We start from the raw sequence: 144,179 nt of genomic DNA, 5'->3' as shown, positions 1-144,179 counted from the left end.
TAAAGGGAAATATTCTTGCTGTTATAGCCACAAGGTGGAACTCATTGCGAGCGCAGTTAAAGAGGACATGATACTTTCAATAAATAAATAAATATATTTATATTGCAGCCTGGTGTAAATGCCGCTGTTCTCCTGAATCTGGCAATATTTTTCTTTTGTTCCTGCGCCTCTCCGTTCCTGAGATATGACCCCCTTTTTCCTGTGTATACTTTTTTTTCTTATTAGCCAATTGGGTGAGTTTCTTAAGAACACACCCACAGAGAAGAGTTGAGGACCACACCCACTTAGATAAAAAGACTATATTTATTTACACGAAAGAGGAGGACGTATCTCAGGAATGGAAAGGTGCATGAAGAAAATAAAAACAACATTGGATTCAGGAGAACGGCGGTATTTACACTACGTTTAAAAATTACATATTTCTGGCAAGTGATATTTCCCCTTTAAGCTTCCAATAAAACAAATAAACACACAGTATACTCCCTCCATCGGTGGGTGCTATTAGTTTTTTGGGGGATTGTATTGGATTGATCTTTCTTCAGTAGACTCCCTGATTATCCAAAAAACGTATTAGCAGTTATTTCTGGCATTTGTTACCCATATAAGAAGCCAGAATTGCTCAGAAATGGTTAATCAGGACATTCTAAGATTTCCCAGAAGAAGACAACTCAAAGTCTTACATTTCCAGGTATGCTCTACCCATGTTGTTGTATCCATTTTTACTTGTGTTCTATGTTGGGCAAAATAGACATTAATATGACTTTTTTGTTCCTACACCCGTTCAGGTGAGGAGCATTTCTGATGTAAGTCTTAATTGGCCATCAATGAGATAATCAGTGCTCTGCAGCGTTCCAAGAAATGTGCAGCTATCTGTGAGAAGATCAATATTTTGTCGTTGAACATGATGAAAATTACTACAAGAGAAAGTTAATGCTTGAAATAAAAATGTGTGCATTATCTGGAGGTGAAAGAGACACAGCAAATATCCAACGTGAAGAGTGAGTGGAGCTACAATAACAGCATCAATTACAAGTCACAGTCACATTCTGATCGGCGTGCCGCACTCGGCTATGTCCTGATGGCACCTATCGCTCTACTCAGCCTGATATTTCTGAATCATGAAAAGACTGCCAGAAGTACAAGACTGACGTCCAACGCAAAAGTAGGAGAATTAGGGTCCTTGAAAATAATGTAGGTATAGATGCCACTGCTTTTATGCCTCTTACTGTAAATAATACGGGCTCAGATAGTACTGCCCCCATATGTCTCCCTGTAAATTATCTAGGTACAGATTTCTCTTTTTATAAGTATTGATAATGCTGCTCACCAGTAAATAATACAGGTAAGGATAGTACTGCCTCCCTGTCAAAAGAGTTCCTTCCCTCTTTCTCCCTGCAGAGGCTATTTGCATATAATAATAATAATAATAATCTTTATTTTTATATAGCGCTAACATATTCCGCAGCGCTTTACAGTTTGCACACATTATCATCACTGTCCCCGATTGGGCTCACAATCTAGAATTCCTATCAGTATGTCTTTGGAATGTGGGAGGAAACCGGAGTGCCCGGAGGAAACCCACGCAAACACGGAGAGAACATACAAACTCTTTGCAGATGTTGTCCTGGGTGGGATTAGAACCCAGGACCCCAGCGCTGCAAGGCTGTAGTGCTAACCACTGCGCCACCGTGCTGCCCCGTAATATGTAAATAATGTAAGAACAGACATTACTGCCTCCCTGTCTCTACCTGCCAGAAGAGTTCCTTCCCTCTTTCTCCCTGCAGAGGCTATTTGCATATGTAAATCATATAAGAACAGACAATACTGCCTCCCTGTCTCTACCTGCCAGAAGAGTTCCTTCCCTCTTTCTCCCTGCAGAGGTTATTTGCATATGTAAACCATATAAGAACAGACAGTACTGCCTCCCTGTCTCTACCTGCCAGAAGAGTTCCTTCCCTCTTTCTCCCTGCACAGGTTATTTGCATATGTAAATCATATAAGAACAGACAGAACTGCCTCCCTGTCTCTACCTGCCAGAAGAGTTCCTTCCCTCTTTCTCCCTGCAGAGGCTATTTGCATATGTAAATCATATAAGAACAGACAATACTGCCTCCCTGTCTCTACCTGCCAGAAGAGTTCCTTCCCTCTTTCTCCCTGTAGAGGTTATTTGCATATGTAAACCATATAAGAACAGACAGTACTGCCTCCCTGTCTCTACCTGCCAGAAGAGTTCCTTCCCTCTTTCTCCCTGCACAGGTTATTTGCATATGTAAATCATATAAGAACAGACAGAACTGCCTCCCTGTCTCTACCTGCCAGAAGAGTTCCTTCCCTCTTTCTCCCTGCAGAGGTTATTTGCATATGTAAACCATATAAGAACAGACAGTACTGCCTCCCTGTCTCTACCTGCCAGAAGAGTTCCTTCCCTCTTTCTCCTTGCACAGGTTATTTGCATATGTAAACCAAATAACAACAGGTAGTACTGCCTCCCTGTCTCTACCTGTAAATTATGTAGGTATAGATACTATTGTTTTCCTGTCTGTTTTTGTAAGTCCTTATAAAACTGCTCACCTCTCACTCTCTGTGAATGGTGTAAGTAAGGACTACATTCCTGTCTCTACCAAGTAGAAGACTTCCTTAGCTCTTCCTCCCTGAAGATGTTATTATCATATCATAAATAAAGTAAGAACAGATAGTACTACCTCCCTGTTTCTTCCTGTAAATTTTGCAGGTAGAGTTTGCAGTGATGAGCGAACGTGTTCAATAAGGAATTACAGGAGCACGCTCATGTGCTAACAGAATATCCTCGGTGTGCTCCAGTTCTATGTTCGAGTCCCCGCAGGTGCATGTCTCGCCTGTAGAACAGCTGCAAGACATGCAGCCGCGGCGACTCGAACATAGAATTGGAGCACACCGAAGATACACAGATAGCACACGAGCATGTAGGTACAGATAGTACTGAGATACATAGCATCACTTCCCTGTCTCTCCCTATGAATTATATAGGTACAGAGAGCACTGCATCCCTGTGGTAGGCACAAATACCACTGCTTTCTTGTCACTTCTTGTAAATTATGAAAGTACAGATAGTACTGTATCCTGGTCTCTCTCTGTAACGGATTAGAAATCAATTGGGGATAAAGAAACCCATTGGTAATATATAATATTTCTATAGATCACTCATCATCAACAAATAACATGAAATTGTTCTTCAGGTAAAATCAAATTTTTTTTTAAATTTTGTCAGGGGTCTCAAACATGTGGCCCAAAGCTTGATTGTGTGGCTCTCGGGCCCATGAGGTGATCGCGGCCCGGGCCAGGGGTCACCAATGTCAGCGTTTCTTTTCCACTGAATGACCATCCTCAGATGCACATTTGGTTAAAATGTATTGCAGCGCAGAGACCGGCTCTTTGCACCACAATACCAGTACCAACCACCGGCCATGACCTCACTTCCATGCACCACCCCAGATGTGCAGGAGGAAGAGGACACTTCGCCGAGGGAGTGAGGTCAGGTGGGAAGAATTTATTTTTTATCTGTGTAAGAGCGACAGAATGTGGGACATTGTTACAAGTACAAGATGGGGACATTACTACAAGATTGGGGACATTATTACAGAACAGGGGAAACTATTATAGGACACGACACATTATTACAGGGCAGGGGACATTATTAAAGGACTGAGGACATTATTGCAGGACAGGGACATTATTACAGGACTAGGAACATTATTACAGGATTGAGGACATTATTACAGAACATGTGACATTATTACAGGACCGAGGACATTATTATAGGACAGGTGACACTATTACAGGATGTGGGACATTATTACAGGACTGGGAACATTATTACAGGATTGAGGACACTATTACAGAACATGTGACATTATTACAGGACCGAGGACATTATTATAGGACAAGTGACACCATTACAGGATGTGGGACATTATTACAGGACAGAGGACATTATTACAGGAGAGGGGACATTATTACAGGACTGAGGACTTTACTATAGGACAGGTGACATTATTACAGGATTTCGGACACTATTACAGGACTGAGAACATTATTACAGGATTCGGGACATTATTATAGGACTGAGGACATTATTATAGGACATTGTTACAGGATTGGGGACAACACATTACAAGAGTGAGGATCTTATTATAGGAAAGAGGGCATTATTACAGGACACAGGACATTATTACAAGATTGGGGATATTATTATAGGACAGGGACATTATTACAGAATTTGAGAATGGGCATTTAGGAAATAGCGACCACAATATTGTGCAGTTTCACCTGTCTTTCACTAGGGGGACTTGTCAGGGAGTCACAAAAACATTGAACTTTAGGAAGGCAAAGTTTGAACAGCTTAGAGATGCCCTTAATCTGGTAGACTGGGACAATATCCTCAGAAATGAGAATACAGATAATAAATGGGAAATGTTTAAGAACATCCTAAATAGGCAGTGTAAGCGGTTTATACCTTGTGGGAATAAAAGGACTAGAAATAGGAAAAACCCAATGTGGCTAAACAAAGAAGTAAGACAGGCAATTAACAGTAAAAAGAAAGCATTTGCACTACTAAAGCAGGATGGCACCATTGAAGCTCTAAAAAACTATAGGGAGAAAAATACTTTATCTAAAAAACTAATTAAAGCTGCCAAAAAGGAAACAGAGAAGCACATTGCTAAGGAGAGTAAAACTAATCCCAAACTGTTCTTCAACTATATCAATAGTAAAAGAATAAAAACTGAAAATGTAGGCCCCTTAAAAAATAGTGAGGAAAGAATGGTTGTAGATGACGAGGAAAAAGCTAACATATTAAACACCTTCTTCTCCACGGTATTCACGGTGGAAAATGAAATGCTAGGTGAAATCCCAAGAAACAATGAAAACCCTATATTAAGGGTCACCAATCTAACCCAAGAAGAGGTGCGAAACCGGCTAAATAAGATTAAAATAGATAAATCTCCGGGTCCGGATGGCATACACCCACGAGTACTAAGAGAACTAAGTAATGTAATAGATAAACCATTATTTCTTATTTTTAGGGACTCTATAGCGACAGGGTCTGTTCCGCAGGACTGGCGCATAGCAAATGTGGTGCCAATATTCAAAAAGGGCTCTAAAAGTGAACCTGGAAATTATAGGCCAGTAAGTCTAACCTCTATTGTTGGTAAAATATTTGAAGGGTTTCTGAGGGATGTTATTCTGGATTATCTCAATGAGAATAACTGTTTAACTCCATATCAGCATGGGTTTATGAGAAATCGCTCCTGTCAAACCAATCTAATCAGTTTTTATGAAGAGGTAAGCTATAGACTGGACCACGGTGAGTCATTGGACGTGGTATATCTCGATTTTTCCAAAGCGTTTGATACCGTGCCGCACAAGAGGTTGGTACACAAAATGAGAATGCTTGGTCTGGGGGAAAATGTGTGTAAATGGGTTAGTAACTGGCTTAGTGATAGAAAGCAGAGGGTGGTTATAAATGGTATAGTCTCTAACTGGGTCGCTGTGACCAGTGGGGTACCGCAGGGGTCAGTATTGGGACCTGTTCTCTTCAACATATTCATTAATGATCTGGTAGAAGGTTTACACAGTAAAATATCGATATTTGCAGATGATACAAAACTATGTAAAGCAGTTAATACAAGAGAAGATAGTATTCTGCTACAGATGGATCTGGATAAGTTGGAAACTTGGGCTGAAAGGTGGCAGATGAGGTTTAACAATGATAAATGTAAGGTTATACACATGGGAAGAGGGAATCAATATCACCATTACACACTGAACGGGAAACCACTGGGTAAATCTGACAGGGAGAAGGACTTGGGGATCCTAGTTAATGATAAACTTACCTGGAGCAGCCAGTGCCAGGCAGCAGCTGCCAAGGCAAACAGGATCATGGGGTGCATTAAAAGAGGTCTGGATACACATGATGAGAGCATTATACTGCCTCTGTACAAATCCCTAGTTAGACCGCACATGGAGTACTGTGTCCAGTTTTGGGCACCGGTGCTCAGGAAGGATATAATGGAACTAGAGAGAGTACAAAGGAGGGCAACAAAATTAATAAAGGGGATGGGAGAACTACAATACCCAGATAGATTAGCGAAATTAGGATTATTTAGTCTAGAAAAAAGACGACTGAGGGGCGATCTAATAACCATGTATAAGTATATAAGGGGACAATACAAATATCTCGCTGAGGATCTGTTTATACCAAGGAAGGTGACGGGCACAAGGGGGCATTCTTTGCGTCTGGAGGAGAGAAGGTTTTTCCACCAACATAGAAGAGGATTCTTTACTGTTAGGGCAGTGAGAATCTGGAATTGCTTGCCTGAGGAGGTGGTGATGGCGAACTCAGTCGAGGGGTTCAAGAGAGGCCTGGATGTCTTCCTGGAGCAGAACAATATTGTATCATACAATTATTAGGTTCTGTAGAAGGACGTAGATCTGGGGATTTATTATGATGGAATATAGGCTGAACTGGATGGACAAATGTCTTTTTTCGGCCTTACTAACTATGTTACTATGTTACTATGTTACTATGAGACATTATTACAGGATGGGGGACATTATTACAGGACAGGAGGCATTACTACACGATGGGGGACATTACTACAGGACTGAGGACATTATTATAAGACAGGTGACATTATTACAAGACATTATTATTATTATTATTTATTATTATTATTATTTATTTATATAGCACCATTGATTCCATGGTGCTGTACATGAGAAGGGGTTACATACAAATTACAGATATCACTTACAGTAAGCAAACTAACAATGACGGACTGATACAGAGGGGCGAGGACCCTGCCCTTGCGGACTTACATTCTACAGGATTATGGGGAAGGAGACAGTAGGTTGAGGGTTGCAGGAGCTCCGGTGTTGGTGAGGCGGTAGCATCGAATTATATCACATTATTACAGGACTGAGGATATTATTACAGGACAGGGGACATAGTCACAGAACAGGGGACATTATCACAGAACGGGAAATTATTATAGGACATGACACATTATTACAGGGCGGGGACATTATAAAGGACTGAGGACATTATTGCAGGACGGACATTATTACAGGACTGGAAAATTATTACAGGATTGAGGAAATTATTACTGTACAGTGGACATTATTACAGAACTAATGACATTATTATAGGACAGGGGACATTACTACACGATGGGGACATTGCTACAGGACTGAGGACATTATTATAGGACAGGTGACATTATTACAAGACATTATTACAGGACTGAGGACATTATTATAGGACAGGTGACATTATTACAAGACATTATTACAGGACTGAGGACATTATTATAGGACAGGTGACATTATTACAAGACATTATTACAGGACTGAGGACATTATTATAGGACAGGTGACATTATTACAAGACATTATTACAGGACTGAGGACATTATTATAGGACAGGTGACATTACTACAAAACATTATTACAGGACTGAGGACATTATTATAGGACAGGTGACATTATTACAAGACATTATTACAGGACTGAGGACATTATTACAGGACAGGGGACATTATCACAGAATAGTGGACATTATTATAGGACACGTCACATTATTACAGGACAGGGGACATTATCACAGGATTGGGGACATTATTATAGGAAAGGGGACATTACAAGACAGGGGACAATATTACAGGATGGAGGACATTATAGTGTTTGGGAAATGTAAAACAATAATACAATATGGGGCCAATTGGGGGACAAAAAAATGGAAAACATTTAAAAAAAAAAATATTCAAAATAAAGTATGAAAAAATAAAGGAAAACATTTGGCCACTAAAAATGCTGCTTTATATAAAAACTGAAGTAAAAAGAAGACCTTTGTAAAAAACAAAATGATAATCAAAAAGTCATATAGAAAAATAATGGTTTCACTGAACGCGCCATCTCCTCCCGTAAAAACATGGCCCTTCATATTCAAATGTTTTCTATGTGCAGCCCATTTACCCGGCTGAGTTTGAGACCCCTGATCTAGGTGGCACATGACCACAACTACGCACACACTACAATATAAGTCCATGGCTTGTCCTGAGGAAGAAGCAGGTGTACTTTGAAGGAGGTTGTTGGTGGCTGTTATTTGAGAAGGCGTTTGGTGGATTTATCTGAGCCTGTTGCTAGATTTTGGGTGTGTGCTAATTCCCCTTTCTTCTCCCACTTTGGTTTTACACCATCCTCCACTCCCCGGTGCATACCTCTGTTGTTTGTGGGAGTATATTGTGTATGATTGGTATTTTCCTTTAGCCCTTTTCGTATTACCTTGTTAGTCTGGTTGGTGTATTCCGATACACTACTACTCCTCTTTTCCCTGGGTGGGGGAAGGAAACAGACTGAGGGCGGATTCAGGAGCTAAGGCAAGGTACGTGGCCCCGGCATCTTCACCATCAGAAGTAATCTGGGGAACATAGGAAGCTAGTGTGTCCCTAGCGTTAGGGACAGGGAAGGAGTCCCTGGTCCAGGGACATCTGACAACAGAGTCATGACATATGCAAGCATAAAAACATTGGGAGAAGTGGATGAAAATCTAGTATTCTCATTGGAGCTAATCTCTTGTGAGTTGTATTAAGGGTAGAAGTAGACCCCAGAGTAGCCAGGCAACTGACCGTGGTGATGGGGAGGCTGCGGGGAAGATCACCAATGTAAGACGCATTGGTAGATCCCATCTTGACATTGTATTTTTTTGGAAAACAAGGCTGGATAGACACAGTGATTACTGTGCAATTAAAGCAGCACACGGGACGGGGAGTCATAATGGCCGAATATTTGCATTTTCCAGTAAGTGTCTGCTTTCCTGTTTGCGACAGGAGCTAGCTTTGATCGCTGCCGTTTAACCATTTAAATGCAGCTTTCAATCACTGGCAGCTGTATTTAAATGCTTGGGTTTCTGGTCCATGCTCCCATTGCCATCCCTCTCTCCGCTCTGCTACTTTATGCTGGAGCCAATTAGAGCAACTTTTGTATACTAAAGGATAACACAGAGGCAAGTGTTCAATTTTTATGCAGCGCCTCCGCAGGAGTAGTTAGGTATTACAAATTCCTGATTATAATTAGTGGGCTGTCCACATCATAAATGGACGTGCCGGGTCCTCCAGAGCGAGAGACGCTCTTTGTAGGAGATTCCATCTAACGGAATCGGGACCTCCAACATTACCAAACCTGACAACCCTATTAAAAAAACAACCAGCATGACATGAGAAGATTTAATTTTTGTTTTTCTGTCTCAGAAGGCTCTTTGCCCTTCCTTAGAATGAGAAGAAGGAAAGTTCGAAAGCCAATTTTAAAGCTTTTGTATAAATAGAAACTCCATAAAAAGTTGAAGCACTGCGCTAATTTTTTTTTTTATTACCGTAACCTGTAAAAATATTCACTGTGCTCTGTAGTGTAAGTGTGTGAATATATTCACAGATCGCCGTCTTCTCCAGTTTACAGCGCCGGTCCACGCCTCTTCCGAGTCACGTGACGGCTCTTCCGACTCTCAAGATCACATTGCAGTCCGGAAGTCGCTTTTACAATGTTAGCCTATGGAAACTCGCTCTGACATTTTTTTTGGTTTCCAGCTTGAGCATGAAGCCCAATGTGATTTTGAGGGTGGGAAGAGGAGCGGAACGGCACTGGAAACTGGGCAAGACGACAATGTGAGTAAAGTAACTAACTTGTCTTAAACGCATTAGGAAAAGTGGTTTTTGCCCCCAAAATAAATGTACAGTGCCCGATGGTAGAGACCACCCTTCCTAGAAGAGCCAATTAGAGAATAAGCAGAGCATGCTGGGAGATTTTAGCTCTGAAGCCTTCAAAATTGTGAATGCAGCTCCGACCTACCATTCAGGCGGTAACTTTTGGATTAATGTAAGACACAATAACTAATATAAATTTTGCATTATTTATGCAGAAACCATAGTAATATGGTAATGACGAACTTCTAGAACCATTGTTCCTTTTTGAATGTTGAACCGCTCCTTTAGTGCGCTGCTGGCAGCGGTGACTGCGCCATATTTCGCTTTAGTAGCCTTGAATCACAAAAAAATAAATCATTCAGGAATGCCGTCCAATAAACAAGCTCCGAACACAAATATTTTTCAATGCTGCCTCAAATTCTTTGGTTCCGCCTGTAACAAAGCATCTGTGATGATTGTGGGAAGAAGACACCTGACCACGGTAAATGCAGAATATACCAAGAGCGAGACCATGTCGGGTGAATAGGAGCAGATGGAGGTGAGATGACTCCTCACGGATTCCATGTTTTTATTGGGTTGTCTCTTCTGAAAAAGGAAATGTGTCATCAAAAAATTACTAAAATCAGGTTCTTATTTGCATAAAAAAATATTATCTTACAATTTCACAGTGGCCACTGGCACTGGGACTATTCTAGACAAATCCACAGGTACATTAGCAGCAATAACCCGACCCAGACTTTAGCTGTCATATTGAAGCATCTAATAACTATGTGCAAAGGTCAGTCTACAGGAGGAGGAGGAGGTGAGCTGTGACATCACCTATTGTGAATGGTGGATCCTGTGTTATCTACTGTATATAGAGGTGTTATCAGTCATTGTACAGGAGGAGGAGGTGAGCTGTGACATCACCTATTGTGAATGGTGGATCCTGTGTTATCTACTGTATATAGAAGTGTTATCAGTCATTGTACAGGAGGAGGAGGTGAGCTGTGACATCACCTATTGTGAATGGTGGATCCTGTGTTATCTACTGTATATAGCGGTGTTATCAGTCATTGTACAGGAGGAGGAGGTGAGCTGTGACATCACCTATTGTGAATGGTGGATCCTGTGTTATCTACTGTATATAGAGGTGTTATCAGTCATTGTACAGGAGGAGGAGGTGAGCTGTGACATCACCTATTGTGAATGGTGGATCCTGTGTTATCTACTGTATATAGCGGTGTTATCAGTCATTGTACAGGAGGAGGAGGTGAGCTGTGACATCACCTATTGTGAATGGTGGATCCTGTGTTATCTACTGTATATACAGGTGTTATCAGTCATTGTACAGGAGGAGGAGGTGAGCTGTGACATCACCTATTGTGAATGGTGGATCCTGTGTTATCTACTGTATATAGCGGTGTTATCAGTCATTGTTCAGGAGGAGGAGGTGAGCTGTGACATCACCTATTGTGAATGGTGGATCCTGTGTTATCTACTGAATATAGAGATGTTATCAGTCATTGTTGAGGAGGTGAGCTGTGACATCATCTATCGTGAATCCTGTTATCTAATATATATATATATATATATATATATATATATATATATATATATATACACAGCTCTGGCAAAAATTAAGAGACCACTGCAAAATTTTCAATTTGTCTGATTTTTCTCTTTATAGGTATATTTGAGTAAAATATAAATTGTTCTATTATTAAATAAACGTCTGACAACATGTCTCCGAAGTTCCAAGCAATAAATTTTGTATTTTTTTTTTTTCTGAAAATGAGAAATGGTCAAAATAACAAAAAAAAAAATGCATTGCTTGCAGACCTCAAATAATGCAAAAGAAGGAAGTTCATAATCATTTAGAAACAACAATACTAATGTTTTACCTCAGGAAGAGGTCAGAAATCAATATTTTGTGGAATAACCATGATTGTTAATCCCAGCTTTCATGCGTCTTGGCATGCTTTCCACCAGTCTTTCACAATGCGTTTGGGTGACCTTATGCCTCTCCTGGTACAAAAATGTAAGCAGTTCTTCTTAGTTTGATGGCTTGTGACCATCCATCATCCTCTTGATAAAATTCCAGAGGTATCCAATGGGGTTCAGGTCTGGAGATTGGGCGGCCATGACAGGGATTTGATGTGGTGGTCCTTCATCCACACCTTGATTGACCTAGCTGTGTGGCATGGTGCATTGTCCTGCTGGAAAAAACAGTCCTCAGAGTTGAGGAGCTTTGCCTGAGCAGAAGGAATCAACTGTTTTTCCAGGATAGCCTTGTATGATGCTCGAGTCATACGTCCTTCGCAAAGAACAACCTGCCCAATTCCAGCCTTGCTGAAGCCTCCCCAGATCATCACCGATCCTACAAGCCAAGATGTAACTTCTGCCTGTCAAGAAAGGCCATGAACAGTGGAGCGACAGAGGGTCGGCACTGGACCTGTGAAGGGTGAGTACTTCTAATTTTATTTTTTTTTCGCTTGCATTAAAATTGGGGGTCAGATGTATATGAGGGGCCAGAATAATATAACTTGCTCTAATCACCAAATAATCAGCATAACAAGACTTCACTAAAGAATCAATGCTTTGATATTATTTACTATTTGCAGTTCTAAAGAATGTGATTATGATCGATTAGGCGGAGACCAGACACTGTTGTGTAACACCGTAATTAATTGTTATTGTGATGAACACCGGGGGACAGGCGCACAGAGGTCTAATTACCTACGTTCTAGCGATCTGCATCTGCTCTCACCCGGTCGCCTGAGCTGCAGGATGCTCCATGTTGCCGCTAATCATCACTAATTGTTTTCCCAGAGCAGATGAAGATTAATTGCGTCACTTACATTAAAGGTAAGTGTGTACAAAAAGTTTTCCCAAATTTATCTGTTCAAATTTTTCACGGATCCATAGCCTTGCATTGGCGAGTTTGATCAGTCTCCATGTTTTGGTGAGGATCACTCGGTCTGTAGATCTATATGGTTTGTGAGGAGCCAGTGGAAATGTGAAGGGCGGACGTCTGAAGGCACCCTTAATCCGTGATAGTCTGCCGATGGAATATACCGTATACAGGTCAGGCAGCGGTCGTTTACACAGGATGACAAGAATTCTATGCGCACAGAACGATTGTTAACATGATCATTCTCTGTGTGAAAAGAATATCATTGCTGTCGACAGCACATCTCCTGTTTACACAGGGCGATGTGCTGCCAAAAACAATGATTTTAATGCAGTCATGAATGATTGAACAAATGAGCATCGGCGGTATAACAAACGCTCGTTCCCAGTTATTACGGTAGCTTGTGTAAATGGGCATTTAGTAATCGTCTATATATCTCTAGGTGTTTCTGCACCCAATGGATAGACTCAAGGGCATACCTCAATTTTTGGGGGGTCTAACAGTGCCGCAATCACAATGCCCCTACACTGTACCTTTCTAACAATGTGCCCGATAAGCTTGGCCATCTTTAGTAATGGCAGCCAAAGCATCCACTGCAGCAACCTCATGTCTAGCTAGGATGAGAATTACCTAATGCATCTTTTATTCATGAGGGTTAACGTGCAGATAAGTCCTATCAAATATCAGTCAGGAGAGATACCAGTCAGCCATAATATTACAACATTCTTAACATTGTGTCGGTCTTGTGCCACCAAAACAGCTCCGACTCATAAAGTCCAGGCCTCCAAAGGACCTTTGATGGTGTCCTGTAACATTAGCGGCAGATCCTTTAAGGGTAAAGCCACAATTTTTCAATCTCATGTGGCCATTGGCCACCATGGTAGTGGAGTTTTGGCCACGTGTGGCCTCAAGGCAAGACCTATGCGCTGCCCGGTACGGTCTCCATGGATCAGGCTCGTTTTTCAACACATCCCACAGGTAATCAATCGGACTGAATCCTGGAGAATTTGGAGACAAGTCATCGCCTTGATCTTTTCATCATGTTCCTCCGACCATTCTCCTGCTGAAGGAGGCACTGCTATCAGCGACTCCCACTGCCAAGAAGGGTACATGGTTTGTTCAATGTTAGGTAGGTGTCACATTTACACTAGGCAGAGGACAAAAGGTGTCCAGGAGAACATTGGCCATCACACGACCCCTGCCATTTTGTCTTCTTTCCCATAGTGCATCATCCCGGTACAACCTCTTTCCAGGTAAGTGACGCACAAGCACTGGATGTCCACAGGGTGAAAACGGGATAAATCAGACCGGGCGCCTTCTACTATTACTGCTGATCCAGTTCTGATGCTCTTGTCCATTGAAGATAGTGGACAGGTGTCAGCAAAGGCTCTTTCACCACTATGGAGATACACAGTCAATCATCAATGCTCTGTGTATCCAGACATCTTTCTATCATAGCTGTGATGCTCTACGTGTCCTAATTCCTTTCTGCCATAGCTGTGATGCTCTAGGTGTCCTGATGCCTTTTTTTTTATCATAGATGCAATGCTCTGCAAGTCCTGACACCTTTCTATCATAGCTGCGATGCTCTGCAAGTCCTGACACCTTTGTATCATAGCTGTGATGCTCTGCGTGTCCTGGTGCCTTTATATCATAGCTATCATGCTCTACGTGTCCTGAAGCCTTTCTTTCATAGCTGCGATGCTCTGCGTGTCCTGACACCTTTCTATCATAGCTGTGATGCTCTGCGTGTCCTGACATCTTTCTATCATAGCTGTAATGCTGTGTGTCCTGACATCTTTCTATCATAGCTGCGATGCTCTGCGTGTCCTGACACCTTTCTATCATACCTGCGATGCTCTGCGTGTCCTGACACTTTTTTATCATAGCTGCGATGCTCTGCGTGTCCTGACACTTTCCTATCATAGCTGCGATGCTCTGCGTGTCCTGACACTTTTCTATCATAGCTGCGATGCTCTGCGTGTCCTGACACTTTTCTATCATAGCTGTGATGCTCTGCGTGTCCTGACACCTTTCTATCATAGCCGCGATGCTCTGCGTGTCCTGACACTTTTCTATCATAGCCGTGATGCTCTGTGTGTCCTGACACCTTTCTATCATAGCTGCGATGCTCTGTGTGTCCTGACACCTTTCAATCATAGCTGCGATGCTCTGCGTGTCCTGACTCCTTTCTATCATAGCTGCGATGCTCTGCGTGTCCTGACTCCTTTCTATCATAGCTGCGATGCTCTGTGTCCTGACACCTTTCTGTCATAGCTGCGATGCTCTGCATGTCCTGACACCTTTCTATCATAGCTGCGATGCTCTGCGTGTTCTGACACCTTTCTATCATAGCTGTGATGCTCTGCATGTCCTGACACCTTTCTATCATAGCTGCGATGCTCTGCATGTCCTGACACCTTTCTATCATAGCTGCGATGCTCTGCGTGTCCTGACACCTTTCTATCATAGCTGTGATGCTTTGCATGTCCTGACACCTTTCTATCATAGCTGCGATGCTCTGCGTGTCCTGACACCTTTCTATCATAGCTGCGATGCTCTGCGTGTTCTGACACCTTTCTATCATAGCTGCGATGCTGTGTGTCCTGACACCTTTCTATCATAGCTGCAATGCTCTGTGTAACCTGACTCCTTTCTAGCTGTGATGCTCTGCGTGTCCACCTTTCTATCATAGCTGCGATGCTCTGCGTGTCCTGACACCTTTGTATCATAGCTGCGATGCTCTGCGTGTCCTGACACCTTTCTATCATAGCTGTGATGCTCTGCGTGTCCTGACACTTTTCTATCATAGCTGCGATGCTCTGCATGTCCTGACACTTTTCTATCATAGCTGTGATGCTCTGTGTGTCCTGACACCTTTATATTAGTTGCGATGCTTTGCATGTCCTGACACTTTTCTATCATAGCTGTGATGCTCTGCGTGTCCTGACACTTTTCTATCATAGCTGCGATGCTCTGCGTGTCCTGACACTTTTCTATCATAGCTGCGATGCTCTGCGTGTCCTGACACTTTTCTATCATAGCTGCGATGCTCTGCGTGTCCTGACACTTTTCTATCATAGCTGTGATGCTCTGCGTGTCCTGACACCTTTCTATCATAGCCGCGATGCTCTGCATGTCCTGACACTTTTCTATCATAGCTGTGATGCTCTGTGTGTCCTGACACCTTTCTATCATAGCTGCGATGCTCTGCGTGTCCTGACTCCTTTCTATCATAGCTGCGATGCTCTGCGTGTCCTGACTCCTTTCTATCATAGCTGCGATGCTCTGTGTCCTGACACCTTTCTGTCATAGCTGCGATGCTCTGCGTGTCCTGACACCTTTCTATCATAGCTGCGATGCTCTGCGTGCCCTGACACCTTTCTATCATAGCTGCGATGCTCTGCGTGTTCTGACACCTTTCTATCATAGCTGCGATGCTCTGCATGTCCGGACACCTTTCTATCATAGCTGCGATGCTATGCGTGTCCTGACTCCTTTCTATCATAGCTGCGATGCTCTGTGTCCTGACACCTTTCTGTCATAGCTGCGATGCTCTGCGTGTCCTGACACCTTTCTTTCATAGCTGCGATGCTCTGCATGTCCTGACACCTTTCTATCATAGCTGCGATGCTCTGCGTGTTCTGACACCTTTCTATCATAGCTGTGATGCTCTGCATGTCCTGACACCTTTCTATCATAGCTGCGATGCTCTGCATGTCCTGACACCTTTCTATCATAGCTGCGATGCTCTGCGTGTTCTGACACCTTTCTATCATAGCTGTGATGCTTTGCATGTCCTGACACCTTTCTATCATAGCTGCGATGCGCTGCGTGTTCTGACACCTTTCTATCATAGCTGCGATGCTCTGCGTAACCTGACACCTTTCTATCATAGCTGCGATGCTGTGTGTCCTGACACCTTTCTATCATAGCTGCAATGCTCTGTGTAACCTGACTCCTTTCTAGCTGCGATGCTCTGCGTGTCCACCTTTCTATCATAGCTGCGATGCTCTGCGTGTCCTGACACCTTTCTATCATAGCTGCGATGCTCTGCGTGTCCTGACACCTTTCTATCATAGCTGCGATGCTCTGCGTGTTCTGACACCTTTCTATCATAGCTGTGATGCTCTGCATGTCCTGACACCTTTCTATCATAGCTGCGATGCTCTGCGTGTCCTGACACCCTTCTATCATAGCTGCGATGCTCTGCATGTTCTGACACCTTTCTATCATAGCTGCGATGCTGTGTGTCCTGACACCTTTCTATCATAGCTGCGACGCTCTGCGTGTCCTGGCACCTTTCTATCATAGCTGTGATGCTCTGCGTGTCCTGACACCTTTCTATCATAGCTGCGATGCTCTGCATGTCCTGACACCTTTCTAGATGTGATGCTCTGCGTGTCCTGACTCCATTCTAGCTGTGATGCTCTGCATGTCCTGACACCTTTCTATCATAGCTGCGATGCTCTGCGTGTTCTGACACCTTTCTATCATAGCTGCGATGCTGTGTGTCCTGACACCTTTCTATCATAGCTGCGATGCTCTGCATGTCCTGACACCTTTCTAGATGTGATGCTCTGCGTGTCCTGACTCCATTCTAGCTGTGATGCTCTGCGTGTCCTGACACCTTTCTATCATAGCTGCGATGCTCTGCGTGTCCTGACACCTTTCTATCATAGCTGCAATGCTCTGCGTGTACTGACACCTTTCTATCATAGCTGCGATGCTCTGTGTCCTGACACCTTTCTATCATAGCTGTGATGCTCTGCGTGTCCTGACACCTTTCTATCATAGCTGCGATGCTCTGCGTGTCCTGACATCTTTCTATCATAGCTGCGATGCTCTGCGTGTCCTGACACCTTTCTATCATAGCTGTGATGCTCTGCGTGTCCTGACACCTTTCTATCATAGCTGCGATGCTCTGCGTAACCTGACACCTTTCTATCATAGCTGCAATGCTCTGTGTGTCCTGACACCTTTCTATCATAGCTGCGATGCTCTTCGTCTCCTGACACCTTTCTATCATAGCTGTGATGCTCTGCGTGTCCTGACACCTTTCTATAATAGCTGCGATGCTCTGCATGTCCTCACATCTTTCTATCATAGCTGCGATGCTCTGCGTGTCCTGACACCTTTCTATCATAGCTGTGATGCTCTGCGTGTCCTGACACCTTTCTATCATAGCTGCGATGCTCTGCGTAACCTGACACCTTTCTATCATAGCTGCGATGCTCTGTGTGTCCTGACACCTTTCTATCATAGCTGCGATGCTCTGTGTATTCCCTGACACCTATCATAGCTGCGATGCTCTGTGTGTTCTGACATCTTTCTATCATAGCTGCGATGCTCTGCGTGTCCTGACACCTTTCTATCATAGCTGTGATGCTCTGCGTGTCCTGACACCTTTCTATCATAGCTGTGATGCTCTGCATGTCCTGACACCTTTCTATCATAGCTGCGATGCTCTGCGTAACCTGACACCTTTCTATCATAGCTGCGATGCTTTGCGTAACCTGACACCTTTCTATCATAGCTGCGATGCTCTGCGTGTCCTGACACCTTTCTATCATAGCTGCGATGCTCTGCGTTTCTGACACCTTTCTATCATAGCTGCGATGCTCTGCGTGTCCTGACTCCTTTCTATCATAGCTGCGATGCTGTGTGTCCTGACACCTTTCTATTATAGCTGCAATGCTCTGTGTAACCTGACTCCTTTCTAGCTGCGATGCTCTGCGTGTCCACCTTTCTATCATAGCTGCGATGCTCTGCGTGTCCTGACACCTTTCTATCATAGCTGCGATGCTCTGCGTGTCCTGACACCTTTCTATCATAGCTGCGATGCTCTGCGTGTTCTGACACCTTTCTATCATAGCTGTGATGCTCTGCATGTCCTGACACCTTTCTATCATAGCTGCAATGCTCTGCGTGTCCTGACACCTTTCTATCATAGCTGCGATGCTCTGCATGTTCTGACACCTTTCTATCATAGCTGCGATGCTGTGTCCTGACACCTTTCTATCATAGCTGTGATGCTCTGCGTGTCCTGACACCTTTCTATCATAGCTGCGATGCTCTGCATGTCCTGACACCTTTCTAGATGTGATGCTCTGCGTGTCCTGACTCCATTCTAGCTGTGATCCTCTGCATGTCCTGACACCTTTCTATCATAGCTGCGATGCTCTGCATGTCCTGACATCTTTCTATCATAGCTGCGAGGCTCTGCGTGTCCTGACACCTTTCTATCATAGCTGTGATGCTCTGCGTGTCCTGACACCTTTCTATCACAGCTGCGATGCTCTGCGTAACCTGACACCTTTCTATCATAGCTGCGATGCTCTGTGTGTCCTGACACCTTTCTATCATAGCTGCGATGCTCTTCGTCTCCTGACACCTTTCTATCATAGCTGTGATGCTCTGCGTGTCCTGACACCTTTCTATAATAGCTGCGATGCTCTGCGTGTCCTGACATCTTTCTATCATAGCTGCGATGCTCTGCGTGTCCTGACACCTTTCTATCATAGCTGTCATGCTCTGCGTGTCCTGACACCTTTCTATCATAGCTGCGATGCTCTGCGTAACCTGACACCTTTCTATCATAGCTGCGATGCTCTGTGTATCCTGACACCTTTCTATCATAGCTGCGATGCTCTGCGTAACCTGACACCTTTCTATCATAGCTGCGATGCTCTGTGTGTCCTGACACCTTTCTATCATAGCTGCGATGCTCTTCGTCTCCTGACACCTTTCTATCATAGCTGTGATGCTCTGCGTGTCCTGACACCTTTCTATAATAGCTGCGATGCTCTGCGTGTCCTGACATCTTTCTATCATAGCTGCGATGCTCTGCGTGTCCTGACACCTTTCTATCATAGCTGTGATGCTCTGCGTGTCCTGACACCTTTCTATCATAGCTGCGATGCTCTGCGTAACCTGACATCTTTCTATCATAGCTGCGATGCTCTGTGTGTTCTGACATCTTTCTATCATAGCTGCGATGCTCTGCGTGTCCTGACACCTTTCTATCATAGCTGTGATGCTCTGCGTGTCCTGACACCTTTCAATCATAGCTGTGATGCTCTGCATATCCTGACACCTTTCTATCATAGCTGCGATGCTCTGCGTAACCTGACACCTTTCTATCATAGCGGCGATGCTCTGCGTAACCTGACACCTTTCTATCATAGCTGCGATGCTCTGCGTGTCCTGACACCTTTCTATCATAGCTGCGATGCTCTGCGTGTTCTGACACCTTTCTATCATAGCTGCGATGCTCTGCGTGTCCTGACTCCTTTCTATCATAGCTGCGATGCTGTGTGTCCTGACACCTTTCTATTATAGCTGCAATGCTCTGTGTAACCTGACTCCTTTCTAGCTGCGATGCTCTGCGTGTCCACCTTTCTATCATAGCTGCGATGCTCTGCGTGTCCTGACACCTTTCTATCATAGCTGCGATGCTCTGCGTGTCCTGAGACCTTTCTATCATAGCTGCGATGCTCTGCGTGTTCTGACACCTTTCTATCATAGCTGTGATGCTCTGCATGTCCTGACACCTTTCTATCATAGCTGCGATGCTCTGCGTGTCCTGACACCTTTCTATCATAGCTGCGATGCTCTGCATGTTCTGACACCTTTCTATCATAGCTGCGATGCTGTGTCCTGACACCTTTCTATCATAGCTGCGATGCTCTGCGTGTCCTGACACCTTTCTATCATAGCTGTGATGCTCTGCATGTCCTGACACCTTTCTATCATAGCTGCGATGCTCTGCATGTCCTGACACCTTTCTAGATGTGATGCTCTGCGTGTCCTGACTCCATTCTAGCTGTGATGCTCTGCATGTCCTGACACCTTTCTATCATAGCTGCGATGCTCTGCGTGTCCTGACACCTTTCTATCATAGCTGCGATGCTCTGTGTGTCCTGACACCTTTCTATCATAGCTGCGATGCTCTTCGTCTCCTGACACCTTTCTATCATAGCTGTGATGCTCTGCGTGTCCTGACACCTTTCTATCATAGCTGCGATGCTCTGCGTGTCCTGACATCTTTCTATCATAGCTGCGATGCTCTGCGTGTCCTGACACCTTTCTATCATAGCTGTGATGCTCTGCGTGTCCTGACACCTTTCTATCATAGCTGCGATGCTCTGCGTAACCTGACACCTTTCTATCATAGCTGTGATGCTCTGTGTGTCCTGACACCTTTCTATCATAGCTGCGATGCTCTGTGTATTCCCTGACACCTATCATAGCTGCGATGCTCTGTGTGTTCTGACATCTTTCTATCATAGCTGCGATGCTCTGCGTGTCCTGACACCTTTCTATCATAGCTGTGATGCTCTGCGTGTCCTGACACCTTTCTATCATAGCTGTGATGCTCTGCGTGTCCTGACACCTATCATAGCTGCGATGCTCTGCGTGTCCTGACACCTTTCTATCATAGCTGCGATGCTCTGCGTAACCTGACACCTTTCTATCATAGCTGCGATGCTCTGCGTGTCCTGACACCTTTCTATCATAGCTGCGATGCTCTGCGTGTTCTGACACCTTTCTATCATAGCTGCGATGCTCTGCGTGTCCTGACACCTTTCTATCATAGCTGCGATGCTCTGCGTGTTCTGACACCTTTCTATCATAGCTGTGATGCTCTGCGTGTCCTGACACCTTTCTATCATAGCTGTGATGCTCTGCATGTCCTGACACCTTTCTATCATAGCTGCGATGCTCTGCGTAACCTGACACCTTTCTATCATAGCTGCAATGCTCTGCGTAACCTGACACCTTTCTATCATAGCTGCGATGCTCTGCGTGTCCTGACACCTTTCTATCATAGCTGCGATGCTCTGCGTGTTCTGACACCTTTCTATCATAGCTGCGATGCTCTGCGTGTCCTGACTCCTTTCTATCATAGCTGCGATGCTGTGTGTCCTGACACCTTTCTATTATAGCTGCAATGCTCTGTGTAACCTGACTCCTTTCTAGCTGCGATGCTCTGCGTGTCCACCTTTCTATCATAGCTGCGATGCTCTGCGTGTCCTGACACCTTTCTATCATAGCTGCGATGCTCTGCGTGTCCTGACACCTTTCTATCATAGCTGCGATGCTCTGCGTGTTCTGACACCTTTCTATCATAGCTGTGATGCTCTGCATGTCCTGACACCTTTCTATCATAGCTGCGATGCTCTGCGTGTCCTGACACCTTTCTATCATAGCTGCGATGCTCTGCATGTTCTGACACCTTTCTATCATAGCTGCGATGCTGTGTCCTGACACCTTTCTATCATAGCTGTGATGCTCTGCGTGTCCTGATACCTTTCTATCATAGCTGTGATGCTCTGCGTGTCCTGACACCTTTCTATCATAGCTGCGATGCTCTGCATGTCCTGACACCTTTCTAGATGTGATGCTCTGCGTGTCCTGACTCCATTCTAGCTGTGATGCTCTGCATGTCCTGACACCTTTCTATCATAGCTGCGATGCTCTGCGTGTCCTGACATCTTTCTATCATAGCTGCGTGGCTCTGCGTGTCCTGACACCTTTCTATCATAGCTGTCATGCTCTACGTGTCCTGACACCTTTCTATCATAGCTGCGATGCTCTGCGTAACCTGACACCTTTCTATCATAGCTGCGATGCTCTGTGTGTCCTGACACCTTTCTATCATAGCTGCGATGCTCTTCGTCTCCTGACACCTTTCTATCATAGCTGTGATGCTCTGCGTTTCCTGCCACCTTTCTATAATAGCTGCGATGCTCTGCGTGTCCTGACATCTTTCTATCATAGCTGCGATGCTCTGCGTGTCCTGACACCTTTCTATCATAGCTGTGATGCTCTGCGTGTCCTGACACCTTTCTATCATAGCTGCGATGCTCTGCGTAACCTGACACCTTTCTATCATAGCTGCGATGCTCTGTGTGTCCTGACACCTTTCTATAATAGCTGCGATGCTCTGCGTGTCCTGACATCTTTCTATCATAGCTGCGATGCTCTGCGTGTCCTGACACCTTTCTATCATAGCTGTGATGCTCTGCGTGTCCTGACACCTTTCTATCATAGCTGCGATGCTCTGCGTAACCTGACACCTTTCTATCATAGCTGCGATGCTCTGTGTATCCTGACACCTTTCTATCATAGCGGCGATGCTCTGCGTAACCTGACACCTTTCTATCATAGCTGCGATGCTCTGCGTGTCCTGACACCTTTCTATCATAGCTGCGATGCTCTGCGTGTTCTGACACCTTTCTATCATAGCTGCGATGCTCTGCGTGTCCTGACTCCTTTCTATCATAGCTGCGATGCTGTGTGTCCTGACACCTTTCTATTATAGCTGCAATGCTCTGTGTAACCTGACTCCTTTCTAGCTGCGATGCTCTGCGTGTCCACCTTTCTATCATAGCTGCGATGCTCTGCGTGTCCTGACACCTTTCTATCATAGCTGCGATGCTCTGCGTGTCCTGAGACCTTTCTATCATAGCTGCGATGCTCTGCGTGTTCTGACACCTTTCTATCATAGCTGTGATGCTCTGCATGTCCTGACACCTTTCTATCATAGCTGCGATGCTCTGCGTGTCCTGACACCTTTCTATCATAGCTGCGATGCTCTGCATGTTCTGACACCTTTCTATCATAGCTGCCATGCTGTGTCCTGACACCTTTCTATCATAGCTGCGATGCTCTGCGTGTCCTGACACCTTTCTATCATAGCTGTGATGCTCTGCATGTCCTGACACCTTTCTATCATAGCTGCGATGCTCTGCATGTCCTGACACCTTTCTAGATGTGATGCTCTGCGTGTCCTGACTCCATTCTAGCTGTGATGCTCTGCATGTCCTGACACCTTTCTATCATAGCTGCGATGCTCTGCGTGTCCTGACACCTTTCTATCATAGCTGCGATGCTCTGTGTGTCCTGACACCTTTCTATCATAGCTGCGATGCTCTTCGTCTCCTGACACCTTTCTATCATAGCTGTGATGCTCTGCGTGTCCTGACACCTTTCTATCATAGCTGCGATGCTCTGCGTGTCCTGACATCTTTCTATCATAGCTGCGATGCTCTGCGTGTCCTGACACCTTTCTATCATAGCTGTGATGCTCTGCGTGTCCTGACACCTTTCTATCATAGCTGCGATGCTCTGCGTAACCTGACACCTTTCTATCATAGCTGTGATGCTCTGTGTGTCCTGACACCTTTCTATCATAGCTGCGATGCTCTGTGTATTCCCTGACACCTATCATAGCTGCGATGCTCTGTGTGTTCTGACATCTTTCTATCATAGCTGCGATGCTCTGCGTGTCCTGACACCTTTCTATCATAGCTGTGATGCTCTGCGTGTCCTGACACCTTTCTATCATAGCTGTGATGCTCTGCGTGTCCTGACACCTATCATAGCTGCGATGCTCTGCGTAACCTGACACCTTTCTATCATAGCTGCGATGCTCTGCGTAACCTGACACCTTTCTATCATAGCTGCGATGCTCTGCGTGTCCTGACACCTTTCTATCATAGCTGCGATGCTCTGCGTGTTCTGACACCTTTCTATCATAGCTGCGATGCTCTGCGTGTCCTGACACCTTTCTATCATAGCTGCGATGCTCTGCGTGTTCTGACACCTTTCTATCATAGCTGTGATGCTCTGCGTGTCCTGACACCTTTCTATCATAGCTGTGATGCTCTGCATGTCCTGACACCTTTCTATCATAGCTGCGATGCTCTGCGTAACCTGACACCTTTCTATCATAGCTGCGATGCTCTGCGTAACCTGACACCTTTCTATCATAGCTGCGATGCTCTGCGTGTCCTGACACCTTTCTATCATAGCTGCGATGCTCTGCGTGTTCTGACACCTTTCTATCATAGCTGCGATGCTCTGCGTGTCCTGACTCCTTTCTATCATAGCTGCGATGCTGTGTGTCCTGACACCTTTCTATTATAGCTGCAATGCTCTGTGTAACCTGACTCCTTTCTAGCTGCGATGCTCTGCGTGTCCACCTTTCTATCATAGCTGCGATGCTCTGCGTGTCCTGACACCTTTCTATCATAGCTGCAATGCTCTGCGTGTCCTGACACCTTTCTATCATAGCTGCGATGCTCTGCGTGTTCTGACACCTTTCTATCATAGCTGTGATGCTCTGCATGTCCTGACACCTTTCTATCATAGCTGCGATGCTCTGCGTGTCCTGACACCTTTCTATCATAGCTGCGATGCTCTGCATGTTCTGACACCTTTCTATCATAGCTGCGATGCTGTGTCCTGACACCTTTCTATCATAGCTGCGATGCTCTGCGTGTCCTGACACCTTTCTATCATAGCTGTGATGCTCTGCGTGTCCTGACACCTTTCTATCATAGCTGCGATGCTCTGCATGTCCTGACACCTTTCTAGATGTGATGCTCTGCGTGTCCTGACTCCATTCTAGCTGTGATGCTCTGCATGTCCTGACACCTTTCTATCATAGCTGCGATGCTCTGCGTGTCCTGACATCTTTCTATCATAGCTGCGTGGCTCTGCGTGTCCTGACACCTTTCTATCATAGCTGTCATGCTCTGCGTGTCCTGACACCTTTCTATCATAGCTGCGATGCTCTGCGTAACCTGACACCTTTCTATCATAGCTGCGATGCTCTGTGTGTCCTGACACCTTTCTATCATAGCTGCGATGCTCTTCGTCTCCTGACACCTTTCTATCATAGCTGTGATGCTCTGCGTGTCCTGACACCTTTCTATAATAGCTGCGATGCTCTGCGTGTCCTGACATCTTTCTATCATAGCTGCGATGCTCTGCGTGTCCTGACACCTTTCTATCATAGCTGTGATGCTCTGCGTGTCCTGACACCTTTCTATCATAGCTGCGATGCTCTGCGTAACCTGACACCTTTCTATCATAGCTGCGATGCTCTGTGTGTCCTGACACCTTTCTATCATAGCTGCGATGCTCTGTGTATTCCCTGACACCTATCATAGCTGCGATGCTCTGTGTGTTCTGACATCTTTCTATCATAGCTGCGATGCTCTGCGTGTCCTGACACCTTTCTATCATAGCTGTGATGCTCTGCGTGTCCTGACACCTTTCAATCATAGCTGTGATGCTCTGCATGTCCTGACACCTTTCTATCATAGCTGCGATGCTCTGCGTAACCTGACACCTTTCTATCATAGCTGCGATGCTCTGCGTAACCTGACAACTTTCTATCATAGCTGCGATGCTCTGCGTGTCCTGACACCTTTCTATCATAGCTGCGATGCTCTGCGTGTTCTGACACCTTTCTATCATAGCTGCGATGCTCTGCGTGTCCTGACTCCTTTCTATCATAGCTGCGATGCTGTGTGTCCTGACACCTTTCTATTATAGCTGCAATGCTCTGTGTAACCTGACTCCTTTCTAGCTGCGATGCTCTGCGTGTCCACCTTTCTATCATAGCTGCGATGCTCTGCGTGTCCTGACACCTTTCTATCATAGCTGCGATGCTCTGCGTGTCCTGACACCTTTCTATCATAGCTGCGATGCTCTGCGTGTTCTGACACCTTTCTATCATAGCTGTGATGCTCTGCATGTCCTGACACCTTTCTATCATAGCTGCGATGCTCTGCGTGTCCTGACACCTTTCTATCATAGCTGCGATGCTCTGCATGTTCTGACACCTTTCTATCATAGCTGCGATGCTGTGTCCTGACACCTTTCTATCATAGCTGCGATGCTCTGCGTGTCCTGACACCTTTCTATCATAGCTGCGATGCTCTGCGTGTCCTGACACCTTTCTATCATAGCTGTGATGCTCTGCGTGTCCTGACTCCTTTCTATCATAGCTGCGATGCTGTGTGTCCTGACACCTTTCTATTATAGCTGCAATGCTCTGTGTAACCTGACTCCTTTCTAGCTGCGATGCTCTGCGTGTCCACCTTTCTATCATAGCTGCGATGCTCTGCGTGTCCTGACACCTTTCTATCATAGCTGCGATGCTCTGCGTGTCCTGACACCTTTCTATCATAGCTGCGATGCTCTGCGTGTTCTGACACCTTTCTATCATAGCTGTGATGCTCTGCATGTCCTGACACCTTTCTATCATAGCTGCGATGCTCTGCGTGTCCTGACACCTTTCTATCATAGCTGCGATGCTCTGCATGTTCTGACACCTTTCTATCATAGCTGCGATGCTGTGTCCTGACACCTTTCTATCATAGCTGCGATGCTCTGCGTGTCCTGACACCTTTCTATCATAGCTGTGATGCTCTGCGTGTCCTGACACCTTTCTATCATAGCTGCGATGCTCTGCATGTCCTGACACCTTTCTAGATGTGATGCTCTGCGTGTCCTGACTCCATTCTAGCTGTGATGCTCTGCATGTCCTGACACCTTTCTATCATAGCTGCGATGCTCTGTGTGTCCTGACATCTTTCTATCATAGCTGCGTGGCTCTGCGTGTCCTGACACCTTTCTATCATAGCTGTCATGCTCTGCGTGTCCTGACACCTTTCTATCATAGCTGCGATGCTCTGCGTAACCTGACACCTTTCTATCATAGCTGCGATGCTCTGTGTGTCCTGACACCTTTCTATCATAGCTGCGATGCTCTTCGTCTCCTGACACCTTTCTATCATAGCTGTGATGCTCTGCGTGTCCTGACACCTTTCTATAATAGCTGTGATGCTCTGCGTGTCCTGACATCTTTCTATCATAGCTGCGATGCTCTGCGTGTCCTGACACCTTTCTATCATAGCTGTGATGCTCTGCGTGTCCTGACACCTTTCTATCATAGCTGCGATGCTCTGCGTAACCTGACACCTTTCTATCATAGCTGCGATGCTCTGTGTGTCCTGACACCTTTCTATCATAGCTGCGATGCTCTGTGTATTCCCTGACACCTATCATAGCTGCGATGCTCTGTGTGTTCTGACATCTTTCTATCATAGCTGCGATGCTCTGCGTGTCCTGACACCTTTCTATCATAGCTGTGATGCTCTGCGTGTCCTGACACCTTTCAATCATAGCTGTGATGCTCTGCATGTCCTGACACCTTTCTATCATAGCTGCGATGCTCTGCGTAACCTGACACCTTTCTATCATAGCTGCGATGCTCTGCGTAACCTGACAACTTTCTATCATAGCTGCGATGCTCTGCGTGTCCTGACACCTTTCTATCATAGCTGCGATGCTCTGCGTGTTCTGACACCTTTCTATCATAGCTGCGATGCTCTGCGTGTCCTGACTCCTTTCTATCATAGCTGCGATGCTGTGTGTCCTGACACCTTTCTATTATAGCTGCAATGCTCTGTGTAACCTGACTCCTTTCTAGCTGCGATGCTCTGCGTGTCCAACTTTCTATCATAGCTGCGATGCTCTGCGTGTCCTGACACCTTTCTATCATAGCTGCGATGCTCTGCGTGTCCTGACACCTTTCTATCATAGCTGCGATGCTCTGCGTGTTCTGACACCTTTCTATCATAGCTGTGATGCTCTGCATGTCCTGACACCTTTCTATCATAGCTGCGATGCTCTGCGTGTCCTGACACCTTTCTATCATAGCTGCGATGCTCTGCATGTTCTGACACCTTTCTATCATAGCTGCGATGCTGTGTCCTGACACCTTTCTATCATAGCTGCGATGCTCTGCGTGTCCTGACACCTTTCTATCATAGCTGTGATGCTCTGCGTGTCCTGACACCTTTCTATCATAGCTGCGATGCTCTGCATGTCCTGACACCTTTCTAGATGTGATGCTCTGCGTGTCCTGACTCCATTCTAGCTGTGATGCTCTGCATGTCCTGACTCCTTTCTATCATAGCTGCGATGCTGTGTGTCCTGACACCTTTCTATTATAGCTGCAATGCTCTGTGTAACCTGACTCCTTTCTAGCTGCGATGCTCTGCGTGTCCACCTTTCTATCATAGCTGCGATGCTCTGCGTGTCCTGACACCTTTCTATCATAGCTGCGATGCTCTGCGTGTCCTGACACCTTTCTATCATAGCTGCGATGCTCTGCTTGTTCTGACACCTTTCTATCATAGCTGTGATGCTCTGCATGTCCTGACACCTTTCTATCATAGCTGCGATGCTCTGCGTGTCCTGACACCTTTCTATCATAGCTGCGATGCTCTGCATGTTCTGACACCTTTCTATCATAGCTGCGATGCTGTGTCCTGACACCTTTCTATCATAGCTGCGATGCTCTGCGTGTCCTGACACCTTTCTATCATAGCTGTGATGCTCTGCGTGTCCTGACACCTTTCTATCATAGCTGCGATGCTCTGCATGTCCTGACACCTTTCTAGATGTGATGCTCTGCGTGTCCTGACTCCATTCTAGCTGTGATGCTCTGCATGTCCTGACACCTTTCTATCATAGCTGCGATGCTCTGCGTGTCCTGACACCTTTCTATCATAGCTGCGATGCTCTGTGTGTCCTGACACCTTTCTATCATAGCTGCGATGCTCTTCGTCTCCTGACACCTTTCTATCATAGCTGTGATGCTCTGCGTGTCCTGACACCTTTCTATCATAGCTGCGATGCTCTGCGTGTCCTGACATCTTTCTATCATAGCTGCGATGCTCTGCGTGTCCTGACACCTTTCTATCATAGCTGTGATGCTCTGCGTGTCCTGACACCTTTCTATCATAGCTGCGATGCTCTGCGTAACCTGACACCTTTCTATCATAGCTGTGATGCTCTGTGTGTCCTGACACCTTTCTATCATAGCTGCGATGCTCTGTGTATTCCCTGACACCTATCATAGCTGCGATGCTCTGTGTGTTCTGACATCTTTCTATCATAGCTGCGATGCTCTGCGTGTCCTGACACCTTTCTATCATAGCTGTGATGCTCTGCGTGTCCTGACACCTTTCTATCATAGCTGTGATGCTCTGCGTGTCCTGACACCTTTCTATCATAGCTGCGATGCTCTGCGTAACCTGACACCTTTCTATCATAGCTGCGATGCTCTGCGTAACCTGACACCTTTCTATCATAGCTGCGATGCTCTGCGTGTCCTGACACCTTTCTATCATAGCTGCAATGCTCTGCGTGTTCTGACACCTTTCTATCATAGCTGCGATGCTCTGCGTGTTCTGACACCTTTCTATCATAGCTGCGATGCTCTGCGTAACCTGACACCTTTCTATCATAGCTGCGATGCTCTGCGTACCCTGACACCTTTCTATCATAGCTGCGATGCTCTGCGTAACCTGACACCTTTCTATCATAGCTGTGATGCTCTGCGTGTACTGACACCTTTCTATCATAGCTGCGATGCTCTGCGTGTCCTGACTCCTTTTTATCATAGCTGTGATGCTCTGCGTGTCCTGACTCCTTTCTAGATGTGATGCTCTGCGTGTTCTGACATCTTTCTATCATAGCTGTGATGCTCTGTGTGTCCTGACACCTTTCTATCATAGCTGCGATGCTCTGCGTGTCCTGACACCTTTCTATCATAGCTGTGATGCTCTGTGTGTCCTGACACCTTTCTATCATAGCTGCGATGCTCTGCGTGTCCTGACTCCTTTCTAGATGTGATGCTCTGCTTGTCCTGACACCTTTCTATCATAGCTGTGATGCTCTGTGTGTCCTGACACCTTTCTATCATAGCTGCGATGCTCTGCGTGTCCTGACTCCTTTCTAGATGTGATGCTCTGCGTGTCCTGACACCTTTCTATCATAGCTGCGATGCTCTGCGTGTCCTGACACCTTTCTATCATAGCTGTGATGCTTTGTGTGTCCTGACACCTTTCTATCATAGCTGTGATGCTCTGTGTGTCCTGACACCTTTCTATCATAGCTGCGATGCTCTGCGTGTCCTGACACCTTTCTATCATAGCTGCGATGTTCTGTGTGTCCTGACACCTTTCTATCATAGCTGTGATGCTCTGCGTGTTCTGACATCTTTCTATCATAGCTGTGATGCTGTGTGTGTCCTGACACCTTTCTATCATAGCTGTGATGCTCTGCGTGTTCTGACATCTTTCTATCATAGTTGTGATGCTCTGTGTGTCCTGACACCTTTCTATCATAGCTGTGATGCTCTGTGTGTCCTGACTCCTTTCTATCATAGCTGCGATGCTCTGCGTGTCCTGACACCTTTCTATCATAGCTGTGATGCTCTGCGTGTCCTGACACCTTTCTATCATAGCTGTGATGCTCTGCGTGTCCTGACACCTTTCTATCATAGCTGTGATGCTCTGCGTGTCCTGACTCCTTTCTATCATAGCTGCGATGCTCTGTGTCCTGACACCTTTCTATCATAGCTGTGATGCTCTGCGTGTACTGACACCTTTCTATCATAGCTGCGATGCTCTGCGTGTCCTGACTCCTTTTTATCATAGCTGTGATGCTCTGCGTGTCCTGACTCCTTTCTAGATGTGATGCTCTGCGTGTTCTGACATCTTTCTATCATAGCTGTGATGCTCTGTGTGTCCTGACACCTTTCTATCATAGCTGCGATGCTCTGCGTGTCCTGATACCTTTCTATCATAGCTGTGATGCTCTGTGTGTCCTGACACCTTTCTATCATACCTGCGATGCTCTGCGTGTCCTGACTCCTTTCTAGATGTGATGCTCTGCGTGTCCTGACACCTTTCTATCATAGCTGTGATGCTCTGTGTGTCCTGACACCTTTCTATCATAGCTGCGATGCTCTGCGTGTCCTGACTCCTTTCTAGATGTGATGGTCTGCGTGTCCTGACACCTTTCTATCATAGCTGCGATGCTCTGCGTGTCCTGACACCTTTCTATCATAGCTGTGATGCTTTGTGTGTCCTGACACCTTTCTATCATAGCTGTGATGCTCTGTGTGTCCTGACACCTTTCTATCATAGCTGCGATGCTCTGCGTGTCCTGACACCTTTCTATCATAGCTGCGATGCTCTGTGTGTCCTGACACCTTTCTATCATAGCTGTGATGCTCTGCGTGTTCTGACATCTTTCTATCATAGCTGTGATGCTCTGCGTGTCCTGACACCTTTCTATCATAGCTGTGATGCTCTGCGTGTTCTGACATCTTTCTATCATAGCTGTGATGCTCTGTGTGTCCTGACACCTTTCTATCATAGCTGTGATGCTCTGCGTGTTCTGACATCTTTCTATCATAGCTGCGATGCTCTGTGTGTCCTGACACCTTTCTATCATAGCTGCGATGCTCTGCGTGTCCTGACACCTTTCTATCATAGCTGTGATGCTCTGTGTGTCCTGACACCTTTCTATCATAGCTGCGATGCTGCGTGTCCTGACACCTTTCTATCATAGCTGTGATGCTCTGTGTGTCCTGACACCTTTCTATCATAGCTGTGATGCTCTGCGTGTCCTGACACCTTTCTATCATAGCTGTGATGCTCTGCGTGTCCTGGCACCTTTCTATCATAGCTGTGATGCTCTGTGTGTCCTGACACCTTTCTATCATAGCTGTGATGCTCTGCGTGTCCTGACACTTATCATAGCTGTGATGCTCTGCGTGTCCTGGCACCTTTCTATCATAGCTGTGATGCTTTGTGTGTCCTGACACCTTTCTATCATAGCTGTGATGCTCTGTGTGTCCTGACTCCTTTCTATCATAGCTGCGATGCTCTGCGTGTCCTGACACCTTTCTATCATAGCTGTGATGCTCTGTGTGTCCTGACACCTTTCTATCATAGCTGTGATGCTCTGTGTGTCCTGACACCTTTCTATCATAGCTGCGATGCTGTGTGTCCTGACACCTTTCTATCATAGCTGTGATGCTCTGTGTAACCTGACACCTTTCTATCATAGCTGTGATGCTCTGCGTAACCTGACACCTTTCTATCATAGCTGCGATGCTCTGCGTAACCTGACACCTTTCTATCATAGCTGCGATGCTCTGCGTGTCCTGACACCTTTCTATCATAGCTGCGATGCTCTGCGTGTTCTGACACCTTTCTATCATAGCTGCGATGCTCTGCGTGTTCTGACACCTTTCTATCATAGCTGCGATGCTCTGCGTAACCTGACACCTTTCTATCATAGCTGCGATGCTCTGCGTACCCTGACACCTTTCTATCATAGCTGCGATGCTCTGCGTAACCTGACACCTTTCTATCATAGCTGTGATGCTCTGCGTGTACTGACACCTTTCTATCATAGCTGCGATGCTCTGCGTGTCCTGACTCCTTTTTATCATAGCTGTGATGCTCTGCGTGTCCTGACTCCTTTCTAGATGTGATGCTCTGCGTGTTCTGACATCTTTCTATCATAGCTGTGATGCTCTGTGTGTCCTGACACCTTTCTATCATAGCTGCGATGCTCTGCGTGTCCTGACACCTTTCTATCATAGCTGTGATGCTCTGTGTGTCCTGACACCTTTCTATCATAGCTGCGATGCTCTGCGTGTCCTGACTCCTTTCTAGATGTGATGCTCTGCTTGTCCTGACACCTTTCTATCATAGCTGTGATGCTCTGTGTGTCCTGACACCTTTCTATCATAGCTGCGATGCTCTGCGTGTCCTGACTCCTTTCTAGATGTGATGCTCTGCGTGTCCTGACACCTTTCTATCATAGCTGCGATGCTCTGCGTGTCCTGACACCTTTCTATCATAGCTGTGATGCTTTGTGTGTCCTGACACCTTTCTATCATAGCTGTGATGCTCTGTGTGTCCTGACACCTTTCTATCATAGCTGCGATGCTCTGCGTGTCCTGACACCTTTCTATCATAGCTGCGATGCTCTGTGTGTCCTGACACCTTTCTATCATAGCTGTGATGCTCTGCGTGTTCTGACATCTTTCTATCATAGCTGTGATGCTGTGTGTGTCCTGACACCTTTCTATCATAGCTGTGATGCTCTGCGTGTTCTGACATCTTTCTATCATAGCTGTGATGCTCTGTGTGTCCTGACACCTTTCTATCATAGCTGTGATGCTCTGTGTGTCCTGACTCCTTTCTATCATAGCTGCGATGCTCTGCGTGTCCTGACACCTTTCTATCATAGCTGTGATGCTCTGTGTGTCCTGACACCTTTCTATCATAGCTGTGATGCTCTGCGTGTCCTGACACCTTTCTATCATAGCTGTGATGCTCTGCGTGTCCTGACTCCTTTCTATCATAGCTGCGATGCTCTGTGTCCTGACACCTTTCTATCATAGCTGTGATGCTCTGCGTGTACTGACACCTTTCTATCATAGCTGTGATGCTCTGCGTGTACTGACACCTTTCTATCATAGCTGCGATGCTCTGCGTGTCCTGACTCCTTTTTATCATAGCTGTGATGCTCTGCGTGTCCTGACTCCTTTCTAGATGTGATGCTCTGCGTGTTCTGACATCTTTCTATCATAGCTGTGATGCTCTGTGTGTCCTGACACCTTTCTATCATAGCTGCGATGCTCTGCGTGTCCTGACACCTTTCTATCATAGCTGTGATGCTCTGTGTGTCCTGACACCTTTCTATCATAGCTGCGATGCTCTGCGTGTCCTGACTCCTTTCTAGATGTGATGCTCTGCGTGTCCTGACACCTTTCTATCATAGCTGTGATGCTCTGTGTGTCCTGACACCTTTCTATCATAGCTGCGATGCTCTGCGTGTCCTGACTCCTTTCTAGATGTGATGCTCTGCGTGTCCTGACACCTTTCTATCATAGCTGCGATGCTCTGCGTGTCCTGACACCTTTCTATCATAGCTGTGATGCTTTGTGTGTCCTGACACCTTTCTATCATAGCTGTGATGCTCTGTGTGTCCTGACACCTTTCTATCATAGCTGCGATGCTCTGCGTGTCCTGACACCTTTCTATCATAGCTGCGATGCTCTGCGTGTCCTGACTCCTTTCTAGATGTGATGCTCTGCGTGTCCTGACACCTTTCTATCATAGCTGCGATGCTCTGCGTGTCCTGACACCTTTCTATCATAGCTGTGATGCTCTGCGTGTTCTGACATCTTTCTATCATAGCTGTGATGCTCTGTGTGTCCTGACACCTTTCTATCATAGCTGTGATGCTCTGCGTGTTCTGACATCTTTCTATCATAGCTGTGATGCTCTGTGTGTCCTGACACCTTTCTATCATAGCTGCGATGCTCTGCGTGTCCTGACACCTTTCTATCATAGCTGTTATGCTCTGTGTGTCCTGACACCTTTCTATCATAGCTGCGATGCTGTGTGTCCTGACACCTTTCTATCATAGCTGTGATGCTCTGTGTGTCCTGACACCTTTCTATCATAGCTGTGATGCTCTGCGTGTCCTGACACCTTTCTATCATAGCTGTGATGCTCTGCGTGTCCTGACACCTTTCTATCATAGCTGTGATGCTCTGCGTGTCCTGGCACCTTTCTATCATAGCTGTGATGCTCTGTGTGTCCTGACACCTTTCTATCATAGCTGTGATGCTCTGCGTGTCCTGACACTTATCATAGCTGTGATGCTCTGCGTGTCCTGGCACCTTTCTATCATAGCTGTGATGCTTTGTGTGTCCTGACACCTTTCTATCATAGCTGTGATGCTCTGTGTGTCCTGACTCCTTTCTATCATAGCTGCGATGCTCTGCGTGTCCTGACACCTTTCTATCATAGCTGTGATGCTCTGTGTGTCCTGACACCTTTCTATCATAGCTGTGATGCTCTGTGTGTCCTGACACCTTTCTATCATAGCTGCGATGCTGTGTGTCCTGACACCTTTCTATCATAGCTGTGATGCTCTGTGTGTCCTGACACCTTTCTATCATAGCTGTGATGCTCTGCGTGTCCTGACACTTATCATAGCTGCGATGCTCTGCGTGTCCTGACACCTTTCTATCATAGCTGCGATGCTCTGCGTGTCCTGACACCTTTCTATCATAGCTGTGATGCTCTGCATGTCCTGACACCTTTCTATCATAGCTGCGATGCTCTGCGTGTCCTGACACCTTTCTATCATAGCTGCGATGCTCTGCGTGTCCTGACACCTTTCTATCATAGCTGCGATGCTCTGCGTGTCCTGACATCTTTCTATCATAGCTGTGATGCTCTGTGTGTCCTGACACCTTTCTATCATAGCTGTGATGCTCTGCGTGTCCTGACACTTATCATAGCTGCGATGCTCTGCGTGTCCTGACACCTTTCTATCATAGCTGCGATGCTCTGCGTGTCCTGACACCTTTCTATCATAGCTGCGATGCTCTGCGTGTCCTGACATCTTTCTATCATAGCTGTGATGCTCTGCATGTCCTGACACCTTTCTATCATAGCTGTGATGCTCTGCATGTCCTGACACCTTTCTATCATAGCTGTGATGCTCTGTGTGTCCTGACACCTTTCTATCATAGCTGTGATGCTCTGTGTGTCCTGACATCTTTCTATCATAGCTGCGATGCTCTGCGTGTCCTGACATCTTTCTATCATAGCTGTGATGCTCTGCGTGTCCTGACATCTTTCTATCATAGCTGCGATGCTCTGCGTGTCCTGACTCCTTTCTATCATAGCTGTGATGCTCTGCGTGTCCTGACACCTTTCTATCATAGCTGCGATGCTCTGCGTGTCCTGACTCCTTTCTATCATAGCTGCGATGCTGTGTGTCCTGACATCTTTCTATCATAGCCGTGATGCTCTGCGTGTCCTGACACCTTTCTATCATAGCTGTGATGCTCTGCGTGTCCTGACATCTTTCTATCATAGCTGCGATGCTCTGCGTGTCCTGACTCCTTTCTATCATAGCTGTGATGCTCTGCATGTCCTGACACCTTTCTATCATAGCTGTGATGCTCTGTGTGTCCTGACACCTTTCTATCATAGCTGTGATGCTCTGTGTGTCCTGACATCTTTCTATCATAGCTGCGATGCTCTGCGTGTCCTGACATCTTTCTATCATAGCTGTGATGCTCTGCGTGTCCTGACATCTTTCTATCATAGCTGCGATGCTCTGCGTGTCCTGACTCCTTTCTATCATAGCTGTGATGCTCTGCGTGTCCTGACACCTTTCTATCATAGCTGCGATGCTCTGCGTGTCCTGACTCCTTTCTATCATAGCTGCGATGCTCTGTGTGTCCTGACATCTTTCTATCATAGCCGTGATGCTCTGCGTGTCCTGACATCTTTCTATCATAGCTGTGATGCTCTGCGTGTCCTGACATCTTTCTATCATAGCTGTGATGCTCTGCGTGTCCTGACACCTTTCTATCATAGCTGCGATGCTCTGCGTGTCCTGACTCCTTTCTATCATAGCTGTGATGCTCTGTGTGTCCTGACATCTTTCTATCATAGCTGCGATGCTCTGCGTGTCCTGACATCTTTCTATCATAGCTGTGATGCTCTGCGTGTCCTGACATCTTTCTATCATAGCTGCGATGCTCTGCGTGTCCTGACTCCTTTCTATCATAGCTGTGATGCTCTGTGTGTCCTGACATCTTTCTATCATAGCTGCGATGCTCTGCGTGTCCTGACATCTTTCTATCATAGCTGTGATGCTCTGCGTGTCCTGACATCTTTCTATCATAGCTGTGATGCTCTGCGTGTCCTGACATCTTTCTATCATAGCTGTGATGCTCTGCGTGTCCTGACACCTTTCTATCATAGCTGTGATGCTCTGTGTGTCCTGACATCTTTCTATCATAGCTGCGATGCTCTGCGTGTCCTGACATCTTTCTATCATAGCTGCGATGCTCTGCGTGTCCTGACATCTTTCTATCATAGCTGCGATGCTCTGTGTGTCCTGACATCTTTCTATCATAGCTGTGATGCTCTGCGTGTCCTGACATCTTTCTATCATAGCTGTGATGCTCTGTGTGTCCTGACACCTTTCTATCATAGCTGCGATGCTCTGCGTGTCCTGACTCCTTTCTATCATAGCTGCGATGCTCTGCGTGTCCTGACATCTTTCTATCATAGCTGCGATGCTCTGCGTGTCCTGACATCTTTCTATCATAGCTGCGATGCTCTGTGTGTCCTGACATCTTTCTATCATAGCTGTGATGCTCTGTGTGTCCTGACACCTTTCTATCATAGCTGCGATGCTCTGCGTGTCCTGACTCCTTTCTATCATAGCTGCGATGCTCTGCGTGTCCTGACATCTTTCTATCATAGCTGTGATGCTCTGCGTGTCCTGACATCTTTCTATCATAGCTGTGATGCTCTGTGTGTCCTGACACCTTTCTATCATAGCTGTGATGCTCTGCGTGTCCTGACACCTTTCTATCATAGCTGTGATGCTCTGTGTGTCCTGACATCTTTCTATCATAGCTGTGATGCTCTGTGTCCTGACATCTTTCTATCATAGCTGTGATGCTCTGTGTGTCCTGACATCTTTCTATCATAGCTGTGATGCTCTGCGTGTCCTGACATCTTTCTATCATAGCTGTGATGCTCTGTGTGTCCTGACACCTTTCTATCATAGCTGCGATGCTCTGCGTGTCCTGACACCTTTCTAGATGTGATTCTGGGGTAATTTATTGCCACAGTGGGATGTGATATACAGGGAGTGATATTTTTCACTGGGCAACGTCCCAGTTAAGGACATTATCAAATTTTGGACCATAAAGTGGACAAACGTGACCAAAGCCCTACTAGAACATTGTGAATGCAGCTGCCTCCGCTGTGCGGTCACTGAGGGGAGCAGTAACATATTTTTCCCTCTGTTCCATCAGTGTTTGTCCATAAATTACATGATTAACCACAGGCTTTCCTGCAGCGTAAAAATATGCACACAATGCGCATGCTCCAAACTTCGCGCAGCTCCTTTTTGGTCTGAGAGAGCTTCCGTTCAAGCAGCAGTTGTCATGGCAGCGAATCTCCTCTGCCTGGTAACGGCCTAGTTTATTCAGTCAGCCGCAGTGGAGCGGGACTCGGCGCCATGTCTTACCGGGACCTACGGAGTAAGCGCTCTGGTCTTATCCTCATTTCCTCCTCACCAACCTTGTAGCGATGAATCAATCTGTATGCCTTCTATAGAGAGCGGGGGTTTATATAGACGTCACCTCAAAAGGTCAACCTATCAGATCGCTGCTCTCTATCTTGCACACGAACGCTGCGATGTGATTGGTTGATGCGGGCAGCAGCCCAGTTTGTGTTCTAATTCCTGTATTGTGATTGGTTGTTTTTATATATAATGACATCACAGCTTGTAAATGATGACAATGACGTCATAGTTTTTTTTTGTGTTGTAAAAATTGTCATAACCAGTTATCACCTCATTGTGATGTTTATATCCCACGTGCACCTCAGACTCGGGCCGACATTTGCACCCTGCGTACACACCACCATGTATGGAGCAGCCACAGGTTTCTTGACCTAAACTTAAAGGGATTGTCCACTACTCTCCATCACTATGTTTGTCCCAAGTAAAGTAATAATACCTACACTCACCTGTGGTGCCAGCACCGTCCCAGGGAGAGACATGGAATGATGTGTCTAGGTGTTACTGTTTTACTTGGTGGAAAAATACGGGTTGAGAAAGATTTGCCCGAGTAGTGAACAACCCCTTTAATGGCCTCTTATTTGCCTAGGAGACTCACAGCCGGTCTGTATTTGTACTGTGGGTGACGGACGTGTGACCCCCATGGTGCAGCCTGTGAGTGGGGGCCTCAGAGCGACCGCGATGCTCTCGCAACATGTCGACATGCGTGGCTCCCCCAGATCACATGCAGAGGGCATGCGTTGGATGCCCCCATAAGCAGCTGACTCTGGTAAAACGCCCAATTGACGACCTCCTAAAATTTCATAAGTGGATCAATTATTTTTTCCAAAGCGAAGTAAATTTACTTACTGGTCATACAGACCAAGCCGAACATAACGTTTCTTTCTTGTACCTTTTGTGTATTTTTTAATCTCCATTCGCCCCTCTGTGCATCCAGTTTCACATAGCTGAATGTATGGTCCTATTGTTGGCATTTCCCAGCAGCACCCTGCTTCTCCTCAGTGCTTCAGGCCCCTGACTCCCTCTCCTGTGGGCACCCTGCTTCTCCTCAGTGCTTCAGGCCCCTGCCTCCCTCTCCTGTGTGTGCTCCTGACCAGCCATATATCTCTGAATTGATGACTCCGAGCTTTCCTGGAATCCGCTGACTGATACATGTGCAACACAGCCCAGGCTTCCAGCACAGCTCTGCTCTGTTATGCTGTGCTCTTCTCTTGGTAACGCACCCTATTCTTCTATTCAGTGGATGATCCTGTGCACCACTCTGCCCGACTGATTTACAGTATCGTCTGCCATTTACCTCAGTACAGCTGCCTGTGCGTTTTAACTTCATCGATCTGTTAGCTAGTTTGCAGCAGAAACCCACAGTCCTGCACTCCAATATGCTCTGCCTGCCACAGTGGAGAAGTGCTGAGTTGATTTTGTTCCTGCTGCTGACACATAAGTGTTGTAAATCTGAAAAATGCCACTTTGTTGAAGCGCTTCATCTGCCATATGCATCAACGGAGCTGCACTTGTCAATGATAATCATCAAACACCGTTCCGTCCTGCTTGTGTCAGGTCTGTTGTGCAGGTAGAGCGGAGTACAGGACTGTTGATCTCTACTAGAAACTAGGTTAATGGATGTAAAAACACACAAGCAGCTATATTGATGCATATGGCAGACGACAGTCCTCTGCCATGTGCTGTTCAGGAGGCATAATTCAAGTGAATGGTGCACATTCTGAACCATAGGTGCAATAACTGCTCAAGCAATTAACAGAAAGCTGGAACACTGGCATAGCTTAAGATTGCAGCACCACCCACCTAGCTTGATTGATGGCTCCCCAGTGTTCCTCCTCCCCACACTGCTCAGTACAAGCTGCAGCTGTCAGGGTGGGTGCAGGCTGAATACATTGGGCTCCTGAGCTCTTTCCTTCTTAGCTGGACTCGTGCAATGCTCATTAGGATTACCTAACCGTTCCGATACGGATTTTCAATGTAGGTACACCTGACTCATCAGTATTGTTATATTTTTTATTAATGTATGCAGCTTGCATTGTCAAGTCTGGTGACCACTCCACTTTAGTTTCGTCTTACTCGTACAGAGCAGGTTGTGTCAGCCATGTGCTGGTTATAGTTAATGCAGAATATGTAGGCTATGGATGAAAAGCACTTTGCACAATTCTCACGTGCCTCAGTGTTCTGCAGTGCTGGACAATTCATTAATTTGTAGGTTTCCATTCGTTGTGCCAAGTATATTAAAGCTTTGGGGATTTTCAGAGCTCTTATAGCATACCTGACCTTCCACTAAAATCCTGTCCTGTAGACTAAGCAAAACCGCCCTCATCACCCACAACAAGATATAGCTGCTTTTGTCACTCATGTAATGTGGCTAGGAACTGGCCAATACTCCTCCTCTGTATCTTGGTACCCACTCTTGAGTGTGTGAGCACGAGATTTTCCATTTATTAACATTCTGCCAGTACTGTAGGTGCTGCACTGTCCTTTTCCTCACTTCCCAACATGTATTGCTCTGCCTGTATTAAGATTCGCAGGCAGGTGAGCAGAAGCCGAGAGACAAAGGCAGCCCCCCGCCCTGTAGAGAGTCAAAGGCACGCCCCTGCTTTCTGTAGAGAGAGACAAGGCACCCCCCCACTTCCTGTACAGAGAGACAAAGGCACGCCCCTGCTTTCTGTAGAGAGAGACAAGGCACCCCCCCCCCCCGTTTCCTGTACAGAGAGAGACAAAGGCATGCCTCGCTATCTGTAGAGACAAAGGCGCGCCCCCGCTTCCTGTAGAGAGAAAGAGGCAAAGGCACGCCCCTGCTTCCTGTAGAGAGAAAGAGGCAAAGGCACGCCCCCGCTTCCTGTAGAGAGAAAGAGGCAAAGGCACGTCCCCGCTTCCTGTAGAGAGAAAGAGGCAAAGGCACGCCCCCGCTTCCTGTAGAGAGAAAGAGGCAAAGGCACGCCCCCGCTTCCTGTAGAGAGAAAGAGGCAAAGGCACGCCCCCGCTTCCTGTAGAGAGAAAGAGGCAAAGGCACGCCCCCGCTTCCTGTAGAGAGAAAGAGGCAAAGGCACGCCTCCGCTTCCTGTAGAGAGAGAGAGGCAAAGGCACGCCCCCGCTTCCTGTAGAGAGAGAGAGGCAAAGGCACGCCCCCGCTTCCTGTAGAGAGAGAGAGGCAAAGGCACGCCCCCGCTTCCTGTAGAGGTAGAGGCCCGCCCCCGCTTCCTGTAGAGAGGCCCGCCCCCGCTTCCTGTAGAGAGGCCCGCCCCCGCTTCCTGTAGAGAGGCCCGCCCCCGCTTCCTGTAGAGAGGCCCGCCCCCGCTTCCTGTAGAGAGGAAGCGGCAAAGGCCCGCCCCCGCTTCCTGTAGAGAGGAAGTGGCAAAGGCCCGCCCCCGCTTCCTGTAGAGAGGAAGTGGCAAAGGCCCGCCCCCGCTTCCTGTAGAGAGGAAGCGGCAAAGGCCCGCCCCCGCTTCCTGTAGAGAGGAAGCGGCAAAGGCCCGCCCCCGCTTCCTGTAGAGAGGCGGAGGCCCGCCCCCGCTTCCTGTAGAGGGGCGGAGGCCCGCCCCCGCTTCCTGTAGAGGGAGACAATGGCCCGCTTTAATAGCGAGGCAATGACCCACTTCCCCTTCAAGCTGCTCTACTTGTTTTGAACAGTCATTTTGTGCTGACAGGCCCCCGTAAGGGCCTAAGGGGCATATAACCCCTCACTTTGCCAGTTCTGTTAATGAGACCTACTCTGGTATTGAAGTTTTCTGTTTCCCGGTTGCTGCAGTTTAGACCTTTATCTTTCCTGTGCTGTTTTTGTATGTTGAGGTCACAGCCCCGGCCTGTGTGGGGGACCAGACACTTTCTGTTTCGCCCACCATTACCCTTTGTAATCTAATTTTTTCCTACTCCGTCCTCAGATTTCACAGAAATGATGCGGGCGCTCGGGTACCCTCGCCTCATCTCCATGGAGAATTTCCGCAGCCCCAACTTTCCTCTGGTCTCTGAAGTTCTCATTTGGCTGGTGAAAAGGTAAAATAAATACATTTATTATACTTCAGGCACTGTTCCGGCCCGATTGTGATGTGCGATCAGTGTACTATAGAAGCTATATAACCTCCTTTTTTTTTTTTCCTCCTCTCTAGGTATGAACCTAACATGACCTTACCTGTGGATGTGGACATGGAGCAGGACAGGGTCTTCTTCATCAAGGCCGTCGCGCAGTTCATGGTAAGAATTTTAAAGGGTCTGTGCCTATAAGAGACAATTATCACTGATTCATATATGTCTGATCACTGAGAACCCCACCGATCACTAGAACGGGGGTCCCGATCCTCCATTCCTCCTCACTGCAGTCATGATCGCACATGATTATTTTTTTATGAGAATGGTAGATATAGCTGAACGCCCCTTAGATACTGAACAGAGCCACAGAAGTCATTCACAATCATGATACTCCGTAGAAGAGAGTATCGGCGCCTTTTCCAGGTCTCTCCTGATTTACACAACTAGAGCAGTGCAAGGAGAAGCCTGCGTGGGGCGCCACTGGACTAGTCTTGTCTCTGCCTATTACCCCCAACCTGATCTTCAAACATAAGACGTCCGTTTCGTTTTCGTCACTCCCAGGAACATCATAAATGATGCAGCACACCGTACTGAAAGATGGAACTTCTCCGAAAAACCTCTGGAGGTGACATAGTGCCAATTCTCTAATCCTAACCCCTCAGGCTTCATATTGTAGTATCTTCACAGCTAATATATCATGCCAAACCACACTGAATACATACATCAATTCATGCTTACAGGATAGTAAGGACAGATCTGTTTCCTTCACATTATTAAGACCTTTCATTGTCAGGCTACCCAAATGTAAAATCCCAGACATTTCTCGTCTGCACAGCCTTCCAAATTTCCACAGAGATTTTTCATTTGGTTTGGCTGGTTGCGAAACGTGCGTTGGGGTGAGGTGGTGCGCTGTACTGGGTGGCCAATGTTGAGCCGGATAGCATGGATAGGAGTGTTTACCATACGGAATATACCTGTTTTTGACATGGGTCTTTAAAATTGAATATTGTGACTCAGCGTCCCACCTTTAGATAGGGCACACTTGTATTATACTGCACTGCTCTCTATATATTTTTAAATAATTTATGAAAAAAGCATTGTACATTTTAATTCTATTCTGGATCTCTTCATTTCGGCTATTTTATATGTAAGTCCGAATATGATGATTATGTATTGTGAAGTGCCAGCTATTCATTGTTTGGACATTTATGAGTGGGATGTATATTCAGCAGTCTGAGTGTATCTTATGTGATGTATATATAGCAGTCTGTGTATTCTACATGATGTATATAGAGCAGTCTCATTGTATCCTATGTGATGTGTATATACAGCAGTCTCAACGTATTCTATGTGTTCTATACACAGCCATCTGTGTCTCCTATGTGAACTGCATATCTAGAAAGAAGTGCAAAATAACCAAAAACAAGGAAAAAAGGTTTTAATAAATATACTATTATTGAGAAATACATTTAAACATATAATTATACAGATTAGCCAAACGTTTGCTCCACATACCAGCGATAGGAAAAAAAATTATATATAACAAACATTTAGCTAATTATCCACAAATATGCAAAACTACAAGAATTGTACATATGGTTTCCACTGCAAGAGTTGCATATTATCTAAAGTCTTCTATATTGTCCCATATGGCACATGTATTATTCTATGCAGCGGTTGCACATCCCTAATAAAGCATAAATACGGACATATAGAAGTTGTAAATATTTCTTCTGGTGCCAAATCTCTCATGAGCATTTTGGTTCTACCGGGGGAGTCCTATGTGGTGTATAAACAGCAGTCTGCCTATCCTATGTGATGTGTACGTCAGTCTTGATGCATTCGCTGTGATGTATACAGCAGTCTGTGTCTCCTATGTGATATGTATATGCATAAGTCTCCTACGTGACGTATATACAGCAGTCTCAATTAATCCTATGTGATGTCTATACAGCAGTTTCAAGGACTTCCATTTCATTATATACAACAGTGTGTCTCCTATGTGATGTGTATACTGCAGTCTCAATGTATCCTGTGTGATGTATACTCGGCAGTCTTTGTGTCCTATGTGATGTATACAACAGTCTGTGTCTCTTATGTGATGTGTATACAGCAGTCTCGGTGTCTCCTATGTGATGTATACAACAGTCTGTGTCCCTTATGTGATGTGTATACAGCAGTCTCGGTGTCTCCTATGTGATGTATACCCAGCAGTCTCAGTGTAATCTATGATGTGGTGCCGATTCAGCCTCTCTTAGTCTCACCTACACTATCACTGCTTTCCTATGTACGCCAGTAATGATGGGACAGATTATTGAAACTCCAAATGAAAAACTGCTCATTAGAAACTAATCACATTGCAGCTTTTCTTTTATACAAGTTTCATAAATGTTCTGATATCTTTAGTTGTATATGGGGACAATGAGGGGGTGAAGTTGTTCGGTGAGGAGAGGTGTTTGGGAGCTGCCAGCAGGGTGTTTAACTATCCTGCGTGTTTGCATTGAGTAAGAGCCTTTTATATCATTGTCATGAATTCCCATGTACTCCACGATGGCATAAACTATTAGGCCATGTTCACACAGTGCGTTTTTTACCGCGGAACCGCGGCGGTTTTGCCGCTGCGGTTCCGCAGCTGTTTTCCATGCAGGGTACAGTACACTGTACCCTATGGAAAACAGGACACACTGTGCACATGGTCCGGAAATTGTAAAAAAAAAGACGCGCTGAATAGCTCCCGGAAAAAAGAAGGAGCATGTCAATTCTTTTTCCGGAGCCGCAGCGGTTCTGCACCCATAGACCTCCATTGTGAGGTCCAAACCGCAGTAAAACCCGCAGATCAAAAATATATCTGCGGGTTTTACTGCGGTTTGATGTGCAGAACCGCTGCAGCAGGAAGTGCGGGGAGCGGGCGGAAGTGCGTGGGCGGAGTGTGGCTGCCCCCCCCCGTGTTCCGATCCCGCCCCCCGTGCTCCGATGCCCCCCCCCAGTGCTCCGATGCCCCCCCCCAGTGCTCTGATGCCCCCCCCGTGCCCTAATCTCCCCCCCTTATACTCACCCGGCGTCCCGGTGTCCGTCCGGCCGTCTTCTCCCTGGGCGCCGCCATCTTGCAAAATGGCGGGCGCATGCGCAGTGCGCCCGCCGAATCTGCCGGCCGGCAGATTCGTTCCAAAGTGCATTTTGATCACTGAGATATAACCTATCTCAGTGATCAAAATAAAAAAATAGTAAATGACACCCCCCCCCCTTTGTCACCCCCATAGGTAGGGACAATAAAAAAAATAAAGAATTTTTTTTTTTTTTTTTTTTCACTAAGGTTAGAATAGGGTTAGGGGTAGGGTTAGGGTTAGGGTTAGGGGTAGGGGTAGGGTTAGGGGTAGGGTTAGGGTTAGGGGTAGGGTTAGGGGTAGGGGTAGGGTTAGGGTATTTTCAGCCATTTTAACCCTAAAAAAATTCCTAGAAAACACACAGACTCTGGCTAGAAAACTGCATCAAAAAAACGCATCAAAAAACGCATCAAAAACGGACCAAAAAAGGACCAAAAAAAGGACCTGCGTTTTCTGCCAAGAGCTGCAGTTTTTTAAAAAACAGTCAGGAAAAAAAAAGGATGGAAATCCTGAACGTGTGAACATACCCTAAGGCTATGTGCACACGTTCAGGAATTCATGCAGAAAATTCCTGTGAAAAACCGGACATTTTCTGCATGAAATCCGCAAGAAAACCGCATGCGTTTTTTGCCGCGTTTTTGACGCGTTTTTTTCCGGACACTTCCCAATGCATTTTGGAGTGGGAAATCCGCAAAAAGATAGAGCATGTCCGGATTTTGTGCCTGATGCGTTTTTTATGCGGAAAAAAACGCATCATGTGCACAAAACATGCGGAATTCATTCTAAATGATGGGATGCTTATTGTATGCGTTTTTTTTTGTGGTTTTATAGCGTTTTTATCGTGAAAAAGCCGCGAAAAAACCGGAACGTGTGAACACAGCCTTAGGGTATCTCCATAGAGGTAAATGCAGCATCTCAAAGGAGGAAACCAGTGTTTGGTGACGTCCATGGCTTCCAGACATCAGGCCGTCATTGCTGCAAAGGATTCTCTACAAAGTATTAAAAATTAACATTTTATTTATGGTAAAGTTAATTTGTCCAATTACGTTTGAGCCCCTGAAATGAGGAGGATTGGTAGAAAAATACGGTAGTTGCATTTCCTAAATGGTTCACAGGATATTTTTTTTTTCTCAACCCCTTTAATTAAACCTGAAAGTCTCCACTTTAATTGCATCTCAATTTCATTTTGAATCCAAAGTAATGGCCTCCAGAGCTGAAATCATGAAGATTTTCTGTCACTGTCCAAATATTTCTGAACCTACCAGTATATATACATACATAGTAACATAGTTAGTAAGGCCGAAAAAAGACATTTGTCCATCCAGTTCAGCCTATATTCCATCATAATAAATCCCCAGATCTACGTCCTTCTACAGAACCTAATTGTATGATACAATATTGTTCTGCTCCAGGAAGACATCCAGGCCTCTCTTGAACCCCTCGACTGAGTTCGCCATCACCACCTCCTCAGGCAAGCAATTCCAGATTCTCACTGCCCTAACAGTAAAGAATCCTCTTCTATGTTGGTGGAAAAACCTTCTCTCCTCCAGACGCAAAGAATGCCCCCTTGTGCCCGTCACCTTCCTTGGTATAAACAGATCCTCAGCGAGATATTTGTATTGTCCCCTTATATACTTATACATGGTTATTAGATCGCCCCTCAGTCGTCTTTTTTCTAGACTAAATAATCCTAATTTCGCTAATCTATCTGGATATTGTAGTTCTCCCATCCCCTTTATTAATTTTGTTGCCCTCCTTTGTACTCTCTCTAGTTCCATTATATCCTTCCTGAGCACCGGTGCCCAAAACTGGACACAGTACTCCATGTGCGGTCTAACTAGGGATTTGTACAGAGGCAGTATAATGCTCTCATCATGTGTATCCAGACCTCTTTTAATGCACCCCATGATCCTGTTTGCCTTGGCAGCTGCTGCCTGGCACTGGCTGCTCCAGGTAAGTTTATCATTAACTAGGATCCCCAAGTCCTTCTCCCTGTCAGATTTACCCAGTGGTTTCCCGTTCAGTGTGTAATGGTGATATTGATTCCTTCTTCCCATGTGTATAACCTTACATTTATCATTGTTAAACCTCATCTGCCACCTTTCAGCCCAAGTTTCCAACTTATCCAGATCCATCTGTAGCAGAATACTATCTTCTCTTGTATTAACTGCTTTACATAGTTTTGTATCATCTGCAAATATCGATATTTTACTGTGTGAACCTTCTACCAGATCATTAATGAATATGCTGAAGAGAACAGGTCCCAATACCGACCCCTGCGGTACCCCACTGGTCACAGCGACCCAGTTAGAGACTATACCATTTATAACCACCCTCTGCTTTCTATCACTAAGCCAGTTACTAACCCATTTACACACATTTTCCCCCAGACCAAGCATTCTCATTTTGTGTACCAACCTCTTGTGCGGCACGGTATCAAACGCTTTGGAAAAATCGAGATATACCACGTCCAATGACTCACCGTGGTCCAGTCTATAGCTTACCTCTTCATAAAAACTGATTAGATTGGTTTGACAGGAGCGATTTCTCATAAACCCATGCTGATATGGAGTTAAACAGTTATTCTCATTGAGATAATCCAGAATAACATCCCTCAGAAACCCTTCAAATATTTTACCAACAATAGAGGTTAGACTTACTGGCCTATAATTTCCAGGTTCACTTTTAGAACCCTTTTTGAATATTGGCACCAATATACAGAACACTGCAAAAGTTTTAGGCAGCTGTGGAAAAATATGCTAGAAAGTAAGAATGTTTTCAGAGATGGAAGTGTTAATAGTTTATTTTTAACAATTAACAAAATGCAAAGTGAATGAACTGAGAGAAATCTAGATCCCATTAATATTTGGTGAGCTTCCTTTACCTTGAAAACGGCATCAATTCTTCTAGTTACACTTGGACACTGTCTGGAGTTTTGTAGGATTATCGTTGGGTGTATGAGTAACCAATTAATCCAGACAGGTGATTATGATCATTTGCATATGTAAATTGAAACCGCTATAAACTGAGATATGTGTTGGAGGCTCACAACTGGGTGAGGAACAACCAAACTCGGCTACAAAGGTAAGGTTGTGGAAAATAACTTCATGCTACAGGTCGTACATCATGTGAAACAGAGCAAAGCAATAAGACACAAGGTAGTTATAGTGCATCAGCAAGGTCTCTCCCAGGAAAAAGATGTCAAAGCAGACTGGGGTATCGTGAATTACTCTAGAAGATGTTCTGATGAATCACCAAGAATTGGGCAACGTTGAGGGTCGGAGACTAAGTGGTCATCCAAGGAATCTAAGTGCAGCACATGAAAGACGCATCGTGTTACTTCCCTTAGAAATCAGACGATGTCCAGCTGTGCCATCAATTCAGAACTGGCAGCAACCAGTGGGGAAATAGCTATACCAATCTACGGTTCGGAGAAGTCTGGCCAGGCGTGGTCTTCGTGGAGGAATTGCGACTGGAACTTTCACGTGGAAACGATCAGGCGATTCAACTATACACGGAAGTACAGGAACAGGAATGCAGAAAATTGTCAGTAGCTGCTCCAGGCTGAGGAGTCAAAATGTGAAATATTCGGCTGTATCAGATGGCCGATTGTTGACTTTGTAGATGTACCTCTCTATAGTGATAGAGAAGATGCCACGATCACGCCGTGCCCTTGGTTGACCCACACTCTTCCAGCATGACAGTGATCCGAAACACATCTCTTGCATTTCTGAAGAAGAACTGGGTATAAGTGACTCAGTGGCCAAGTGTCTCCTGATCTGAACCCAACCGAACACATATGGGGAGTTCTGCAGAGACGAGTCGTCCTCTCTCTAAAAGAGCTCGTCGTTGAATGGAAAAAGATCGATGATACAATATGTCACCAACTTCTTCATCCCGGGCCTAGAAGACTTGGTGCTGTCCTTAAAAATGATGGAGGTCATGCAAAATACTAGATGTAGTGTTTTTTGATGTGGGGTGTACTCAGTTTTTGTATCAACTAAATTAAGTTAAACTGAAGATTTAGTAGTGAACGTTATATTATTGATCTTGCTTTCATATTATGGGTTAAAAATGTGGAAAATTGTCCTTGTGTTTAGGGAGATATTGAATAAAATCTTACTTCTCAAAGGGGGTGTACTCATTTATTCTGAGCTCTGTATGTGCGTGTATATAAAATATATGAAAAGTTGGAGTAAGTCCAGATACACGACTTGAGAGTTATTGGTACAGAATGACTCACATGGGAAGCCCATGAATAAACCCTCCGTACGGCGACATGATAAAATCTGATCACCGAAGGAGCTGAGATTGGAGACCTGAGGACGGTCGTCTTCTACTGACAGCGCCCATCAGTCACGTCGAGGCGGGAGATCATCGTACAACTGTTTGCATTCAATGCCATTAATTCTAACAGCATCTGGTAATAATCTCTTGTAATTGACCCGAAGCCGCCGTCTAAGATTAATGGTAATTGTGGGGACTGTCGTTGGACTGCACAGATACATAGGACTTCACGTTCAGTCCGATGGACCGGGTTGTGGTCCAATAGCCTTTTACTTGTCACCCCCAGTGCGACCAGTGTTATAAAGGATGATTGGCATCACATATGGTGGATCCTGTTAGCTGTATATAGAGTGATCAGTCATTGTACAGGAGGGGGAGGTGAGCTGTGACATCACCTATTGTGAATGGTGGATCCTGCGTTATCTACTGTATATAAATAGAGGCGTTATCAGTCATTGTACAGGAGGAGGAGGTGAGCTGTGACATCACCTATTGTGACTGGTGGATCCTGTGTTATCTACTGTATATAGAGGTGTTATTAGCCATTGTACAGGAGGAGGAGGTGAGCTGTGACATCACCTATTGTGAATGGTGGATCCTCTGTTATCTATTGTATATAGAGGTGGGATCAGTCATTGTACAGGAGGAGGAGGAGGTGAGCTGTGACATCACCTATTGTGAACAGTGGATCCATTGTTTTCTACTGTATATAGAGGTGTTATCAGTCATTGTACAGGAGGAGGAGGGGAGCTGTGACATCACCTATTGTGAATGGTGGATCCTGTGTTATCAGTCATTGTACAGGAGGAGGAGGTGAGCTGTGACGTCACCTATTGTGAATGGTGGATCCTGTGTTATCTGCTGTATATAGAGGTGTTATCAGTCATTGAACAGGAGGAGGAGGAGGAGGTGAGCTGTGATATCACCTATTGTGAATGGCGGATCCTGTGTTATCTACTGTGTATAGGGATGTTATCAGTCATTGTAATATTGTCTGTGATGACAATGAGACTGATGAAAAGTTTTCTTTACAAAATAGGAAGTATGAGTCTGGTATAAGGCCTAATGGCCAGAGTAAACATTGCAAGACTTTAATTAACTTTTTCTTTATTTAATGTAAATCCTGATTTAAGCAATAGGTTACCTCCTGATGACCCATCCCCACTGATCCTGATGTGTCGCTTTTATACTGGTTATCGCTCTGCCGCCTGTGCCGGCCCCATCTGCTACAATGGCGCTGCGCTGCCGTCCGCTGCCCACATGCCAGAATGATTGCAGCAGCGTAGAACGTTGTAATAAGGTTTCACCTTCTCCAATCGTTATTTCAGGCCACTAAAGCTCACATCAAGCTGAACACCAAGAAGCTGTACCAGGCGGACGGCCACTCTGTGAAGGAGCTGCTGAAGGTCACCACCGTGCTGTACAACGCCATGAAGACGAAGGGCATCGAGGGCACACAGATCGGGGAGGAAGACACCTCCACTTTCAAGTTTGACTTGGGAACTAAAGTGAGTGTTGTGGGAACTCCAGATTTATGGAGGGGGTCAATGAAGACCCCTCTAAACCCTTGCATGTTTCAGGTGATACGTCCGGGGGGGCGATCCGACTTTAAATACAATATCCCTGCAGCAGCCGTTACCGGGGTGGAATTACAGGGTTAAATCTGCAGATATTTTTGTGCATTGATTGGATGAGGTTTGGTAAAATCTCACCCAAAATATCGATGCGGATCCGCCGCTGAAAATCTTTTGTGTGTTTCCTACATGAAAACAAATACTTAAAAGGGTTTTACAGTTTGCAAAATCCACTGTACCCCAGCTGCAGTTTTTCTTTTTGTACTTTACTACTCTCCCCAGGTCCAACACTGAGTCTCGCCCGTCGTCCAATATTGAGATCACATTGACAGCGCTGCAGGAAAAAAAACTCCATGAGCCGCTGAGCTCATTGATTGCCCGCAGCGCTGTCAGCAATTACAGACACTGGGAGCAGTAGCGGAGACACAGTGATGGACCTGAGGAGGGTGAGTAAAGGACATTTATTTTTTTAACAAACTGCATCTTGGGTACAAGAGTATCCCAAGCCGGAACACCCCTTTAAGGTTCTCTCCATGTCATTATAGTGCTGGTTCTGTACACTGTTGTGGTTGTTAATTCTGCCTGCTGCCTTTATGCTTCAGATTACTGACTTGAAGAATGCCAGACAGCTTGCATCCGAAATCACCTCAAAGGGAGCCCTGCTGTATGACATCTTGGGCAAGGAAGCGGACCTGAGAGTAAGTAAAAGGATCGTTAAAGGGGTTGTCTGAGATGGAAATGGGCGCAGATGATCATACACCGCACACACAGACATGAGGGGCTCCAGCTCTCCTGTCTCTGTGTAGTTCATGTTCATAAACAGTAGCCACATGAGGGGACATTATACAGTGTAGCTGTGAATCCAGCACCCACGAAAGATAAAACACTCACTAGAAAGCTGCAGTACGATCAGTCTTTCTCATTCAGTTCCTTCATCTCCCTTTCCCCTCTCCATAGACCTCAATAGGCAGCTGACTTCTGATCCCTCAGTGAGCTGGCAGTTTATCTTGTTTAGACCGAGTCAGATTTTAGCAGTTTTACATAGAGGAGAAGTGGCTCATGAGTGTAGAAAGTAGCAAAATTTGTTGATGATGTTTCACAAAGTTTTTTTATATTCATCCATGCTATTGATTAAAATAAGGCCATTTAAAGCGTCTGTCTCGTCCTGTAAGGTGGTGACACATCCCTGGGATACTGGGATATGCCACCACCATCAGATTAGCCATAGTTTGATCTCTGGGACCCCGCACGATCCTGTTAATGAGGGTCTTCAGATCTTCACTTCCTTGCACTGCGGTTCTCCCGGCCGTCCACTGTGCTGAGCACTGCAGCGCAGATCCACTCGAGTCCACAGCTGGGTGGCTTGAAACGCCGTCTTGTAGGTGGCATATTGTTCCCCTTCAGTTTTTCATCTTTACAAGTTGCGGACTTGCCTCCAGCTTCTTTTTATATACGGTATTTGTACTTCTTTTTTTTTTAAATTCCATTTATTCTGAATTCTAATTTTATTTTTTGTGTCAAGGTGAAGGGTTAAACACAATTACTTTTTTTTCTTTTATTGTGCCTCCTGAGGTTACAGACGAGTAACGTGGTCACCGGTGACACAATGTGTATAATTAGGAATCTGGGACTGGAATAGAAGCAAAGCGGCATCCAGGGCACAACGTCCGCCATGACGCCACCGCGGGCCTATTACTCACCGCAGATAATGAGCTGCAGCGTGACATGATGGATCACCGAGCTCACAGTCCCGGCATTGCCCCCTCACCCCCATTCTTTAAGCTTCAGGAGATTTAAATAGCCGCTGCCTAGAGGTAACTAGTCCTGGAGAACGTCAGAGGAAGCGGCCCCCGGAGATTTCACCCGCAAGGGCCACAGGGTAGACTCAGTGATGTGGCTGAACTGAGATTTCAGAATCCTAACATAGCAGTATAGCAGAGCTGACGGTGCAGGAGAAGCGATGAGGATCTGACATAGCAGAATAGCTGAGATGATTCCGCAGCGATAGAGCTGAGATTGTCAGAGACTCCAAAGCAAAACTAGCACAGCAGTATACCAGAGCTGACTCAGCAGTATAGCAGAGCCGACGTTACAGCAGAAACGATGAGAATCTGACATAGCAGAATAGCTGAGATGATTCAGGAGTAGAGCTGAGATTGTCAGAGACTCCAAAGCAAAACTGGCACAGCAGTATAGCAGAGCTGACTAAGCAGTATAGCAGAGCTGACGTTGCAGCAGAAGCGATGTGAAGCTGACATAGCAGAATAGCTGAGATGATTCAGCCACAGAGCTGAGATTGTCAAAGACTCCAAAGCAAACTGGCACAGCAGTATAGCAGAGCTGACGTTGCAGGAGAAGCGATGAGGATCTGACATAGCAGAATAGCTGAGATGATTGAGCGACAGAGCTGAGATTGCCAGAGACTCCAAAGCAAAACTGGCACAGCAGTATAGCAGAGCCAACGTTGCAGGAGAAGCAATGAGGATTTGACATGGCAGAATAGCTGAGATGATTCAGCCACAGAGCTGAGATTGTCAAAGACTCCAAAGCAAAACTGGCACAGCAGTATAGCAGAGCTGACTAAGCAGTATAGCAGAGCTGACGTTGCAGGAGAAGCGATGAGGATCTGACATAGCAGAATAGCTGAGATGATTGAGCGACAGAGCTGAGATTGCCAGAGACTCCAAAGCAAAACTGGCACAGCAGTATAGCAGAGCCAACGTTGCAGGAGAAGCAATGAGGATTTGACATAGCAGAATAGCTGAGATGATTCAGCGACAGAGCTGAGATTGCCAGAGACTCCAAAGCAAAACTGGCACAGCAGTATAGCAGAGCTGACTAAGCAGTATAGCAGAGCTGACCTTGCAGGAGAAGCGATGAAGATCTGACATAGCAGAATAGCTGAGATGATTCAGCCACAGAGCTGAGATTGTCAGAGACTCCAAAGCAAAACTGGCACAGCAGTATAGCAGAGCTGACTAAGCAGTATAGCAGAGCTGACGTTGCAGGAGAAGCGATGAGGATCTGACATAGCAGAATAGCTGAGATGATTGAGCGACAGAGCTGAGATTGCCAGAGACTCCAAAGCAAAACTGGCACAGCAGTATAGCAGAGCCAACGTTGCAGGAGAAGCGATGAGGATTTGACATAGCAGAATAGCTGAGATGATTCAGCGACAGAGCTGAGATTGCCAGAGACTCCAAAGCAAAACAGGCACAGCAGTATAGCAGAGCTGACTAAGCAGTATAGCAGAGCTGACGTTGCAGGAGAAGCGATGTGAAGCTGACATAGCAGAATAGCTGAGATGATTCAGTGACAGAGCTGAGATTGTCAGAGACTCCAAAGCAAAACAGGCACAGCGGTATAGCAGAGCTGACTCGGGGGTAGAGCTTGGTTTGTTAGAGAGTTTAATGCAGAGCTGTTACAAGGAACAGTAATGATGTGAGTGCCAACAACCTGAATACTCAGGCGCTTATCTATAAGAATCAATGCGCCAGTTTCAAAATAATAAGGAGCGGTCTCACCCGACTCTGGTGGATGACTGCTGCATCCCCTCCTTGTGATCGATAGTGGACTCCATTCCCTTGTTACCTCCCTTATCTCGACGCGTTTCGTCACCTCTCATCAGGGGAGCACATTGGGATGTATGCGACCATTGATGAATGTATCAGTGGCCCCCCCAGAATCGGGTGAGACCGTTCCTTATTATTTTGAAACTGTCGCATTGGTTCTTATAGGTTATGAAAAGTGAGTCTAAACTATGGACATAAATATGTATGTGATCAATTATTAACCAGCTACTGTCCAGACGCCTCCTCTCTGTTGACATTTTGCCATATCACAATTGTCTTTTTACATGTGCCGATTAGCAGGCGCGCACTGATGCCGTCTCTTTATTCTCGCGCCTATGTGGACTGTACACACAACTTTGCCCATATTTATCTTATTGGTTGGAGTATATTGATATAGTTAGACAGTCGGAATAGCACAGGTACCCGAATACGTCAGTAAGGACGGGGGGTCCTAACGTTTCCCAGGTGGCTATATTGGACCTAGTGTACAGCACCGCTGGGTGCTTTGTGGCCCCTCAAGTTCGGGGTAACACCAAGTTACCGTATGTGAAGCTGTACCTAACAATAAAGCCGATCACCCCCATTAATTTCTATGAGGTTATAGAACCTCTATAGACGCCATCTATAAATGCTTAAAAGGATATTATCACCCTTAATAAGGCATGGGCCAAATTGGTGAGACTGACAGGACCCCCACTGATTCTTTAACTTTACGACACCTTGGCCTCTTTGCTCTTGGCACCAGTGACTATTATAAGGGGGGAGAAAAGTAAACTCACCAGTCAATTTAGGGGTCCTTCAAATCACCTGGTAGATACATTACCTGTATTTTTTTTTTTTTTTAAATTCGTTTATTAATTTCAGAATAGACAAACATTGCACATATTACATTTATCATTATTAAACATACCATCAGATACAAATGATTACAAACATCATCGCATCCAAAGTTCAGAGGCAATAGACTGTGCATGTTGAATCACTAGTACCTACAAAATACCTACTATACAACTTAAACAACTTTAACCTTTAGTAATAAGTCGCCAAAAGAAAACAGATTCAAGTTTGCTCTGCAACGATGTCCCCAAACCCCATGCCCTCCTCCCCGTGCATATATCTAATCCACGCAGACTACAGAGTATGATGAGATGAGTTCCATCTACCCCAAATTTTTTCGAATTTACCTGGGCATCCTCTATTATGGTACAGTGTTCTTTCATATGGGATAACCGAGTTCACCAGGTCAATCCAAGCTCTGAGAGACGGGGAGGAGCTACCCATCCACCTTAATGCCAGTACCTTTCGTGCTAAGAAGAGCGTTTCTCGAAGGAAGATCCCAGTATGGTGATCCCAGGTCTCTGTATCCCACACCCCAAATAGGCAAGTCAATGGTTCAAGTGGGACAGGGATTAACAATAAAGACGTTAACAATGTCGTGACTTCTTTCCAATAATGAAGGATTACCGGGCACCGCCATATCATGTGGGTAAAATCCGCATCATGTGCGTGACACCGTAAGCAGTCTGACGTCTGAAGGCGGCCCATTTTAAAAAGTCGTGTCGGAGTCAGATAAGTCTGATATGTAATATATAGCTGGGTCATCCTATTGTTAACTGAGGGAGAAACTTTAGTTGGAGATTCCAAAATATCTTCCCACTCCTCTCCCAGTGTATCGGGAAGGAGTCCCTCCCATTTCTTTTTTAAGGTGTTAATAGTGAGCCCATCTCCCACGGATAATAGGTATGTGTATAAAGAGGAAATGAGCCCCTGAGGACCCTGTGATTTGAGAATGCCTATAAGGGGTAAAGATGAAATTGCTCGACCTGCACCTGCATTTCGCATATGTGACTGGAAAGCTGACCTCAGCTGTAAATAACGGAAGAATTGAGATCTTGGGATATTGCAGGTATCCCGCAATTGTTCAAAGGACACAAAAACATCTTGGTTATACAAATTACCTACCGAGAGAACACCACATGAGATCCAGAACTCAGTAGACGGGTGATTTAGTAATTCTGGAAAATAACTATTATACCACAGTGGCATTTCGGCTATTATATCTGTATATTTAATAACTTTTTTAATTTGTCTCCATATTAATCTCGCTTGTCGAAGCAATGGCAGCAAACGGGGAGCACTGACTTTCTCCATTTCCAAAAAACCCAGTGGACAGTCAATACGGGCAGAATGGATTATATGGCTTTCTGAATTAGGTAGGGAGTTGCTAGGCATCCATTTGCTTATCGCCCTAGCCTGCCCAGCAAGATAATATAGATAAAAGTCTGGTAAGGCTGCCCCTCCCCCCCTTGTCGGTCTCTGTAGAGTAGATAGCTTGAGTTTGGGTCTAGTCTTCCCCCATATAAAGGACGTGGTCAGGGAGTTTAAGTTTGCAAAAAAAGATTTGGGTATTGGCACAGCACTATGTTGGAGACAATAATTAAATTTGGGGAGCAATATCATCTTAACTAAATTAATGCGACCTGCAACGGAGAGAGGGAGTTTGCTCCAAGCTATGAATTTAGATTTGGCCAGGTCCAATAGTGGATAAATATTAAGTCGTAGGTCCAGCTGACTATATTGAGACATATGTATTCCTAGATATTTGAAATTGGAGACTACAGGTAGTGACGAGAGATTTTCGAGACGGGGCATCGGCGCATGAGACAGAGGCATCAGAGCAGACTTATCCCAATTGATATAGAGACCAGAGAATTTGCTAAAATTATCTATAGTCGTTATTACTCGCGGTAGTGTTTCTTCTGTTTTATCCATAAATATGATCATATCATCAGCATATAAACCGATGGTGTCTACACGATCCGCAATACTTATTCCCTTGATATCCGTGGAAGACCTTATGCGTATTGCCAATGCTTCTATCGCGAGGGCAAAGAGGGCCGGGGACAGAGGACATCCCTGACGGGTTCCCCTATGTAAAGTAAAAGAATCAGAGATAGAATTATTCACAATTACCCGTGCCCTAGGATTCCTATATAGTGTATCTATCCCTCTAATAAATTTATCTCCAAAACCGTATTTCTGCAGACATGCAGAAAGAAAAGGCCATTCAAGGGAGTCAAACGCTTTAGCTGTGTCTAGGGATGCCAGAGCCCAGTTATTATCCAATTCTAGGGAGCTATATTGAATCACTGATTGGACCCGCCGAATATTAATAGAGGTACTTTTCCCAGGCATAAAGCCTGTTTGATCTGGGTGTATAAGATCTAATATGATTGTATTTAGTCTAGTGGCCAATATTTTAGTGAAGATTTTATAATCTACGTTCACCAATGATATGGGGCGATATGATCCACATTCCAAGGGGTCCTTTCCCTCCTTCTTAAGTACAATGATATTTGCATCATAAAATGTTTCAGGCATAATTTCTCCCTCCCATATATTCTGAAGCACCTTCAATAAGAGTGGTGCCAGGTGGTCCCGATATTTTTTATAGAACTCAACGGGAAACCCGTCAGGTCCAGGGGCCTTCCCGGTGGCCATATCCATTATAGCCTGTTCCACCTCCTCCAGAGTAAACTCGGCTTCCATAAAAGCTTGCTGGGTTGGGCTCAGTAAGGGGAATGCCATGTCTGATAGATAGTCTATACATTCAGGGACCCCAAGACCACTACCCGATTTGTACAGTGACTTATAGTAATTACAAAAACTTTGAAGAATTTCCTCGGTGGAGGATACCAACGAACCATCGAGTGTCCGAATCTGTAGTACCGTGTTGGAGGTGTTATGCTGACGTACCAAAAAAGCTAGGAGTTTACTGGCCTGATTCCCCATTTCAAAATAAGACTGACGGGTAAAAAATAATTTACGTTTTGATTTAGTGTCTATATTTTGGGTGTATAATCTTTGGGAAGTGAGCCACTCCACCCTGTTGCCGTTAGTTTGATTGGCCACATAGGCGGCTTCCGAGTCCTTCAGCCGTCGCTCAATCTCGTCATCTTCCCCCGCCGTCACCCTCTTTATATAGGAGATTGTAGAGGACAGACATCCCCTCAAATATGCCTTTAGAGTGTCCCAGAACAGATTGAGATTCGAGGGGTCTGGGTGAGTAGAGACAAAGCAGTTTAACTGATCAACCGTTCTATCACTAGCATCTATTAGTTTCAGCCAGAAGGGATTCAATTTCCAAGGTATATTATTATTTGACTGACCGTATTTAAGTTTGAGAACAATTGGGCTGTGATCTGATATCCCCCTGTTACCATGTTCGACACTATTCACCCACAGCGCTAGGTCGCTAGATCCAAATATGTAATCTATACGGGATAGAGACTGTCTAGTTGAAGAATGACAAGTATATTCCTTTATCTCAGGGTGACGTATTCTCCATAGGTCTAACCATCCGCTACCGTTCATAAATGATGCCAATTGAGAGGGAGATTGAGAAAGGGACCCCCTTGACATCTCGCCGTCTAGTCTCAGTCTGTCTTTAAGATTATCCATGACTAAATTAAAGTCTCCCATACAGATAACACTAGCATTAGGATAATTTAGGGAGAAACCCAGTGCCATGCGGAGAACCGATATGCCGGCCGGGGGTGGGTTATAAACACATAATATCACATATTCCTTCATATTAATAAAGGCATGAACAAAAACAAAGCGACCCTCGGGATCGCGTCGTGACTCTCTAGCCTCCCACCTGACATTCCTATGTACCAACAGGGAGACCCCTCTGGAGTAACTGGTGTGAAATGCGTGAAGGGACCACTGCACCCACGGCTTTTGCGTACACTTAGCTGTGTCTCTGGTCAAATGCGTCTCCACAAGTGCTACAATATGTGGATGATACCTTTTAATTTGTGAAAATACCTTAATTTTCTTTCGAGGAGTCTTAATACCCCGTATGTTCCACGTCATACATACAATCTCAGATCCCATATCTACGTTCGGGAAAAGGCATAACATACACCACAGCCTGGGCGGGAATCAGGAACATCATACAGAGCATAAGGTTATCACTGGCGACTAATAAACATAACAAACAATTGAAATTGAAACTGGTGTAAAATACCAAACCAAACAACATTTGAACAGTGGAGGAGTGTAATCCTACACTCCTATAGTTGAGTAGAATAGGGGATACCCTCACTGGAATCAGCGTCCGGTATAGTTGACAAACTCAGCACCCACATAGAGAGCTCTAGATTGTGTTGCCATCAGATAGAAAGAGCTACTCAAGAGTCCGGGGTACTAGGCCCCTTGTATGACCGTAACCATTCGACCGCCTCCGCCGGGTCAGTGAAGAACAGGGAGGAGCCTTCATGAACAATACGGAGTCGAGCTGGATAAAGCATGGAGTAAATGATGTTTTTATCCCTGAGCTGCTTTTTGACTTCCATAAATCGAACTCGCTGCTTTTGAAGTTCCATAGAGAAGTCCGGGAAGATTGATATAGTGGCGTTATTGAACTTAATAGGGGCCTTCTGCCTTGCCAAGCGAAGAATTGCATCCCTGTCTCTGCAGTTAAGGAGACGTGCCAGAAAGGGTCGGGGCGGAGTTCCAGGAGGAAGAGGTCTCGTTGGGACCCTATGGGCCCTTTCCACAGAAAATGTTGAGGAGAATCCGTCTCCCAGGGAGGTTTTAAGCCAGTCCTCTAGAAATTGCTCAGGTTGCTGACCCTCCGAGCGTTCTGGTAGGCCAATAATTCGGATATTATTACGGCGCAGCCTGTTTTCCAGGTCATCTGCCTTTTGCTTCCAGGCATTCACAGAGCCAGTGGCCTTTGATAACTTAGCCTCCATTGGGGCAATGGTGTCCTCTATCTGAGACACCCTTGTTTCAACCTCTGAAATACGCCCTCTCATAGTTTGTATATCTTGTCGCAGACGGCCCACTTCAGTATGCACGTCTTCTATTTTCTCAGTGAGAGAGGACCTGGTGAGAGATATAGCCTGCATCAACTGCTCAGATGCTTGTTTAAGAGTCAGTTCGTCTTGTTCTCCCTCCTCATTGCTGTCAGAAAGACGATTTTTGCGTTGACTCTGCGTGGGATTATTTCTGAGAGAGCGTGTATTATCTGGGGCATCTTCTCTGGCATATTTCCTCAACTTGTCAGCAGCCCCCGCTCCTTTAGGATGATGCATGGTGATTGGCAGAAGATCCCCACCAAATGACCAAATTTATTATTATGGCAGTCTATTCTCCACTAGCAGACCGGACAGGGCCAAACACCGGGATGCACCCCCGAGAGGCAGCAAACCAAGCAAAGAGTCTCAGATATCTGCAAATGTATCAATTTAGGAGTTTGCCCAGGCACTGTGTCCCAGAGCAGCCACAGTTCCCCAGGAAGAACAGCAGGGAGGGGGGAACGATCCCTCCAAAGTAATGGTGCAAGCAGGGGTTTTGATAAGGGGAGTGCAGGGCCCAATTTTCCAGGGCGCACACCGCTCTGCCCCTTTTAGTGTTTCAGGCCGGTAGCTCACCTCCTGAATGCACCGCAGTCTTGCTATATAGCGCCTCTCTCCTTGCTGCTGGAGAGTGCGCTGTGGTAATGGCCGCCGTCTCCCAGGGCCCGCCCGCCGCTCCAGACCCGGCACCTGTCTCCTGCTCCTCGATGTTCCACAGCGTCCCCGCTGTATGTAAGTGCCTGCCGTGCTCCCCGGGGGATCCACCCGGCTTCAGCCGCCGCCGGCACTGCGTCCCGCCCGTCGGAGCCGCGCTTAAAGATGGCCGCCGCAGCCCAGGGACCTCGCCGCTCCTCCAGACCGCCACAGATATCGGCTCTCCAGCGTTCCACCGCCGCCACCCGGGGGGGTCGCCGGTCTCCCGAGCTTTCAGAGCACCGCCTCAGCCGGTGCAGCTGCAGTTCAGGGGGATAAATGGCCGGATTCAGATCAGGATAATGGGAGCCTCCAAAAGGTGCGTCTTCTCTCTTGGCTTACATAGCCACGCCCCACATTACCTGTATTTTGATGCTCAATATTCATAATTCTGACTTCAGAGCTGAAATCTTCTGCCAGCAGAATAGTGAGTGCAGCTCTGGGATATAATATAGGATATAACTCAGGATCAGTAACGTAATGTATGTACACAGTGACTGCACCAGCAGAATAGTGAGTGCAGCTCTGGGGAATAATACAGGATGTAACTCAGGATCAGTAATGTAATGTATGTACACAGTGACTGCACCAGCAGAATAGTGAGTGCAGCTCTGGAGTATAATACAGGATGTAACTCAGGATCAGTAATGCAATGTATGTACACAGTGACTGCACCAGCAGAATAGTGAGTGCAGCTCTGGGGTATAATACAGGATGTAACTCAGGATCAGTAATGTATGTACACAGTGACTGCACCAGCAGAATAGTGAGTGCAGCTCTGGAGTATAATACAGGATGTAACTCAGGATCAGTAATGCAATGTATGTACACAGTGACTGCACCAGCAGAATAGTGAGTGCAGCTCTGGGGTATAATACAGGATGTAACTCAGGATCAGTAATGTAATGTATGTACACAGTGACTGCACCAGCAGAATAGTGAGTGCAGCTCTGGGGTATAATACAGGATGTAACGCAGGATCAGTAATGTAATGTATGTACACAGTGACTGCACCAGCAGAATAGTGAGTGCAGCTCTGGGGTATAATACAGGATGTAACTCAGGATCAGTAATGTATGTACACAGTGACTGCACCAGCAGAATAGTGAGGTCAGCTCTGGGGTATAATACAGGATGTAATGCAGGATCAGTAATGTAATGTATGTACACAGTGACTGCACCAGCAGAATAGTGAGTGCAGCTCTGGGGTATAATACAGGATGTAACTCAGGATCAGTAATGTATGTACACAGTGACTGCACCATCAGAATAGTGAGTGTAGCTCTGGAGTATAATACAGGATGTAACTCAGGATCAGTAATGTATGTACACAGTGACTGCACCATCAGAATAGTGAGTGTAGCTCTGGAGTATAATACAGGATGTAACTCAGGATCAGTAATGTATGTACACAGTGATTCCACCATCAGAATAGTGAGTGCAGCTCTGGAGTATAATACAGGATGTAACTCAGGATCAGTAATGTAATGTATGTACACAGTGACTGCACCAGCAGAATAGTGAGTGCAGCTCTGGGGTATAATACAGGATGCAACTCAGAATCAGTAATGTATGTACACAGTGACTGCACCAGCAGAATAGTGAGTGCAGCTCTGGGGTATAATACAGGATGTAACTCAGGATCAGTAATGTATGTACACAGTGACTGCACCAGCAGAATAGTGAGGTCAGCTCTGGGGTATAATACAGGATGTAATGCAGGATCAGTAATGTAATGTATGTACACAGTGACTGCACCAGCAGAATAGTGAGTGCAGCTCTGGGGTATAATACAGGATGTAACTCAGGATCAGTAATGTATGTACACAGTGACTGCACCATCAGAATAGTGAGTGTAGCTCTGGAGTATAATACAGGATGTAACTCAGGATCAGTAATGTATGTACACAGTGACTGCACCATCAGAATAGTGAGTGTAGCTCTGGAGTATAATACAGGATGTAACTCAGGATCAGTAATGTATGTACACAGTGATTCCACCATCAGAATAGTGAGTGCAGCTCTGGAGTATAATACAGGATGTAACTCAGGATCAGTAATGTAATGTATGTACACAGTGACTGCACCAGCAGAATAGTGAGTGCAGCTCTGGGGTATAATACAGGATGCAACTCAGAATCAGTAATGTATGTACACAGTGACTGCACCAGCAGAATAGTGAGTGCAGCTCTGGAGTATAATTGTAAAAGTAGTAATGGTAGTTCTGTTCTCTATGCTGTGATATATAAGCTCCTGACAGCCGCTTACATTCGTTTGTTCTTGTTCTCGCCTAGTCGCCAGTTTGCTATTAGATCACGGGCATAAACCAGACGGCAGAGAGGAGCCACTATGAGCTGATGGTGAACACACGCACCCCGAGGCCGGCGCGGCCAGCTCTCCATCTGCCGGTCTCTTTGCAGTGCGTCTGCGCCCGTCTGTTTGTAAGACACTAATATAATTCTATTTATTCCTACAAGTTCCAGGCTGCGCGGTGAGATTAATGGTGTAATGTCTGCAGCTCGTCCAGTACGCTGTGGGTGTATTTAGTTCACTCTTGTTTTCTTCTTGCTCGTTTCATCCCAGTGCTATAATTTCTAGGTTTTTGTCACATATGGGAATAAGCGCTATTTTTCCATGCAGCATGGGATGCTGCACCTGATTTCAGCTCTGCAGCCATCCTCTGTGAATCATCTCTGCTGCGCTTTCAAGACGTTTTTCCTACAGAAACTCTATATATTCCATGAGCAAATAGTGACAAATCTGTAGGTGAAGAAGCGTGCGTACCGGCCCGTATAACACGACCGCAGATGAAGCTCATTGGGTCCCATCTCCTCTTAATGTAGACTTAAGCGGCTGTCCAGGCGTTCCCCCGCTCAGCGAATATCATGCAGGGGTACTATTCTGGTTAATGAGACCTTTTCACGATACTCATTGGGTATGCTATTCTATTTTAACCCTTTTAATTTTTGCCTTCTCTTCAAAGCGCCATAACTTATTTTCTTAATCTTTTTTTTTTTTTTTTTTTTTTAGGCAGGCCGGTAGGGATATAAAAAAAAATAATAATAATATATATATATATATATATATATATATATATATATATATATATATATATACGGTATATCATTATATCATACACACAGTACAGACCTAAAGTTTGGACACACCTTCTCATTTAAAGATTTTTCTGTATTTTCATGACTATGAAAATTGCACATTCACACTGAAGGCATCAAAACTATAAATTAACACATGTGGAATTATATACTAAACAAAAAAAGTGTGAAACAACTGAAATTATATCTTATATTCTAGGTTCTTTAAAGTAGCCACCTTTTGCTTTGATGACTGCTTTGCACACTCTTGGCATTCTCTTGATGAGCTTCAAGAGGTAGTCACCGGGAATGGTCTTCCAACAATCTTGAAGGAGTTCCCAGAGATGCTTAGCACTTGTTGGCCCTTTTGCCTTCACTCTGCGGTAGAGCTCACCTCAAACCATCTCGATTGGGTTCAGGTCTGGTGACTGTGGAGGCCAGGTCATCTGGCGTAGCCCCCCATCACTCTCCTTCTTGGTCAAATAGCCCTTACACAGCCTGGAGGTGTTTGGGGTCATTGTCCTGTTGAAAAATAAATGATGGTCCAACTAAACGCAAACCGGATGGAATAGCTTGTCGCTGCAAGATGCTGTGGTAGCCATGCTGGTTCAGTATGCCTTCAATTTTCAATAAATCTCCCACAGTGTCACCAGTAAAGCCCCCCCCACACCATCACACCTTCTCCTCCATGCTTCACGGTGGGAACCAGGCATGTAGAGTCCATCCGTTCACCTTTCCTGCGTCGCACAAAGACACAGTGTTTGGAACCAAAGATCTCAAATTTGGACTCATCAGACCAAAGCACCGATTTCCACTGGTCTAATGTCCATTCCTTGTGTTCTTTAGCCCAAACGAGTCTCTTCTGCTTGTTGCCTGTCCTTAGCAGTGGTTTCCTAGCAGCTATTTTACCATGAAGGCTGCTGCACAAAGTCTCCTCTTAACAGTTGTTGTAGAGATGTGTCTGCTGCTAGAACTCTGTGTGGCATTGACCTCGTCTCTAATCTGAGCTGCTGTTAACCTGCGATTTCTGAGGCTGGTGACTCGGATAAACTTATCCTCAGAAGCAGAGGTGACTCTTGGTCTTCCTTTCCTGGGGCGGTCCTCATGTGAGCCAGTTTCTTTGTAGCGCTTGATGGTTTTTGCCACTGCACTTGGGGACACTTTCAAAGTTTCCCCAATTTTTCAGACTGACTGACCTTCATTTCTTAAAGTAATGATGGCCACTCGTTTTTCTTTACTTAGCTGCTTTTTTCTTGCCAAAATACAAATTCTAACAGTCTATTCAGTAGGACTATCAGCTGTGTCTCCACCAGACTTCTGCTCAACACAACTGATGGTCCCAAGGCAAGAAATCCCACTTATTAAACCTGACAGGGCACACCTGTGAAGTGAAAACCATTCCCGGTGACTACCTCTTGAAGCTCATCAAGAGAATGCCAAGAGTGTGCAAAGCAGTCATCAAAGCAAAAGGCGGCTACTTTGAAGAACCTAGAATATAAGACATAATTTCAGTTGTTTCACACTTTTTTGTTAAGTATATAAGCATGCCCACGTAGTATTTTGCCCAGCGATGAAGTATATTGCCCAGTCACGTAGTATATTGCCCAGTCACATAGTATATTGCCCAGTCACGAAGTATATTGCCCAGCCACGTATGTAACAGGTTAAAAAAAACTTAAAATAAAAAATAACCATATACTCACCTTCCGAGGGGTCCCTTGTAGTCCTGGCACCTGTGTGCGGTGCACTCGGCAGCTTCCGGTCCCAGGGTTGGTATGAGCGTAGGATCTGTGATGACGTTGCGGTCACATGACCGTGACGTCATGGAAGGTCCTTCTCGCATAGCATCCTTGGCTCGGAACCTGCCGCTTGCACTGCTGAGGACACCGTGCACGTCGGAGGGTGAGAATAACGTTTTTTTTTATTATTATTTGTAACACTCGATGGTGGCCCGATTCTAACGCATCGGGTATTCTAGATTATGCATGTCCACGTAGTATATTGGCCAGCCACGTAGTATATTGCCCAGCCACGTAGTATATTGCCCAGCCACGTAGTATATTGCCCAGCCACGTAGTATATTGCCCAGTTACGTAGTATATTGCCCAGTCACGTAGTATATTGCCCAGTCACGTAGTATATTGCCCAGTCACGTAGTATATTGCCCAGTCACGTAGTATATTGCCCAGTCACGTAGTATATTGGCCAGCCACGTAGTATATTGGCCAGCCACGTAGTATATTGGCCAGCCACGTAGTATATTGGCCAGCCACGTAGTATATTGGCCAGCCACGTAGTATATTGGCCAGCCACGTAGTATATTGCCCAGCCACGTAGTATATTGCCCAGCCACGTAGTATATTGCCCAGTCACGTAGTATATTGCCCAGTTACGAAGTATATTGGCCAGCCACGTAATATATTGCCCAGCCACGTAGTATATTGCCCAGTTACGAAGTATTTTGCCCCGTCACGTAGTATATTGCCCAGCCACGTAGTATATTGCCCAGTTACGTAGTATATTGCCCAGTCACGTAGTATATTGCCCAGTCACGTAGTATATTGCCCAGTCACGTAGTATATTGCCCAGTCACGTAGTATATTGGCCAGCCACGTAGTATATTGGCCAGCCACGTAGTATATTGGCCAGCCACGTAGTATATTGGCCAGCCACGTAGTATATTGGCCAGCCACGTAGTATATTGCCCAGCCACGTAGTATATTGCCCAGCCACGTAGTATATTGCCCAGTCACGTAGTATATTGCCCAGTCACGTAGTATATTGCCCAGTTACGAAGTATATTGGCCAGCCACGTAATATATTGCCCAGCCACGTAGTATATTGCCCAGTTACGAAGTATATTGCCCCGTCACGTAGTATATTGCCCAGCCACGTAGTATATTGCCCAGTTACGTAGTATATTGCCCCGTCACGTAGTATATTGCCCAGTTACGAAGTATATTGGCCAGCCACGTATGTAACAGGTTAAAAAAGGCTTAAAATAAAAAATAAACATATACTCCCCATCCGAGGGCCCCTTGTAGTCCTGTCGTCTGTGTGCGGTGCAGGCGGCAGCTTCCGGTCCCAGGGTTGGATGAGCGCAGGACCTGTGATGATGTCGCGGTCAAATGACCGTGATGTCATGGAAGGTCCTTATCGCATAGCATCCTTGGCACCGGAACCTGCCGCTTGCACTGCCGATGAGAGGACGCGACTGCTGACGGTGAGAATAACGTTTTTTTTTAAATTCTTATTATTATTTTTAACATTAAATCTTTTTACTATTGATGCTTCATACGCATCATCAATAGTAAAAAGTTGGTCACACAGGGTTAATAGCTGCGTTAATGGAGTGTGTTACACCGCGGTCCATTAACACTGGCATTAACCCTGTGTGAGCGGTGACTGGAGGGGAGTATGGAGCGGGCATTGACTCACTGCGGGGAGGAAGGAGCGGCCATGTTGCCGCCGGACTGCGCCCGTCGTTGGCAATGGTCGTGTTGCTTGCTGACAGGGACACGGCGCCTTTTATACACCGCACAAAGCATTTACATAATTGATTTTTGAGCTGGGGGGATTGTGACCCTCCTCGGAGCCTTTTTAATAACATTCCTTGTCATTTCGCAGGATTTGAGAGCGGCCGCTATCGCCCGTCCTCTGGAAATTAATGAGACGGAGAAGGTGCTGAGGATGTCCACCAGAGAAGTTTTGGTAAGTGCGTGGCAATTCCCTCACCCAGCCACCCGAGCTTTCTAAAGGGGTCTTCCCAATTCCGATATTTATAACATACCCTTTTTTAATGTTTTTTCCCCCCATAAACTATATCCATTATTAAATAATGAATCTGGGGGGATCCAGTGGGTGAGACCCCAAAGTCCTGTGTGATCGAACAAGAAGTGCACATGTGCGACCACCACTCCTATGGTCAGTGAACTGTCCGGTGGTCGCACATGCTCAGTACTGCTCCACTCCAGCCGGGCACTTCAAGGCCCCCTTTTAGGGGATTAATGGGGTCCCAGGGATCAGTACGTTGACTCTTACTCTTTGGATACGTGATGAACTTGCTAAGCTGGGATATCCTCTAACTTTATTCTCTAAATTTGGTAAATCCCGAGATATTGGGCACCATAGAAAACCCCAAAATGATAACATTAGCGGGACCTTGGATGACACATTCCTCCCCCTTCTATCTTCCCGTGCTTTCAGAGATATATATATATATATATATATAAAAATTTTTTTATAATATTTGGGAGAAAAACATTGTTGGGTGATAAAGGGACGCTCCGGGCAAATCTGATCGGCTGTGTTTCTCCTATAGCGGATGCAGATAATGCAGAGCATCATGTGCAGGTATTTAAAGGGGTTGTCTTATCTTCTTTCTTCTGGAGCTCACTGCTACCCGTCCTCCCGATTTTCCACTCGTTAGGGGTGTTTCTTCTTGATTGACAGCTCAGAGCAGCAGCATTGCTGCGTCTCTGACCCGCTTTGTGCACTTTCTCAAGCAGAGGCAGCTTTACCTCTGCAGCACTGGAGGAGCACAGTAGGACTGTATCTGGCCAGGATCGGGATTTATCAGCATGCGCTGTTCATCCGTCCCTTGCCCCTCGGTGTATAACATCTGGCCCCTTTTCCCTCGGTGTATAACATCTGGCCCCTCGCCCCCCGGTATATAACCTGCAGCACCTCTGCATATAACCTCCGTCCCCCCCGCCATGCCGTCTGTCCTTACTACCATGTGACGGATCGGCCAGTGGTGCAGAGCTCACAGGTACCAGGCGGTCCTGTAACAGGAGCCATTGAGGAGCAGTAACTCGGCCACGAAGTGGTGACCCCATTGTGACCCCGTAATGTTACAGAGCAGGGGGCCGAGTGCTGAGGACCAGGGGGCAGAAAAGTCACCACCGCCCTGCTGACCCCATAACTGCAAAGTCCAGACATCCACTGCTATTAACATCAGCACAAACACAGCGCCCCCATCAGGAGCTTCATGGCCGAGCAGCTGCATGCAGCCGTACATCACCAAGCACAATGCCAAGCGTCGGATGGAGTGGTGTAAAGCCGCCATCACTGGACTCTGGAGGAGACGTGTTCTGTGCAGTGACAGATCACACTGCTCTATCTGCGTCTGATGGAGGAGTCTGGGTTTGGTGATTCCAGGAGAACGTTCCCCCCTGACTGCATTGTGCCCCCTGTACAGATGGTGGAGGGTAATGATATGGGCTGTTATCAGGGGGCGGTCGCAGCTCTTTAGTTCCAATGAAAGGAAATCTTAATGCTTCAGCACAAGACATTATGGACAATTTCAGGAACAGTTTGGTGAAGACCCCTTTCTGTTCCCCATGACTGTGCCCAGTGCACAAGGTGCATAAATACACAGAGGGGGAGTTTGTTGTGGACTCCTGACCCCAACCAGCACCTATGGGATGAGGTATATCGGGGATTGTGAGCGCGGTCTCTCCCCATCATCAGTATCTGACCGCACAAATGCTCTTCTGGATCAAGGCACAGGAATGTATTCATATATAATCTATACATAGTGCTTGAATTCCAGCCTTACAACATACACTTGTCGGCGGCTCTCGGGTGACGCCGTCCTCTCCGTTGTAATCGCCTTGTTGTACATTATAGGAATTCTGAAGATGTACGCAGTCTCCCTGCAGAACGCGCGTCGCCTCCTCTGCCTGTAGCACTTTCTTCTGTCTTGTGAAGCCACATCCTGCTCTACAATTTCCTCTGCTTATAATTAGCGGCTGAACCGTCCTGGAGGAGTCGGATGAGAGACGATTATTTGTCTGAGGATTTCTCGGTTGTAATAATCATGTGTGGATGAAGAATCTTCTTTTCCTACTTGTCCTGGAAACAGTTGATCGCTCAGAGTCTGATCATCCAGGGGGATTACAGATGGATACGTATACATTCGAGCCGGTCACATGCCTGCATCAAGGTGACCGTAAAACTGGCTCGTCATCTTCATTTTTATGCACTTGGATGGCAGAATATGGAACATCCCCTCCAAATCCCGTGATCCATGTTGATGGAGCGGTCCCTGATATGTGCTGGGCTGTGAGGCAGCCATGGAAAACATTATATGGTGGATGTGATCAGTGAGGAGGATAAGGGCTGTAAATCAGAAGTCTCCTCACCTTTTGTGTTTGCTGTGAAGTCTCCATGCACACACGACCATACGCGTCCTGTGGGCAGGACTTTACTATGTAATCTGAGATCAGCATATTGTAGAGGCAGAGACCCTGATTCCAGCTGTGCATCACTTACAGGGCTGCTTGCTGCAGTTTTGATAGAATCCCTGTTTTCTGTGCTGCAATTCTAGAGGAACTGTGAAGGCGGGGCTGTTTATAACCCCGCCCGCTGTCCTCGAGCGGCCAATCAGTGGTGGGGGCGGGTTACACCTTGGTTACACCTAGTCCTGCAGTGCTCTCCTGCTGATAAAACACTGATTGTATTGAAACTGCAGCAAGCTGCTGAGCAAGTGACGCCTGATGAAGATAGTGTGCCGCTATCAAAACGCGGTTGTGCAGTGCAATATATTTTTAATAAAGGTTTGTGCCTTTTAATTTTAACTATTGTACCCTTTTTGCCTCAGCGCTCCTAAAGACCGCGCCATCCTTTGTTTTCCCATTCCCTCCATTTCAGGAACAGTGCCAGAAGATGAAGGATTTTCAGACCAATGGCTCATCGGATGAGGTGACCCTGGAGTCCAAAATAGAAAAGCGCAAAAAGGAGCTGGAGAGGAATCGAGCGAGACTCCAGACCCTGCAGAGCGTCAGGTTAGCGCCTTTTCCTGCACCATTCGTGACCCTTGACGGGCCATTTTAGGTTAATAACGGGCATCTTCTGTGTCTGGACAGACCCGCCTTTATGGATGAGTATGAGAAGTTGGAGGAAGAGCTACAAAAGCAGTATGAGATCTACATGAACAAGTTCCGGAACCTCTGCTTCCTGGAGCAGCAGCTGGAGGACCACCATCGGGTGGAGCAGGAGCGCTTTGAGGTGAGGACACCATGCGCTTTGCCGTGTAGGAGAACCGCAATAACGTTAGATTGGAGCTAGTATTTTCTAACCGAGACGTGTAAATAAGTTGTTCTCTGCAGCCACCACTAGAGGGAGCCATAGGAGCACACTGCGTAAACCGTAGGCAGTACGTTCCTCGGCTCCCCCTAGTGGTGGCTGCAGGTATACAATTTTATCATTTCATTCTGCAGGGGATTCTCATGAGTTCATGTTTTGAGTTTGGAATGAGTATATACCCCATCATATTCCTAGATCCTGTCCTCTATTATTATTCCTGGCGCCATCTCGCAATAATACAGATACAATGTACCTACATCCTACTATGGCATATTGACATTGCAAAGGGTGGTTCGTCATTCAGAACCCTCCCCCCCCCGGAGCGGAATACAAAGAGTGACCTTACCTCCGGCGGACTCTGCACAAGATTTTATGACAAGGTCTCTTATTTCTCTGAATCGGGGAATGCATCTTTCTTTTTTTTTTTTTTTTAACCTTAAACAGCGCCAAATCTGTCCTTGGGTCGCTTCTGGTACTGCAGCTGAATACCAAACACAAGCCGTACACAGGGATGCCCTGTTTTTAGAGGAAAGCGGCTAGGTTTTTTAACCCCCTTTAATGTCCTTTTGTAATTTTATTTAATATATTTTATATCGTCAGAGATACATTTTTCACAGTTGGAGCTCCGAACATCCATTTCACACAGTTGCATGAGAAAATTCTGACAGCCTGCGGACACTACTAGGGGGAGCAATAGGGACCCCGCACAGTGCAGCAGGGACCCTGCACATAGCATACACCAGTAAGGACCCTGCCCGGAGCAGTAGGATCTCCACACAGGGCATGGAGCGGGAAGAGCCCCGTCACATAGCAATAGGAATCCCCCAAATATATATATATATTTTTCATCTTTTACATTTTAAAAAATACAAAAAGGAAAATGGTCTGATGCAAAAGTTAGAGCACCTTTGGAGATTTGTGTTCTGAGTTAACTTTGGCCAAGGTTTCAGACCTTAATTTGCCTGTTGGGGTAATGGCTCGTTCACTATCACCATTGGGAAAGGTCAGGTGATGCAGATTTCTCAGCTTTATAAAAACCCAGCCTCCTCTAACCTTGTGCCAAAAACACAGCAGCCATGGGTTCCTCTAAGCCGCTGCCCAGCACTGTAAAAATAAAAATGGTGGAGGCCCACAAAGCAGGAGAAGGCTATTAGAAGTTAGCAAAGCGTTTTCAAGTTGCCCTTTACTCAGATTGAATTGTAATTAAGAAATGTCAATTACCAGCAACAGTGGAGATCAATATTGGGTCTGCAAGACCAAGCAAACTTTCAGTGAGAGCTGCTCGTAGGATTGCAAGGGAGGAAAATCAGAACCGCCGCTTGACTGCAAAAGACCTTCAGAAAGATTGAGCAGACTCTGGAGTTATGGGACATTGTTCTGCCGTTCAGAGACACCTGCACAAATATGGCCTTCATTGGAGAGTCATCAGAAGAAAACCTCTCCTGCGTCCTCACCGTAAAATTCTGCCATAGATATATGTAAAAGAACATCTAAACAAGCCTGATGCATTTTGGAAACAAGTCCTGTGGACCGATGAGGTTAAAATGTTGCAATGGCCCTCATAGTCCCCTGATCTGAACATTATTGAAAATCTGTGGCTAGAGGTCCAAATAGCAGAGGATGCAAGACGACCCAGGAATCTCACAGAACTGGAGGAATTTTCCAAGGAAGAATGGATGAAAATCCCTCAAACAAGAATTGACAGACTCTTGGCTAGTTACGAAAAGCTGTGATACTTGCAAAAGGGCGTGCTACTAGATACTAACCAGGCAGGGTGCCCAAACTTTTGCATCAACCCATTTTCTTTTTGTAATTGTTAAAACTATAAAAGATGAAGAAAAAAAAAATATATATATATACAGTGGGGCAAAAAAGTATTTAGTCAGTCAGCAATAGTGCAAGTTCCACCACTTAAAAAGACGAGAGGCGTCTGTAATTTACATCATAGGTAGACCTCAACTATGGGAGACAAACTGAGAAAAAAAAATCCAGAAAATCACATTGTCTGTTTTTTTAACATTTTATTTGCATATTATGGTGGAAAATAAGTATTTGGTCAGAAACAAAATTTCATCTCAATACTTTGTAATATATCCTTTGTTGGCAATGACAGAGGTCAAACGTTTTCTGTAAGTCTTCACAAGGTTGCCACACACTGTTGTTGGTATGTTGGCCCATTCCTCCATGCAGATCTCCTCTAGAGCAGTGATGTTTTTGGCTTTTCGCTTGGCAACACGGACTTTCAACTCCCTCCAAAGGTTTTCTATAGGGTTGAGATCTGGAGACTGGCTAGGCCACTCCAGGACCTTGAAATGCTTCTTACGAAGCCACTCCTTTGTTGCCCTGGCGGTGTGCTTTGGATCATTGTCATGTTGAAAGACCCAGCCACGTTTCATCTTTAACCCCTTCCCGACCTTTGACGCATACTCTGCGTCATGAAAGTCGGTGCCATTCCGACCCATGACGCAGCGTATGCGTCATGGAAAGATCGCGTCCCTGCAGATCGGGTGAAAGGGTTAACTCCCATTTCACCCGGCCTGCATGGACAGGGGGAGTGGTAGTTTAGCCCAGGGGGGGTGGCTTCACCCCCTCGTGGCTACGATCGCTCTGATTGGCTGTTGAAAGTGAAACTGCCAATCAGAGCGATTTGTAATATTTCACCTAAAAAAATGGTGAAATATTACAATCCAGCCATGGCCGGTGCTGCAATATCATCGGCCATGGCTGGACACACTAATGTGCCCCCACCCCACCCCTCCGATCGCCCCTCCCAGCCCCCCGATCTGTGGTCTGCTCCCCTCGGTCCTGTGCTCCGCTCCCCCGTCCTCCTGCCCGCTCCCCCCGTGCTCCAATCACACCCCCCGTGCTCCAATCACACCCCCCGTGCTCCAATCACACCCCCCGTGCTCCAATCAAACCCCCCCGCACTCCGATCCCCCCCCCGCACAGCGATCCCCCCCCCACGCACAGCGATTTCCCCCCCCCCCCGTGCTCCCATCCACCCGCCCGCACAGCGATCCCCCACTCCGTGCTCCAATCCACCCCCCCGTGCTCCGACGCCCCCCCCCCCCCCCGTGCCCTGATCTACCCCCCCCCCCCCCCCCCCCGTGCCCTGATCTCCCCCCCCTTATACTTACCTGGCCTCCCGGGGACCGTCCGTCTTCTTTCCTGGGCGCCGCCATCTTCCAAAATGGCGGGCGCATGTGCAGTGCGCCCGCCGAATCTGCCGGCCGGCAGATTCGTTCCAGAGTGAATTTTGATCGCTGAGATAGGTTATATCTTACCCCAACCTTTTTCCCACTAAGGTTGGGGTAAGAACTAGGGGTAGGGGTAGGGTTAGGGTTAGAGGTAGGGTTAGGGTTAGGGTTTCGGTATGTGCACACGTATTCTGGTCCTCTGCGGATTTTTCCGCTGCGGATTTGATAAATCCGCAGTGCTAAACCGCTGCGGATTTATGGCGGATTTACCATGTTTTTTCTGCGCATTTCAATGCGGTTTTACAACAGCGATTTTCTATTTGAGCAGTTGTAAAACCGCTGCGGAATCCGCAGAAAGAAGTGACATGCTGCGGAATGTAAACCGCTGCGTTTCCGTGCAGTTTTTCCGCAGCATGTGCACAGTGATTTTTGTTTCCCATAGGTTTACATTGAACTGTAAACTCATGGGAAACTGCTGCGGATCCGCAGCGTTTTCCGCAGCGTGTGCACATACCTTTAGAATTAGGCTATGCGCACACGGTGCGGATTTGGCTGCGGATCCACAGCAGTATTCCATCAGGTTTACAGTACCATGTAAACATATGGAAAGCCAAATCCGCTGTACCCATGGTGCGGAAAATACCGCGCGGGAACGCTGCGTTGTATTTTCCGCAGCATGTCAATTCTTTGTGCGGATTCCGCAGCGTTTTACACCTGTTCCTCAATAGGAATCCACAGGTGAAATCCGCACAAAAAACACTGGAAATCCACGGTAAATCCGCAGGTAAAACGCAGTGCCTTTTACCCGCGGATTTTTCAAAAATGGTGCGAAAATATCTCACACGAATCCGCAACGTGGGCACATAGCCTTAGAGTTGGGTTGGAATTAGGGTTGTGGTTAGGGTTAGGGGTGTGTTGGGGTTACGGGTGTGTTGGGGTTAGGGTTGTGATTAGGGTTACGGCTACAGTTGGGATAAGGGTTAGGGGTGTGTTGGAGTTAGAATTGAGGGGTTACCACTGTTTAGGCACATCAGGGGGTCTCCAAACGCAACATGGCGCCACCATTGATTCCAGCCAATCTTGTATTCAAAAAGTCAAATGGTGCTCCCTCACTTCCGAGCCCCGACGTGCACCCAAACAGTGGTTTACCCCCACATATGGGGTACCAGCATACTCAGGACAAACTGCGCAACAATTACTGGGGTCCAATTTCTCCTGTTACCCTTGTGAAAATAAAGAAATGCTTGCTAAAACATCATTTTTGAGGAAAGAAAAATGATTTTTTATTTTCACGGCTCTGCGTTGTAAACGTCTGTGAAGCACTTGGGGGTTCAAAGTGCTCACCACATATCTAGATAAGTTCCTTTGGGGGTCTAGTTTCTAAAATGGGGTCACTTGTGGGGGGTTTCTACTGTTTAGGCACACCAGGGGCTCTGCAAACGCAATGTGACGCCCGCAGACCATTCCATCAAAGTCTGCATTTCAAAAGTCACTACTTCCCTTCTGAGCCCCGACGTGTGCCCAAACAGTGGTTTACCCCCACACATGGGGTATCAGCGTACTCAGGAGAAACTGGACAACAACTTTTGGGGTCCAATTTCTCCTGTAACCCTTGGGAAAATAAAAAATTCTGGGCTAAATAATTATTTTTGAGGAAAGAAAACGTATTTATTATTTTCACGGCTCTGCATTATAAACTTCTGTGAAGCACTTGGGGGTTCAAAGTCCTCACCACACATCTAGATTAGTTCCTTTGGGGGTCTAGTTTCCAAAATGGGGTCATTTCTGGGGGATCTCCAATGTTTAGGCACACAGGGGCTCTCCAAACGTGACATGGTGTCCGCTAATGATTGGAGCTAATTTTCCATTTAAAAAGCCAAAAGGCGTGCCATCCCTTCCGAGCCCTGCCGTGCGCCCAAACAGTGGTTTACCCCCACATATGAGGTATCAGCGTACTCAGGACAAACTGGACAACAATATTTGGGGTCCAATTTCTCCTATTATCCTTGGCAAAATAGGAAATTCCAGGCTAAAAAATCATTTTTGAGGAAAGAAAAATTATTTTTTATTTTCATGGCTCTGCGTTATAAACTTCTGTGAAGCACCTGGGGGTTTAAAGTGCTCAATATGCATCTAGATAAGTTCCTTGGGGGGTCTAGTTTCCAAAATGGGGTCACTTGTGGGGGAGCTCCAATGCATAGGCACACAGGGGCTCTCCAAATGCAACATGGTGTCCGCTAACAATTGGAGCTAATTTTCCATTCAAAAAGTCAAATGGCGCGCATTCCCTTCCGAGCCCTGCCGTGTGCCCAAACAGTGGTTTACCCCCACATATGAGGTATCGGCGTACTCGGGAGAAATTGCCCAACAAATTTTATGATCCATTTTATCCTACTGCCCATGTGAAAATGAAAAAATTGAGGCGAAAAGAATTTTTTTGTGAAAAAAAAGTACTTTTTCATTTTTACGGATCAATTTGTGAAGCACCTGGGGGTTCAAAGTGCTCACTATGCATCTAGATAAGTTCCTTGGGGCATCTAGTTTCCAAAATGGGGTCACTTGTGGGGGAGCTCCAATTTTTAGGCACACGGGGGCTCTCCAAACGTGACATGGTGTCCGCTAAAGAGTGGAGCCAATTTTTGATTCAAAAAGTCAAATGGCGCTCCTTCCCTTCCAAGCCCTGCCGTGCGCCCAAACAGTAGTTTACCCCCACATATGAGGTATCGGCGTACTCAGGACAAATTGGACAACAACTTTCGTGGTCCAGTTTCTCCTTTTACCATTGGGAAAATAAAAAAATTGTTGCTAAAAGATAATTTTTGTGACTAAAAAGTTAAATGTTCATTTTTTCCTTCCATATTGCTTCTGCTGCTGTGAAGCACCTGAAGGGTTAATAAACTTCTTGAATGTGGTTTTGAGTACCTTGAGGGGTGCAGTTTTTAGAATGGTGTCACTTTTGGGTATTTTCAGCCATATAGACCCCTCAAACTGACATCAAATGTGAGGTGGTCCCTAAAAAAAATGGTTTTGTAAATTTCGTTGTAAAAATGACAAATCGCTGGTCAAATTTTAACCCTTATAACTTCCTAACAAAAAAAAATTTTGTTTCCAAAATTGTGCTGATGTAAAGTAAACATGTGGGAAATGTTATTTATTAACTATTTTGTGTCACATATCTCTCTGGTTTAACAGAATAAAAATTCAAAATGTGAAAATTGCGAAATTTTCAAAATTTTCGCCAAATTTCCGTTTTTATCACAAATAAACGCAGAATTTATTGACCTAAATTTACCACTAACATGAAGCCCAATATGTCACGAAAAAACAATCTCAGAACCGCTAGGATCCGTTAAAGCGTTCCTGAGTTATTACCTCATAAAGGGACACTGGTCAGAATTGCAAAAAACGGCAAGGTCTTTAAGGTCAAAATAGGCTGGGTCATGAAGGGGTTAATGCCCTTGCTGATGGAAGGAGGTTTGGACACAAAATCTCACGATACATGGCCCCATTCATTCTTTCATGTACCCGGATCAGTCGTCCTGGCCCCTTTGCAGAGAAACAGCCCCAAAGCATGATGTTTCCACCACCATGCTTTACAGTAGGTATGGTGTTTGATGGATGCAACTCAGTATTCTTTTTCCTCCAAACACGACAAGTTGTGTTTCTACCAAACAGTTCCAGTTTGGTTTCATCAGACCATACGACATTCTCCCAAAACTCCTCTGGATCATCCAAATGCTCTCTAGCAAACTTCAGACGGGCCCGGACATGTACTGGCTTAAGCAGTGGGACACGTCTGGCATTGCAGGATCTGAGTCCATGGTGGCGTAGTGTGTTACTTATGGTAGGCCTTGTTACATTGGTCCCAGCTCTCTGCAGTTCATTCACTAGGTCCCCCCGCGTGGTTCTGGGATTTTTGCTCACCGTTCTTGTGATCATTCTGACCCCACGGGGTGGGATTTTGCGTGGAGCCCCAGATCGAGGGAGATTATCAGTGGTCTTGTATGTCTTCCATTTTCTAATTATTGCTCCCACTGTTGATTTATTCACTCCAAGCTGGTTGGCTATTGCAGATTCAGTCTTCCCAGCCTGGTGCAGGGCTACAATTTTGTTTCTGGTGTCCTTTGACCGCTCTTTGGTCTTCACCATAATGGAGTTTGGAGTCAGACTGTTTGAGGGTGTGCACAGGTGTCTTTTTATACTGATAACAAGTTTAAACAGGTGCCATTACTACAGGTAATGAGTGGAGGAAAGAGGAGACTCTTAAAGAAGAAGTTACAGGTCTGTGAGAGCCAGAAATCTTGATTGTTTGTTTCTGACCAAATACTTATTTTCCACCATAATATGCAAATAAAATGTTAAAAAAACAGACAATGTGATTTTCTGGATTTTTTTTTCTCAGTTTGTCTCCCATAGTTGAGGTCTACCTATGATGTAAATTACAGACGCCTCTCATCTTTTTAAGTGGTGGAACTTGCACTATTGCTGACTGACTAAATACTTTTTTGCCCCACTGTATATATATATAGATCATTTCATCTTCAACTTGCTTAAATGTTCACACGAACAGTAATTTTGACCAGGGGTGCACAGACTTCTACATGCCACTGAAGCTACATGTGAGGCCAAAACTAAAAGTTCTCCAGGTGAGACATACGGGGTCTGCGGACCCCAAGAATGTGTAAGACTGTGTCGGAGATAACGGATGCGATTTGTTCGCAGGAGGCAGAAAACACTCTGAGGCTGATGCATAGCAAACTGAGAGAGGAGGAGAACAGACTGCAGAAGTCCGCAGGTAGGATGGACCCCCGATCATCCACATACAGCTGCCTACCTCTGCTACCCATCATCATATACAGTACAGACCAAAAGTTTGGACACACCTTCTCATTTAAAGATTTTTCTGTATTTTCATGACTATGAAAATTGTACATTCACACTGAAGGAATCAAAACTATGAATTAACACATGTGGAATTATATACTTAACAAAAAAGTGTGAAACAACTGAAATTATGTCTTATATTTTAGGTTCCTCAAAGTAGCCACCTTTTGCTTTGATGACTGCTTTGCACACTCTTTGCATTCTCTTGATGAGCTTCAAGAGGTAGTCTCCGGGAATGGTTTTCCAACAATGTTGAAGGAGTTCCCAGAGATGCTTAGCACTTGTTGGCCCTTTTGCCTTCACTCTGCGGTCCAGCTCACCCCAAACCATCTCGATTGGGTTCAGGTCTGGTGACTGTGGAGGCCAGGTCATCTGGCGTAGCACCCCATCACTCTCCTTCTTGGTCAAATAGCCCTTACACAGCCTGGAGGTGTTTGGGGTCATTGTCCTGTTCAAAAATAAATGATGGTCCAACTAAACGCAAACCAGATGGAATAGCATGCCGCTGCAAGATGCTGTGGTAGCCATGCTGGTTCAGTATGCCTTCAATTTTGAATAAATCCCCAACAGTGTCACCAGCAAAGCCCCCCACACCATCACACCTCCTCCTCCATGCTTCACGGTGGGAACCAGGCATGTAGAGTCCATCCGTTCACCTTTTCTGCGTCGCACAAAGACACGGTGGTTGGAACCAAAGATCTCAAATTTGGACTCCTCAGACCAAAGCACAGATTTCCACTGGTCTAATGTCCATTCCTTGTGTTCTTTAGCCCAAACAAGTCTCTTCTGCTTGTTGCCTGTCCTTAGCAGTGGTTTCCTAGCAGCTATTTTACCATGAAGGCCTGCTGCACAAAGTCTCCTCTTAACAGTTGTTGTAGAGATGTGTCTGCTGCTAGAACTCTGTGTGGCATTGACCTGGTCTCTAATCTGAGCTGCTGTTAACCTGCGATTTCTGAGGCTGGTGACTCGGATAAACTTATCCTCAGTGCAGAGGTGACTCTTGGTCTTCCTTTCCTGGGGCGGTCCTCATGTGAGCCAGTTTCTTTGTAGCGCTTGATAGTTTTTGCCACTGCACTTGGGGACACTTTCAAAGTTTTCCCAATTTTTCAGACTGACTGACCTTCATTTCTTACAGTAATGATGGCCACTCGTTTTCCTTTACTTAGCTGCTTTTTTCTTGCCATAATACAAATTCTAACAGTCTATTCAGTAGGACTATCAGCTGTGTATCCACCAGACTCCTGCACAACACAACTGATGGTCCCAACCCCATTTATAAGGCAAGAAATCCCACTTATTAAACCTGAAAGGGCACACCTGTGAAGTGTAAACCATTCCCGGTGACTACCTCTTAAAGCTCATCAAGAGAATGCCAAGAGTGTGCAAAGCAGTCATGAAAGCAAAAGGTTGCTACTTTGAAGAACCTAGAATATGAGACATAATTTCAATTGTTCCACACTTTTTTGTTAAGTATATAATTCCACATGTGTTAATTCATAGTTTTGATGCCTTCAGTGTGAATGTACAATTTTCATAGTCATGAAAATACAGAAAAGTCTTTAAATGAGAAGGTGTGTCCAAACTTTTGGTCTGTACTGTACCACCTCCGCTACCTGTACTCCATCCACATAGCAGCCATCACATACTACCTCCCCTACCTGTACTCCATCCACATAGCAGTCATCATATACTACCTCCGCTACCTGTACTCCATCCACATAGCAGCCATCACACACTACCTCCGCTACCTGTACTCCATCCACATAGCAGCCATCACATACTACCTCCCCTACCTGTACTCCATCCACATAGCAGTCATCATATACTACCTCCCCTACCTGTACTCCATCCACATAGCAGCCATCACACACTACCTCCGCTACCTGTACTCCGTCCACATAGCAGCCATCACATACTACCTCCGCTACCTGTACTCCGTCCACATAGCAGTCATCATATACTACCTCCGCTACCTGTACTCCATCCACATAGCAGTCATCATATACTACCTCCGCTACCTGTACTCCGTCGACATAGCAGCCATCACATACTACCTCCCCTACCTGTACTCCATCCACATAGCAGCCATCACACACTACCTCCACTACCTGTACTCCGTCCACATAGCAGCCATCACATACTACCTCCGCTACCTGTACTCCGTCCACATAGCAGTCATCATATACTACCTCCGCTACCTGTACTCCGTCCACATAGCAGTCATCACGTACTACCTCCCCTACCTGTACTCCATCCACATAGCAGTCATCATATACTACCTCCCCTACCTGTACTCTATCCACATAGCAGCCATCACACACTACCTCCCCTACCTGTACTCCATCCACATAGCAGTCATCATATACTACCTCCCCTACCTGTACTCCATCCACATAGCAGTCATCATATACTACCTCGCCTACCTGTACTCCATCCACATAGCAGTCATCACGTACTACCTCCCCTACCTGTACTCCATCCACATAGCAGTCATCATATACTACCTCCCCTACCTGTACTCTATCCACATAGCAGCCATCACACACTACCTCCCCTACCTGTACTCCATCCACATAGCAGCCATCACATACTACCTCCCCTACCTGTACTCCATCCACATAGCAGTCATCATATACTACCTCCGCTACCTGTACTCCATCCACATAGCATCCATCATATACTACGTCGCCTACCTGTACTTCATCCACATAGCAGCCATCATATACTACCTCCGCTACCTGTACTCCGTCCACATAGCAGCCATCATATACTACCTCCCCTACCTGTACTCCATCCACATAGCAGCCATCACATACTACCTCCCCTACCTGTACTCCATCCACATAGCAGTCATCATATACTACCTCCGCTACCTGTACTCCATCCACATAGCAGCCATCATATACTACGTCGCCTACCTGTACTTCATCCACATAGCAGCCATCATATACTACCTCCGCTACCTGTACTCCGTCCACATAGCAGTCATGATATACCATCTCCGCTACCTGTACTCCATCGACATAGCAGTCATCATATACTACCTCCGCTACCTGTACTGCGTCCACATAGCAGTCATCACACACCACCTCCGCTACCTATACTCCATCCACTTAGCAGTCATCATATACTACCTCCGCTACCTGTACTCCGTCCACATAGCAGCCATCACACACTACCTCCCCTACCTGTACTCCATCATCATATACTACCTCTGCTACCTGTACTCCATCCACATAGCAACCATCATATACTACCTCCCCTACCTGTACTCCCTCCACATAGCAACCATCATATACTACCTCCGCTACCTGTACTCCGTCCACATAGCCGTCATCATATACCACCTCCCCTACCTGTACTCATCCACATAGCAGCCATCACACACTACCTCCGCTACCTGTACTCCATCCACATAGCAGCCATCACACACTACCTCCCCTACCTGTACTCCATCCACATAGCAGTCATCATATACTACCTCCCCTACCTGTACTCCATCCACATAGCAGCCATCACACACTACCTCCGCTACCTGTACTCCATCCACATAGCAGCCATCACACACTACCTCCCCTACTTGTACTCCATCCACATAGCAGTCATCACACACCACCTCCCCTACCTGTACTCCTCCACATAGCAGTCATCACACACTACCTCCGCTACCTGTACTCCATCCACATAGCAGCCATCACACACTACCTCCCCTACCTGTACTCCATCCACATAACAGCCATCACATACTACCTCCCCTACATGTACTCCATCCACATAGCAGCCATCACACACTACCTCCCCTACCTGTACTCCATCCACATAGCAGCCATCACACACTACCTCCGCTACCTGTACTCCATCCACATAGCAGCCATCACATACTACCTCCCCTACCTGTACTCCATCCACATAGCAGCCATCACACACTACCTCCGCTACCTCTACTCAATCCACATAGCAGTCATCATATACTACCTCCGCTACCTGTACTCCATCCACATAGCAGTCATCATATACTACCTCCGCTACCTGTACTCCATCCACATAGCAGCCATCACGTACTACCTCCCCTACTTGTACTCCATCCACATAGCAGCCATCACATACTACCTCCCCTACCTCTACTCCATCCACATAGCAGCCATCACACACTACCTCCGCTACCTCTACTCAATCCACATAGCAGTCATCACATACTACCTCCGCTACCTGTACTCCATCCACATAGCAGTCATCACACACTACCTCCCCTACCTGTACTCCATCACATAGCAGCCATCATATACTACCTCCGCTACCTGTACTCCATCCACATAGCAGCCATCACATACTACCTCCCCTACTTGTACTCCATCCACATAGCAGCCATCACATACTACCTCCCCTACCTCTACTCCATCCACATAGCAGCCATCACACACTACCTCCCCTACCTGTACTCCATCCACATAGCAGCCATCATATACTACCTCCGCTACCTGTACTCCATCCACATAGCAGCCATCACATACTACCTCCCCTACCTGTACTCCATCCACATAGCAGCCATCACGTACTACCTCCCCTACTTGTACTCCATCCACATAGCAGCCATCACACACTACCTCCGCTACCTGTACTCCATCCACATAGCAGCCATCACGTACTACCTCCCCTACTTGTACTCCATCCACATAGCAGCCATCACACACTACCTCCGCTACCTGTACTCAATCCACATAGCAGTCATCACATACTACCTCCGCTACCTGTACTCCATCCACATAGCAGTCATCACACACTACCTCCCCTACCTGTACTCCATCACATAGCAGCCATCACGTACTACCTCCGCTATCTGTGTGTTACATAACTAGTAGCTCATACTTCCAGCTTCTCGCACATGAGCCCGGGGTGTCGGTCCCATGTTTCTCATGGATTTATCTGCTTTAGTTAGTAATGAAGATTCGGACAGTGAGATCCAGGAGGACGACGGCTCTGACGAGATGGAGGACGAGGACAGAAGACTCGGCAGGTTCCAGATGGGGCGCAGCATGCAAGGTACTGCGCTCTAGTATGCGGTGTGCCACGTCCCGGCATCCTCAGCACAGGGCGTCTGCACAACTACTGATTTCTGGGAACATTAACCCTTTCTTTTTGATGATTGCAGCAAGAGGCAGAAGTGTCTCACAGGGGACGCGACTAACAAATGTGTGTTGTTACAGGGAGGGGAGGCCGTATTGTGGGGACCATGCACGGAGGCGACAGCGACGAGGTAAGTGACCGCCGAGGATGACCACCATACGGCTCAGTCTACTAAACCCGGAAATCGATACTGTGGCCCCGAGTCATCATTTGTGATAGTTTTTTCTTTAAGTCACTTTTTCCTCTTTTTTTTTTTTCTTTCTTTTGTGCTATACAATGACATCTTTTGCTCCATAGTCTTCAACATAATCGTGCACATGGTTCATGAATTTTGCCCAAAACCCCCAATTTTTTTTTCTTTCTCTAAAAAGGGCACAAAAAGGGTACGCACCACTAAAATATCACACATTTTGTAAAAAAACAAAAAAAAAACACATGTACATAAAATTATTTGTAGGTGGAGAGGAGGGGCAGATTTGAGACTTGGAAAGAAAAATTGAAACAGATAAAAGCATCTTGAAATCTCAAAGATGTACCATAATGACCACCATAAAAAAAAACACAGTCGCACACATATAATACTGATTCAAAAATGGCACAAATGAAAAACACCAAATAATAGATGGGGGGAAAAAAGGCCCAAGTGCAATGATGAATCGGGTCCTATACCTAGGGTATTACGTAGTGTAACCTTTACTGCTGCCTAGTGGCCGAGCAACGGAACTGCAGTCTTGTAAATCTCTGCAACTAGGGTGTCCATGCTGATTTTACAAGTTTTCCCACCTACAAAGAATGGAGAGGTCTGTCTTTTTTATCGTAGGTACACGTCACCTGTGAGAGATGGAATCTAACGATAAAAAGCAGAAAATCACATTGCACGATTTTTACATACTTATTTCATGCAATAAAATGCAAATTAATTATTTGATCACCGACTAACCAGAAAGAATTCTGGCTCTCACGGACCTGTTAGTTTTTCTTTAAGAAGTCTCCTCCTCTGCACTCATTAACTTATATTAATTGCACCTGTTTGAACCCGTTACCTGTATAAAAGACACCTGTCCTCACACTCAATCACACTCCAACCTCTCCACCTTGGCCAAGACCAAAGAGCTGTCTAAGGACACAAGGGACAAAATTGTAAACCTGCACAAAGATGGGATGGGCTACAGGACAATAGGCAAGCAACTTGGTGGGAAGGCAGCAACTGTTGGCTCAGTTATTAGAAAATGGAAGAAACACAAGATGACTGTCATTCTTCCTTGGTCTGGGGCTCCTTGTAAGATCTCACCGCGTGGGTTAAGGATGATTCTGAGAAAGGTCAGGAATCAGCCCAGAACTACTCGGGAGGACCTGGTCCGTGATCTGAAGAGAGCTGGGTCCACAGTCTCAAACATTACCGTTAGTAACACACTACGCCGTCATGGATTAAAATCCTGCAGGGTACATAAGGTTCCCCTGCAAACACATGTCCAGGCCGATATGAAGTTCGTCAGTGATGATATGGATGACCTAGAGGAGGCATGGGAGAAGGTCATGTGGTCACATGAGACCAAAATAGAACTTTTTTGGTATCAACTCCACTCGCTGTGTTTGGAGGACGAAGCATGAATACAACCACAAGAACACCATTCCAACCATGAAGCATGGTGGGGGAAACCTCATACTTTGGGAGTGCTTTTCTGCAAAGGGAAGAGGACGACTGCATCGTACTGAAGGGAGGATGGATGGGGTCATGTATTGCAAGATTTGAAGACGGGTCGTTGCTGGATCTTCCAGCATGACAGTGACCCAAAACACACAGGCAAGGCAACTAAGGAGTGTCTCCCTAAGAAGCATTTCAAGCTCCTGGAGCAGACCTGAACCCAATAGAAAATCTTTGGTGGGAGCTGAAACTCAATGTTGCCCAGTGACAGCCCAGAAACCTGAAAGATCAGGAGAATATCTGTATGGAGGAGGGGGCCAAAATCCCTTCTGTGTGTGCAAACCTGGTCAAGAACTAGAAGAAACATCTGACCTCTGTAATTGCAAATAAAGGTTTCTGGACCAAATATTAAGTTTTGTTTTTCTATTGTATCAAATACTTATTTCTTGCAATAAAATGCAAATTAATTATGTAAGAATCATACAATGTGATTTTTGGTTTTTAGTTTTAGATTCTGTCTCTCACAGGTGAAATGTACCTACGATAAAAATTACAGACCTCTTCATTCTTTGTAGGTGGGAAAACATGCAGAATCGGCAAAGTATCAAATACTTATTTTCCCCACTGTGTATATGTATACACACACAGTCATGGCTGAAAGTGTTGGCACCCTTGAAATTGTTCCAGAAAATCAGTTACACATGTTTTGTTATTCACGTTTGTTTCCTTTGTATTGGAACAACACAAAGAAAAAAAAGGCAAATTGGACATAATTTCACACAAAACCCCAAAAATGGGCTGGACAAAATTATTGGCCCCAAAAGCCGAAAATCCTTCTGGAAAAGCATCTTGTGGACGGAAGAGACCAAGATAGAGCTTTTCGCTAAAGAACATCATTCTGCTGTTTACCAAAAATGGAATGAGGCCTACAGAGAAAAGAACACAGTACCTACAGTCACATATGGTGGAGGTTCAAAGATATATTGGGGTGGTCTTGCTGCCTCTGGCACTGGGGGCCTTGACTGTGTGCAATGCATCATGAAATCTGAAGATTATCAAAGGATTTTGGGTCTCAATCTGGTGCCCAGTGTCAGAAAGCTGGATTTGGGGTTTGCCTACTAGATCATGGGTCTTCCAGCAGAACAATGACCCCCAAACATACTTCAAGCACTAGAAATGGATGGAAACAAAGCGCTGGAGAGTTTTGAAGTGGCAGCAATGAGTCCGGATCTAAATCCCAATGAACACCTGTCGGGAGAAGATTATAGGAAGCGATTGATTGCAGTGTTTTATTCCAAAGTGTTTACAACCAAATATTTATTTGAGTGCCAACAATTTTGTCTGGGCCATTTTTGTGGTTTTGTGTGAAATGATGTCCAGTTTGCCTTTTTTTCACCAGTAAACATGCGTATAGCAAAACTTGTAATTGCAATAATTTTCTAGGAGAAATACTTCATTTTCTGGAACAATTTCAAGGGTGCCAAAACTTTCGGCCGTGACTGTGCGTCTATTTATACTGTATGTTATATGGGTTTGTGTTTCTGATTCGTCGCCTTTTTCTATCCATTTCCCATTCCGTTCTTCGTTGTTTTACTCTCGCGCTCTCTCCTCCTCATATCTCATATCTCCTTTTTATTTCCTTGCTGTCATCACGTGGAGGCGGCAGCCAGTCCTGCCATTATAGTTAATACTGAGGCTCTGAGCGGCTGCCAGCAGGTTGGTACAAGCCCCTTTAACCACGGGACATGGCAGCCTCCCCGGTGGTGTCAGACGAGGCTCGGACCATTGCGATATAAAAGGACCTTGACCTAATATTTCGCCCTCGTTTCTTTACACAGGATACATTAGAAGACAGTGAAATGGATGTGGAGGATGAAGATGATGAGGACGAAGACGATGACGACGACGATGATGAGGAAGAAATCGTAAGGGCAAGAGGACCCAAGAGAGGACTGGGTAAACCGAGTAGACGACTGCAACAAAATGAATCATTAGTGGAGAGCGACAACGACTTCTAACTCTTCCCAGCCACTCTCTTCCTCTTCCTCCTCCTTTTCCTCCTCCTCTTATATTTTTATCGCTTCACAATGATACACCTTTTGTTACATAATCTAGATCTATGTATAAAAATAAAAACAAATGAATATAATGATTTTTTTTTTGTATCTGCGGTACAAAACAAAAGCGTAAAAAGGAGAAGATGGTAAAGGGGAACCAAACTTTGAAAAAAAAAAAGTTTTAGTCGTGTTGATCAGTGGCAGACGGGCGCTGATGTTCCCATTGATGGCACAAAGGACGGCAGAAGCCCCCAGCTTCTAGCGTCAGTTTATGGGGGGGTTCTCAGGACTACCAAACATATAACATTTTGCTGAACCTTTGAGACCCCCGTATATTTCTCTCGGGTGTAGTTGCGCCCCTTGCACCCTCCCCCATATTTCACCCCTGGGGGTACTATATGTGATTACAGGGGGGAATCTGAGCTCATCCCCACCTCTGGTTGTTGTGACGCGAGGTCCTGTTACCTTTATGCTGCGCTATGATAGGAGACCCGGCTCGTTTTGTCTTCTAAATTTCACTACTGGGACGTTATCAACCAAGCATACATAATTTTTTTTGTGATTAATTTAAAGGGAAACACCCCAAACTTTATACATTAGTAAGTTTAATGAGACCGCCCTACTTATGGTGTCGGCAGTATCCATTATGAGTCTGACACCATGGGCTCTGTCCAGTGTCCCCAGGTCCACGTTGCGGCACGAAGGCTTCTCATAGGTTCACCTTGCAGTGCGGGGCGTCGTTCTTCAGCGCATCTGAAATCACTTTAGCTCCGGATTGACCAATGCGGTTTCCCTGCAAACTGAATATTTATAAAGTGTTCAATTTCCTTGCAGCGCCACCTCAGGAAAAACTTAAGTACTGCATCACTCCCACTGACATCAATAGGCTGTCCTGTAACGCAGGGTCACCCACCCACTATTAGGGAAGAGGCGTGAATGGGGGGGGGGTCTCTTACTAAAAGGCGAGGATTAGGGCTCACCTGGGTGTTGGAGGCAATGGAGACTTACCTAAGGGAGACGAGGGAAGAGTTTCCAGAGACGGCATTGGCAAGACAGATGGCACCGTCCAGGCCTATGGAGTTTTCCTGCAAGCTGAGAAGACAAGATGGCGGTCAGCTAGCTGCCGGCGTTACATTCCTGACCTCCCCATGTGTGGTCCTTACTTCAGAATCTGCAGGGCGCCATTAACCTTCAGCGCAGCCGCCAAAGCCTTAGCTCCTCGAAGGCCAATATTGTTCCCTCGTAAACTAAAGAGGAGCAAAAAATGGGACGAATCATCAAGTTACATAAATAATAAACCACTACAACAGGTTTTACCTGCGATAGGACCAAAACGAGCTCTGCTACATCTGTGCAAGGTACTTACTCAAGCATGGTCAGAGTGTTGTTCACCATTAGAGCCTCTCCTAGAGCCTGTGCTCCCGACGGTCCGACGGCTGCACCCTGCAGACTGTGACATAATAATAAATGATAATCAAACGCAGGAGAATGTATTCTGCCGATATCTACTTGGAATCGGTGTTCTTTCAGCTTTCACATCAGATATTTCCTGTTTTTCTGCAGTTTACTTTTCAGCTTTGCTTTATAGATTGGGACAGAGTCAGCAAAGACTTCTCATCATTACCAGGAAATGGATCTGTTGACAGATGGCTGCTCAATTCTTCTGGAGGCCACAGATAAGACTCCGTATGTAGCTTTCCTGCCGCTCCACGGTCATTGGGGGCAGGGTTGTACTCTGCCACTATGACGATATCAGTTTATGGTGACTTTTCTGTCACCTGCCATTCATTGCACCTGAACTTGCTGGTTGTCAGGCCGCCTGTATTTGTATTTCATCCCCAGCGGATGCCACCTTTGCCAATTTTCCCAAGTTTTCAGCCACTTCATCCTTCTTATGATCATTTGCCATTGTTTCACTCACTCTGCCATAATTTTCACATGACAGTCCACTACATTTTGTTTTAAGAAGACTTACCAAAGAGCAGAAAGTGTAGAGTTGTTTTGCAGGGCACTAGCCAGTGCACACGTGCCCTCGTCCCCAATGGCATTTTCCTGTAAGCTAATCAGATTGGAATACTTATGCAATTTATTATTTAAAAACTGTAAAAATACAAAAATCCTATAACATTTCCTATGTCTTTAGTGCGGTGTAGAGTAACTTCTGTCTGACTGCAGCCACCACTAGAGGGAGCCGAGGAGCTTACTGTATACATTGAATTTAGCCCCTGAGCTCCACCTAGTGGTGGTCGAAGGCAGCTAGAATTTACTCTACCTCTATGCATGGGGATTCTGAGCTCCACCCAGTGCAAGGAAAAATTAGAAAATTACCCAGGACAGAATGATAGACTTGATTATGAAATGTGGTCATACATTATTTACCCCCTATATACCCACATTTAGTTTATGCTTCATACTTACTCTAAAAGGCGCAAACACTGGTTAACACGAAGGGCTCCTGCAAGGGACCGCGCCGAGCCCGCCCGTAAAAAATTCCACTGGAGGCTGACGGAGAGGAATTAGATGGTGTTAAAATGAACATGTGATGATCATTTAGCCCTCTCCTCCTCTCCCTTAAAGTACCACCAAAGAGTTATCTAGGACAATGACATACTGATGCTAAGGAGTCCTGTAGGCCGGTTAAGGAGTCCTGTGGACGGGTTAAGGAGTCCTGTAGGCGGGTTAAGGAGTCCTGTAGGCCGGTTAAGGAGTCCTGTGGGCGGGTTAAGGAGTTTTGTGGGCGGGTAAAGGAGTCCTGTAGGCGGGTTATAGAGTTTTGTGGGCGGGTTAAGGAGTCCTGTAGGCCGGTTAAGGAGTCCTGTGGGCGGGTTAAGGAGTTTTGTGGGCGGGTAAAGGAGTCCTGTAGGCGGGTTATAGAGTTTTGTGGGCGGGTTAAGGAGTCCTGTGGGCGAGTTAAGGAGTTTTGTGGGCGGGTTAAGGAGTCCTGTGGGCAGGTTCTCATGAGCGGCCCCCTGGATTGATTGACATCCCATAGACCATGCTGGAACTAGTGGTCCTGGCCTTTTCTGCACATGATTTGGGGGCAGGCCGTAAGAGGTCACCATTGCCCTTGCTACGTGGCGCTTCGATCTGACTCAAAAACGAGTACAGAGTCAGCATCCGCGATATCCGTATGCCCGATTTTCTGATTGGACAACCCCTTTAACAGGTTTGATCTTCACCGATAGTCAAAAATGGCCCCAAAAAAGGCCAATTCATGGCTGACTTCTGTTGTGAGAACTTACTGTAGAGTCTCCAGGCTCCGGTTCTCCCTCAGCGCTCCGGAAATGGCCTCCACGCCTTCATCGTGCAGCAGGTTCGCCGTCAGACTGAAGAGGTCGTAAATATACTGAGTTACTATGTGGCATCTCCGTCACATTGGTGTAACATATAAACAGCGGCACCTTGCCTTATATCTATGTGACCACTGCAGACAATCACTGGCCCTGACATGTATGCAACAGGACCACCATGGCCAGTAGATGGCTGCAGTGACGTGATTGTGAGTCACGTCACCATTGCAAGAAAATCTAGAGTGACGGGGATAACCAAAGGGGCGAGGATTTACCAGGGGAGCACTGAACGTTGCCCATTGGCTTAATTTTTTTTTTTTTTTAATCCCAGGCAGCCCATTTAAGCAGGTTTAGCTGAGCCAAATAGTTGTATTAGCGGAAGGGTACAATGAACGTAGGTGTTAATATCCCTTTAAGTGTGACTATACTTACTCCAAGTGGGTCAGGGTGGTATTTTTTTGGAGAGACTGTGCCAGGGCCTGAGCGCCCTCAATGCTGATGGAGTTCTCCCGCAAACTGGGAAACAGAGGAAAAAACAGCCAAAAAATCTAATATATGCGGAATTCTGAGATATCACCGTCTATAGGGAACGCTGAGGACGCACTTCAAATGTCTGAGACCGCGGTTCTGGCTCAGGCCACCGGTCAGGGACTTCAGGCCACGATTACTGATGGAATTACTCTGCAGGCTGGACACAAAGGAGGCCGGTGTGAAAATACATAAAAAACAGGAAATCTACAAATCCCATCATCTATAGAAGAAGAATTAACTAATAGTCATTCATTTTAAAAGGACCCTCTACCTCCTAAAACGTAAAATTCTGTCTAGGTAGAGCCTGAAGGTTCTGCGATCTGAGAATGTGATATTACGGGAAGGTTTAGGCAAAGTTCTCAGGCTGAATCTAGGAGCAGCGAGCAGAGGTGTGATGAGCAAATGTGATACTTGTGTGGGAGGGACTGTAGGGGCCATCATACTGTATGGGAGGCATCATAATGCAGGGTGTGGGAGGACACTTATACTGTGTGTGTGGGAATGTACTGTGGGGACGTCATACTATGTGTGGGGGAATGTACCGTGGGGACATCATTGTGTGGGGGAATGTACTGTGTGTGGGGACATCATATTGTGTGGGGGAATGTACCGTGGGGACATCCTACTGTGTGTGGGGGAATGTACCGTGGGGACATCATACTGTGTGTGGGAGAATGTACCGTGGGGACATCATACTGTGTGTGGGGGAATGTACCGTGGGGACATCATACTGTGTGTGGGGGAATGTACCGTGGGGACATCATACTGTGTGGGGGAATGTAATGTGGGGACACCATACTGTGTGTGGAGGAATGTACTGTGGGGACACCATACTATGTGTGGGGGAATGTACTCTGGGGTATCATACTGTGTGGGGGAATGTACTGGGGAGTCATACTGTTTGTGGGGGAATGTACTGTGGGGATATCATACTGTGTGTGGAGGAATGTTCTGTGGGGACATCATACTGTGTGTGGGGGAATGTACTGTGTGGAGGAATGTACCGTGGGGACATCATACTGTGTGTGGGGGAATGTACCATGGGGACATCATACTGTGTAGGGGAATGTACTGTGTATGGGGAATGTACTGTGGGGACATCATACTGTGTGGGGGAATGTACTGTGGGGACATCATACTGGATGTGGGGGAATGTACTGTGTGTGGGGAATGTACTGTGGGGACATCATACTGTGTCGGGGAATGTACCGTGGGGTATCATACTGTGTGGGGGAATGTACTGTAGGGACATCATACTGTGTGTGGGGGAATGTACCGTGGGGACATCATACTGTGTGTGGAGGAATGTACCGTGGGGACACCTGTTGTGAATTCCGCTCTTGGGCTCCCTCCGGTGGTTTTAAGTGGAATGGCTGCTCCTTGGATTTAGCAGTCAGCAGCTGCTTCCACTGATTGTCTATTCTGCTCGGCTATTTAGCCTGGCTCTTTCCTTCAGCTTGTGCCACTTGTCAATGGTTCCTGGTTGGATTCACATCTCTTTGGATTTCCCTGTTATCCTGACCAGTTCAGCAAAGCTAAGTCCTTGCTTGCTCTTTTCTGTCCACAGGTTGTGGACTTATCCGTTCTGTGCTTTCTATGTTTGTCCAGCTTGTCAGTATGAATTAATTGTGTGTAGCTGGAAGCTCTGGGAAGCAGATTTGCCCTCCACACCTTTAGTCAGGTGTGGAGATTTTTGTAAACTCTGTGTGGATTTTTTGTAGTGTTTTATACTGACCGCACAGTATTCCATCCTGTCCTATCTATCTAGCTAGACTGGCCTCCTGTGCTCATCTTGGTTTCATTCTGTGTATGTCTTTTACCTCTCCACTCACAGTCATTACTTGTGGGGGGCTATCTATCCTTTGGGGATTTTCTCTGAGGCAAGATAGTTTTCCTGTTTCTATCTTTAGGGGTAGTTAGTTCTCAGGCTGTGACGAGGTGCCTAGGGAGTGTCATGAGCATCCCACGGCTACTTCTAGTGTTGTGTTGAGCTTAGGGACTGCGGTCAGTACAGGTACCACTTCCTTCAGAGCTCGTCCCATGTTGCTCCTAAACCACCAGATCATAACAGACACCATACTGTGTGGGGCAATGTACTGTGGGGACATCATACTGTGTGTGGGGGAATGTACTGTGGGGCGTCATACTGTGTGTGGGGGAATGTACCATGGGATATCATACTGTGTGTGGCGGAATGTACCGTGGGGACATCATACTGTGTGTGGGGGAATGTACCGTGGGGACATCATACTGTGTTTGGGGGAATGTACCGTGGGAACATCATACTGTGTGTGGGGGAATGTACCGTGAGGATATCATACTGTGTGTGGGGGGTATGTATTGTGGGGACACCATACTGTGTGGAGGAATGTACTGTGGGGACACCATACTGTGTGTGGGGCAATGTACTGTGGGGACATCATACTGTGTGTGGGGGAATGTACCATGGGGATATCATACTGTGTGTGGAGGAATGTACTCTGTGTGGGGAATGTATTGTGGGGACATCATACTATGTGTGGGGGAATGTACTGTGGGGTATCATACTTTGTGGGGGAATGTACCGTGGGGTATCATACTGTGTGTGGAGGAATGTACTGTGGGGACATCATACTGTGTGTGTGGGGGAATGTACTATGGGGCGTCATACTGTGTGGGGGAATGTACCGTGGGGACATCATACTGTGGGTGGGGGAATGTAGTGTGGGGATATCATACTGTGTGTGGGGGAATGTACTGTGGGGACATACTGTGTGTGGGGGAATGTACCGTGGGGACATCATACTGTGTGTGGGGGAATGTACTGTGGGGACATCATACTGTGTGTGGGGGAATGTACCGTGGGGACATTATACTGTGTGTGGGGGAATGTACCGTGCGGTATCAAACTGTCTGGGGGAATGTACTGTGGGGACATCATACTGTATGTGGGGGAATGTACCGTGGGGACATCATACTGTGTGTGGGGGAATGTACCGTGGGGACATCATACTGTGTGTGGGGGAATGTACCATTGGGACATCATACTGTGTGTGGGGGAATGTACCGTGGGGACATCATACTGTGTGTGGGGGAATGTACCGTGGGGACATCATACTGTGTGTGGGGGAATGTACCATTGGGACATCATACTGTGTGTGGGGGAATGTACCGTGGGGACATCATACTGTGTGTGGGGGAATGTACCGTGGGAACATCATACTGTGTGTGGGGGAATGTACCGTGAGGATATCATACTGTGTGTGGGGGGTATGTATTGTGGGGACACCATACTGTGTGGAGGAATGTACTGTGGGGACACCATACTGTGTGTGGGGCAATGTACTGTGGGGACATCATACTGTGTGTGGGGGAATGTACCATGGGGATATCATACTGTGTGTGGAGGAATGTACTCTGTGTGGGGAATGTATTGTGGGGACATCATACTATGTGTGGGGGAATGTACTGTGGGGTATCATACTTTGTGGGGGAATGTACCGTGGGGTATCATACTGTGTGTGGAGGAATGTACTGTGGGGACATCATACTGTGTGTGTGGGGGAATGTACTTTGTGTGGGGGAATGTACTATGGGGCGTCATACTGTGTGGGGGAATGTACCGTGGGGACATCATACTGTGGGTGGGGGAATGTAGTGTGGGGATATCATACTGTGTGTGGGGGAATGTACTGTGGGGACATACTGTGTGTGGGGGAATGTACCGTGGGGACATCATACTGTGTGTGGGGGAATGTACTGTGGGGACATCATACTGTGTGTGGGGGAATGTACCGTGGGGACATTATACTGTGTGTGGGGGAATGTACCGTGCGGTATCAAACTGTCTGGGGGAATGTACCGTGGGGACATCATACTGTATGTGGGGGAATGTACCGTGGGGACATCATACTGTGTGTGGGGGAATGTACCGTGGGGACATCATACTGTGTGTGGGGGAATGTACCGTGGGGACATCATACTGTGTGTGGGGGAATGTACCATTGGGACATCATACTGTGTGTGGGGGAATGTACCGTGGGGACATCATACTGTGTGTGGGGGAATGTACCGTGGGGACATCATACTGTGTGTGGGGGAATGTACCGTGGGGACATCATACTATGTGGGGGAATGTACCGTAGGGACATCATACTGTGTGTGGGGGAATGTACCGTGGGGACATCATACTATGTGGGGGAATGTACCGTAGGGACATCATACTGTGTGTGGAGGAATGTATTGTGGGGACATCATACTGTGTGTGGGGCAATGTACTGTGGGGACGTCATACTGTGTGTAGAGGAATGTACTGTGGGGCGTCATACTGTGTGTGGGGGAATGTACCGTGAGGCTATCATACTGTGTGTGGGGGAATGTACCGTGAGGATATCATACTGTGTGTGGGGGAATGTACCGTGAGGATATCATACTGTGTGTGGGGGGTATGTATTGTGGGGACACCATACTGTGTGGAGGAATGTACTGTGGGGACATCATACTGTGTGTGGGGGAATGTATTGTGGGGACATCATACTGTGTGTGGGGGAATGTACTGGGGAGTCATACTGTATGTGGGGGAATGTACTGTGGGGATATCATACTGTGTGTGGAGGAATGTTCTGTGGGGACATCATACTGTGTGTGGGGGAATGTACTGTGTGGGGGAATGTACCGTGGGGACATCATACTGTGTGTGGGGGAATGTACCATGGGGACATCATACTGTGTAGGGGAATGTACTGTGTGTGGGGAATGTACTGTGGGGACATCATACTGTGTGGGGGAATGTACTGTGGGGACATCATACTGGATGTGGGGGAATGTACTGTGTGTGGGGAATGTACTGTGGGGACATCATACTGTGTGGGGGAATGTACCGTGGGGTATCATACTGTGTGGGGGAATGTACTGTAGGGACATCATACTGTGTGTGGGGGAATGTACCGTGGGGACATCATACTGTGTGTGGAGGAATGTACCGTGGGGACACCTGTTGTGAATTCCGCTCTTGGGCTCCCTCCAGTGGTTGTAAGTGGCACTTTTGTGGGTTCTGCTCTTGGGCTCCCTCCGGTGGTTTTAAGTGGAATGGCTGCTCCTTGGATTTAGCAGTCAGCAGCTGCTTCCACTGATTGTCTATTCTGCTCGGCTATTTAGCCTGGCTCTTTCCTTCAGCTTGTGCCACTTGTCAATGGTTCCTGGTTGGATTCACATCTCTTTGGATTTCCCTGTTATCCTGACCAGTTCAGCAAAGCTAAGTCCTTGCTTGCTCTTTTCTGTCCACAGGTTGTGGACTTATCCGTTCTGTGCTTTCTATGTTTGTCCAGCTTGTCAGTATGAATTAATTGTGTGTAGCTGGAAGCTCTGGGAAGCAGATTTGCCCTCCACACCTTTAGTCAGGTGTGGAGATTTTTGTAAACTCTGTGTGGATTTTTTGTAGTGTTTTATACTGACCGCACAGTATTCCATCCTGTCCTATCTATCTAGCTAGACTGGCCTCCTGTGCTCATCTTGGTTTCATTCTGTGTATGTCTTTTACCTCTCCACTCACAGTCATTACTTGTGGGGGGCTATCTATCCTTTGGGGATTTTCTCTGAGGCAAGATAGTTTTCCTGTTTCTATCTTTAGGGGTAGTTAGTTCTCAGGCTGTGACGAGGTGCCTAGGGAGTGTCATGAGCATCCCACGGCTACTTCTAGTGTTGTGTTGAGCTTAGGGACTGCGGTCAGTACAGGTACCACTTCCTTCAGAGCTCGTCCCATGTTGCTCCTAAACCACCAGATCATAACAGACACCATACTGTGTGGGGCAATGTACTGTGGGGACATCATACTGTGTGTGGGGGAATGTACTGTGGGGCGTCATACTGTGTGTGGGGGAATGTACCATGGGATATCATACTGTGTGTGGCGGAATGTACCGTGGGGACATCATACTGTGTGTGGGGGAATGTACCGTGGGGACATCATACTGTGTTTGGGGGAATGTACCGTGGGAACATCATACTGTGTGTGGGGGAATGTACCGTGAGGATATCATACTGTGTGTGGGGGGTATGTATTGTGGGGACACCATACTGTGTGGAGGAATGTACTGTGGGGACACCATACTGTGTGTGGGGCAATGTACTGTGGGGACATCATACTGTGTGTGGGGGAATGTACCATGGGGATATCATACTGTGTGTGGAGGAATGTACTCTGTGTGGGGAATGTATTGTGGGGACATCATACTATGTGTGGGGGAATGTACTGTGGGGTATCATACTTTGTGGGGGAATGTACCGTGGGGTATCATACTGTGTGTGGAGGAATGTACTGTGGGGACATCATACTGTGTGTGTGGGGGAATGTACTATGGGGCGTCATACTGTGTGGGGGAATGTACCGTGGGGACATCATACTGTGGGTGGGGGAATGTAGTGTGGGGATATCATACTGTGTGTGGGGGAATGTACTGTGGGGACATACTGTGTGTGGGGGAATGTACCGTGGGGACATCATACTGTGTGTGGGGGAATGTACTGTGGGGACATCATACTGTGTGTGGGGGAATGTACCGTGGGGACATTATACTGTGTGTGGGGGAATGTACCGTGCGGTATCAAACTGTCTGGGGGAATGTACTGTGGGGACATCATACTGTATGTGGGGGAATGTACCGTGGGGACATCATACTGTGTGTGGGGGAATGTACCGTGGGGACATCATACTGTGTGTGGGGGAATGTACCATTGGGACATCATACTGTGTGTGGGGGAATGTACCGTGGGGACATCATACTGTGTGTGGGGGAATGTACCGTGGGGACATCATACTGTGTGTGGGGGAATGTACCATTGGGACATCATACTGTGTGTGGGGGAATGTACCGTGGGGACATCATACTGTGTGTGGGGGAATGTACCGTGGGAACATCATACTGTGTGTGGGGGAATGTACCGTGAGGATATCATACTGTGTGTGGGGGGTATGTATTGTGGGGACACCATACTGTGTGGAGGAATGTACTGTGGGGACACCATACTGTGTGTGGGGCAATGTACTGTGGGGACATCATACTGTGTGTGGGGGAATGTACCATGGGGATATCATACTGTGTGTGGAGGAATGTACTCTGTGTGGGGAATGTATTGTGGGGACATCATACTATGTGTGGGGGAATGTACTGTGGGGTATCATACTTTGTGGGGGAATGTACCGTGGGGTATCATACTGTGTGTGGAGGAATGTACTGTGGGGACATCATACTGTGTGTGTGGGGGAATGTACTTTGTGTGGGGGAATGTACTATGGGGCGTCATACTGTGTGGGGGAATGTACCGTGGGGACATCATACTGTGGGTGGGGGAATGTAGTGTGGGGATATCATACTGTGTGTGGGGGAATGTACTGTGGGGACATACTGTGTGTGGGGGAATGTACCGTGGGGACATCATACTGTGTGTGGGGGAATGTACTGTGGGGACATCATACTGTGTGTGGGGGAATGTACCGTGGGGACATTATACTGTGTGTGGGGGAATGTACCGTGCGGTATCAAACTGTCTGGGGGAATGTACCGTGGGGACATCATACTGTATGTGGGGGAATGTACCGTGGGGACATCATACTGTGTGTGGGGGAATGTACCGTGGGGACATCATACTGTGTGTGGGGGAATGTACCGTGGGGACATCATACTGTGTGTGGGGGAATGTACCATTGGGACATCATACTGTGTGTGGGGGAATGTACCGTGGGGACATCATACTGTGTGTGGGGGAATGTACCGTGGGGACATCATACTGTGTGTGGGGGAATGTACCGTGGGGACATCATACTATGTGGGGGAATGTACCGTAGGGACATCATACTGTGTGTGGGGGAATGTACCGTGGGGACATCATACTATGTGGGGGAATGTACCGTAGGGACATCATACTGTGTGTGGAGGAATGTATTGTGGGGACATCATACTGTGTGTGGGGCAATGTACTGTGGGGACGTCATACTGTGTGTAGAGGAATGTACTGTGGGGCGTCATACTGTGTGTGGGGGAATGTACCGTGAGGCTATCATACTGTGTGTGGGGGAATGTACCGTGAGGATATCATACTGTGTGTGGGGGAATGTACCGTGAGGATATCATACTGTGTGTGGGGGGTATGTATTGTGGGGACACCATACTGTGTGGAGGAATGTACTGTGGGGACATCATACTGTGTGTGGGGGAATGTATTGTGGGGACATCATACTGTGTGTGGGGGAATGTACTGGGGAGTCATACTGTATGTGGGGGAATGTACTGTGGGGATATCATACTGTGTGTGGAGGAATGTTCTGTGGGGACATCATACTGTGTGTGGGGGAATGTACTGTGTGGGGGAATGTACCGTGGGGACATCATACTGTGTGTGGGGGAATGTACCATGGGGACATCATACTGTGTAGGGGAATGTACTGTGTGTGGGGAATGTACTGTGGGGACATCATACTGTGTGGGGGAATGTACTGTGGGGACATCATACTGGATGTGGGGGAATGTACTGTGTGTGGGGAATGTACTGTGGGGACATCATACTGTGTGGGGGAATGTACCGTGGGGTATCATACTGTGTGGGGGAATGTACTGTAGGGACATCATACTGTGTGTGGGGGAATGTACCGTGGGGACATCATACTGTGTGTGGAGGAATGTACCGTGGGGACACCTGTTGTGAATTCCGCTCTTGGGCTCCCTCCAGTGGTTGTAAGTGGCACTTTTGTGGGTTCTGCTCTTGGGCTCCCTCCGGTGGTTTTAAGTGGAATGGCTGCTCCTTGGATTTAGCAGTCAGCAGCTGCTTCCACTGATTGTCTATTCTGCTCGGCTATTTAGCCTGGCTCTTTCCTTCAGCTTGTGCCACTTGTCAATGGTTCCTGGTTGGATTCACATCTCTTTGGATTTCCCTGTTATCCTGACCAGTTCAGCAAAGCTAAGTCCTTGCTTGCTCTTTTCTGTCCACAGGTTGTGGACTTATCCGTTCTGTGCTTTCTATGTTTGTCCAGCTTGTCAGTATGAATTAATTGTGTGTAGCTGGAAGCTCTGGGAAGCAGATTTGCCCTCCACACCTTTAGTCAGGTGTGGAGATTTTTGTAAACTCTGTGTGGATTTTTTGTAGTGTTTTATACTGACCGCACAGTATTCCATCCTGTCCTATCTATCTAGCTAGACTGGCCTCCTGTGCTCATCTTGGTTTCATTCTGTGTATGTCTTTTACCTCTCCACTCACAGTCATTACTTGTGGGGGGCTATCTATCCTTTGGGGATTTTCTCTGAGGCAAGATAGTTTTCCTGTTTCTATCTTTAGGGGTAGTTAGTTCTCAGGCTGTGACGAGGTGCCTAGGGAGTGTCATGAGCATCCCACGGCTACTTCTAGTGTTGTGTTGAGCTTAGGGACTGCGGTCAGTACAGGTACCACTTCCTTCAGAGCTCGTCCCATGTTGCTCCTAAACCACCAGATCATAACCGACACCATACTGTGTGGGGCAATGTACTGTGGGGACATCATACTGTGTGTGGGGGAATGTACTGTGGGGCGTCATACTGTGTGTGGGGGAATGTACCATGGGATATCATACTGTGTGTGGCGGAATGTACCGTGGGGACATCATACTGTGTGTGGGGGAATGTACTGTGGGGCGTCATACTGTGTGTGGGGGAATGTACCATGGGATATCATACTGTGTGTGGCGGAATGTACCGTGGGGACATCATACTGTGTGTGGGGGAATGTACCGTGGGGACATCATACTGTGTGTGGGGGAATGTACCGTGGGGACATTATACTGTGTGTGGGGGAATGTACCGTGCGGTATCAAACTGTCTGGGGGAATGTACCGTGGGGACATCATACTGTATGTGGGGGAATGTACCGTGGGGACATCATACTGTGTGTGGGGGAATGTACCGTGGGGACATCATACTGTGTGTGTGGGGGAATGTACCATTGGGACATCATACTGTGTGTGGGGGAATGTACCGTGGGGACATCATACTGTGTGTGGGGGAATGTACCGTGGGAACATCATACTGTGTGTGGGGGAATGTACCGTTGGGACATCATACTATGTGGGGGAATGTACCGTAGGGACATCATACTGTGTGTGGGGGAATGTACCGTGGGGACATCATACTATGTGGGGGAATGTACCGTAGGGACATCATACTGTGTGTGTGGGAATGTACTGTGGGGACGTCATACTATGTGTGGGGGAATGTACCGTGGGGACATCATTGTGTGGGGGAATGTACTGTGTGTGGGGACATCATATTGTGTGGGGGAATGTACTGTGGGGTGTCATACTGTGTGTGGGGGAATGTACCATGGGATATCATACTGTGTGTGGCGGAATGTACCGTGGGGACATCATACTGTGTGTGGGGGAATGTACCGTGGGGACATCATACTGTGTGTGGGGGAATGTACCGTGGGGACATTATACTGTGTGTGGGGGAATGTACCGTGCGGTATCAAACTGTCTGGGGGAATGTACCGTGGGGACATCATACTGTATGTGGGGGAATGTACCGTGGGGACATCATACTGTGTGTGGGGGAATGTACCGTGGGGACATCATACTGTGTGTGGGGGAATGTACCATTGGGACATCATACTGTGTGTGGGGGAATGTACCGTGGGGACATCATACTGTGTGTGGGGGAATGTACCGTGGGAACATCATACTGTGTGTGGGGGAATGTACCGTGGGAACATCATACTGTGTGTGGAGGAATGTACTGTGGGGCGTCATACTGTGTGTGGGGGAATGTACCGTGAGGCTATCATACTGTGTGTGGGGGAATGTACCGTGAGGATATCATACTGTGTGTGGGGGGTATGTATTGTGGGGACACCATACTGTGTGGAGGAATGTACTGTGGGGACACCATACTGTGTGTGGGGCAATGTACTGTGGGGACATCATACTGTGTGTGGGGGAATGTACCGTGGGGATATCATACTGTGTGTGGGGGAATGTATTGTGGGGACATCATACTATGTGTGGGGGAATGTACCGTGGGGTATCATACTGTGTGTGGAGGAATGTACTGTGGGGACATCATACTGTGTGTGTGGGGGAATGTACTTTGTGTGGGGGAATGTACTATGGGGCGTCATACTGTGTGAGGGAATGTACCGTGGGGACATCATACTGTGGGTGGGGGAATGTAGTGTGGGGATATCATACTGTGTGTGGGGGAATGTACTGTGGGGACATCATACTGTGTGTGGGGGAATGTACCGTTGGGACATCATACTATGTGGGGGAATGTACCGTAGGGACATCATACTGTGTGTGGGGGAATGTACCGTGGGGACATCATACTATGTGGGGGAATGTACCGTAGGGACATCATACTGTGTGTGTGGGAATGTACTGTGGGGACGTCATACTATGTGTGGGGGAATGTACCGTGGGGACATCATTGTGTGGGGGAATGTACTGTGTGTGGGGACATCATATTGTGTGGGGGAATGTACTGTGGGGCGTCATACTGTGTGTGGGGGAATGTACCATGGGATATCATACTGTGTGTGGCGGAATGTACCGTGGGGACATCATACTGTGTGTGGGGGAATGTACCGTGGGGACATTATACTGTGTGTGGGGGAATGTACCGTGCGGTATCAAACTGTCTGGGGGAATGTACCGTGGGGACATCATACTGTATGTGGGGGAATGTACCGTGGGGACATCATACTGTGTGTGCGGAATGTACCGTGGGGACATCATACTGTGTGTGGGGGAATGTACCATTGGGACATCATACTGTGTGTGGGGGAATGTACCGTGGGGACATCATACTGTATGTGGGGGAATGTACCGTGGGGACATCATACTGTGTGTGGGGGAATGTACCGTGGGGACATCATACTGTGTGTGGGGGAATGTACCATTGGGACATCATACTGTGTGTGGGGGAATGTACCGTGGGGACATCATACTGTGTGTGGGGGAATGTACCGTGGGGACATCATACTGTGTGTGGGGGAATGTACCGTGGGGACATCATACTGTGTGTGGGGGAATGTACCGTGGGGTATCATACTGTGTGTGGAGGAATGTACTGTGGGGACATCATACTGTGTGTGTGGGGGAATGTACTTTGTGTGGGGGAATGTACTATGGGGCGTCATACTGTGTGGGGGAATGTACCGTGGGGACATCATACTGTGGGTGGGGGAATGTAGTGTGGGGATATCATACTGTGTGTGGGGGAATGTACTGTGGGGACATCATACTGTGTGTGGGGGAATGTACTGTGGGGACATCATACTGTGTGTGGGGGAATGTACCGTGGGGACATCATACTGTGTGTGGGGGAATGTACCGTGGGGCATCATACTGTGTGTGGGGGAATGTACCGTGGGGGCATCATACTGTGTGTGGGGGAATGTACCGTGGGGGCATCATACTGTGTGTGGGGGAATGTACCGTGGGGACATCATACTGTGTGTGGGGGAATGTACCGTGGGGACATCATACTGTGTGTGGGGGAATGTACCGTGGGGACATCATACTGTGTGTGGGGGAATGTACCGTGGGGACATCATACTGTGTGTGGGGGAATGTACCGTGGGGCATCATACTGTGTGTGGGGGAATGTACCGTGGGGGCATCATACTGTGTGTGGGGGAATGTACCGTGGGGACATCATACTGTGTGTGGGGGAATGTACCGTGGGGACATCATACTGTGGGTGGGGGAATGTACCGTGGGGACATCATACTGTGTGTGGGGGAATGTACCGTGGGGACATCATACTGTGTGTGGGGGAATGTACCGTGGGGACATCATACTGTGTGTGGGGGAATGTACCGTGGGGACATCATACTGTGTGTGGGGGAATGTACCGTGGGGACATCATACTGTGTGTGGGGGAATGTACCGTGGGGACATCATACTGTGTGTGGGGGAATGTACCGTGGGGACATCATACTGTGTGTGGGGGAATGTACCGTGGGGACATCATACTGTGTGTGGGGGAATGTACCGTGGGGACATCATACTGTGTGTGGGGGAATGTACCGTGGGGACATCATACTGTGTGTGGGGGAATGTACCGTGGGGACGTCATACTGTGTGTGGGAGAATGTACCGTGGGGACGTCATACTGTGTGTGGGGGAATGTACCGTGGGGACGTCATACTGTGTGTGGGGGAATGTACCGTGGGGCGTCATACTGTGTGTGGGAGAATGTACCGTGGGGCGTCATACTGTGTGTGGGGGAATGTACCGTGGGGACATCATACTGTGTGTGGGGGAATGTACCGTGGGGACATCATACTGTGTGTGGGGGAATGTACCGTGGGGACATCATACTGTGTGTGGGGGAATGTACCGTGGGGACATCATACTGTGTGTGGGGGAATGTACCGTGGGGACATCATACTGTGTGTGGGGGAATGTACCGTGGGGACATCATACTGTGTGTGGGGGAATGTACCGTGGGGACATCATACTGTGTGTGGGGGAATGTACCGTGGGGACATCATACTGTGTGTGGGGGAATGTACCGTGGGGACATCATACTGTGTGTGGGGGAATGTACCGTGGGGACATCATACTGTGTGTGGGGGAATGTACCGTGGGGACATCATACTGTGTGTGGGGGAATGTACCGTGGGGACATCATACTGTGTGTGGGGGAATGTACCGTGGGGACATCATACTGTGTGTGGGGGAATGTACTGTGGGGACATCATACTGTGTGTGTGTAGATAGTCTGTGGTGGCCATGAAAGGGGTACTGTACTGTACTGTGGGAACACTGATGGGTTTCACAGAGCAATATTTGTGTGATTAAATATAAAGAATTAGGCAAAGCTAGGGAAATAGCGTAAAATAGAAAGTCCCGCGGCCCACACTATGTCCCCTTTCCTGACTTTCACACTTAGTGGGAACACTTCAGCTAAAGGATAAAGAACTACAATAACACAAAGAGGAAATAAATAGTGATATATTACTGTAGAGATTGGTCTTCCTGCATAATATGCAACCGTGAGAAACAACCCTTTGCATCTGTAATAAATCAGGTGCGGGATGGGCCACTGCTGTCTCTGGCCACCGTCCATATAACGTGGATCCATACTAGGGCTGTGTGCGGCCGTATACTTTGTACGGCAACTGTTTATTTAAAGGGGTATTCCAGTCTGTCCTGGATTAGTGTTATCTGCTATATCAGTGTCCCTGTTCAGGTAGAAGCGAGGAACGAGGCAATCGGTGGGACCCTCATTGATGTGACCTGTTCTCCATCCCTCCGACCCCCCCATTCATAGATGTGACTTACTCCAGGGTGATTAAGCTTGAGTTTGCAGTGAGAGCTTCAGCCAAAGCCGCGGCTCCTTGGTCTCCCAGGCTGTTGCTTGATAACCTGCAAGAAACCCACCCAAAGGATGTGAAACCATCAGTGCTTCCTCTTTATGACGCCATGCGGTGGGTTGATAGATCGGGAACACGACAGAGCAGATCACTCACCACAGCTCCTGGAGTACCTGGTTCTCCTTCAGGCTGGACGCCAGGCTCTCGGCCCCCGCAGCTTCAATGCCGTTCTTCTTAATACTGTTGGAAGGCAAGATGGAGTTTTATGATATTTAATTTTTCAGTGGACAAAGCCATATGAGGCCTTGTTTTTTTTTTGTTTTTAATTTTCTTATTTTTTATAGCATTTTTTTTGTTTGGGTGTTGGCGACTGTAAAATGGACTTTTATGGGCACAATAATGCCAAATTTGTTTGTTTTTAATTCCTTTATTTTTTAATTGAGAGAGGATTTAAATTTGGTATATTTTTACAGTAAAAATGTATATAAAAAAGTATATTTTAGTCCCCATAGGGGACTTAATCCTGCAAGCACTTCTATGGAGCCCATAGGAGCACCAAGATGGTGGTGAAGGAGTGACACTCGACTACGGTGGCAACCTATCTTCTCCCCCATCGCCTCGCAGGAACTGGAGCAATAGCTGCTGGAATCATGGCGCCACCCAATCGTGCCATTTAAATGCCTCTGTCAGAGATTGATGTTGGCATTTAAATGGTTAAACTGCAGCGATCAGAGCGGGATGCTGTTAGAGGCAGGTGCAGGCTGTATTACACAGCCAGTGCCTGCCCAGTAGGAAGCATGTTCAGCCCCTGAGCCCACTCCGTACATCCGCACCCGCTATAGGACGTGCTATGACATCCTAAATCAGAAAAGGGTTAATATGGGACCCCAATGGAAAATTTGTAGGGGTGTAGAGGAAACAAGTCACACCTGGACCCTGGAGCCATCAGGACCCAAATGTTGCTGTACCACGTAACAAGCCACTAGTATTATATATGACCCGTGGTAGGTCCCGGTTGCAGATTTGGCTTTGGGGTCCAGGATCTTCACTTACACAAAATCATCACATAAATAACATGAGTCCACTTACTTCAGGGCCTTCAGCTTGCGGTTCTTCCGTAGAGACTGCGCCAGGTGCTCGGCCCCCTCCGATTTGATGCGGTTGTTTTGTAGACTGCAAGAAAGATGAAGGCACAGCACTAATTAATGAAAATCTGACAATGGTGCCGGTCCAGGTCTCCGGTTTTACATGAAGCTCCCAGGGAACAAGGAGAAGCATCTCCTGAATACACTGAAGGTGGCCAAGGGCTAGGATTAGGGAAATCCTCTGTGTATGAGGAGCATCAGCCGTCCGTGCTGCAGCGGGCCACGCTGATGGACTAGCAGCCAAATATTGTGACCACCACAAATATTAGCATTGTTTAGCAGCATTATTTAGCCGCTGTACAGTGCCATACGTCTATATGCAAATAGTCTCTTCGGAGGGAAGAGGTCGAGAACTCTAGCGCCACCTATAGGAAGTAGAAATCCTAAAAGTCAATATCAACTCTATTAGGATTTTAGGATCGCTACTCCCTATAGGTGGCTCTAGAGTTCTCGTCCTCTTCCCCCTCTGAAGAGACAATTTGCATATTTCCCAGAGGAGCATTGTGGCTTAAAAGTCTCCTCACCTCGGCATGTCAGGCTTGACTTGTCACTCTCCGCAAGGAGGAACGTTACCCCATACTTCTATATAGCACTGTTATTTGGTCACTGTATAACGGTATTGAATGAGCAATATAAGGTCATACTATTTGGTAACTATAGAACCAAAAACACATGGGCTACTTGCATAGTGAACAAGTCTGTAGAAACCTGTTCACACCACCAAAGAACTTGAAGACACAAAAACGCACAGAGAGTTCAAAAATACACTGTTGTAAAAAAAAGTCACAGTAAATAAGCAAGTGCTAGTCAAAAAATGAAAAAAATACAGGGTAGCCCATGTGTTTTTGGTTCTATAATTGTTCTCTTGTTTCTACAAGACTGGGGAGTCCACCACTCCTCTGTGGGTCATTTGCATTGTAGCTGTTCCATCCTGCATGTCCACATGTATATTTTTTCTCTCTGAACCCTGCTTATACAGGTACTATACAGATGATCAGGTTTTTAAAGGGAACCTGTCACCTGAATTTGGCGGGACCAGTTTTGGGTCATATGGGCGGAGTTTTCAGGTGTTTTATTCACCCTTTCCTTAAACGCTGGCTGCATGCTGGCCGAAATATTGGATTGAAGTTCATTCTTTGTCCTCCGTAGTACATGCCTGCGCAATGCAAGATTGCCTTTCGCAGGCGTGTACTACGGAGGACAGAGAATGAACTTCAATCCAATATTGCGGCCAGCATGCAGCCAGCGGGTAAGGAAAGGGTGAATCAAACACCTGAAAACTCCGCCCATATGACCCAAAACTGGTCCCGCCAAATTCAGGTGACAGGTTCCCTTTAAATACATCAGATAGGGATTTTATACATTAGACAGGACTGCTCTATTATGGGTATACCTTGGCGATTGGTGGAGCAGCTTAACATACATTTTTTTGCAAAAAAACGTATTAATTAAATACCCTGTATTTTTTTAATTTTTTGACTAGCACTTGCTTATTTACTGTAACTTTTTTACAACAGAGTATTTTTGACCTCTCTGTGCGTTTTTGTGTCTTCTATTTGGTAACTATGCTGGTATTATTTGGTCACTTTATGGTGGTATTATATGAGCACTATATGCTGGTATTATTTGGTCACTTTGTGGTGGTATTATTTGGTCACTTTATGGTGGTATATGAGCACTATATGGTGGTATTATTTGGTCACTTTATGGTGGTATTATATGAGGATTATATGGTGGTATTATTTAGTCATTGTATGTAATTATTTTCTAAGCACTATAAGGTAGTATTATTTACGTACTATGTGCAGTTTTTATTTACTGTATGATGCCGATAATTAGACCTTTTATGGCATAATTAATAGAACACGTTGTACGTCATATAGACGGCATCTCTGAAAGGAGCATCCGAGGGCACAAACCAACCAAGTGACTGGCAGTAAGACGTCTGCTCTCCAAAAGTCCTGCTAAGTGCAGCTATGGAGATCTCATAGATCACGTTAGTATCGGCTGCGAGTACTACAGCGAAGCATTCGTTAGGGCACAGTTATCAAAAGCACCTAAAAGAAACCATATCTATGTTGCTCATAGCAACCAATCACAACACGGCTTTCATTTTACTAGGGCAGTTTAAGAAATTAAAGCTGAGCTCTGGTTGGTCGCCATGGGCAACAAAGACATTTTTTTCTTCTTCATGTATGACTGTTCTAACAGATGCATGGAAGAGGTTGGTGTGACCCAGTACCGTCTACTCACTCGAGAATCAAAAGTACTTGATTGTTCCTCAGATATTCGGCCAAGGATCGGGCACCATTGGGTCCAATGATATTGCTGTGCAGGCTGTGGCATAAAATGCAGGCGATTAATAGTATGCTTATATCTCAAAGAACGTACAGAGTAGCTACTTCCTATAGGTGGCACTAGAGCAAGCACATGGCAAACTCGGGCAAGCGTTGTGGCCCACTGCCCCAGGGAAAGCATCATGGCCCACTGCCCCAGGGAAAGGGTCGTGTTCCACTGCCCCTGGTCAAGCATCGTGGCCCGCTGCCCCAAGGAAAGGGTTGTGTTCCGCTGCCTCAGGAGAAGCGTCGTGGCCAACTTCCCCAGGGGAAGGGTCTTGTTCCACTGCCCCTGGGCAAGCGTCATGGGCCACTGCCCCAGGAAAAGGGTCGTGTTCCGCTGCCTCAGGGGAAGCGTCTTGGCCCACTGTCCCCAGGGAAAGTGTCGTGGCCCACTGCCCCAGGGAAAGGGTCGTGTTCCACTGCCCCTGGGCAGGTGTCGGGGTCCGCTGTCCCAGGGAAAGGGTCGTGTTCTACTACCTCAGGGGAAGTGTCGCGGCCCGCTGCCCGAGGGAAAGGGTCATGTTCCACTGCCCCAGGGGAAGGGTCGGGTTCCACTGCCCCCCACTGGGCAAGCATCATGGCCTGCTGCCACCCCCAAGGCAAGCGTTGTGGCCTCGGCTCCCCCCCCCCCCCGGGCAAGCGTCGTTGCCCGCTGCCCCCCAGGGCAAGCGTCGTTGCCTGCTGTGCCCCCCCCCCTTTTCCTAAAACATTCATAAAAAAATTAGTAAGAAAATTACATCTTTGGTATTGCTGCTTGTAAAAATGTCCAAACTAATAAAATATTATATTTATCCCATATGGTAAATCCAAAATAAAACATGAAAAGGCAGAATAGCTGTTTTTGGCCATTTCGCTTTCTCAGAAATGAATAAAAATAGATCAGAAATGTTATTGATAAAAACTACAGTTTGTACCACAATAAAACAAGCTTCTATACAGTGAAATCAACCGAAAAATAACAAGGTTAGAGGTCTTGGAGAGCAAAAAGGAAAAAATCTAAAGGTTTTTTTTTTGCCATTAGGAAGAGAGCTAATTTACTTCCTTTTTCCACAGACTTCCAACACCATCTAGATATCCAGGAGAACCAGGGTCTTCATACCTCAATTCCATCCTACAGGTGATTCATGGAGACTTACTCAAGAGATGAAAGAGTCCTGTTCACCATGAGAGCTTTTCCCAACACTTTAATACCACGATTACCCAACTGGTTTTCTGCAAGGCTGGAAATAGAGCGTCGAGAAAAGGCAGATTTATTGACTGTCGATAGATAGCGTCTCGATGAGTCCAAGACCTTTACTCGTGTGTTCGAACAGATATTTGCTCATGGGCTACTCACCTGATTTTCTGGATGGCACAGTCTTTGGCACGCAGGATGGTGGCCAACAGTTCCATAACATCATCCTTAAAGTTGTTATTCTCCATGCTGTACAAAGAAATGTATATGAGATGCAAACTCCCCGTATCGCACATGTAATAGCACGTCATGGATAGTCGCAAGACTTGTAGTAATTACCGGAGGTTGGTGCAGTACTGGAGCTGAGGGAGGAAGTTCTGGACTAGTCCGTAATTCAGGCATTGGTTGAGGTTCGTTTCTTGGGAACAGCTGCCTGACACACGTAGCAAATACGCAAGAGCAGAACTTGTCAATGGAGTCAGCTGACCCTTAAGAGTCCCCGTCTTCAGAGCCTCATCCACCGCACTGATCAGCTCAGTATGACCCATCTCGTAAAGGCAGCACACCAAGTTCACCATCCCACCAGAGATTGTCTTTCCCGCACTGAGCAAGCTCTGAAGGTGATCTATAGCCAATCCACGATGGTTGCTTGGTTCCTCTTTACTTGGAAGACATCCGGCTAGGACACGCGGGACCTGTGGTGAAAGAAGTCCAGATAGGAAACGGAGGAAAATAGACAACTGTACTCCATCAGCTTGTAAAACGCGCTGGGTGGCACTTTTATAGTGATTGAGAAAGCCCAACTTGGGCCAAGAGACTCCGCCATCGGCAAACAGGTCAAAGATGGCACGTTTGGCAGCAGAGTGGTAGTGAACAGCTGCCAGGAACTCTTGCAGCAGAAGATGGGAGAAGGCGAAAGATGAACATGAGGGAGAGTGTTGAGAAATCAACAATCGTGAACATAAGCTGCCGGGCAGAACTGGGGTCTCGATCCCACAAGATTTCAGATCTGACTCATAGAAAACTGTCCGTTTTCTAAGCAGACCCTGGAATGCCAGTTTGCCCAAATTGCCAACCATTCTCCTGGCATTTGCTGGTTGTTCTATCCTTTCTGCATCACAGAATTGGGCTTTTAAGTACCAGGAAAATATGGCCGACAACGTATCTGGTAAATGTTGATTTGTTGAGTCTTGAGCATGCAATGTAAACTCTAGAGAAAGTCCTATAATATAGCACAAGGTGGGCACAGAACAGAGAGCCTTCAAGGCACGATGACATTGTAGATGATCCCAGATCCTCTCCAGGGTGCCGTTGGTGTCATGTATCAGCTGATCTAGAAGATCCTTGATGTCATTTGACCCTAAACCAGAGATTTCTGTCATACGATCTACAAGCCCACCAGGAATCTTTGCAGCTGCTCCTGGTCTTGATGTGACCCACACGGTGACATCTGGCAGCAGATTCCCCCGTAAAATATTGGTAATGAGACACTCGGGAGAAAGCTCTTTCTGGGGGTCAATGCTGCCAACACAGTCTGAGAAATCGAGTGGTGCTCGTAATTCATCCAAGCCATCCAAAATGAGAAGAGAACTTGGAGGTAGAGTGGTAGTGCCAGGGCAAGCAATACGAACTAACTTCTCTGCAGAGAGGCGATCATGAATATTCAGCTCCCACAGTTTTAGAGATAACACAGATTTAATTTCTGTACACAACTTGCCACGTGTCCACTTTTCCACAAACAGTCGAACGAGAGTGCTCTTGCCAGCCCCTGCCACCCCCACAGTTAGGGTGATACGTGGTGGAAGACTGACTCGTGACAATGGCATTAGCATTTTTTCAAGAGGCAACGACTTAGAACCTGCTCGTCCAGCCTGTTCTAGTTCTAGCTGTCCAACGTCATGTTCTTGAATCTGGGCATCTTTGAGACCTTCTACCATCAAAACTGAGCTTAACTGTGACAAAGGTGGCTGCTGATCATCGTATTCCACGTTGTCCAAATGTTTCCGCACCAGTGGATCTGTGAAAAGACAAATGTGATTGAAATAAAGTATCAGTCAAAAGTTTGGACTCACCTGCTCATGCTATGGTTTTCCTTGTTCTTACTGCAATATGCACATAGTAGATTCAGATTGAAGGCAGCAAAACACAAAGGGACACATGTGGCAGCAAGGAGCGAAGAAATGCGTGTGAAGCAAACCAGAATATGTGTTAAATCTTAGTTTCCTCATGGTACCCCCCTCTTACTTGGATGTCAACTTTACACCCCCTTGGCATTCTCTCAAGCAGCGTCGTCAGGTCATCACCAAGAATGGCTTCCAACCATTATGAATGAGTTCCCAGACAAGCCGAGCACTTCTTGGCTGCTTTGCCTTTACTTTGCTGTCAATATATTCTCAAACCATCTAAATTCAGTTGAGGTCGGGTGATGGTGGAGGCCATGTCATTTGACACACCCTCCATCCCTCCTATTATTAGTCACATAGACATTGCATAGCCTGGAACTGCATTTTGGGTGATTGTCCTCAGGGAACACAAATGATTGTCCCATTAAATGCAAACTAGATTGGATGACATGTCCGTGCAGAATGCTGTGGTCGCTATGCTGGTTAAGTGTGCCATGACTTTGGAATCAATGACCAATGATATCAACAGTAAAGCACCATCACGCCTTCCCCTCCATGCTTCACGGAGGACAACACACACGTAGAAGCCATCTGCTCTTCTTTTCTAAGTTTCAGAAAGGCATGGAGGTTGGTACCAAAAAATCTCATATTTTGACTGCTCAGACCACAGTACAGATTCCTACTAATCTAATATCCAGTCCTTGTGCTGCTTGGACCAAAAAGTCTCTTAGCAATTTTCAGTAGCAATTCATCCATAAAAATCTGCTTCTCGTAGTCTACTCCAGACAGTTAATGTTGAGATGTGTTTGCTATGTGACGTCTGTGCATCATTTATTAGAGTTGTTATCTGAGGTGCTGTCAATTTGAGGTTTCTGAGGCCGGTCACTCTTATGAACTTATCCTCTGCAGCATAGGTCATTCTTGGTCTTCTTTTCCTTGGGTGGTCTTCATGAGAGCCAGATTAATCATAGAGATTAATTGTTTTCATGACTGCACTTGAGGATTTCTTCAAGGTTCAAGCAATTTTCTGACTGACCTTCATGTCTTATAGAAACAATAGACTGTCGTTTCTCTGTACTTACTTCAGTGCATCTTGCCATATTCTGGCTTAGAACAGTTCTAAACTATGAATCTGTGCATCAACACTACCTCTGCAAAAAAAACACCTGATGGTCACAAACATTTGCTGAAGGCCAAATGAGCTCTTGGTAAGGCATACCTGCCCATAGGAAGCCATTCCAGGTGATGACCTAATGAAGCTGCTGGAGAGAATACCAAGGGTAATACCAAGAGTACTGTGAGGAATCTAAGATTTAACACACATTCTGGTTTGTTTCTTTACTGTTTGTGTCCATATCTGTTTATTAGTGGTTTTGCTGCCATAAGTCTGAATCTACAATGTGCACATTCAAATAAGAACAAAAAAAACAACACTGTATGAACAAGTGTGTTCAAACTTTTCAAGAAAGTTAAGAAAAACCCTGGAGTTCACGTATAGGACATCACTGACCATAGTGGCGCATCCGAAGGTAAAGGCAGGTGCGACTGTTCTCTATGCAGTGTTGGAAAGCTTGGAGAGGCATCCTGCCCTTTCCACCCACAGTGTCCATAAGGGCTTCTGCCCGCTTGGGCAATGGTAACTCCTGAAGACATTTAACCTCGTCTGCAGCCAACAGCTGCAGATCTTGTAGCTTTGTCATGATCTCGTGGAGGGATTCCGGACAGGCACTGGATGCCAGCTGTCTCCTGTACCGGAGAATCCATAGGCCTAACCACAATAGAGATAAGTAGTTACGATCATGTAAGCAATGCCTAAATAGCTCAAAAGCCAAAGAAATAAAACATAAAGCACAGACAAATTAAAAAATCTTGAATCACTTTTCCCTTCATTCTGGGTCAAAGAGACAACCTGTTTTGGGTTATACTTATTTCCAGGATCCCAAAATGCCAAATCTGTGTAATTAAGCAAACAATCACCTAATAAACATGAATTTACAAGAAATTCCCACCATGTTGGTGGTTGAGCAGCTTCCTCAAAAGTACAGTACTGAAGTTAAATACTCCTTCAGAAGATGGAAACTGTACTAAATAACTTTACTACCAGTAGATGTACCGAGCCACAGTGGGTTAGACGACAGAAACTGTACTAAATACAGAAACTGTACTAAATAACTTTACTACCAGTAGATGTACCGAGCCACAGTGGGTTAGAAGACAGAAACTGTACTAAATAACTTTACTACCACTAGATGTACAGAGCCACAGTGGGTTAGAAGACAGAAACTGTACTAAATAACTATACTACCAGTAGATGTACAGAGCCACAGTAGGTTAGAAACAGAAACTGTACAAAATAACTTTACTACCAGTAGATGTACAGAGCCACAGTGGGTTAGAAGACAGAAACTGTACTAAATAACTATGCTACCAGTAGATGTACAGAGCCACAGTGGGTTAGAAACAGAAACTGTACAAAATAACTATACTACCAGTAGATGTACAGAGCAACAGTGGGTTAGAAACAGAAACTGTACAAAATAACTATACTACCAGTAGATGTACAGAGCAACAGTGGGTTAGAAACAGAAACTGTACAAAATAATTATACTACCAGTAGATGTACAGAGCCACAGTGGGATAGAAACAGAAACTGTACAAAATAACTTTACTACCAGTAGATGTACAGAGCCACAGTGAGTTAGAAGACAGAAACCGTACTAAATAACTTTACTACCAGTAGATGTACAGAGCCACAGTGGGTTAGAAACAGAAACTGTACAAAATAACTATACTACCAGTAGATGTACAGAGCAACAGTGGGTTAGAAACAGAAACTGTACAAAATAATTATACTACCAGTAGATGTACAGAGCCACAGTGGGATAGAAACAGAAACTGTACAAAATAACTTTACTACCAGTAGATGTACAGAGCCACAGTGAGTTAGAAGACAGAAACCGTACTAAATAACTTTACTACCAGTAGATGTACAGAGCCACAGTGGGTTAGAAGACAGAAACCGTACTAAATAACTTTACTACCAGTAGATGTACAGAGCCACAGTGGGTTAGAAGACAGAAACTGTACTAAATAACTACTACCAGTAGATGTACAGAGCCACAGTGGGTTAGAAACAGAAACTGTACAAAATAACTATACTACCAGTAGATGTACAGAGCCACAGTGGGTTAGAAGACAGAAACTGTACTAAATAACTTTACTACCAGTAGATGTACAGAGCCACAGTGGGTTAGAAACAGAAACTGTACAAAATAACTATACTACCAGTAGATGTACAGAGCCACAGTGGGTTAGAAGACAGAAACTGTACTAAATAACTTTACTACCAGTAGATGTACAGAGCCACAGTGTGTTAGAAGACAGAAACTGTACTACATAACTATACTACCAGTAGATGTACAGAGCCACAGTGGGTTAGAAGACAGACACTGTACTAAATAACTTTACTACCAGTAGATGTACAGAGCCACAGTGGGTTAGAAGACAGAAACTGTGCTAAATAGCTTTACTACCAGGAGGTGTATGTAGCCCTTGTGGGTCAAGACTGTAAAAGGTGGGCTAAGGACATGTACCCTTGAACAACACAAGGTATGCAGATTATAAATAGCTGTTTACAAACCTTCCATGTCATTGTTTCGAAATAACACGAAATTCCAGGATTCCAGACGCGATCAAGGTCCATGTCATCTCATCTATGCTGAAGGTAGACAAAACCCAGCAGACACCGTCCCGAAGTAATAAAACTAATTTAGGTCAGTCCACACATGGAATGAAAAAACAAAACAAAACATGCATAGAATAAAAAGTCTTGATTATTAAAACCTTCAGTTAAAAAGACGAAGACTAACCTAACGTGTCATATCTTCTTTTTGTCCTGTTTGTTTTGTTTTACAATGAAAACTAAAAAAAAATAAAGAAATCTTCTCTGCATCTGAAGAGTTCAGCTATATCCCCCTCAATATTCCATGTCTTGCTGTAAGACAACTGGCTGCAGCAGGAGCCTCCCCCCACTGCTAGGACTAAGGATCAATACTCTCCACCCCCTTAGGCCAAGCATAGATTAAACTGATCTTCTAGGGGAGATTAACCCCTGTGTTTTCTGCAGGATTTTTCTTAAAGACTGACCTTTTCAGAATGAGGAAGAACATTTTGTGGTGATTTAAGAGGGAAGCAGAAACAATTATAAAAATAAGCCCAAATCAAAATTAATCCCATCATCCAATTAACCCAAGACTTTTCCTTTATCAAAAGGAACACAACAGGAACCAACGTGAAGACCATTTCATATAGACAGCAACAGCTGAGAAGTTGGAAATAGGGGAAGGTGTCCCCCTTCTGCCATCAGTTTCTTACATAACAAGGTGGCATTGACACAGCAGCTGGGGGGTATTACAATGTATCACAGGTTCAAGTTCCCTGGGGGGACTAATAAAACAAAAAAAATAGGGTTAAATAAAAACAGACTTTTTCCAGATAAAAGAAAATGAAAGCATTTGCTATTGCCACGTTTCTGGCTGTCCGCACTAATAAATTATACCGTAATACTTATCCCACACGTTTCGCTCCAAAAATAAAAAGACACAATCTAAATATATATTCTGTATATTCTGTGTATATATATTTATATATATATATATATATATACAGTGGGGCAAAAAAGTATTTAGTCAGTCAGCAATAGTGCAAGTTCCACCACTTAAAAAGATGAGAGGCGTCTGTAATTTACATCATAGGTAGACCTCAACTATGGGAGACAAACTGAGAAAAAAAAATCCAGAAAATCACATTGTCTGTTTTTTTAACATTTTATTTGCATATTATGGTGGAAAATAAGTATTTGGTCAGAAACAAACAATCAAGATTTCTGGCTCTCACAGACCTGTAACTTCTTCTTTAAGAGTCTCCTCTTTCCTCCACTCATTACCTGTAGTAATGGCACCTGTTTAAACTTGTTATCAGTATAAAAAGACACCTGTGCACACCCTCAAACAGTCTGACTCCAAACTCCACTATGGTGAAGACCAAAGAGCTGTCAAAGGACACCAGAAACAAAATTGTAGCCCTGCACCAGGCTGGGAAGACTGAATCTGCAATAGCCAACCAGCTTGGAGTGAATAAATCAACAGTGGGAGCAATAATTAGAAAATGGAAGACATACAAGACCACTGATAATCTCCCTCGATCTGGGGCTCCACGCAAAATCCCACCCCGTGGGGTCAGAATGATCACAAGAACAGTGAGCAAAAATCCCAGAACCACGCGGGGGGACCTAGTGAATGAACTGCAGAAAGCTGGGACCAATGTAACAAGGCCTACCATAAGTAACACACTACGCCACCATGGACTCAGATCCTGCAATGCCAGACGTGTCCCACTGCTTAAGCCAGTACATGTCCGGGCCCGTCTGAAGTTTGCTAGAGAGCATTTGGATGATCCAGAGGAGTTTTGGGAGAATGTCCCATGGTCTGATGAAACCAAACTGGAACTGTTTGGTAGAAACACAACTTGTCGTGTTTGGAGGAAAAAGAATACTGAGTTGCATCCATCAAACACCATACCTACTGTAAAGCATGGTGGTGGAAACATCATGCTTTGGGGCTGTTTCTCTGCAAAGGGGCCAGGACGACTGATCCGGGTACATGAAAGAATGAATGGGGCCATGTATCGTGAGATTTTGAGTGCAAACCTCCTTCCATCAGCAAGGGCATTGAAGATGAAACGTGGCTGGGTCTTTCAACATGACAATGATCCAAAGCACACCGCCAGGGCAACGAAGGAGTGGCTTCGTAAGAAGCATTTCAAGGTCCTAGAGTGGCCTAGCCAGTCTCCAGATCTCAACCCTATAGAAAACCTTTGGAGGGAGTTGAAAGTCCGTGTTGCCAAGCGAAAAGCCAAAAACATCACTGCTCTAGAGGAGATCTGCATGGAGGAATGGGCCAACATACCAACAACAGTGTGTGGCAACCTTGTGAAGACTTACAGAAAACGTTTGACCTCTGTCATTGCCAACAAAGGATATATTACAAAGTATTGAGATGAAATTTTGTTTCTGACCAAATACTTATTTTCCACCATAATATGCAAATAAAATGTTAAAAAAACAGACAATGTGATTTTCTGGATTTTTTTTTCTCAGTTTGTCTCCCATAGTTGAGGTCTACCTATGATGTAAATTACAGACGCCTCTCATCTTTTTAAGTGGTGGAACTTGCACTATTGCTGACTGACTAAATACTTTTTTGCCCCACTGTATATATTTATATAAAGTTTTGTTGACCATAATTCAAATTAATAAAACTACAGCTTGTCCCCTGATACAATATCAATGTAAAAATGAAAAAAAATGTTTTATAGCTTTTGGAAAGTGATGAGGAAAATCAAAAGCAGAGGGGCCCAATGGGACTTACGTAATCCCAGAGTTGGCCCTCTGCTACTGACCCCGAGTGGATCTTCCATCGCCCTCTGCCACTGACCCCGAGTGGATCGCCCATCGCCGTCTGCCACTGACCCCGAGTGGATCTCCCATCGCCCTCTGCCACTGACCCCGAGTGGATCTCCCATCGCCCTCTGCCACTGACCCCGAGTGGATCTTCCATCGCCCTCTGCTACTGACCCCGAGTGGATCTTCCATCGCCCTCTGCCACTGACCCCGAGTGGATCTCCCATCGCCCTCTGCCACTGACCCCGAGTGGATCTTCCATCGCCCTCTGCTACTGACCCCGAGTGGATCGCCCATCACCCTCTGCTACTGACCCCGAGTGGATCTTCCATCGCCCTCTGCCACTGACCCCGAGTGGAAGTCCCATCGCCCTCTGCTACTGACCCCGAGTGCATCTCCCATCGCCCTCTGCTACTGAGCCCGAGTGGATCGCCCTCTGCCACTGACCCTGAGTGGATCTCCCATCGCCCTCTGCCACTGACCCCGAGTGGATCTCCCATCGCCCTCTGCCACTGACCCCGAGTGGATCTTCCATCGCCCTCTGCCACTGACCCCGAGTGGATCGCCCATCGCCCTCTGCTACTGACCCCGAGTGGATCTCCCATCGCCCTCTGCTACTGACCCCGAGTGGATCTCCCATCGCCCTCTGCTACTGACCCCGAGTGCATCTCCCATCGCCCTCTGCTACTGACCCCGAGTGCATCTCCCATCGCCCTCTGCTACTGACCCCGAGTGGATCGCCCATCGCCCTCTGCCACTGACCCCGAGTGGATCTCCCATCGCCCTCTGCCACTGACCCCGAGTGCATCTCCCATCGCCCTCTGCTACTGACCCCGAGTGCATCTCCCATCGCCCTCTGTTACTGACCCCGAGTGGATCTTCCATCGCCCTCTGCTACTGACCCCGAGTGGATCTCCCATCGCCCTCTGCCACTGACCCCGAGTGGATCTCCCATCGCCCTCTGCTACTGACCCCGAGTGGATCGCCCATTGCCCTCTGCCACTGACCCCGAGTGGATCTCCAATCGCCCTCTGCTACTGACCCCGAGTGGATCTCCCATCACCCTCTGCTACTGACCCCAAGTGGATCTCCCATCGCCCTCTGCTACTGACCCCGAGTGGATCGCCCATCGCCCTCTGCTACTGACCCCGAGTGGATCTCCCATCGCCCTCTGCTACTGACCCCGAGTGGATCTCCCATCGCCCTCTGCTACTGACCCCGAGTGCATCTCCCATCGCCCTCTGCTACTGACCCCGAGTGCATCTCCCATCGCCCTCTGCTACTGACCCCGAGTGGATTGCCCATCGCCCTCTGCCACTGACCCCGAGTGGATCTCCCATCGCCCTCTGCCACTGACCCCGAGTGGATCTTCCATCGCCCTCTGCTACTGACCCCGAGTGGATCTTCCATCGCCCTCTGCTACTGACCCCGAGTGGATCTCCCATCGCCCTCTGCCACTGACCCCGAGTGGATCTCCCATCGCCCTCTGCCACTGACCCCGAGTGGATCGCCCATTGCCCTCTGCCACTGACCCCGAGTGGATCTCCAATCGCCCTCTGCTACTGACCCCGAGTGGATCTCCCATCACCCTCTGCTACTGACCCCAAGTGGATCTCCTATCGCCCTCTGCTACTGACCCCGAGTGGATCTATCGCCCTCTGCTACTGACCCCGAGTGGATCGCCCATTGCCCTCTGCCACTGACCCCGAGTGGATCTCCCATCGCCCTCTGCTACTGACCCCGAGTGGATTGCCCATTGCCCTCTGCCACTGACCCCGAGTGGATCTCCAATCGCCCTCTGCTACTGACCCGGAGTGGATCTCCCATCGCCCTCTGCTACTGACACTATCATTCTACCCCAGACAGGTCCACGTGAGCATCGGCCCCATTGTTATAGCCAGTTGGGGGCAATGTGGCCTCTTCACTATGGATGCTCAGCAGTTTTGAGCTGGGGTCTTGTGTCCTCACCGCTGATCTCGGTCTCCTTGCTTCGTCCTATGAGCCCAGACAGATGGGCAATACCTCCGCTACCTGTCGCCAGTCGGTCATCCTCCTTGCTTCTCCCCAGCCCTCCGGTCTTCTGAGCGCCTCCTGAGCTCTGCTGTGCCCCGTGCTCGTCAGTCTGGTCCCACCGTTCTCAGCATCTCACCTCTTCCGCCTCAGCGTCTCGCCCTCTCTGGCTTCCTGTCTTAAGTCTTGAAACTAAACTTAGAAGAATAGAAAATAAAGATCCGCTCCTCAGTGGAGACAATTCACAAAAAGAACCATTTACTAGAAGTGAGCGGAGACGCGATGAGGATTCACCTAGAAATCTCTATTACCATATAGTTCCTGTACTCCGGAATCTGATCATCTAGAAAATGGGTAACTAAATGTTTGTAACCCAGGGGTGTAAGCACCTTCGGGACAGCTACGGAGGTGGCAGTTTTAGAAAATAAAACATCCAGCTGCTCAAAATACCCCCAATAACTGAAACAAGGGGCATAAGGAACTGATCCGTCGGAATATCTGTTTATAACATTGTATTCCCATCTCCAAGATCCTCTCCCAATATGTAGTAAATATAATATTAGCAAATACCTCCAATTACAAATGCAGTATAGTTCTTCTGATTAGCTATGTCACTTACCTCATGTGCAGGGCGTTGCAGTGTCTTAGGTATCCATGGTTACGATTGCTCATAGTGACAGTTATTTAGTTGTTAGTGGCCATAACCATGGATATAAGAGTGAAATTGGCCAAACCTGCCAATTTCAGTAGCACGTTGTATGGGGGACTAGTAACTCTCCAACAACAGATTATATTGCTAAATGATCAGACATGTTGAATTTCAGTATGCCCAATCCTTTCTGCTGAAGTTTAGCCCCACTAATGAAAGCACACGTACGCTTGGCCTAACTGAGCGTGCATGTGTACGGTGGGCCTGGAGGAGTAACCGATGGTGTATGGCCAACTGGGGAAAGTTAGTACACCCCCATCAAGTCCATCTTCTGGGTAGAAATCAGTAGATTTGCCCAATATTGATCTACAAGTGTATGGCCATCATCGAGCATCCATGCTGCAGTTTTGGGGTCTAGGGGTGATCCTGGAGGTAATCTTTACCCCCTGTGCACATGGGGGAAGGTTTTGATGTTTTTTTTTTACATTTATATAAATATAGAGGAAGAATATCTGCACGGCTGACACCGGTCACACTCAGGATGTAGCAAACCACACGAGGAAGAAGAAGGCAGACCTACGTGTGAGTGTGAGCGCTGCAATGTCTGGAGGCGTCCCGGCTCTGCTGCATGTGACGGCTACCTGCCCGCTGGCATCACCTGTCATGGCGGCTTGGGTTTGTCCACAACCCTGTGGTCATCGGCTCCTTGTTAATTAGTTTTCGAAGCATTTTGAGCATTTGCCATCTTTTTACCTTCTTTTGTACACGAAGGTGTTAATCCATATAATTAAGAAGGATTCTCCCCAAAAAATATTTGTCACACGGTGCCCCAGCGATTAGCCGCAATCAATGGGGGAAATCTGGAAGTGTTCAATGATCCTGCAGCGCCACCACTGGTGACATAAAGTATTACACAGTTCTCATTAAAATCAACGGACTGTCCGTGTAACGCAGGACATGACAGGTCGTCCAGAGCGAGAGACACGCTTTGAATCTACTCTGGCAAAAAAGTAATAAAGGACTTCACCAGCACAGACCACTAAGCAGATCTGTCCGTATTTCATGTCGTCAGTGATGGGATTTTGGGGGGTTGCAAGAAGAGAACCGTAGAGAGGTTCACCCACCCGAGACAGAGGAGTGGTGCAATTCTGAAGAATCATCTCCCACCTGAGGCAGAGGGGTGGTGCTCTCCTCAAGATTCATCACCTCCATGAGGCAGAGCAGCGGTGCACTCCTGAAGATTTATCACAAGAGACAGAGGAGCGGTGCACTCCTGAAGATTCATCACAAGAGGTAGAGGAGCGGTGCGCTCCTGAAGATTCATCACCCAAGGCAGAGGAGCAGTGCCCTTCTGAAGAATCATCTCCCACCTGAGGCAGAGGAGCGGTGCGCTCCTGAAGATTCTTCACAAGAGGCAGAGGAGCGGTGCACTCCTGAAGATTCATCACAAGAGGTAGAGGAGCGGTGCGCTCCTGAAGATTCATCACAAGAGGCAGAGGAGCGGTGCGCTCCTGAAGATTCATCACAAGAGGCAGAGGAGCGGTGCGCTCCTGAAGATTCATCACAAGAGGCAGAGGAGCGGTGCGCTCCTGAAGATTCATCACAAGAGACAGAGGAGCGGTGCGCTCCTGAAGATTCTTCACAAGAGGCAGAGGAGCGGTGCGCTCCTGAAGATTCATCACAAGAGGCAGAGGAGCAGTGCCCTTCTGAAGAATCATCTCCCACCTGAGGCAGAGGAGCGGTGCGCTCCTGAAGATTCTTCACAAGAGGCAGAGGAGCGGTGCGCTCCTGAAGATTCTTCACAAGAGGCAGAGGAGCGGTGCGCTCCTGAAGATTCATCACAAGAGACAGAGGAGCGGTGCGCTCCTGAAGATTCTTCACAAGAGGCAGAGGAGCGGTGCGCTCCTGAAGATTCTTCACAAGAGGCAGAGGAGCGGTGCGCTCCTGAAGATTCTTCACAAGAGGTAGAGGAGCGGTGCGCTCCTGAAGATTCTTCACAAGAGGCAGAGGAGCGGTGCGCTCCTGAAGATTCTTCACAAGAGGTAGAGGAGCGGTGCGCTCCTGAAGATTTTTCACAAGAGGCAGAGGAGCGGTGCACTCCTGAAGATTCATCACAAGAGACAGAGGAGCGGTGCACTCCTGAAGATTCTTCACAAGAGGCAGAGGAGCGGTGCGCTCCTGAAGATTCATCACAAGAGGCAGAGGAGCGGTGCGCTCCTGAAGATTCATCACAAGAGGCAGAGGAGCGGTGCGCTCCTGAAGATTCATCACAAGAGACAGAGGAGCGGTGCGCTCCTGAAGATTCTTCACAAGAGGCAGAGGAGCGGTGCGCTCCTGAAGATTCTTCACAAGAGGCAGAGGAGCGGTGCGCTCCTGAAGATTCATCACAAGAGGCAGAGGAGCGGTGCGCTCCTGAAGATTCTTCACAAGAGGCAGAGGAGCGGTGCGCTCCTGAAGATTCTTCACAAGAGGCAGAGGAGCGGTGCGCTCCTGAAGATTCGTCACAAGAGGCAGAGGAGCGGTGCGCTCCTGAAGATTCTTCACAAGAGGCAGAGGAGCGGTGCGCTCCTGAAGATTCTTCACAAGAGGCAGAGGAGCGGTGCGCTCCTGAAGATTCATCACAAGAGGCAGAGGAGCGGTGCGCTCCTGAAGATTCTTCACAAGAGGCAGAGGAGCGGTGCGCTCCTGAAGATTCTTCACAAGAGGCAGAGGAGCGGTGCGCTCCTGAAGATTCTTCACAAGAGGCAGAGGAGCGGTGCACTCCTGAAAATTCTTCACAAGAGGCAGAGGAGCGGTGCGCTCCTGAAGATTCTTCACAAGAGGCAGAGGAGCGGTGCGCTCCTGAAGATTCATCACCCAAGGCAGAGGAGCAGTGCCCTTCTGAAGAATCATCTCCCACCTGAGGCAGAGGAGCGGTGCGCTCCTGAAGATTCTTCACAAGAGGCAGAGCAGCGGTGCACTCCTGAAGATTCTTCACAAGAGGCAGAGGAGCGGTGCGCTCCTGAAGATTCATCACCCAAGGCAGAGGAGTGGTGCCCTTCTGAAGAATCATCTCCCAACTGAGGCAGAGGAGCGGTGTGCTCCTGAAGATTCATCACCCACATGAGGCAAAGGAGCAGTACACTCCCGAACATTCATCACCCAAGGCAAAGTGGTGCACTCCTGAAGATTCATCACCCACCTGATGCAGAGGAACAGTGCATTTCTGAAGATTCATCACCCACCTGATGTAGAGGAACAGTGCATTTCTGAAGATTCAGCACCCACCTGAGGCAAAGCAGTAGTGCGCTCCTGAAGATTTGTCAGCGACCTGAGGCAGATGAGCGATTCGCTCCTGAAGATTAGTCACCCACCTAAAACAGAGGAGCATTGCGCTCCTGAAGTCATCACCGACCTGAGGCAGGGGAGTGTTGCGCTCCTGAAGATTAGTCACTCACCTAAAGCAGAGGAGCGGTGTGCTCTAGAAGACTCGCCACCGACCTGAGTCAGAGGAGCAGTTCGCTCCTGAAGATTAGTCACCCACCTAAAACAGAGGAGCATTGCGCTCCTGAAGTCATCACCGACCTGAGGCAGGGGAGTGTTGCGCTCCTGAAGATTAGTCACTCACCTAAAGCAGAGGAGCGGTGTGCTCTAGAAGACTCGCCACCGACCTGAGTCAGAGGAGCAGTTCGCTCCTGAAGATTTGTCACCGAGCTGAAGCAGGGAAACAATGCTCACCTAAAGATTCATCACCCACCTGAGACAGAGGAGCAGTACTTTCCTGAAGATTCATCACCCACCTGAAATAGGAGTGGTGCGCTCCTGAAGGTGATCACCCACCTGAAGTAGAGGAGCGGTTTGCTCCAGAAGACTCGCCACTGACCTGAGGCAGAGGAGCAGTGCGCTCCTAAAGATTCATCACCGACCTGAGGCAGAGGAGTACACTCCGGAACATTCATCACCCGAGGCAAAGTGGTGCACTCCTGAAGATTCATCACCCACCTGATGCAGAGGAACAGTGCATTCCTGAAGATTCGTCACCCACCTCAGGCAGAGAAGTGGTGTGCTCCTGAAGATTAGTCACCCACCTAAAGCAGGGGAGCGGTGCGCTCCAGAAGATTCGTCACCAACCTGAGGCAGAGGAGTTGTGCGCTCCTGAAGATTAGTCACCCACCTAAAGCAGAGGAGCGGTGTGCTCCAGAAGACTCGCCACTGACCTGAGGCAGAGGAGCAGTGCACTCCTGAAGATTCGTCACTGACCTGAAGCAGGAAAACGGTGCTCACCTGAAAATTCATCACCCACCTGAGACAGAGGAGCAGTACTCTCCTGAAGATTCATCACCCACCTGAAGCAGAGGAGCAGTGCACTCCTGAAGATTCATCACCCACTTGAGACAGGAGCGGTGCGCTCCTAAAGATTCATCTTAGACAATCTCTTTATTACTATATTTTATCTGTCATAATCAACTACATGAAGACAATTGACTTTTTACATATTTATTACAAATTAAATTAAACTGAAAATACATAATTTACATTTTTTTTGTTACTTTAAAACATGCAAAGGAGCTGTCACATGCATACACTGATCAGGAATTCATCCTTTGTCGCTTCCTTAGTTCCCACATGTCGTATGGGAATTTGCACAGCAAAAATCTGCTGTGAATTTCATTGAGGAAAAGATGGGGAGATTCTGCACATTTCACCTTTTGCATTTCCGATGTAACATCCACAGTAAAAATGGGGTTTCCGAAAACAAGGAAAGCACCATCCCCCGAGCTGCAGCTTATTAGACAGAACAAATGGGCCTTACTCGCCCTCCCTGGGTCCAACACGACGTCTCCACCGCTGCTCCTGGTGTCTATTATTGTCTGCAGCGCTGATGTCACCATGGCAGCACGGCAGCCAAAAACTGAGCTCGGCAGCTCTGCCAGAGTTTATGGCACAAACTGTTGAGCTCACTGATTGGCTGCAGCGCTGTCGACGTGATGTCAGAGCTGCAGCCACTGGGAGCAGCAGTGAAGACTCAGCGCTGGACCCGGGGAGGGTGAGTAAAGAGAGTTTGTTTTTAAAACAAACTGCAGCCAGGGGGAAGGTCTCCAGCGTCTCTTGCTACAACTTTTTGAAGGACATTACTCCTATTTTCCATTTAACGAGAGGCTTTATAGAGGCCTCCCTCTAATGGAGGCATCAGCAGTCATCCGTAGCTCCCGAGGCCGTAGATGACAATGTCACAAACCATTATATACAGCCGATGACTTTCTGTGACTACCATACAGAAGTGACAAAAACAAAGTTCCATTGTTGCTAGGCAACCTTCTTGTAGACTCCCTTGAAGCATCTCAGTAGCGCTTCCCTGCTTTCCTCCGTGTGCGGCTCTTCTTCTCTTTGCGTGTGGAAGCGGTAGTAAAAGTGATGCAGTGCGAATCCAGAAAGTCCAGCAGTTTCCCAGCGGCAATTTTGATACCGTTCTGTTTGAGCTCCGCCTGAAGCGCGGCCAGGTCCAGGGGCTGATAAAGTAAGATCCGCCTATGTAATTCGGGATGCGTTTCAATGAAGTTCCTCACGGCCTCCGCTGTCTGAGCCTCCTTGCTGGCGGCTTGTGAGGCTGGCATCGGTTCGTCGTCATCTTCATCTGCAAACGCCGTCTCAAACTCATTGGTGTTGGAGCTACAGAAAGACGTAAAAAAAGAAACACCGGAGTGAGGAGCGAAACGTCTGGAAGTGCACGGGTACGTTCTGCGCAATGACAGCCGCATGAATTAACTGGGCCTCTGTACTATCTGCTCCGTCTGGACAAACGTGACCTCTGCTGACGATCACTGGCCACATGTCCGTCCAGATGGAGCTGGAGATACAGGAGCTAGGGATGGCACCCAGAGGAGACGTAGTTGAGGGGGCAGAATCGGTGCAATCACTGCCTCCCACTCCAATCTATGATCCCTACTGCTGTCAATCATACAGTGTGAACAGTGCCGCTGGCTCCGGTCTATGATCCCTACCACTGTCAATCATACAGTGTGAACAGTGCCGCTGGCTCCGGTCTGTGATCCCTACCACTGTCAATCATACAGTGTGAACAGTGCCGCTGGCTCCGATCTATGATCCCTACCGCTGTCAATCATACAGTGTGATCAGTGCCGTTGGCTCCGATCTATGATCCCTACCGCTGTCAATCATACAGTGTGAACAGTGCCGCTGGCTCCGGTCTATGATCCCTACCGCTGTCAATCATACAATGTGAACACTGCCGCTGGCTCCGATCTATGATCTCCACCGCTGTCAATCATACAGTGTGAACAGTGCCGCTGGCTCCGGTCTATGATCCCTACCACTGTCAATCATACAGTGTGATCAGTGCCACTGGCTCCGATCTATGATCCCTACCGCTGTCAATCATACAGTGTGATCAGTGCCGCTGGCTCCGATCTATGATCCCTACCGCTTTCAATCATACAGTGTGAACAGTGCCGCTGGCTCCGATCTATGATCCTTACCGCTGTCAATCATACAGTGTGATCAGTGCCGCTGGCTCCGATCTATGATCCCTACCGCTGTCAATCATACAGTGTGAACAGTGCCGCTGGCTCCGATCTAGGATCCCTACCGCTGTCAATCATACAGTGTGAACAGTGCCGCTGGCTCCGATCTATGATCCCTACCGCTGTCAATCATACAGTGTGATCAGTGCCGCTGGCTCCGATCTATGATCCCTACCGCTGTCAATCATACAGTGTGAACAGTGCCGCTGGCTCCGATCTATGATCCCTACCGCTGTCAATCATACAGTGTGATCAGTGCCACTGGCTCCGATCTATGATCCCTACCGCTGTCAATCATACAGTGTGATCAGTGCCACTGGCTCCGATCTATGATCCCTACCGCTTTCAATCATACAGTGTGAACAGTGCCGCTGGCTCCGATCTATGATCCCTACCGCTGTCAATCATACAGTGTGATCAGTGCCACTGGCTCCGATCTATGATCCCTACCGCTGTCAATCATACAGTGTGAACAGTGCCGTTGGCTCCGATCTATGATCCCTACCGCTGTCAATCATACAGTGTGAACAGTGCCGCTGGCTCCAATCTATGATCCCTACCGCTGTCAATCATACAGTGTGATCAGTGCCGCTGGCTCCGATCTATGATCCCTACCGCTGTCAATCATACAGTGTGAACAGTGCCGCTGGCTCCGATCTATGATCCCTACCGCTGTCAATCATACAGTGTGATCAGTGCCGCTGGCTCCGATCTATGATCCCTACCGCTGTCAATCATACAGTGTGAACAGTGCCGCTGGCTCCGATCTATGATCCCTACCGCTGTCAATCATACAGTGTGATCAGTGCCGCTGGCTCCGATCTATGATCCCTACCGCTGTCAATCATACAGTGTGAACAGTGCCGCTGGCTCCGATCTATGATCCTTACCGCTGTCAATCATACAGTGTGAACAGTGCCGCTGGCTCCGATCTATGATCCCTACCGCTGTCAATCATACAGTGTGAACAGTGCCGCTGGCTCCGATCTAGGATCCCTACCGCTGTCAATCATACAGTGTGAACAGTGCCGCTGGCTCCGATCTATGATCCCTACCGCTGTCAATCATACAGTGTGATCAGTGCCGCTGGCTCCGATCTATGATCCCTACCGCTGTCAATCATACAGTGTGATCAGTGCCGCTGGCTCCGATCTATGATCCCTACCGCTGTCAATCATACAGTGTGAACAGTGCCGCTGGCTCCGATCTATGATCCCTACCGCTGTCAATCATACAGTGTGATCAGTGCCACTGGCTCCGATCTATGATCCCTACCGCTGTCAATCATAGTGTGATCAGTGCCACTGGCTCCGATCTATGATCCCTACCGCTTTCAATCATACAGTGTGAACAGTGCCGCTGGCTCCGATCTATGATCCCTACCGCTGTCAATCATACAGTGTGATCAGTGCCACTGGCTCCGATCTATGATCCCTACCGCTGTCAATCATACAGTGTGATCAGTGCCACTGGCTCCGATCTATGATCCCTACCGCTGTCAATCATACAGTGTGAACAGTGCCGCTGGCTCCGATCTATGATCCCTACCGCTGTCAATCATACAGTGTGATCAGTGCCACTGGCTCCGATCTATGATCCCTACCGCTGTCAATCATACAGTGTGAACAGTGCCGCTGGCTCCGATCTATGATCCCTACCGCTGTCAATCATACAGTGTGATCAGTGCCACTGGCTCCGATCTATGATCCCTACCGCTGTCAATCATACAGTGTGATCAGTGCCACTGGCTCCGATCTATGATCCCTACCGCTTTCAATCATACAGTGTGAACAGTGCCGCTGGCTCCGATCTATGATCCCTACCGCTGTCAATCATACAGTGTGATCAGTGCCACTGGCTCCGATCTATGATCCCTACCGCTGTCAATCATACAGTGTGATCAGTGCCACTGGCTCCGATCTATGATCCCTACCGCTGTCAATCATACAGTGTGAACAGTGCCGCTGGCTCCGATCTATGATCCCTACCGCTGTCAATCATACAGTGTGATCAGTGCCACTGGCTCCGATCTATGATCCCTACCGCTGTCAATCATACAGTGTGATCAGTGCCACTGGCTCCGATCTATGATCCCTACCGCTGTCAATCATACAGTGTGATCAGTGCCACTGGCTCCGATCTATGATCCCTACCGCTTTCAATCATACAGTGTGAACAGTGCCGCTGGCTCCGATCTATGATCCCTACCGCTGTCAATCATACAGTGTGATCAGTGCCACTGGCTCCGATCTATGATCCCTACCGCTGTCAATCATACAGTGTGATCAGTGCCACTGGCTCCGATCTATGATCCCTACCGCTGTCAATCATACAGTGTGAACAGTGCCGCTGGCTCCGATCTATGATCCCTACCGCTGTCAATCATACAGTGTGATCAGTGCCACTGGCTCCGATCTATGATCCCTACCGCTGTCAATCATACAGTGTGAACAGTGCCGCTGGCTCCGATCTATGATCCCTACCGCTGTCAATCATACAGTGTGACCAATGCCGCTGGCTCCGATCTATGATCCCTAGCACTGTCAATCATACAGTGTGTACAGTGCCGCTGGCTCCGATCTATGATCCCTACCGCTGTCAATCATACAGTGTGAACAGTGCCGCTGGCTCCGATCTATGATCCCTACCGCTGTCAATCATACAGTGTGAACAGTGCCGCTGGCTCCGATCTATGATCCCTACCGCTGTCAATCATACAGTGTGAACAGTGCCGCTGGCTCCGATCTAGGATCCCTACCGCTGTCAATCATACAGTGTGAACAGTGCCGCTGGCTCCGATCTATGATCCCTACCGCTGTCAATCATACAGTGTGAACAGTGCCGCTGGCTCCGATCTATGATCCCTACCGCTGTCAATCATACAGTGTGAACAGTGCCGCTGGCTCCGATCTATGATCCCTACCGCTGTCAATCATACAGTGTGAACAGTGCCGCTGGCTCCGATCTATGATCCCTACCGCTGTCAATCATACAGTGTGAACAGTGCCGCTGGCTCCGATCTATGATCCCTACCGCTGTCAATCATACAGTGTGATCAGTGCCGCTGGCTCCGATCTATGATCCCTACCGCTGTCAATCATACAGTGTGAACAGTGCCGCTGGCTCCGATCTATGATCCCTACCGCTGTCAATCATACAGTGTGAACAGTGCCGCTGGCTCCGATCTATGATCCCTACCGCTGTCAATCATACAGTGTGAACAGTGCCGCTGGCTCCGATCTATGATCCCTACCGCTGTCAATCATACAGTGTGAACAGTGCTGCTGGCTCCGATCTATGATCCCTACCGCTGTCAATCATACAGTGTGAACAGTGCCGCTGGCTCCGATCTATGATCCCTACCGCTGTCAATCATACAGTGTGAACAGTGCCGCTGGCTCCGATCTATGATCCCTACCGCTGTCAATCATACAGTGTGAACAGTGCCGTTGGCTCCGATCTATGATCCCTACCGCTGTCAATCATACAGTGTGAACAGTGCCGCTGGCTCCGATCTAGGATCCCTACCGCTGTCAATCATACAGTGTGAACAGTGCCGCTGGCTCCGATCTATGATCCCTACCGCTGTCAATCATACAGTGTGAACAGTGCCACTGGCTCCGATCTATGATCCCTACCGCTGTCAATCATACAGTGTGAACAGTGCTGCTGGCTCCGATCTATGATCCCTACCGCTGTCAATCATACAATGTGAACAGTGCCGCTGGCTCCGATCTATGATCCCTACCACTGTCAATCATACAATGTGAACAGTGCCGCTGGCTCTCGTTACCTTTGGGATAAGGACGAGGTGTCGCTTGCAGCCAGAGAGGACGTAGTAGACTCTTGAGATGCTGTCGGTGGCTGATCGTCTTCTTGGTCTGTCTCCTTCGCTGCGCACACAGAGGGCCCTTTTCTCCCCAGCTGCGAGCTGCTGGACCCCATGGTATTGCTTTGATGCCGCGGTTTGCCTTCAGGAGGTTTCTGCAGCACTTGAGCTAAGCTGCTGCCTTTGCTTCGATGGGGCTGGGATGAAGGGACGTCCTCCTCAGATTCGGAGCTCATGACCTGATGGGTGTAGCGGAAGATCTCTTTCAGCTTCAGCACCATCTTCTTTTTGGGGAGAGCACGTACGCCAAATCTAAGTGTCAGACGGAAATTACAGCAGTCACAGATACAACAGAATAAAAAAAAAGTTTAAAACTTCTCATGGCGACCACTTTTCATTTTTGCACTTTTGTTTCCCTTCTGGCAGGAGCCACTTAAAAATGCCTTTGACTGTGACTGACAGAGGCATTTTAGGAGTTAACCAGCAGCAACTGGTGCTGGCTCTCGTCAATGATGTTAGCAGCAAGTGCTGACTGTATCACGCCGCCGGCGCCTGCTGTGTGTAGATTGGGCTCAGCTACTGAACCCGTTCCCTACACCCACACCTGACATGTACGACACATGTACGCCAAATGTCGAAAAGCGGTTAAAGGGTTATTCCTACCTGGGCAAGATATCAACTATTCACAGGATAAGTGACTTGCTGACCCCAAGGATTTTGACCTCTGGGACCCCCATCAATCCCAAGAACTGCGCTCTGAATTCTGCATGTGCACTATCTTTCAAATCCAAGGTGATAACTAATTGAATGGCGGGTGTCCGGCCGCTGGAACCCCCAAAGATCGGCTTTTAGCTCCATCAGTATGGATCACAGTGTGCATGCTCCAACACCGCTCCATTCATCCCCAATGGCGCTGCCGGAGCTGTACCGCCATCCCCATAGAGAACGAATGGAGACACGGTCAGACATGCGCACTGCACTCCACTCTAACAGCACCTTGTTCATTCGATAGGTGCGGACCCCCTCCGATCAACAATAGTGATGAGCGAGCGTGCTGAGATAAGGTGTTATCTGAGCGCGCTCGTGTGCTGATACTGTGTCTTTGGAGTGTTCGAGTCGCCGCGGCTGCATGTCTTGAAGAGATTGCCTAACAAACAGGCTATCCCTGCACGTGCTGCGGCTGTCAAACAGCAGCGAGACATGCAGCCGCGGGGACTCGAAAACAAGCGATATTTTCTGAAAAATTGACAACAAATTAATGGTGACAGTTCTGCCATAAGGAAGTAACACAAGTGTAAAAGTGAGACATGGCCAGAACTTACTTGCTTAGCTCTTTTTTCAGGATTGGAGTGTCCATATCCGAATAGTCAGGCAGAGGAGTGATGGGAACCTTGGGAGCAAGTTCTCTTCTACGCACGATAGAAACTATGGAAAAAAACAGTTTGGTAAAAGAGTTCTACATCGGTCCAAGTCGTCATATTAGATAGCCAAAACTAGTGTTGAGCAAAAAAAAAAAAAGTTTGCAGGACCCTGGTTGAGCGGCCCAGTCGGTAGTCTGTGACTGCCGGACCAGAGCACTGCGAACCTCCTACAACCTGCGGGGCATCTTTTGATGACTTCACGCTGGACCTACTGCCAAGAAACCCACTGCAGTCAACCAGGACAAGAGATAAATGTTCCAGCAGTCGAGCCGCCGCTGACCGTACATTACCGATACATGTCTGTCATGTGATAACCAACCGTCCGGATACACAGCGTGCCTTACCTGGAGTCCTCAGCTCCGTCTGCATCTCTGGAGCACTGCTTAGTCGCTGAGACAGAGGGAGGACAGCAGGCAGCTTGGGGTCTTCATCCTCCCAGTCTTCCCACAACCTGGAGTTGAGATAGCTCTGACGGCTGCTCTGAGAGGCTGAGCATGATGGGGAACCTTCGATATTTGCTGGAGTTCTGTTTTTCGCAGGTGAAGGACTGTTCGCATTACAATTCAAGGCTTTGGTTGGTGTCTTATTCAAACGTAAAGGCGGAGAAGGAGGGGAGTAAGACTTCTTTGGGGTCTCATTCACGTTGCGCCATAAATCTTCCTCCATGGGGATAGGAGGCTCATCATAGTCAAACTGGAAGCTGCAGCTGCTGATATTGGCCGGAGGCTCTGCGGCAGGGGCCTCGTCCTCGCTGTCCCCAACCTCAAACACAGTGCTGTTAGCGATGGAGGTCAGTGGGGAAGAAGGGGATTTACTATGCGCACCAGACTGTGCCTCAAAGGATTCTTGTGTGGAGGGTCGCAGTGACCCAGGAGTCTTCGGGGACATCAAAGGGAGGGACACTGGGCTGGTCTGAGTCTGAGAAACCAAACTTTTACAGGAAACATCAAGGTCAAAGTTTCTAGATGTTTGAGATGATTTTGCTGTCTCACGGGAGGTTAGAGGAGACTTCTGTGAGTTTGGAGGTGACCAAGTGGGGGAGGATGTTTTCTTTGAAGGTGAATTAGTTGCATGGGACATCACCTTGGACTTTGGAGGTGACTGATCGGTGTGGGACATCACCTTGGACTTTGGCGGAGACTGATCGGTGTGGGACATCACCTTGGACTTTGGCGGAGACTGATCGGTGTGGAGCGTCTTCCGTGAGTTTGGGGGCGACTGAGTTGCTTGGGACGTCTTCTGGAAAGACTGAGTGGTAGAAGGTAAACATGATGTCTGGAGAGGGGAAATTCTGGAGCTTGCTAATTGGGGTAAGGGTGTTGCAGGCACCAACCAAGACATCTCTGAGCTACTGCTCATTTCTAGACGGGAAAGCCCTTCGCTTTTTCTTCCCTGTGTAAAACTAACCGGAGAATCTTTAATGGTCTTTGCTATATCAGGCGCGTCAGAGCGAGAACTTCTGGTCGGTGCCGCAGATTGATTGCTGGACTCGGCCTCTTCGTCTGAGGACAAGATCAGAATGATGTCGGCATCTTGAGATTTGGAAGAAGGATCTTTTCCATTCTGAGAAGCCGTACAATGAAGAGAATCTCTGACACTGGAGTGCTGGGATTTTTCATGTTCACTTGAGTACGAGGGTCGGTCTAGATATGAATGTGGCCGGATGTTTGGAGAAAACCTGAGGGTGGGATACGACATGGCGGTAGGTGAGCTGGTAAGTATGGGTTGCTGATCTGGAGGACTAGCTGGACTTGTGTGGGATTTGCTTTCCCCTATACTGGACAGCTCCCCATATTCACCACATGTCTGTGAGAACATGCGGTCGTAACTATCATCCAGAGGCGGAGGACTGTACGGAGCAAACATATCTGCCTCGGGGTCTTCATCGCTGTTTGGGGAGATCAGAGAAATGACAGGGACGGGAGAGGTAATGACTTGTTTAGCTGGAGAAGTCCCTGCAGCATGAACGTGAACATCAGAGCAAGAAGATGACGGCTCCATTTTGGATTTGGCAGAAGAAGCTACAGAAGGAACCACAGAATATTCGGGGCTGTTAGACAGAAGACAAGCGGGCGATTTTCTGGGAGAAATGTCCATGAGTTTTGGGTTTGGAGACACTTTAGGTGGAGCGGTGATTACCAAATCCATTCCTTTTCTCTCATCTAGAGTAAGACTTCTACACTTTGGAGAAACGTCTTCAGATTTTGCTTCCTCTTCACTTTCGGGTTCTTGCTCTGCTAACATTTTACGTTGAGTCAAAGCAAATTCATAGATCTCCTCCAGCTCGCCCTCTCCTACACCGCCGCTATCATCCGGCTTTTCCTCATCCTCCGCCTTCAAATCTTCAAAGACGTCCTCACCTTCATCCAGCCACATGGACTTCAACAACTCCTGGAAGGTCTCTGCTCGTTCTCCTCCATCATCACCCTCCTCCTCCTCTTGTGTGGACATCTGACCTTCGGAGTTGTGGGTCCCAGCGATTAGAGATTCACAGGCTTCTATCAGACTTTTCACATCAAACCTAGAAGAAGGTCAAATTCCTGATTAATACAAGTTTCATCAAAGTTATCGTAGCACAAATCAGATTACAGCTGTATTGTATGGGATGGGGGGGGGGTGGGGGTCATACAGAAAAGTGTTTTGTGGCAAACGATTCATTATAACTTTTATTATATTCATTGAAATTGGCCAAATCCACAGATTCGACTATTTCTGACACCCCCATTCAACTCTATTTAAAGGGACACTGCATGATTGTTTTGCTCTCTGGGTCTCAATTTCACAAATGGCGAGTGACCCGAGAGATCGGGACCCCTTATGTCCTGAATATGTCACAAACCTGCGCGCCAGCTCACAAACGTGCGGCAGGCAATGACTGGGAATATCCACGGTGGCTGAATATATAAACCGGAGAAAGCAGAGGGCGCCCTCCGCGGACACGTCGTTCAGTAGGAGGCGTCGAGCTCGTCCCGTGCCGGATTCGTCTACCCAGAAGCCTTCAGAGTGGATCTAGAAAAGAAGATCCAACAACAACAAAAAAATAGTAAAATAAATCCAGTGGAGGACATGGTGCTGAGCACTGGAGCAGTAATAGCATATCCCAACAATAGGCCATCAATGCGAAATCTAGAACGCCTTCTTTTACTTACGGCTTCGACCAGCAGGGGGCAGCGTGCATACAGCACAAACATGTGAGCGTGCAGCACCTCCCCGCAGTCAGTCTGCAGCTGAGCATCACTCAGATGGGGGTTGTTCACCATCTCCATGAAATCGGCTGACAGAACAAGCAGTGGGAGCTAAGAAGCAAAAGCAAGGACAGATAAGTGAGACATAAGTAAGTAACGAGTGTCAGCGAGGGCCATTCCTTTCCTACGGTCGTACCTTGGTATCAGGAGCGCGGATCTGGTTTCTGCTCTTCTCCTCTTGTGCCGGGATGAATCCGCTCGATGGGATACTGACCGGCGACTCTTGGCCTGCCGTACGATAGTGTCATTAGTATACGGACGGGCGCACTGTACGGAGGAGCCGAGAAGCCATGTTACCTGTACACTCGTGATAAGTGCCGCCACCACCATTCCACTGAGTGAGCGTCATCCCCTCGCCGGCCAGTTCGGCCAGGTCCAGCAATGCCTTCTGACTGTCAGATAGCGGGTTTTTATCCTCCCAGGACAGGGGATCGGCATCCTCGTCACCGGCCGCCTGGCTCGGCAGTTTTCCAGGATGCAATACGGTTGTGTTCACACTCGTCCGTGAACCCTGCAACTTCTGAAACAAGAGAAATGTTCACAATTTCCATCCAGTGCCGATATTTTCGCCTCCATGCGTGTGTGCGTCTCACCTTCACAGGGGACTTCCATGCAGTTATCGGGGGCATTAGCTCGGCTGTGTAGTAGCTTTGGGGGTCTCTTTTCTCCATCATATTACTGATATCCCACAGGACACATCGCGTTCCTCCTCGCAGTCTCCAGGTTTCTCTCTCTTCTTCCATGACTGACCAGAAATGGCTCGGGGGCAGAGTGAGGACCCTGTTCTCCGCAGCCTCCTCGGTCAGCAGCATGGACAATCTCTTCTGCAGCTTCTCCTTGGTCTCCTCGGGGGCTTGGACCAGCAGAAGGGGGGGAGGTTTATCCTTTTGTTTGCGACGACTTTTCTTCTCTAAAACAAAACAGGTGGGCGATACTTTTTTATTAGACATTTCCCGGGTTTGCATCTTTCACGTCTCTTAGTGCTGAGAAAAGTGGATGGGATTAAGGAGTTTTCCAGGATTAAAAAAAACAAAAAAACTGTGCCTTACTCAACTTCCTCAGGTCCAGCACTAAGTCCCCTCATTGTCTGCAGCGCTGTTGTCAAGTCCAAAGCACTGCAGCCAATCAATGAACCCAGTGGGTCTAAGTGACTCCATTATTGGCTGCAGACAATAAGACATCGGGAGCAACGGCAGAGACTCGGATCTGGACCCGGGGAGGGTGAGTCAAGCGCTTATTTTTATTTAAGAAACTGCAGCCGAGAAAAGGCGTTTTTCAAAACCGGAAGACCCCGTTAAGCCAAGGGGCCATGATGTGAAAGACAGGCCTAAATAAAAGCGCAACTCTAAGCTCTAAGCCTACTCAAAGATGGCGTCTGGACAGTCTGAGGTGCTCCAAAAGGGTATTAAAGGGTCCGTGCCTCTAGAGAAGTTTGATGCACCTTTAATTTATGACTCCAGTAAGAAAAGCCTTTCTTATTAAATGACTTCTCTGCTCTTAATGGGGAAGCAACAGTAGATGAAGGCTGGCCGCCGTCCACAGAGCCGGACATATGGCAGCAGACCTGGAGATGCCCAACTAAACAGATGCCCGCCCCAATCTCAGCGAGGTACCTCGGGCAGGCGGATCCAGGGCGACTTGACCACCAGCTGCAGTCTGTGCCCTCTTGTCTTCCTGTATTGATCGAGACAATGCCATGGCGACCATCAAATCCTCCATCTCTGCACCGGTCTGGCCAATCTTCCTTTTCTTGGAGGGTTCCTTCTGTTTGGTGACACCTCGTCTCTTCCCGTTGACCACCCTGCAGAGATGAAGTAGGGAAACTTTTATTACCGCAACCAGATTTCATAATACAAATTGCATGTAATATTAAATCGACCTCTTGGTCCTTGATGAGGCTGGGGGACTTACTTTAAAAATAGTTGCTCAGATTGACCGTATCGTTCTGATACTAAGATGCTCATTGTACTAACAGAATTATACAACTATTCTGGACATGGATTTTCAAAGTAAGTACAGCGGCCTCATGGGGTCATATAGATCTGTTTAGAAGGTGTACAACTTTTTATTGTGAGATAAAGAGTCTCGATCTTACCACGGTGGCACCTCGGATCCCGCCTCGGCCGCTTGTCTCTGAACTGCCTGCAGCAGCGTCTGAGCAGGAACCTCCAGTTTTGCAGCGCAGCGTTTTAGGTGAGACGCGCGGCTCTTCTCAGTGCTGAAAGGTTTCCCGCACAAAGGACAACTAGGAACCGACGGGGTCACGGGGTTTCCTCCTAAACTCTCCACCTGGTCCAAGCACCTGAAGAAATGGAGGAACCAATGTAGACGTCTCCAGATGTGAGCCATGTAGCGGGATTTGGGGGAACATCCACTTACCTGTTCACATGCTGCTCCCGGAGGGCGCTGGTCATGGCTGTCAAGTCTTTTTGGCACAACTGGCAAAAAAAGAGTCCTTGGTCTTCCAAGCTAGATGGCTTCTCTTTGGCATCCATTTGCATCGCCAGGGCCAGAACTCCATCATCCCGCGTGCTCGGTCCTGCCATGGGAGGCTTCGCCAGGGCTCCATCGTCCCGCGTGCTCGGTCCTGCCATAGGAGGCTTCGCTAGGGCCAGAGCTCCATCGTCCTGCGTGCTCCGTCCTGCCATAGGGGGCTTCGCCAGAGCTCTATCGTCCCGCGTGTTTGGTCCTGCCATAGGGGGCTTCGCCAGAGCTCCATCGTCCTGCGTGCTCCGTCCTGCCATAGGGGGCCTCGCCAGAGCTCTATCGTCCCGCGTGTTTGGTCCTGCCGTAGGAGGCTTCACCAGGGCCAGAGCTCCATCGTCCCACATGCTCGGTCCTGCCAGAGGAGGCTTCACCAGGGCCAGAGCTCCATCGTCCTGTGTGCTCAGTACTGCCATAGGGGGCTTCGTCAGGGCTAAAGCTCCATCGTCCTGCGTGTTTGGTCCAGCTGTAGGGGGCTTCGCCAGGGCCAGATCTCCATCATCCAGCATGCTCACGCCTGCCGTAAGAGGTCTGACTACAAGGACAAATTAAAAGAGAGTGAGATGGAAGGAGAGAAATGATGACGAGACGGAGAAAGACAACGACGCTGCGAACTTACTGGGGGCTTCGCCGATCTCTGTGGAGTCCAACTTCAGCCGGCTGGGGACTGTCCTCTTGAACTGTTGCATCCGTTCCAAGACAAGATCTTTTACATTCACATGGTCGAGGGCTCTGGGGTCTCCTCCCTGGCCGCCATCTGATGAAATGGAATTTACAAGTGTGGTCACACGGGGTTTCCAGGATGACTTATCTTTAGGACAAGTAAATCAGTCGGGGTCCGACACCAGACTGCCACCTAGAGCCGGGACCGCCACAGAGCTGAACACCTCCTAGTGGCCGCTTCTAGGTACTGCAGCTCGGTTACTATTGAAATAATGATCTGATTTACAGATTTCCTCTCTTTACCATCCTGGAGGCCATTAGTAAGGTGGCTCTGCGCCGTACCATTCCTCTGCTCCGGTCTGTCCATGTCAGATCCCGATGTGACACCCGCTTTGGCCTCTCTGCAGCCCCCATCTTTCTTCTGCCTCTTGCTTGGTGGCGGCTTGGTCCTCTTGACTTTCCCCCATACTGCGGTGCTGGCTTTGGGGACATTTTGACTTTCTATGGGGTTGTTATTCTTCTTAACCCGTTTCAAGAGTTTGGAGCAAAGTTCAGCAAATTCATCATCCGACTCGACCATTAGTGACGTCGTCTCTGTAGCGGCGATGAGAGGGTTAAATCAGGGGGGATGGGGGCGTTCTCTCATTTCACCTCTCCATCATAATACCAGCTGCTGGAAAAATGGTGAGAAAAGTCATCAAAGCGGTCGCCTGATTACGAGACCCATCTCTATACACTTGGGGCTAATAAATAGTGGGGGGAGAGGGGTCTTGTGCGCAGGATCCTCCTCTGTTCATCGTCTCTCATCCTATTGATTCACACGGAGACGGTGTAATGCTTCATTCTCCCTGCGGAGGCGCTGCACAGAAACAGAACACTAAAGGTACCTTCACACATAACGATATTGTTAACGATATCGTTGCTTTTTGTGACGTAGCAACGATATCGTTAATGAAATCGTTATGTGTGACAGCGACCAACGATCAGGCCCCTGCTGGGAGATCGTTGGTCGCTGAATAAAGTCCAGAACTTTATTTCGTCGCTGGATCTCCTGCTGACATCGCTGGAACGGCGTGTGTGACACCGATCCAGCGATGTCTTCACTGGTAACCAGGGTAAACATCGGGTAACTAAGCGCAGGGCCGCGCTTAGTAACCCGATGTTTACCCTGGTTACCATCCTAAAAGTAAAAAAAACAAACACTACATACTTACCTACAGCCGTCTGTCCCCGGCGCTGTGCTCTGCACTCCTCCTGTACTGGCTGTGAGCGTCGGTCAGCCGGAAAGCAGATCCGCTGGCTCACAGCCAGTACAGGAGGAGTGCAGAGCACAGCGCTGGAGGACAGACGGCTGTAGGTAAGTATGTAGTGTTTGTTTTTTTTACTTTTAGGATGGTAACCAGGGTAAACATCGGGTTACTAAGCGCGGCCCTGCGCTTAGTTACCCGATGTTTACCCTGGTTACCGGCATAGTTGGTCGCTGGAGAGCGGTCTGTGTGACAGCTCTCCAGCGACCAAACAGCGACGCTGCAGCGATCCGGATCGTTGTCGGTATCGCTGCAGCGTCGCTTAATGTGAAGGGGCCTTTAGGCTTCTTTCACACTAGCGTCGGAATCTCCCCGTCGCAATGCGTCGGGGAGAGATTCCGACGCTAGCGTTTGCTGCATTGCACAATGGAGGCAGCGGATGCATTTTTCCGGGATTTAACAGGGTTTTTTTGCATCAAATTCTTCATGAATATTGCGCAACATTTATTTATTTTTTTTAAAGCTCTTAATTTTAGTCTTTAAACTTTTTGGAGCAGAAAGTCACAAGTTCAGCTAAAATGTCAAAAAAAACATGGGTAAAAAAAAAAGAAAAAATGTCGCCAAAAATGGACAACCCCTTTAATAACAGCATCACATGCAGATCTATAGAAAGGGCCAGGAAGATTAATGGATCCCAGATAGAGATCAGAACAGACTCCCAGCATGGGACTTGTAGTTCTACAGCAGAAAGCTGCGTGTATAAGGGAACGCTGGGAGATCTGTCTCCTCTGCCACCAGCTGCCTGCACAGGATCCGGCTGTGTCCGCCATTGCCGGTGCAGCCGCCGGTTCAGGTCAGTGTTGTCCCCACTGTATATCTCACCTACCTCTGGCCATTCGTACGTTCATGGACCCGGAAGTTACGCAGCATGACGTCAACGCGCAAAGGCGACCCGCACGAGCGCTCAGCTGTTCCCATGGCGACGGATTCAAACTGGAAACCCGCGCCTCTGCGAGGGCTAATGAGTCTCCGACAAAATGGCGGCCGCAATCTATCTGCGCAGAGCAAATGTAGGTAGGGCTCCAACTGTCCTCACCAGAGACTGGAGCCTGGTATTATGGGCAGCGACCAAACCACTGTCACATATACATGAACCGTATACAGACCGCACCTATACATGAACCGTATACAGACCGCACCTATACATGAACCGTATACAGACCGCACCCATATATAAACCGTATACAGACCGCACCTATACATGAACCGTATACAGACCGCACCTATACATGAACCGTATAAACAGACTGCACCTATACATAAACCGTATAAACAGACTGCACCTATACATAAACCGTATAAACAGACCGCACCTATATATAAACCGTATAAACAGACCGCACCTATACATGAACCGTATACAGACCGCACCTATACATGAACCGTATACAGACCGCACCTATACATGAACCGTATACAGACCGCACCTATACATGAACCGTATAAACAGACTGCACCTATACATAAACCGTATAAACAGACTGCACCTATACATAAACCGTATAAACAGACCGCACCTATATATAAACCGTATAAACAGACCGCACCTATACATGAACCGTATACAGACCGCACCTATACATGAACCGTATACAGACCGCACCTATACATGAACCGTATACAGACCGCACCTATACATGAACCATATACAGACCGCACCTATATATAAACCGTATAAACAGACCGCACCTATATATAAACCGTATAAACAGACCGCACCTATATATAAACCGTATAAACAGACCGCACCTATATATAAACCGTATAACAGACCGCACCTATACATGAACCGTATAAACAGACCGCACCTATACATAAACCGTATAACAGACCGTACCTATATATAAACCGTATAAACAGACCGCACCTATATATAAACCGTATAACAGACCGCACCTATATATAAACCGTATAACAGACCGCACCTATATATAAACCGTATAACAGACCGCACCTATACATGAACCGTATACAGAGCGCACCTATACATGAACCGTATAAACAGACCGC

The 144,179-nt window shown here is 47.0% G+C and overlaps 3 protein-coding genes across 5 annotated transcripts; 1 reads left to right on the top strand and 2 right to left on the bottom strand.

The window, feature by feature from the left end:
* Positions 1-38,264: 38,264 nt before the first annotated feature.
* On the top strand, positions 38,265-88,748 carry CLUAP1 (clusterin associated protein 1). 2 transcript variants are annotated; one of them, XM_069734480.1, is made up of 13 exons: positions 38,265-38,395; positions 42,324-42,435; positions 42,549-42,633; positions 51,188-51,367; positions 52,036-52,131; positions 68,288-68,371; positions 71,315-71,448; positions 71,530-71,671; positions 79,669-79,741; positions 84,763-84,870; positions 85,035-85,084; positions 88,259-88,315; positions 88,438-88,748. In XM_069734480.1, the coding sequence occupies exons 1-13, from the start codon at positions 38,374-38,376 to the stop codon at positions 88,615-88,617; spliced, it is 1,323 nt and encodes a 440-aa protein (XP_069590581.1). In that variant the 5' UTR covers positions 38,265-38,373; the 3' UTR covers positions 88,618-88,748. The 2 variants fall into 2 exon arrangements, with proteins under 2 accessions (XP_069590581.1, XP_069590582.1); XM_069734481.1 differs by lacking the exon at positions 88,259-88,315.
* Positions 88,749-89,246: 498 nt separating this feature from the next.
* Positions 89,247-122,242, bottom strand: NLRC3 (NLR family CARD domain containing 3). The gene is made up of 19 exons (XM_069734479.1): positions 122,009-122,242; positions 117,221-117,344; positions 115,091-115,348; positions 111,797-113,474; positions 111,620-111,706; positions 111,420-111,503; positions 110,198-110,281; positions 107,889-107,972; positions 106,956-107,039; positions 106,768-106,851; positions 92,551-92,634; positions 92,379-92,462; positions 91,899-91,982; positions 91,075-91,158; positions 90,632-90,715; positions 90,023-90,106; positions 89,820-89,903; positions 89,665-89,748; positions 89,247-89,456 (listed from the first exon to the last, which is right to left on the bottom strand). Exons 2-19 carry the CDS (start codon positions 117,225-117,227, stop codon positions 89,366-89,368), a joined length of 3,213 nt encoding a protein of 1,070 aa, XP_069590580.1. The 5' UTR covers positions 117,228-117,344; positions 122,009-122,242; the 3' UTR covers positions 89,247-89,365.
* A 4,917-nt stretch (positions 122,243-127,159) lies between these two features.
* On the bottom strand, positions 127,160-143,095 carry SLX4 (SLX4 structure-specific endonuclease subunit). Of its 2 annotated transcripts, none has more exons than XM_069734477.1 (15): positions 142,996-143,095; positions 141,205-141,535; positions 140,819-140,956; positions 140,095-140,734; positions 139,811-140,017; positions 139,329-139,516; positions 138,309-138,625; positions 138,013-138,235; positions 137,852-137,943; positions 137,620-137,766; positions 137,310-137,479; positions 134,815-136,991; positions 134,372-134,474; positions 133,014-133,361; positions 127,160-128,348 (listed from the first exon to the last, which is right to left on the bottom strand). In XM_069734477.1, the coding sequence occupies exons 2-15, from the start codon at positions 141,440-141,442 to the stop codon at positions 128,021-128,023; spliced, it is 5,316 nt and encodes a 1,771-aa protein (XP_069590578.1). In that variant the 5' UTR covers positions 141,443-141,535; positions 142,996-143,095; the 3' UTR covers positions 127,160-128,020. The 2 variants fall into 2 exon arrangements, with proteins under 2 accessions (XP_069590578.1, XP_069590579.1); XM_069734478.1 differs by having other exon boundaries at positions 141,205-141,532; positions 142,996-143,017.
* Between the last annotated feature and the right edge of the window lie 1,084 nt (positions 143,096-144,179).

Source organism: Ranitomeya imitator, chromosome 7 (assembly GCF_032444005.1).
Source record: "Ranitomeya imitator isolate aRanImi1 chromosome 7, aRanImi1.pri, whole genome shotgun sequence".
Lineage (NCBI taxonomy): Eukaryota > Metazoa > Chordata > Amphibia > Anura > Dendrobatidae > Ranitomeya > Ranitomeya imitator.
The sequence above is the reverse complement of the archived record's forward strand: the minus strand, read 5'-3'. Positions and strand labels throughout refer to the sequence as shown.

What these genes read in the sequence shown, in the direction of transcription:
- CLUAP1 (XM_069734480.1), top strand. Translation starts at nt 38,374, where the DNA reads ATGTCTTACCGGGACCTACGGA. An exon ending in TGTCCACCAGAGAAGTTTTG is followed by an intron (nt 68,372 to 71,314) that starts GTAAGTGCGTGG and finishes CCTCCATTTCAG; the next exon opens with GAACAGTGCCAGAAGATGAA. An exon ending in CAGACTGCAGAAGTCCGCAG is followed by an intron (nt 79,742 to 84,762) that starts GTAGGATGGACC and finishes TATCTGCTTTAG; the next exon opens with TTAGTAATGAAGATTCGGAC.
- SLX4 (XM_069734477.1), bottom strand. Translation starts at nt 141,442, where the DNA reads ATGGTCGAGTCGGATGATGAATTTGCTGAACTTTGCTCCAAACTCTTG. An exon ending in GTTTGTGAGCTGGCGCGCAG is followed by an intron (nt 136,992 to 137,309) that starts GTTTGTGACATA and finishes ACCTTCTTCTAG; the next exon opens with GTTTGATGTGAAAAGTCTGA. An exon ending in ACCTCGTCCTTATCCCAAAG is followed by an intron (nt 128,349 to 133,013) that starts GTAACGAGAGCC and finishes GTCTTTCTGTAG; the next exon opens with CTCCAACACCAATGAGTTTG.
- NLRC3 (XM_069734479.1), bottom strand. An exon ending in ACCACCCTGACCCACTTGGA is followed by an intron (nt 91,983 to 92,378) that starts GTAAGTATAGTC and finishes CGACCTCTTCAG; the next exon opens with TCTGACGGCGAACCTGCTGC. An exon ending in GGCGCCCTGCAGATTCTGAA is followed by an intron (nt 89,749 to 89,819) that starts GTAAGGACCACA and finishes TTGTCTTCTCAG; the next exon opens with CTTGCAGGAAAACTCCATAG.